The 137,349-nt window shown below is 38.6% G+C and overlaps 9 protein-coding genes, 1 long non-coding RNA gene and 1 pseudogene across 12 annotated transcripts; 4 read left to right on the forward strand and 7 right to left on the reverse strand.

The window, feature by feature from the left end:
• Positions 1 to 1,342: 1,342 nt before the first annotated feature.
• On the reverse strand, positions 1,343 to 13,098 carry LOC140945942 (60S ribosomal export protein NMD3-like). Of its 2 annotated transcripts, none has more exons than XM_073395003.1 (16): positions 12,955 to 13,098; positions 12,713 to 12,847; positions 11,434 to 11,527; positions 10,599 to 10,679; positions 10,246 to 10,374; positions 9,756 to 9,846; positions 8,979 to 9,057; positions 8,007 to 8,103; positions 7,866 to 7,918; positions 7,040 to 7,104; positions 6,228 to 6,373; positions 4,250 to 4,365; positions 3,847 to 3,919; positions 3,339 to 3,443; positions 2,749 to 2,827; positions 1,343 to 2,489 (listed from the first exon to the last, which is right to left on the reverse strand). In XM_073395003.1, exons 1-16 carry the CDS (start codon positions 13,050 to 13,052, stop codon positions 2,359 to 2,361), a joined length of 1,572 nt encoding a protein of 523 aa, XP_073251104.1. In that variant the 5' UTR covers positions 13,053 to 13,098; the 3' UTR covers positions 1,343 to 2,358. The 2 variants fall into 2 exon arrangements, with proteins under 2 accessions (XP_073251104.1, XP_073251103.1); XM_073395002.1 differs by having other exon boundaries at positions 1,351 to 2,489; positions 2,749 to 2,819; positions 3,331 to 3,443; positions 12,955 to 13,089.
• A 4,817-nt stretch (positions 13,099 to 17,915) lies between these two features.
• On the forward strand, positions 17,916 to 22,404 carry LOC140946775 (retinol dehydrogenase 10-B-like; annotated as a pseudogene).
• An 898-nt stretch (positions 22,405 to 23,302) lies between these two features.
• On the reverse strand, positions 23,303 to 25,952 carry LOC140946489 (cyclic GMP-AMP synthase-like receptor). Its single transcript, XM_073395618.1, has one exon. The coding sequence runs from the start codon at positions 25,903 to 25,905 to the stop codon at positions 24,058 to 24,060; it is 1,848 nt and encodes a 615-aa protein (XP_073251719.1). The 5' UTR covers positions 25,906 to 25,952; the 3' UTR covers positions 23,303 to 24,057.
• A 1,480-nt stretch (positions 25,953 to 27,432) lies between these two features.
• Positions 27,433 to 35,632, reverse strand: LOC140946013 (survival of motor neuron-related-splicing factor 30-like). Its single transcript, XM_073395078.1, has 10 exons — positions 35,553 to 35,632; positions 34,607 to 34,672; positions 34,414 to 34,455; positions 32,687 to 32,760; positions 31,296 to 31,386; positions 31,085 to 31,173; positions 30,808 to 30,880; positions 30,555 to 30,617; positions 29,912 to 29,998; positions 27,433 to 28,583 (listed from the first exon to the last, which is right to left on the reverse strand). The coding sequence occupies exons 1-10, from the start codon at positions 35,610 to 35,612 to the stop codon at positions 28,503 to 28,505; spliced, it is 726 nt and encodes a 241-aa protein (XP_073251179.1). The 5' UTR covers positions 35,613 to 35,632; the 3' UTR covers positions 27,433 to 28,502.
• Positions 35,633 to 40,686: 5,054 nt separating this feature from the next.
• LOC140947089 (uncharacterized) lies at positions 40,687 to 45,983 on the forward strand. Its single transcript, XM_073396166.1, has 4 exons — positions 40,687 to 40,802; positions 41,588 to 41,721; positions 43,953 to 44,186; positions 45,350 to 45,983. Exons 2-4 carry the CDS (start codon positions 41,628 to 41,630, stop codon positions 45,850 to 45,852), a joined length of 831 nt encoding a protein of 276 aa, XP_073252267.1. The 5' UTR covers positions 40,687 to 40,802; positions 41,588 to 41,627; the 3' UTR covers positions 45,853 to 45,983.
• A 7,553-nt stretch (positions 45,984 to 53,536) lies between these two features.
• On the forward strand, positions 53,537 to 58,883 carry LOC140947004 (contactin-associated protein 1-like). Its single transcript, XM_073396083.1, has 4 exons — positions 53,537 to 53,593; positions 54,487 to 54,620; positions 56,642 to 56,929; positions 57,973 to 58,883. Exons 2-4 carry the CDS (start codon positions 54,527 to 54,529, stop codon positions 58,593 to 58,595), a joined length of 1,005 nt encoding a protein of 334 aa, XP_073252184.1. The 5' UTR covers positions 53,537 to 53,593; positions 54,487 to 54,526; the 3' UTR covers positions 58,596 to 58,883.
• LOC140947005 (uncharacterized) lies at positions 58,465 to 65,354 on the reverse strand. The gene is made up of 3 exons (XR_012166909.1): positions 65,068 to 65,354; positions 61,036 to 61,159; positions 58,465 to 58,642 (listed from the first exon to the last, which is right to left on the reverse strand). It is a non-coding gene; the product is annotated as an uncharacterized lncRNA (long non-coding RNA).
• A 3,314-nt stretch (positions 65,355 to 68,668) lies between these two features.
• On the reverse strand, positions 68,669 to 74,099 carry LOC140946803 (uncharacterized). The gene is made up of 5 exons (XM_073395913.1): positions 73,532 to 74,099; positions 72,944 to 73,066; positions 71,262 to 71,384; positions 69,887 to 70,003; positions 68,669 to 69,263 (listed from the first exon to the last, which is right to left on the reverse strand). Exons 1-5 carry the CDS (start codon positions 73,833 to 73,835, stop codon positions 68,746 to 68,748), a joined length of 1,185 nt encoding a protein of 394 aa, XP_073252014.1. The 5' UTR covers positions 73,836 to 74,099; the 3' UTR covers positions 68,669 to 68,745.
• Positions 74,100 to 84,823: 10,724 nt separating this feature from the next.
• LOC140946805 (uncharacterized) lies at positions 84,824 to 88,924 on the reverse strand. Its single transcript, XM_073395916.1, has 5 exons — positions 88,728 to 88,924; positions 87,267 to 87,529; positions 86,473 to 86,584; positions 85,796 to 85,918; positions 84,824 to 85,065 (listed from the first exon to the last, which is right to left on the reverse strand). Exons 1-5 carry the CDS (start codon positions 88,804 to 88,806, stop codon positions 84,905 to 84,907), a joined length of 738 nt encoding a protein of 245 aa, XP_073252017.1. The 5' UTR covers positions 88,807 to 88,924; the 3' UTR covers positions 84,824 to 84,904.
• A 2,106-nt stretch (positions 88,925 to 91,030) lies between these two features.
• LOC140946804 (uncharacterized) lies at positions 91,031 to 108,139 on the reverse strand. 2 transcript variants are annotated; one of them, XM_073395915.1, is made up of 8 exons: positions 108,001 to 108,139; positions 106,601 to 106,704; positions 104,644 to 105,351; positions 104,472 to 104,533; positions 96,915 to 97,159; positions 95,424 to 95,538; positions 94,077 to 94,199; positions 91,031 to 93,074 (listed from the first exon to the last, which is right to left on the reverse strand). In XM_073395915.1, exons 4-8 carry the CDS (start codon positions 104,476 to 104,478, stop codon positions 92,596 to 92,598), a joined length of 969 nt encoding a protein of 322 aa, XP_073252016.1. In that variant the 5' UTR covers positions 104,479 to 104,533; positions 104,644 to 105,351; positions 106,601 to 106,704; positions 108,001 to 108,139; the 3' UTR covers positions 91,031 to 92,595. The 2 variants fall into 2 exon arrangements, with proteins under 2 accessions (XP_073252016.1, XP_073252015.1); XM_073395914.1 differs by lacking the exons at positions 104,472 to 104,533; positions 104,644 to 105,351.
• Positions 108,140 to 131,268: 23,129 nt separating this feature from the next.
• On the forward strand, positions 131,269 to 133,422 carry LOC140946985 (probable N-acetyltransferase CML1). Its single transcript, XM_073396069.1, has 3 exons — positions 131,269 to 131,430; positions 131,519 to 131,572; positions 132,291 to 133,422. The coding sequence occupies exons 2-3, from the start codon at positions 131,567 to 131,569 to the stop codon at positions 132,972 to 132,974; spliced, it is 690 nt and encodes a 229-aa protein (XP_073252170.1). The 5' UTR covers positions 131,269 to 131,430; positions 131,519 to 131,566; the 3' UTR covers positions 132,975 to 133,422.
• The last annotated feature ends 3,927 nt before the right edge of the window (positions 133,423 to 137,349 follow it).

Here is a 137,349-nt window from a genome sequence, read left to right on the forward strand (position 1 = left end):
TAAGCCTTCTTCCTTTCTTGTTTATGCCCAGTTTTGTTGCCCTTTTTCTTGCCTTTCTTTTCTACGAAATTATGACTGGCTATCTTTCCAGGAAAGGGAAAACTTTATCTGGAATAAATAGTAGTTAATAGTGGATAAACATAGAAATTGGCAGTGAGTTTTCCCCAAAATTTTAGGAGGGTTTGTTGTGTGTAACTCTAGCAGGGTTGGTCAGAATTGAATTAACAAAATGAGATACCCTGTGTGCAGATCTATCCTAATTGAATTCGCTGTTTATCATCTTAAAAGCTTCAAATGATGGGTTTCGAAAATATAATATATGGCTGGAACTTGCTCAGAGCACTCGTTAAAGGGGATAATGGACCTTTTTGTCTTCCTTTTTCATTTTGTTTTTTAGTGGAACTTCTCGCACGCTAAGCGCGCGCGAGCGGAATCCTATAGCTAAAAAAATTTCGTCATCTATCCATCCGAGAAAATTTGGTTATGACGTCAGCGTACGACCTCCCGTCCGTACAGACGCTGGAGGAGGGAAACTTAACATTAATAGAGAGGTTTCCACCAAAAGTTTGGACGCCTCTCAATGAAGAAAACCACGTCATTATTCTATGCAAAAAGGTTTGATTGCTTTAGCTCGTGTAGAAGGGTACATGTATAAATATGGAACATTATGAATATTGTAATGGAGAGTTGAGTTCACCAATTTGGCATTCCCAAAGTGCACTTTCTTTACCCCCTCCTCCTCAATTTTGCTTACGCATTGTCTTCAATTTCTCGAGGGACGACTGTATTAATGGAGAAATTTCAAACAACGGTTATGTTAAATACTGCGGAGCAAACAAAGTCCACTAAGTAATGCTATACGAGACGATTTTACGACCTACTTTCAGTGCAACTATGTTGTAGCCATTTTGTTACAATTCAATACAATGTTGCAACGCTCTGTTACGCTTAAATCGTCGTTGCGAAGGTAACATCTCCTTGATGGGCAATACGAAAAGGGTGAACACGGTAAAAAGCACTTTCCATTCTAATAATATTCATGGCTTTGTGTGTACATGACATTCTGGACCACTCTTAAGCAACCTCGTTCCCGCGGGAAGTGGTGGGGGGGGGGGGGGGGGGAGGGCGGAGAGGGAAAGAAACTGAATTCCTGCCCAGTCTCTTAGTGGTAGAAGGTGTTTCTTCTCAGCGCATTTAATTACAGGAGAGAAATCGTTTGAAACACCACTTCACACACAGAAATATGTTTTAACTCACAGGCTACTTTATTGCTCGATCGAAAAGACTTTCCCAAATCAAAGTAAACCTATGCTTGAGTTTGTATTCCAGGGATGATTATACGTTTCCGGAAAACTTCCCACCTACCCCTCCCCTTAGCCAACATTAATTAATACTTACTTCTTACTTGGGGCAAAATGCTGGCTTAAGGGAGGGGTAGGTGGGCAGTTTCCAAGAAACGTAGAATGAACTTATTCCAGGTACCCTTGCAACTAACAAGATCAGCGGCAAAACAGCATTGAATGGATGATATACTGAATGAATGATGTGATGAATGAATGATACACTGAATGAATGATGTGATTGTGAAAACTGTGAATCAGAGTGGGACTGTATTAATTCATTAAAGTAAACGTTTTTGCTGTTTTACATCTAAGTCAAGCCAGTCACATGATTGTATTACAGGAGTTTGTTTTTTGTAGCTAAATTGGCAGTCACTCCAGTTATGCGCTTCAGTTAAAATCTATTAGATAATGGTCGTGGCAGCCAGGTCTTGACATTACAACAGGTGTCTTATTCAGCCACTCACATCTAACTGCAGATCTATCAGTTCCCTCAAGTGTTTATCTAGGGTCGTAACATGGTCTTGAGCCGGGCAAGTAGTTATGTCAATGTGGGTCCATAAGGTTCCTAAAGATGTACATGTAGGTCTAAGACCTACATGTAAGAGAAGGTGCATTATTTGGTCATCAAGTTGGATACAGCTCCAACAGGTTCCTCCAGGTATAGCTCCCAGGTTTTTACTGGGAATTGTGGTATAAGCCTAGGTGCATTATTCCTCTGTCATAACAGATGGGGCTCCATCAGGTTTCCTCTGGTGTGGAACAAGAATTTTACTAGGTATTGTGGCATAAGCCTAGGTGTATTATTCGGTCATCATGTCAGATAGGGCTCCATTAGGTTCCTTCAGGTGTCATTATGTTAGATGTGGCTCCCTAAGGCACCTCCAGGTGTAGTCCAAGGTTTTTACTGGGAAACGAGGCTTAAACCAAAGAGCATTGTTCAGTCCTCATATCAGATGGGGCTCCATAAGGTTCCTTTAAAGTTTTTATCAGGAATTGGGGCATAAGCCTAGGTGCACTATTCAGTCATCATGTCAGATGGGGCTCCATCAGGTGCCTCCAGGTGCAGGTCCTCTAACATCTCCTGGAGACTTATCCGTGGGGCCTCAGTATCGTCATCACTCTCAGGGGCGCCTTTATAATCACGGTCTGAAAGAGAATCAATAATAAAAATGATTCAGAATCGTTTTTCAGTTTACGGTTTTAAAAAATTACGTAAATAAAAAAAGGACAAGGGATAAAAAACTCAACAGAACAAAACCACATTAAACAGCTTCATTCCCAGTGACCCTCAGCGAGTTTGGTGGTGAGGTCATCGGTCAAGCTTGTCTTTAGAATCTACCCAGGAGGCCTAGCAAAACAGGGCTAACAGGAAAAAACTCCATGTATAGTCGATGTAATGACATACCAACATAGATGTTAATATTTTGTCTGTAAGACTTGTCTTCCTCCAGATCACCCAGGAAAGCATCATAATCCCTGAGAAGGTTGAGATAAAAAACATGTATTACATAAGGGCTGGTGAACCAATGACTGGTCAGCTGGGTCCGTTGGGTCTGTTGGGTACCTGCCCTATACATGAAATAACCTGCTGTAGCAAATAAGGTGATGACGATGATGACAATGCTCTGTCTAAGACAGTAAAAACTGAGAATCCGCTTAGTGACAGATGCACATCAGTTTTACTTTTATGCCTCCGTTTCTACCACACCCATCCATAGCAACAGGTGACAGTAGATATGGTTTAAAATTTAAAGAAAAGTTATTTCAAAAAGTGTGTTAATAATTTCATAAAAAGAGCTAGAATTAAATGAAAAAAAAAATGTTGACTACACACAAGCTCTTGGAGCTAACACTGTACCTTTGTCAAGAGGAATAATAAAACAATCGTACATGTACAGGCATAATAGATCTATTGCTGTCTTAATGTAAGCCACTATTTCAGACTGTATAAACGTTTTGACAGTTCCCCTGTAAATCGAATATTCACCTGCCAAGACTGTCATGGTCTATTCCAGCCACTTCCTTGTTAAGAGTTTTCAGCTTCCAGTTTCTTCTCTTTTGCCGCTTCTTTTTGTCACCATAACATTTCTTGACCAAAACCTGGAAATATAAATTTGTTAAGAAAGGGTGAATGTTCATCGCTGAATTTGGACTTGGGACTAACTAAAGGCAACCATTCAGTGATAAAACAGATAACCCATTATTTGGAAAAACCATACCAATGTCAGATACATTTACATGTATGTTCAAAGGTGTATTTAAAATAAATTTTAGTATACAGTCAACTCTCTCTAAGACGGACACCTTTGGGACCGGCTCTAAGTGTCCGTCTTAGAGAGGTGTCCGTCTTATAGAGAGTCAAACAAAGGGAGTAAAGAAAGGCAGGGACCAACTGTAGGTGTCCGTTTTACAGAGGTGTCCGTCTTATAGAGGTGTCCGTTAAGAGAGAGTTGACTGTAGTATATAATGTAAGTTCACAAAACCATGCAGCACCAATACTTACCACGTCTGGGATCCGTTCAGCATTCATTTTACTCAAATTGTCATCATTCATATTTGAACAGGTGAAATCATATCTAAAAGAAAGATCCGACAACATTAATAAGTTAATTCTCCATGCTCTTCATGTACATATCATGATATTTCTGTCCTTAATGACCTTTACTAGTTAACTGAGCGGTTTAAATTGAAAAAACAGTTACATTTACAATGACAACAAAAGATGAGTTTAATTACATAATGGTATAAGAGGTTCTTTTTCCCTCAGGTTTCAGGGAAGCAATCACCTCAGGGCATGTAATGGGTAAGGAACAGGGGGAGTAATCAAACCTTATTGTGAACAGGTTTATACTCTGTAGGGTATGGAGGGGCAATGTTACCAGCATTAACTGGAAGGTGGTTCATACCCTAGTGCAGTATCTCCAGTCTTCAGTAAGTGACCCAAGTGTGTACGGCAGTGATACTGTGTGTCATTTACACCAAGATCCTGCATACGCGCAACCCATGCATCTGCCAGCACATGCTGAAAATAGGTAAGAAAACAAACATAGTACAGTTGACTCCTGATAACTCGAATCCTCACTAACTTGAACCTCGCACTAACTTGAACCAAAGTCAATTTCCCCTGGATTTCCTTCATACATTTACTGTAATTTTACCCTCAGTATGTCGAACCCTCAACAACTCGAACCTCCTGCTAACTTGAAGTAATTTTTGTTTCCCTTGAGATCATTTCTATATAATTCTACCCTCAATAACTCCTGACAAGTCCAAAAAATAAACAGTGAACTGAAGTCCAAAACATTGACAAAACAAAATGAAAAAACAATCAAAACAAGAATCCTTCATGTCAATTCTTTGCTTTTACTTTTCTGTCACTCCAGTTCAAATACAGTGTCTCTCTCGTAATTCCTTTTTTAAAATATTAATCTACATCTTTTGCCGCCCTTGAAGCAAAGGGTGCATAGTAGTTGCATTCCCTCTCCAACAATTTGCTTATTATTTTGCATATTCCCAGTTATTTGCTTTGAACTCCCGATAACTTGAACTTCCGATCACTCAAACTTGTTTTGATTTCCCTAGAAGGTTCAAGTTATCGGGAGTTGACTGTAGTTCAAATCAACAACCCAAGAACAACAAAAGGAGATCCTATAACATTTCCAGTATATATTTAGCCTTACGGCCACATCAGCAATATGGTCACCTCAATATAGCATCCACTTTCTTATGGCCCGGCAAAATGGCCATACATTTTCTTATTAAAAAACACCCATTAATGCGGTCACCCATTAATATGGCCAACCACCACATATAAGAATCCCAAACAGTAGAATCAGTTATAATTTCACCCCATTAATACAGCCACCCTTTCGAAATTTAGAAAATTGAAATGCTTGTGACAATTTCAATTTTAATTTAACCTGGTAGGCTGAGTTTGATCTCTCGATTCTCTTGTATTGATTTTAAACTACAGTACACTTAAAATGCATTTGTGGCAGTTCAAAAGCCAATTTTTAGTGTTCTATGTCCTGAAGGAAAGTTTCAAATAGTTTTTGTAATTACTAGTTGTTCAAAAAGTGCGAATGCAATATATGTTGTATTAATATTATTTGTTATTACAGCCCTCCAGTCATGAAATTTGACTATAACTCAGTAAAACGGCCAAATTTTTTTGATCCATATTTTGATCTGCATTAATGGGGTTGCACTGTACAATGTATCAAAAGTAACAAGTGTTCCTGATAAACGTTTGGTAAAGCAACAGTCTTTTCATTATCCAGAACTTGCCAAAGCCAATAAGTCCTGAATCAAAGACCAACAAAAAGTGACCCACATACATGCTAAATAAAGAATATTGTATTGTATTGTATTGTACATAGTCCACCAAAAGGAAGAAAATTATAGGTAACAGTTTCTATTCTTTTCATGGGGAGGGGATGGCTACAGACAGGAAAAGCAAAGATTTTAACTCTTTTACCCTTGGACCTCTTTCACCCTTAGTAGACAACACAAATGCTTGAGTCCTACTCTTATCTTTACGATTTCACCCACAGAAGCTTGAATTTTGTTATGAACTTTTACTAAAGGAATTACAGGGGTTTAAAAATTCCGACAAAAAGCTCCATTACGAGAACCAAAAGCCAATGTAATGTACCTAAAAAGAACATGTGCACAGACTATTAACATACATTTGTAGAACTACACATAGAGTTGCCACAAAGCTCTAAGAATGAGTTGTTTAAATGGCTGACAAAATAACAGATGAATGATCCATTCATGTCCTTATCACTAATAACAATAGCAGGCATGGTTTAAAGGGCCAATAGAAACAGGGGTTTCTGAGAGCTTTCTGGCAACAGTATATATTGTAATAACATTTTATACCCTTTGACTGAGGTTGCTGCTGGATGCTTTAGGGTTTTGTGATTCAACTGGTTCAATTTGTAGAACCATAAATTCTGTCAGCTGTTTATATGTACACAGACTTTTAAATGGAAAACGCCAGAAGTTTGGTGCTGTTATGTCTGCAGCTAAAATGAGAACAAATTAAAATTACATCAATATTATAACACATTTTGTCAAAGAATACTACAGCGTTGGCTTAACAATAATCAGAGAGTACATCCACCTTATAATTAAGTGCTATTTTAGACAAGTTAGTGGTCACTAAAAGTTCACAGAATTAATTGAAATATCAAAATAACGTTTTGACACTGCAGAAAACAAAGAAGATTAGTAAAGCCCACAGCTGCAAATAACAGTCTGTCACCGTATATGCCTGAGTAAAATCTGCCCAAAGTCTGACAAAAACCTACATGTAACTGCAGATGGAAATTAAGGCTGGACAGATCAATAATGAAAGACTCTCACTTTAAAGTTGAAGATCTGCAGACATGTTCAATTTACCAAAAGAAACTCAAAGTCAATTAAATAAATGGCCAACAGTCTTTCTCATTAACCCTAACCCTGAATAAAATGGTAACCTGATTTGGATCATACATTATGTGTCTGCTGATGACTTTTTCAATACAGTGTTTCTCTTACTTACTGAATTGTTATTTATTGTAATTTAATGGTCATAGTTTAAGTCCAAAATAAGATCATTGAAGACTGTAAAAATAATTGTGTGTCCTTTAGTTATTAAAACAACCACATTCTACTGGCCCACTAAAAATTAATAATAAATGATAACTTACTTTGTAATGTTACTGGATCAATTAACTGAAGACTTGTGTTGACTCGGTTACAGATGACAATTTGGCTATTTAGAACATAAAAAAAGAGAACTCTAGCATTAAAACCACAGAGTATACTGTACAGACCACTAATGCAACCCTTTCATGTCTCACAGGGCCAAAGTAATAATTAACAAAACTTAGCCAGAAATTGCAAATTTTCATTTTGTAAAATTCTAACATATTTATAAACAGCAATGTGCTAAATTTTTATCACAGAGGTTTCAATAATTAATGATAGCACCACAGGGTTTCATCCACAGATGCTCAAGTCAGAATGATGAATCATCTTTCCATCATTTCAGTCTTGGAATGAAAGGTTTGATCATCAAGCAAAACTAACTACGAGAGAACTGAAAATTTGACTAACAATAAATGACTGTTTTACTGTGAAAACAGAAGGACTGAAACGCACCAATGGCATTACGAGTCTTCAGAGCCAATAACATCTTGGCTTAACTGACAGACAACCAGTAACATGATTCATGACTTAATTGACCAATCAGGTCAATAACCAGAGTTTAATACCATCAACGGATGTGATACAACTCATTTTGACTCTGAAGATGACTCTGAAGTACCGCACAGGTTATCGAAACATCAGTCACTGTTAACCACAACAGTCCTATTCAGGACTACGTTCACCTGAAAGATCATTCTCAACCTACTTATAAAATGACTCCTGGGTTCAAATCTTTTACAAACTCTTTATTATTTACTATTTACAAACTACACTGTATACACAGATTAAGCAAATGTATTGATTTACTGTACCATGAAACATTACCTGATATTTCCCAACGATCTTGACACTTTCAAAGGGAGGCAAATAATTTCTTCCTGAAAGTCATAACAAGAGTTAATTATAAGTCAATAATCAAAGGTTGAGTTATTACATTGTGATAAAATTAATAAAGAGTTAACCAACCCTGCAGACAGGAACAATTTCCACAGAGAAAGTGTATTTGTAGTTATATGTATTGTTGTGTACATCATGTGATATAAGTTTCTCAGATGTCTTGTACCTGACAACAAATAAGAAACAAAAATTATTTCACACAATTAGAATGTTTATTTGTTCATATGAGAGGGATAAGGGATGTGTTTGTGGTGGGAACAGGTGCAGGATGGAAGAGAGACTCTACACTGAGGTGCCACCTAAAAAAATGGTACCCATCATTATAAATAGGCTGGAGGTGTATGGAAAGAGGCAATAGTGCTACCTACACTGATCTAAAAAAGCGTAAACACTTTAGTCAAGGTATCAAAAAGGGCTTTATATAATACCTTAAATAGGTTTTGATTCAATGACTTCTACCTGTGATGTATCTAACATGTAAGTCATGACTAAAATCCACACAATTGTCAGCTAAAGTGTGTGAAGGAAACAGCTTGTTTCTGTTATCCAATAAAGAGTACTAGATGTACTGCACATGCCAACTTCAGGGCTTCAGGGTCTGCGAGCAAGCTCTCCAAAAATGCTTGTTTATTCACGGGGTACAACTGTACTTCAGGGCTTGACAATAAAAATTGACTTTCAGCTTTTCCCATGCAAACTTTGCTACAACCAGTTACAAAAGTATTTCAGACACTCTACCTTATTTTGGCTTAAATGGTGTGACCATGATCCCCCCTCCTCCCCTCATCAAAGATTCTACCAACACAAGACCAGGAGGAGGGTAGGAGGGAGGTGAGTATTACATTGCACAGTAGAGTGACTAGCAGAGATTTGAAGTAAAAAAGGCCAGTTTTTCGTTGGTGTGTCTCAACATTTTTGCACTTGGTTCTAGCCCAGGTCTGTTGCTTCCTTGTCTAAGTTGCCAATGAAAGGTTATTTGTCTAACAAAAAAATATACTTGGTCTGGATTAAAGGCTGGGATCCTTTGAGCTCTCAACTTACCTACAGGGGACTACTGACTGAAGGAATTCAACAAACTTGCGAGCATCAGCTCTGGATGCGTAGAAAAAATCCACACCATCTACAGGAATAATCAAATATTGTTAGGTGGCTAAATGTACCTAGTTCAGGTGAAGTTAAACACAAGACACCATCTGCTGACCAGCAGTCTCCATGACTAATCATATCTGGGACAGTCTTAATTCATTTGCAGCTGGGCTGTGGTAATTTTTTCAGTGCCTTCACTTAGATCAATCATTTCCTTCACATTGCTGTTTGCATGCAGTCACTTGAGCCATTTGTGTTCCCAGCCCTCCCAATGCTCTAAATTTCTTGTGCTAAATATCAATCTGCAATACTCTCCACTGCGGTTATCACTGTGACAGTGCCTGGTGGTTGCTGCTCACGGGGTTGTCATGGTCGTGTTACCTTGCAGCTCCCTCCATTTGCCCTGGCAACTTCCCTACATCTTCACCCGTCTATTGGTTTATCAAAATATATTCTGCTTTATCGGTTACAATTCATTATAAAGACATGTATCATTACAGGCAGCCAGTATAATTGTACCATGCCAGTTAGTACACATCACCAAGGAGCTGACCTCAAATTCCTCAGGGAATCCAACAGGTGGTCAAAGTAGGATTAAAAACTGAAACCTCTGGATTAATTGCAAGCCCAATACAATAACTATTACACCATATTACCTCCTTGCATGAATTCCATCATATATCTTGATAATAATTTAGAACTATTTAAGATAATATCAGTCAATAAAATTACCTGATTCCTGTTTGATTTTAACAGTGTTTTGGTGCGCACTGTGTTTTAAAATAAGCTGTTCAAGATAGAAGAAAGTCTTCTTGTGGGATGTCTGAAACAAAAAATTTAAACATTAAACCTAAATAAAGGATGGAAATTGGCTGCAAAAATTGTACACTGGAACTATGACAACCTTCCAGAGAGAAAAGCCAGTTGGTTAAGCCTTTTAGAATGCAATTTAGGCAAGGTCAAACTTGAGACAATGCTGATTTGAGACTGATCACAAAAGTGTACCACCACATTTTTTCTAAGTGCCTTGATATTCAACATTTTATCTTAAAAAGAAGCTTCACTTGTCTGTATGCAACTATTACAGGCCAGGTTTAATGACATTCCATCTCCACAAAAATAAAATGAAAGCCGAGGCCATCTTGAACCAGATCTCAACCATGACAGAAGCTTCCACTTACACACATTCAAAAAAGGTAGAACTGTACCAAGTTTTCTGTACCTTTTGTCTGACTTGCACAACTGCCTTCCAATAATCTTGGGCTGCCTGGCGATGACAGGCATCACACATCTGATTTTGCACAACAAATTCCACCACAAAAACTTGCTGTAATATTGTTGAATTTACTACCTACAACAATGAGAGTTTATTTTCATTATCACTAGTGGGCTAAAAGTTTGTAGTTGTAAGGTATGAATGGATGAAGCATATTTTTCCCTCTCAAATCGAATTTTATACAAGGGTACATGTACAGGCCAAAAATTTTGAAGAAGAGGACAGAAGAAAAACAATTTTTAAACACAAAATCAACACAATAGCTTAACAGATAAAAACCAGAACAGGAAATCACAAACCTCTTTTTGAATGGTTAATTTCACTTTGATTCTCTTTGAATGAGGTTCTGTCCAAATAAATCCAGCATCAACAAGGCGAACCTACAATATGAGTAACACGCAGTCAGTTTGTTGACAGCACTATTGATAGGTCAGTGCTTTGATCAATCACCAGAGCATGTAGAAAACTGAAAATCTTTGTAATTTCTGAGACTCTAGAGTTTGTGAATACTCAAATCTCAACAAGTTAGAGAGGTAGCGCAGTGCATGGTTCTTGATGATTCAAACTCTACATGATAATTTACGACAGATTTAATGACAAATCCTTAGAGTTCAATAGTGAGGATGTTTGTTGCCTCATTGTGGTTTCGAAAATAGACGTAGTTCTCAGTAGCAGTATTGATGGGTTTGAATTTGGTTGACGACACACACCGAAGGGTAGCAAAAAATAGCGACTCTAGCAGCAGATATCCTACGGTAACAACTCCAATGTTAGCAGGGTTATGAATTTCTCCTTTGCTGTGTATCATCTCGTATAATAAAGTAAGCATGCATTATGCTAAATAGATTTGCTCGTATGTCTTACGCATTTCCATGCAGAAAAGTCTGTACCATGACATGAGCACAAAAAACTACAAGATATTTCTACAAAGATTGATATAGCGGTGATCAAATTCCTAAAAGCAAAGGAAACCATAATTTTATAACAAGAGAAATAAACAAGGAGCATTTCAAAATGAACAATCATTACTTTTAAAGGACACATTCTGTTTGGTTTAGGTAAATAATTATTATAAGCAAGACTGACACAGATTCTGCCATCAACATGTGACCAACATGGCATAATAAATAACACCTTATTCAATCCTTTCAGTTTTTTTAAACACAGAGCCAGAAGCTCTCTGGATTCCAGTGCACATGCTACCCATTGACTTGGTGGCTGAAGATACCTGAGTTTAAAACAAAAAATGATTGAGACCAAGTTAGTGTGGTTTACCTGTAAAGCTCAATCCTTTTATTACACGACCCCACAAGCTGAAAGCTTTGACTTTCATTGTATATGAAGAAAGGTGGTATGTATGTATGTATGTACAGTGGAACCCCGACTCATGACCACCCCGTTTATAAGACCACCTTGTTATTACGGCCATATTCTTTCAAACCAAACGTAAAAACCACTGGGTCATTTTATTATTTTGAAGACCCTGTTAATGCGACCACCTTGTTATTACGACCAGGATTTCATGGCCCAACAGTGGTCGCATTAATGGAGTTCCACTGTAATACTAAACTATAGATGCCATTGTATTTTAGTAGCAGCTGCTCTGAGCACCCCCTTCAATAATCACTCCACTTTTAAAGAAATCATTTTTTTCTTCATTATTATGATCATCTTCCTCTCAGCTGGAGTCTAGCTTTGGGTCATCTGCAGTTATCAATGAAATCATGGAATGTTATCACAAGGCACTCATACAGCCAAGTAAATAAAAAAAACATCATACAGATTTCTATAAAAAAGAGAAAGGGTGGGTGATTTTTTTTTTATTATTATTTCTGCCTTCTTCATTATTGCCACTTTGGAGATTTCTTTTCAAATTTTTAATACCCTTGCCCCGGGAAAAGTTGGAGTTCTTCAGTCAAATGTTAGGTCAAACATGCTTGAAATAATAACCACCCTCCCCCCATCCCCCACCCCTCAGGGGGGCTAACAGGAGATTTCCAGGCTTCTTCATGGAGTGTATCTAAGCACAAATACACCAGGGTTTGGGCAGCTTAACTGTTGGAAAGATGACCTGTAGGCAACTAGCTAAGGCTAATTTCCATATGATTGTAGCAATCACCCTGATTGCTATAAAAATAGTCCACGCCACGTGACTAGTGTTTACGTGGGAACAAGAATTATCAGTCATGGACAATAACATGATTTGCTTAGAGAGACTTTCGTTCACATGTCAAGGCTGCTTTCCACGTGCAACTGCTACCCTGGTTGATTTTTTGCAGCAATCGTAGATCATAGGCAAATTAAAGTTACTAGTTTCAAGGTAAAGCGGACGGTTTAGAGGGTACTATTGTGTTTCTCTTAAATCTGTTCCACCAAATTTATTTCGATAACAACAAATATATCTGTATCGTACCTTTCACATGATTTGCAGAAATTCAAATTACTTTGTTTGGGAATTCCCTCGGTAATATCAACTTGGGTCCGAAGACATCCAACGCACATGTTGGATGGGTTTGGAGTGGTTAAAACACCACATTGACAACACAAACTGAAAAAAACAAGGGAAAGAAAACGAAAAAGAGTGAAACTTGTTAAATATAAAATGAAAAAATAAGTAAAGGAAATCATTTGAAGCCAAAATCTCTCTTTTAGTACCTTGTTTGCGTTTCTGAACTCGGAACTGCTTCCATGTACTCCATCTTGGATTGACACTGGAAATGAATTGTGGGTAGGATTGCACAACCAGAAGTCATGAGTCAGCGACAGGGGTGGCCTGGGGCTCTGTTATTGACCTTTTTTCATGGCGCAAGTAACGTATTTCCTTGTGAAGAAAAGCGGTGGTAAGACGATAAAGAAAACAACAACATTTTTGCACTATCGTCCTTAACAGACTCCTAGGAGTAACATGTAAATCATAAATGTCTAGAGACGACGCTAGAGACCCAGTGTGCAACCTCGTTCCCAGCAGGGCCTGTCTCTCGCTCAGTGGGGCGGGTAGGACAGAACGTTGGGAATCAGGTTACTCCGTGAGCAGCTTAAGGGAATCGGGATTCCGGAATACACGAATTTTTTCGCTTGAGGAATCTGAAGAAATGTAGCTCAAGGAATCCGGAATCCCACTAAGGATTGGACTAGTCCCGTGTCTATTAAAGTTCCACTGACAGAGAATCCGGAATCCAGTACATAGAATCCGCAATCTAACGTTGTGGAATCTGAATCCAAGACTTCGTGTCTTTAGATTCCTTTAATTGAGGCGATTACAAGAGCGCGCGCTCCTATTGCTTGAATTGTTGTAACTAAGTATAGCGCGTAACGCCCTTTTATTGTTGCGCGCGCTATCGAAACAAAACGACATAGGAGGCAAACTGTATTTAACGGACTTGATTTAGCTGTGAGACAGAAACTGAGAAAGATGAATCTAAGGGTTTTTCAAGAACGCAATTCTCGCTCAAGGTCTCCGAAACGTTACAGCTTAAACCGGAAAATTAAAGAGAGGTGGGTTATACACTGCGTTTTAAAAATGTTAGAGTTTCTGTGCGTTTGTACCTTGTATTATATAGAATGTAACTGATATATACTCAGATAGCAGATTAAATTTGTTATCCTTTGATTTTTCAACACAATGGCAGGTGATCGCCGTTTTACGTTTAAAACCTGAGAACGACGCATGTATAGTGGCAGTAATGACAGTCAATTAGTTCAGTGCATGTGCCTTACGAAATTAGTACGGCTGAAACGGCTGTCCGTTTTATACAGCTCACCTCTTTAGGGTTCTATCTAGGATTTATCGTTTGGGGGAGAAGTCCCGAGTGCCCGAAGGCCACGAGCTTCCTAGGGGGGTCCGGGGGCATGCTTCCCCGGAAATTGTTTGAAATGAATATGCGCTGAGATGCAATCTGGTGCATTTTGAGACCCAATTTTGAGAAATGTGCACTGACCTCATCGCGTCCGGATGATTTTTCCGATACAGTTACTTATATACTGTAATGATAACAATATTTTTTGGGGGGGAAGCTTCTACCCCTCAAATGCCCTAGATAGAACCTTGCTCTCCTTGAGAGCATCTTGCTGTCTATTTTTTGACAAAAGGACTAATGAACAAGAGTTATTTCGCGCCTTAAAAGACTGCACGCTAGGAAATTAACAAAAACAATTATGGCAGGTTTTCTTGGTCCCAAGGATACCAAAACAAGGACACCCGGTCTCAAATATGGGCACATAAGTCTGTCCTTTGGAGTGTGTATCAAGGAGACATGGCTGCGTAATAAGGACACCTGACCTCCGGACACCTCTGTATGCGGACACTTGGCTCTTTCCCTGAGGTGGATACCTCTGTATCCGGACAGTCACTTGACTATGTCCCTTTTGGCGCCTGTATCAAGGATACTTGATTCTAATCATAAGGGCAACTCTGCATACGGACACTTGGCTCTGTCCCTTTGGTATTTTTCTTAAGAGGTTGACTGTAATATGGACTCCTCTGTATGCAGGCAGTCCCTTTGCCTATCCCTATGCCTCTGTCCCTTTGTTGTCTGCATTAAGGAGACTCGACGGTAGTATGAACACCTCTGTAATGTGGTTATCTGACTCTGTCCCTCAGTGGGTGTCCGTATTAAGGAGACTTCGTTGAAATAAGGAAATCTCTTTAATGTGGCACTTATAGCTCTGTCCTTTAGCAAGTCCGTGTCTTAAGAGGGTTTTGATGTCTTCATCAAGGATACTTGACTGTAATATGGACTTCTTTGCCTGTATGAAGGAGGTTTGATTGTAGTATGGAAACCCGAGTATCTGACTCTATCTCTTGGGTGTCCATATTAAGGCGACTAGACTGTAATAAGGCTACTTCTGTATGCGCACACTTGGCTCTATCACTTAGGTGTCTGTCTTGAGAGAGTTTGACTGTATTATGGACATCTCTGTATGCAGACACTTAGCTCTGTTCTTTTGGTGTCCGTTTTAATATGGGGTTTGACGGTACCTATCTTCCTTTCTAAACACATTAATTTATTTTATTAGGAAACACGTAGACAGTTGTGAATTTGGGACCCAGCTATTGGCGCCTGTCTCTTCACAAACCCGAGTTACAGAAAGCCGTGGACGTGCAAATGAATTCCCAGGTTATCAAGCAAAAAGAAACAATGAAGTGCGAAATACAGCTCTTTCCTCTTTACAGGGTATGCTACGTTATGCTCTGTCTTAGGCTCCATTCACATGGGCGTAGCTAGAGGGGTCTTGTGGTGCCCGTGACCCCCCTTTGTGAGATAATAATTCATTGTTTTATGTCTCTGTCATTCAAGTGGAGAAAACGCGCGAATCCGAAGAATCAATATGCAATAAATCTTTCCAGCTATTTTGCACACTTTTTCCTCCCCCCACGCTTACTGCTCATCCGAAAAAATGTCAATCTTAGCAAAACATGGCGTGGAAGTCGACATGCCAATCTTGTAAGTGTGTGCGCAGTGTGACAGCCCCCCTCCCTCCCCCCCTGCCTTAATAAAACCTAGTTACACCCTTGGTTGACACTATGCATGATAGCTCTTGCGCCGGCACGAAAACCATACGGGACATGGCTTTTGTTTACACTTAAAAACGGTGATTTAGGAGCGATTTACGTAACGAAGCGAAGCTGAGCCGTGCCGATCTCTAAAGTAGAGCGTCAGATTGGTCAAACTGGTCTTCACACTATAGTATAGTGTATGGTATGAACATAGCCTTTGTTATGTATTCAGGTCACCACCGCTTCTCTCCTTGATTCTAGTTTCTAGTTTTTTTTTTTTACCTCCATGAGATATTTTCTAACATCTTATTTCATGCTTTTTTCATGTAAATCAGACGGACAAGGGCAGAAACAGAGCTGGAGCACTTCTACTCCAATACAACACTTCACGATGCCTGCGCGCAGTCCAGGAGACTTCAGCAGAATCGCCAGTCAGTTCGAGAACAATATGAGAAGGAAAGTGGAAAACCAACGCTACGTTCAAGTTCCTTACACTCATTACCCACTAAATTACGGACCCCATTTCGGAAATTTTCAAGGAATACAGTCTATACAATCTCAAAATCCCCTACAGAACGGTGTTGGCCTTCAAGGTAACCCTAGGCCTTTCATGCAGTCTTACATAACACCAATGCAACCTGGTACGGCTGTGCATTTCAGTCACCAAATGACTGCTCAAAGAAGTGAGGCTTATAACGCTTTTACAGCATACAATAATCCATTTGGGATGTTCTGGCCACCAAATTAGTTATAATTGGTTCATTCTGAAGACAGTTCTGCTGGATTTTTCCTAATCGGCAACTGACGTCGGAAAATGCAGAAGAGTAACTCAGCACTTGACAATAATGACTTGAGCTGCCCCCGGCAAAGTAATATTGCCTGATCTTCGAGGACTGTTTTTCAGAGCTGAGAACAAATGCTGACAAAAAAACTGTCCACTTCCATTTGTAGAAATGTAACTTTTATATGTGATTAATAAATAAACTGCCTAGTTGAGGTATGAGCGATTGAGCTTACAGAGTAAATATCGGAGCTAAGTAAAGGCCACACCCATTTCTTTACAGCAACCAATCCTGATACACAAAACGGCTACCGACCAGACTCTTATATGTGATAGGCAATCTCTTTAAAAAGATGCCCCTAACTGTCGGCTTTTTCTAGCAACCTTTTAAAGCCATTTTGAGGCTCTTTTACGGTGTCATGAACAAGTCTTCACCCAAGCAAACCCCGAGAGTTAACGGGGTTTGACTGTAGTTTCCAAACAGTTTGTGCATGTTCAGGAGCCCATCATTTGATGGGCTCCTGGCATGTTTTAATGACTATAGAACAGTAACAGATTTAGGGGAGGGGTCCCACCTTACTGTTGGTCCAAACTGAGGCTCGCAAGGCTGAGAAAAACTATTTTCGAGGCCCCCCTTCTATCTTAGGGACTACATAGGCGAACTCTTCAGTTGTTTAAACAACTGAGGCCGATCGGAACTTTAAAAAGTTCCGATCGGCCAATGCTAAAGACTTGACAGGCTATTGTCGTCTCAGTAAAGTGGGCAGTGTAACTGCTGTCAAGTTTTTATCCCCATCAAACTCGGACCCCTCGCAGGAAGGGGGAAGAGAGCACTTAAAGCCTGGCCGTTTTTTTTTTTAGATAAAAACAATAATTCATTTCCGCGCTATCGCTCCTACAACGTTCATCCCTTGTTCAAGAATCCCGGCCTAGAGAGTCACCCAGTATTCTAGACGCTATATAGTGAAGTTGTCTATCCTACATACGCCGTATAAGGCTACAGACCCCGGAATCCATATCCCAGGGTCCATACCCTATTCAACGATGCCAACACATTCCCTCGTTTAAGCAAAATAAGGGAGTACCCTCGCCTCTCTCCAACCCCCAGCACAAATAAAACTTCCATAAGCAAACTCGGGAGAAGCAATGGGGATCGGATAAAGTATTTATTTAAGAAAAAAAATTAGGTTATTTCATTTTTGAAGGATTCCAAAGGAGATCAATTTTTCTGCTAATCACGTGGTTCCACGTGGTTGTTTAATCGGTTTCAGTCACGTGGCCTAGATTCCAAGCCCTTTTGCGCGCTCAGTCTCCTGCTGTTGTTGTTACTTTTCAATCTGCAAGTCCTGCGAATATGTGGCTGATATTTGAATTGTTCCTAGTGTGGCTTAAAATCATTTACTACTGGGCTGAAGCTGTTTTCCGGGCAGTTGTGCGACCACCGAAAAAAACATCGAAGGACAGATCGTGTTGATCACAGGTAAGAATTGATGCCCCGGGGGACGAAAACAAAAACAAGTTGACGCTGAAGTCACGAAACAGACCGAACGCGATTTTCGATCATTTCCGTAACGGATAGGCATAAGGGTGTTTTAAAATTCTCTTATCATATTAAATGTTTAACAGGATTCCTAGACCTTTGTAATCGGCAGTTCTATAATATTGCAATTTATCGATCTAGCGCTCGAGTAGCCTCTGTTGTATTCGGCGGTGGGGGGAAGGGGGTAGGGGAGTAGGGGGAAGGAACAGTACAGGCGGATCTTTTCAAGTATATCGAAGGGTTAAGACTCCATGAGTTTATTTATATAAAAGGATAGGAAATCTGTCATAATGGTGTTAAAAAAAGGGCTTTTACATAGGGAACCAACACCCTTTTTGTAAACTGCACATGGGAATTAGATGGGAGATAAAAACTTACCGGTTCTGTTCTTGAATCTGCAGTTTACAAATAAGTGTGGGTTAGCTATGGCTTTAAGTTAAAATATTTATAACAGACACACCTGATATACCTTGGTTGGACCTCAGGTCACAGCGCCCTTGTTAAACTCTGTTGACTACCCCCTACGCCTGGGGTTCAGTGTACGGTTGGTTGTTTACAAGTGGAACTTATAATCTGCAATGACTCAGAGACTAAACTTATATGTGTTCCATGTATAGGAGCTGGCGGTGGAATCGGTAGAAAGTTGTATCTTGAGTTTGCTGGTCATGGTGCTAAGCTTGTCTTGTGGGACATCAACAAAGGTACATTTGACAAATTATGTGATGATTGTTTAAATGTAAAGGACATAGAGACAAGAACAAAACCAAAAATTTAATCCCATGTTTCAGTGCCAGTGCTTTGTTTTTATTTTATTTATTTATAATTTATTACTATTTTATTATTAGTTTCCTTGTATGTGTTTTAACAAGCTAATTCTATTTACTGAGAAGAACTATTATTGATAACAGCAGTACAATAATAATAATAATAGTAATAATAATAATAATAAGAAGAAGAAGAAGAAGAAGAATGATGATGGTTGTCGGAAACTGTTGTCAGTAATATTTGATTATTATTGCTTTCAATTAGTGCTATTGAATCTGTCAAGAGCTATTAGTGAGACACGCAAGTTGTAGTTAATGCAAGCTGAGAAGAGAATCTCTTGACGTAATTGAAACATTCCAGTATAGGGCGTATTGACAGGTTTTCTGAGAGATAAGTGAAACAATGTATGTGCGGTATTATGTATCTTATAGAGAACAAATTTTACTTGAGTGAGAGAGATTATTATGTCGTGTAACCAACCAATAAATTAGAAACCGAGGAAATCGTGTGTTTTTCCATTTCCAAAAATGGTGATGATGATGAAGATGATAGTTACAGCTGTAGCTCAAGGCCTCTGAATTTCTTTTCTATAATAGACACAAATGAGGAGACAGCTGCCCAGGTGCGAGCACTAGGAAAAGTAGCTCACACTTATGTTTGCGACCTTAGCAGTAAAGACGACATTTACAGAGTTAGTGCTAAAGTGCAAAGAGAAGTGGGTCCAGTGGATATACTGGTGAATAATGCTGGGATCTTGAGTGGAAGAAAGCTTTTAAACTTAAAGGATGAAGATATTGAAAGGACCATGAAAATCAACACTTTGGCACACTTTTGGGTAATTTCAAAAGTTTTTCGATACCAAAATGTTGTTTTATTACCAGTAAGATTAACAGTTACTAATCTAGTGAGTTATTTTAATGAATTATTAAAATTAGAAGAATTTATCGGTCGAGCCAGCTCTACTTTAGCCTGTGAATGTAGATGATTTCCAGATATCAACTCTCCTACCAGAAGTTGGGTTTGCTACCATGCCTTACCTATTACTAACTGGAGTGAATTAGGATAGGCCCGTTTGGACACTGACATGCTTAACTTATGATGACTCGGTCTTAACAATCACAAATTTAAATTAAATTGTTTATGGTTGTGATATGATGCATAACATGCTGTTATGTTGCAGATTTAGGTGTTGGGTCAGGAGACCTTGCCCCCTCCCCCCCCCCCCCACCCATTTAAAAGAATTCTCAGAAAATTTCATTTTGTTTGCAGACTATAAGATCATTTCTTCCAAGAATGCTGGAAAGAAACAAGGGTCACATTGTAAATATTACCTCGCTTGCAGGCAGCTTTCCAACGGCTAATCTTACTGATTACTGTGCATCAAAATTTGGTGCGACGGGTCTCAATCATTCATTGGCACTTGAGCTTCACCAAATGGGAAGAGATGACATTAAGCTGACCTGTGTTCAGCCATATACGGTGAATACAGGATTAGTATGGCATCCACAGTCGCGGTAAGTCAGCATTCGCAACCTTCTCTTCTTACAGAGGTCAGTTCTGTTCTGCTAATAATATTGTTATCAATATTATTTTTATAAAGTCCATCATGTTTTCACTGCTATAATCCACCTACCCACCCTCCCTAGCACTCTAAAGCCTGCAAAGGTCTGTCCTAACCAATCCTAGCAAATAGCAATTCCAGAAAATACCAATACTTCCCCAACAGGGGAGTTTGGACATTCCATAGAGACTGAAACACTTAAAAAATTAAAATGTATGTTCAAGATAAATTTGAATTCTCAAAAGGGAACAAATCTCTATCATGGGGGGGGGGGGGGGGTTGGGGGGGTGTTACAGATATATTTTGAAATAGACAAAAGATTAAAACAGGTCAGTTGCTGGATGGGTGACCCGGCCTGTACTGTACTATGTCATTTGAACCTCCATGTGCAACCTTCTAACAAAACGCCAAAGATTTTGTTAGAAGGTTGCACATGCACATCAAATTGTTTTGAAAGTGTACATATAGATTCGTTTTTAAGTAGCAACTTGGTCCCAGCTGGGTGCAAGAAACAAGAACATCTATCAAATTCTTATCGCGACTGTTCTCTTGTAGTTTTCCATCTTTGCACCCTACGTTGGAAGTAGATTACGTTGCCAAAGAGATTGTTGCTGGAACACTGAGAGATGAACCTCTTGTTATTATTCCACGGGCTGTGGTTTTGAACTATGCTTTGGCTGGGTGAGTATATAGAACTGAAAGTTGTTCATCATGTATTTTCTTCAAGATTTTTCTTGCTTGCACTATTCACATTTTAACATTCTAAATATAAGCATCATGATACATTGACAACAACAATGACAACAAAAAATTTGCAGAAAATAATAAATGATGACAAACCAGTATTAAAAGTAACAAGTGCAGAGTTCGGTTATAACGTGCATCACACTTTGTTACCCTTTTTTCTTTGACGTCACTGCTCGACTACGACGTAAAGATGCCTAATTTCACGTTAATGGCGGAAATGAACTTGAACTTGGATCTGCGGGTTCTTTGGAATTCAACTCCATAAGAGTTCGCCTATTTTGGACAAAGTAGGAGAGTTGGTCACCCAAAGCTGTAACAAAATGTTTGTCTTGTCAGGAAGGAAAAATTATCAATCTGATGCACCACGTTGACTTTTAATGCCTTTAAGTACTATGTGACAGCTCAAAATTATAGTCACATTGGCATTTGTTTTGTTCGGTCATCGTGTCTAAGCGTACGTAGTCTAAGTACAGGTGGGATTACCTTGGTTGTGGGATAATTTTAGACGGACATTGACTGACTAAAATTTGTAGGTTAACTTACCTGTGATGGAAATTAGGCTTGCGCTCTAATGCTCCCACGTGCATTGCCCTCCTTTTTGAAACTCTCCTAGCTCATGAACCACTTAACATTGTGTCATAAACCTTTCTTGTCACCCTCAAAGGATACTTTTATTGTTAACGTGCTCCTTCCAATACCACCCCCGGCCACGCCCTCTCCCAAACAGAACCTCTCCAATACTATGACGGATCTTGGCTTATGTGCTACTTTTGTTTTGCGTTTCAGGCTTATGCCCATTAAAGCAGGATATGTTTTATCCGACTTTTTAAGAGTTGGAGTTGGAGAGCACATTCCAGGAGAAGAGAAGAAGGCGGACTGATATTTTCATATACAGTAGTGCCCAGTCCCCTTACTTATATTCGGCTCTGGTTTTGTGTATGCTGATAAAATTCAAGTGTTTCCCACATTTTTTTTAGTTAGAAATAACAAGTGATCCGTAATAGAACATCACAGATGTACATCTGACTTCAAAGCGGATTTCTTCATATAAACCAAAGTGGTTAATCCATCCTCGCTATTGGAGAGCAGACCTCTTTTCAAAAAAATAAGGAAGTCTTTTTTTATATAATTAAAACAGCAAAAATTTTCAGGAGTTTCCATCAAATGGTTTATATAGTTGGACTAGCCTGATTATAATAAACGAGTTAAATTTTGCTGACTATGGACTTCATAGAACCGATCAAACGCTGATGCGCACCGTGGTAGAAATAATAGGCAGGTTTGACAGCTTAAGCAACGGCAGCAAGAGTTTCGCAAAAGCAATAGATATAAAGAGAAAAAAAAGTTTTCACGTACAGCGCGCTTTTTTATACATTCACTTGCAACGTCCCTGCGAGGCGACTACAACTGAAATTTTCATTATGCGACGTTTTAATATGTGGGACGATATCAAACAAAAAATAATTTTTCTTTCTCTTTCTAAACTTGGGTGCGGTCCCAAGAATTCATCTACGGGCAAATTCACACACCTTTGACATGAATTTGAGTTGGAATATGACGAATATACGCAGCACAGTTTGAAAAACACGCGAGTTTATTTTTAGACGTTTTCCCTACCGTCGCCGTCTTTGCTCTCTAGTCTCTAGTTCAGTACCTAACATGAGTAGTCCTGTTACCCTGAATCGATACTACACGTTAAAATAATAAAAAAGTGAGAAAAAGAAGCTAGCTGCCGCGACCTTTCTCATTTCCTTTGCATCTTCAGTGGTGTAAATGGAAAAAATCTCAATCCCTTGTCGATGAAGTCAAAGATCTCTAGCCTGCGGGCAGGCTCGCTTGTTAGAGTTCGGCTCCGCCGCCAGTCTGCCACACAGTCTTTTATAGTGTCGTAAAGCGTGACGACACTAAAAACGGCTGAGTAGCAGATTACTCCGCCGCCGAAGTTTCCCGGAAAAGACCTCAAGCAAGAGTAGTAACGTGACCACTATGTTACCCCAAGCCTTACAGAACTTTATGTCAAGATCATAATATACGCGGGCGGTAATGATGTTAATCTTCCATAAAAGTCCTCGGGGGAAGGCGGGGGGGGGGGGGGGGGGGGTGGAGACTAAATTGGTGTTCACGATTATATAGCAAAACTCAGTTTCACGATTATTTCTGCATCACTATGCGTTTTCCGTCGTCCAACGAAACAAGGCACCTCATACAAAGTCTGGTGATTGTCGTGCGTACCGGAAGAGCTCATCTTTCATGCGTAGCCTGTGCTCACACTCAGTTCTCCAGTGTGGGACCGAAGGTCAAAGACGGTGTCAGATAATAGTAAATCATATTCTATATCACGAGAAAGGCAATATAGATCACATCTACCTGGATTTTTGAAATAGACCTCTTCCGTCAAGCAGTTTTTGGGCGCAAATACTATCTACAAAAAATCCCAGATTGCAAGCCCTGTATTCTTGCTCATCCTCCTTTTTTTCTCCTTGCTCTTCCCATTTTTTCATTTCCTTTTCCTTCGCTAGTGTGATTTGCAGGTTTCTCAGAAGCAAGAAAACTTGTCTTTTGGTCTTTTTGCACTTCAATGGCTGCAAGAATTACAAGGTTTGTTTTCAAAAATCAGACTAGACTTACAAAGCAAAGAAGAATTTTAGAGCTGCGTCTTACACGAGCCAACAATTAATTAGAGCATTATTGTATTCCAATACTGTGGAAGAACAAGCCTTTCATGTTCGAGCTATAATTTAGAATGGAAAAGGCATTGAGAGAGTAATATTGAATCTTGAGAGAAAATAGACGCTACTAGTAGAATTAAAAGATACAGTCATCTTTGATCTTAAACCAGCTCCGGGAAATAATCTCGAACAGATGGCTTAGTCTAACTCTAACTCTGATATTGTGATGTAACCAAGTTTACGTTTTAGCACATCTCGAGCATGGTAAAATATTTTGCCAACATAACCGACAGTAAGGCTCATTAAATATGAATCCGGAATCAAGGTCAGATTTTGCTTGATGCGCTGTTTGAAGACAGCAAGACCTTTATCACTGCCAACATTCACTGTTACATCGCGTACATCCTGGAAGACACCAGATGATTTGCAGTCGGGAGGAACTGCTTTGTGCAGACTCGACCAATCGGAATTCACTTCATCAATGTAACATTCCGCAAGATCTTGGAATAATTCACAAGCCAATTCTTGAAGAGAAATCTGTGCGACAGGCTCGGGTATGCACTTGTGCATGAGCTCAAATTTCTCCTTTTTCTCGCGGGTTCTCATGTAGAACTTGTGGACCAACAAGTTCAGTTCACCAGTAACAGAAGCGAGCAACTGTTTGAAGAAATCCTCCACCAGGCTCCATATTCGAATGATCATGCTGTAGGCATCTTCATCAAGTTCAGTGCTGTTGAGATCTGTGAGCTGATTCCAAAACCAGCCAAACTTGCGCGAGCCAGGAACACTACCAATATTAACAAACATCTTGTTCCATAACTCGGTCGGATCTTTTCCTCTAAGAGTGCTCGAAACAATGTACTCCATCAAATCAATCATTTCTAACACCCTAATTTGCCGCTTTCTTTCTTTGACGTCTTCTGGTGTATACTTCATCTTAAAGCCTCTCAAGCAATTCAGCATCTCTTCTAGAATGCATCGGCGGAGCTTGTTTTCGTGATCGCCCTTTGTCAGTAGGTTATACCTTAACAAAAAGAAGCTGCTTATCTCTTCACGTACGACACCTTGCAGTATAGCCTCTAGAATCTCCTCCAATGTTTGCGACCTGAGCAGCTGTTCCCAGCGAGGCTTTTCAGTCATGAACAACTGAGACAACAAGGCAGTCTTGAAAATGTACGATGGCATCAGGGCTGCGTCCAAACCCAGTCGCTCCATAATAGTATCCCTCATGATTTTCAAAACCCGGAAGCAAGCTTTAAACCCCTCAGGAGAGGAAGACAGGACGTCTTTTTCAGCCATGGAAAACGAAATGCGCCAGACATCAAAACCAGCAGGGACGACATGAAATCCTTTTCTACGGAGACAATCATCTACTGATTGTGGAAGGGATTTTGACAACTCAACAGTAAGCTTGGTTATAAAGTACTCCAGAGTTAGTGTCAAGTCAACGCTGATAAGCAGATTTCTGTAACTACTACCACCTTGCCATTTGATATAAAGAGTAGTGGCTGGACCGTGCGTTTCTGAGTATAAGACACCAGATGGGTCGTCCTTACCGCCGCTATTACCCAACAGATCTGAAAAGACAGGCCCCCATGGGCCATCAAGCAGCTCCTGATCAGCTCTCTGAATTGAGAGCCCCTCGGATACCTCGACATAACTAAGTGATCCATTGACAAGCTTCTTAAAGTGGCGACAAAGAAGATTTGGGCTGAAGAAGCCATGTTCATCTTTGAATTCTTTCCATGTGTCATCATCTAGGTTAAGCTTAACGTAACCGTCACCTTTTTCGCATGGATAAAAGAGCGGCGTGTTTGTGAGCGAGTCAAGTTTGACCATGAAGTCGAATTCATCAGGCTTTTTGACTTTCACGCCTTCGTACACACTTCCGCTTTTGATCAAAGTGCTTCGAAATCGCTGGTCTTGCTTCTCTACTTGCTTCAGAATATTGCCAACGAGTATCTCGAGTTTCTGGCGAATTAAGTCAGCTTCATCTTCGTCCTCAAAGCGTGCTCGTTTCTCAAAATCTTCGAAAATATCGGACATGTTGATAAGACGCAGTAGAGCTGAAAAGATACCGATGAAGTACAGAAAGTTACTCCCCGGGGTTTTTCCCTTTATTTTATTTCACGTGACTTTTAATGTAGCGGGGCTTTCATGGAATTTCAATTAATGCGTCTTCCTTTCTTGGAATCAATTGTAGAGATCATAGCTGGTTTTTGCAAATTAAAATCCAAGGACAATTTTGCATATTTCTGCCGGTAAATTAATAAGTAAAGTGAAAAAAGGACAGCGCATTTAAAAATCGATAAATTCCTCTCAATCCTTCCCTTTCGTGATTTTCAATCAATACAAAACTGAAAGTATATTTAGGGATAAGATATGCTGCTCACTGTTTTCAAGTATTTTATTTCCGACAATTGACCCAAATAGAAGGAATCAAAAGAACAAAGAAAAGTACAGTGTTACAAAGTTTGAAAAGAGGTCAGCATAAAAATGAAAAGATCGGAACTGGAGTTGTTTCAATTTTAAAAATTACGAATCTGATGATCTAAAGGAAAGCAGCGAAAACATTCAAAACATTTCAAAGAGTGGAGGGGTTTCAGACCCCCATCCCCTCCCACTCCGGCCCCCCCGCGGGGCTCCTTGAGCTCACGCTACGCGGGAGCTAGCCCCAGGGTGGCAACCTTTTTTTTCGTGACGCGTGATGGGACCCAAATTATCAGCGTGATGCATGATCGGGCCCTAATTTAATAGTCGCGAGAGGCGTGATTGGACATAGCAGCGTGATGCGTGATCTACTCTTTTCACAGTGCGTGACGCGTGATTTTCCTTTGAGATTTCCGTGATGGTTAATATCATTTCAAACAACAAGCTGAGACATTAAAAATACATAGTTATGACAGCAACGTCTTGCCATTTTTTCTCGTTCCTCGACCTCTGATTTCATCAGATCAAATGATAATAGGATACCTGTTAATGTAGTTAATATTCTACTTCATTTTTGCGTGATACGTGAAACCGTGATAGGTACCCCACCAATCCAAAGCTCTGCAGTCCCTGGATTTGAAAGGAATTTTGACACTTTTTGCGGAGAAGAAAGCCTCCCTCCCCTCCAGCCTCCCTCCAACACAAAGAGGCCTGGGCTGCGGAGGAGACAGCTCGATCTAGATAATTGTTCAGATCACACTCACCTCAGCCTCATCCAGCAATTGCTTCCGAACCATACCTCACATCACTCTTTTCCTGATAGTTCTGTCAAGGCAAAATTGAGAGGGGTGGGGTGGGGCATCTTTTTGGTTTATAACATGCACGGGGACTCTAAACCAGCATTTTAGAGTAGAGTCAAAACCCGTTAATACAGACATTGAGGGAACCATAGAAAGCATTCGCATTAATGGAGTGTCTGTATTAGTGTCGCTGTCTGTATTGCTGTGTCCCCAGGGACAAAGCAAACTGTCTGTAATTTTGAGATGCCCATATTTTAATACTGCTTAAAAGCAGGTTTCCATAAGAGCTTGGCGTGTATACAATGCTGGCATCCACCACACTCAAGGCATGAATACAATCAACTGAACTGGTTCAATTTTTACTTTCCTTGTTTAAATGTCTTTATCATACATTATCATACAAAAGGCAAAAGTAAACCTTGCGTAAAAATTGAACCCCAGCAGTTATACCTAATTCAATAAAGGTGATTGAGGATTGGGCATTGGATATTTGGACAAACAGAACAATGCAATGATTTGCTTGAGTGACAAACAAACAATAGATTCCCAACTCGTAATAATTACAGTACCAATGCCTAGAGCAACCTTAATTGAATCAGCTATATATATTATAAAAGGAACAAAGGTAAAGAATACACATTTTATGCTTTGCAGTACAGAGAATAAACTAAATAGATCTCTTCAATAATGGTGGCCTATTAATATATTCTTTTATATGTATGATAAATAACCTTTCTGACCTTGTTAGCATGTAAAAAAAAAAAAAAAAAGAATATTTACTTTCAAACAAGGTCAGAAAGGCTAACTATCACACATATATAGAATATATCAATAAGACACCATTATGAAAGAGGTCTAAACATGTTGGTGAACAGATCAATAGACCATTTTACAGTTGTGGGCTTGAGGTTGACTATGTTTTGATGCAAACCTCTTTCTTTTCTTATGGAAATGAACAACATGATTCTAATGATAAAGCAGTTAGGGTTGTATCAAAACAGGGTCCAACCAGCCTCACTTCCACCTGTAAGTGTAAAAAAGGCTAAACACTACACTTATAATCATGCTAAATTTATGCTAACATCTGTTTTGATTGCATAAATTAAAAATACACAACACAGTATACACAGAGAATATAATAATTATGGCTGCTCGGAGAATAAAAAATTATGACTGTGTGACATTATTTCATCAGTGTTTACATAATAAGAATGTTACATTGTGGGGCACTGAAAGGAAATCACTCTGTAATCACCGATGAACATACAACTCCTTCAAACTCCTGTAACTTCGGTACACTTTTAAAAGAACATCAACTAGACTTATTTGGGATTTTGTCCATCAGAAACATCCAACATCCATTAGATTGGAACTGTAAAGTGTCTTGTAATTTACTAGTGGCATTGTTTCATATCATCTCTTGTAAACAAGTTTATCGGGCTGTGTGAACTGTGTCATAGGCTGACCTCCAGTACCACAAGTACCAACACCAACCTGACAAATAACAGCAAGAATAGTAAGTTTTCTAAACAAACACAAACAATCACAATGGAAGAGAAAAAAAAGGAATAATTTGAGCAGCAACAAGAGTATTGCACACTTGCCTTGCCGTTATCAATGACATTAATTTTTTGGTAGAAAATATCTTGAGTTGTCCTTTCCTCGAGAGAGACAGTTTCATCTTAGAACCTTTCTTTTCTATAATCACTTTAACCATGGTTTATATTCAGGGTTTGTACCCTTTTTTAACAAAAAAATCAAGGACTTTTTAAGGACTTTCAAGGTAGGGGAGAGTTGATTGTAGACATAAATAAGCATTGGCTGGGCTGACAAGTCATTATCTCTAAAATCACTCTTAGCAGAATTACAGAATTCCTCTTCTACAATGCACAATTAGCAATATACATGAATTGCATGCCCTGGTGTTCTTTTCCGAACTCATGTGCAACCTATAATTGAGTTCACCCAATTAAGTTTTATTTAGGTATTTATTCCTCATGAAAGTGAGTTTATTATTTTGTCGAAATTGAGATCACATGTGGAAGGCCCATGATCGCTTAGCAAGACAGAGTTGAGTTGAGTATGTATATCTCTGCTTGGTAGCTGCAGTTACCTAGCAACAGACCATAAACAACTGAAAGATTCTATTCAACATGAAGTCATGGTCCATTTTGGGTTTCCAGGCAACACAACTGGTTAGAACTGGTTTGCCACCAACTGGGCTAATTTTATTCATCCTTGGTGAAATTATGTTTACTGTTGGCGAATGGTGAAGTGTTTCCCCCAAATAACACCGAGCTGCAAACACAACAGTATTCCCGAATCGACAAGTGGCTGGAAATCCTCGCTGTGGAAGATTTAACGCCAAAAGAACATTGAAATGAACTTTAGTGAGAGCAATGAAGAAAAAGACAGGCGCGTATATCAATCGGCCATTAAGCCCGAGAGTGAATAAACACGAAAATGATGTGGAATGGCTTTGTAATACTCGCTTAAGCAAGTTTTCTCAAATTTATCTTTGAATTCATCATAAATACAGCTCCACAAGCTTCAAACAGCATGAATGGCAGAAAAAAAATGCTTTATGTCTGTTAATTTTCTGTTGTTAATAGTCCAGGGGAGGCATGGTCCAGTTGTCTGGGAGCAGGAGGTTTATCATGGCATAAGTCCAAGTTCTGTTGTCTTTGTACCTTTTTTTTCTGTTTTGTCTTTTTTTCATCATATTTTTCCCTTTGGCTTGTTTCCCTTTATTCTCAGTGGTGACCCTTTACAGCTTTGCAAGATTTTTGAGATAACATATTTCTAGTTTTGGTAATACTTGCCTTTCCTTGGATTGTGTCTGGAGAGGCAAATATGCTTTTCTTGGAAACTCCTTTTAAGCTTTTGCCTGATTTACTTGATCCACCACCCTATAAACATTGCATGTACATGTATATGTAGTAAATGTTAACACAAAAACCCATAAAATTTGACTGAGGTACTAAGCAAACAATTCAGGGCCTGCTTATTAAAAACAATAGTGATAATACAGGATTTTAATTTCAGTTGAGGTTAGTATTTATCATTGGAAACAAAAACATGTGCCTTTCAACTTGTTTTACATTGGGTTTCTAGACTCCTTGACATTCCGGTAGGCTAAGAACAATGAAAAATCATTGTTAAGGAGTCATTCAATGATAACCAGACTTAAGTTTGGGAGAATTAACAGTACATAAAAAAGAAATCAATCTTCTGTCCCATGGCCTATTTCTAATATTTTTGTTAGAAAGTTAGAAGATGAAGGAAAAGGTTATGTTTATGTTTTTTCTTGTTTGCATACAGCCTCATGTTAGCTACAGCTGTATGAAACTAGAGAAGATTAAGATCACCATTAACTAAACAGGCAGAGATTCTTGTTTATGTACAGCTTCATAGCTATTTCTATATAGAATGTACATGTAACTACTATCTTGCTTGGACAATAACCTTTGAATTGTTAAAAAAGTCCAGCCAGTTTTGCTTGCCCTTTTCCCTCAGTTCTTCAAGTTCCTACAAAGTAATAAAAAACAGAAAAAATTCAAAATGGCTGTAATAGTAATATTAGTACTGTACATACACTGTAATATGTTCTCCGAAACTACTTCTGCCAACATCAGAAATGTCTAAAACATGGTAAATTTTACTTCAAACAATATATGTTTCCCTTCATTACACTATGTGACATACATTTCAGATGTACCTTTGCTTTTTGTTTCTTCTTTAACATCTTATTCTTCTTTCTTTTTTGTTCTTGTAGAGCATTTTCACCAGCCCTGTGATAATTTCATTATAAAATAACTTAGTTGTCTATCTACAGTTGACAGACCAAAAAACATGCAGCATAATAACACTCCTTATGATAATAATTACAATGACATATAAGTACACTAATTTTATGGCCAGCAGTAATATTATTACATTGTACAACAAAAACTTTCACGCCATTTTCGCTGTTTTTATGTCTGTACATGTATTACCTTGATTTCTTTGAGGTGCTTGCGGAAGATTCTGATCCCTCTGATGGCCTCTCTATTCGGGCTTGATCTGTATGCCTTAAAGATGATACCTATTTGAAATACCATTCGTACATGAGACAAAGCAAAATTAGTGCAAAACTGTTATAAATAACAATATTTTGTTAAAGCAATGAGAGTGTGTACAGAGATGGATCAAATTATAGGCACTGACCTTAACAATCTCTGTATTCCCATACTTATCAAATGACACAGTGCACGTTGTGAGGTCATCAGATATACTATCAACAGTAGCATCATAATAGCTGAAATAGAAAATTATGTTTTTTTTTTAACTTGAAAGATAATAGTCTTTAAAAAGCATCTTGAATGTATGACAGCAGTTAATATGTTTACATGTAGGTAATCAACAGCCTCCCACACGGACGTTCTTAGGGGTTCCTCACACGTTCCTGCCCCACGAACGTCTGCTGACTTGAGCGGAAAAAAACATAGACCAATCACAACAGACTTTCAGATCTGGGAAGTGCACTTTGGACCTTGAGAAATTTTGCGCTTGACTTTATAGCTCCAGAAAAGATCAGAAAGGTCTCATGAAAGGTGACGACCTCACAGTTTTAGAACAAAATACTCAGTTAACTCACAAGCGTTCGTACTAATGGCTACCCTCACAATCTCATTAAAAAAAAAAATTACCTCGGAGGTGAAATTTGCTGAACGGAAGTCGACTTTACTACAAAACAATAACGTGTGAAAAAAAAAATTCTGCCTTTTGTTCAGTCTAATAAGGTAACCCCGTCGTTGCATCACCAAAAGAACAATTTTATGAGCAAATGACATCTAATCCAGCCTTTACAGAGAAAAATGTACAAAAAGCCAACGCTTATCTCCTATATTCTCGTCTGGAGCAAAAATTTTTGCTCATGTATCACACTCTACAGAGCTTGTACGTGTTGTACTTGTTTGGATTGTCAACACTTTGACTTCAACAGCGCCGATTGGATCTCCGATAATCTCCATGTGATCTCCAGCTGTTATTTGAGAAAAATGGGAAAAGAATTTATCTTGCGGGTCAGCAGACGATTGTGGGGCAGGAACGCCTGACGAACCCCTAAGAATGTCTACGTGGGAGGCTAGGTAATCAAATGACTTTTTCATGCTGTGTCAACAACTTAGGGGCGGAGGTACACAAAAGCTAACAATTGCCAAATGTCTACGAACACATATAACAAAATTGGCAAATAAAAGTTAGGAGCTCAAATGAATGCTGACCTAAACTGATTTGAATTTGCAACATACAACTAAACATAATGAACTCAGAAAAAAACCACAATTCCTCCTAGCCAGCCCAGGCCTCTGGTCTGTGTCAGCAAAAGAGCTAGTTCTGTCTGTTCCATTATACTACACTGTCAGAAACGCAATTTTTCAGCAATGTTTTTCCTGAAAATTTCATTTCTCAAGTATACAATGAGAATATTATATTTCATGATTATTGTTAGGAAAATCTACAGTCTGTAAGTTAAAACTAGAATCATGCACAGGGAAATTGTCGATTAAGTGTACCTCATTTAGAAAACCAAAGCATATTACTTAGTAACAGTTTACCTGCCATCTTGACTCCATACAGCTTGGCATCTATCCCCTACTTTCCATGTGGAACCAGTGCTTGCACTTCCTTTCTGAAAAGAAAGTACAAGTCATGTAAGATTATACTAATATATATGACATATAAAGTACACAGAACAACAGACAGACAGGCAATACAGTCAACTCTCTCTAAGACCAGGGCTTCTGATATTTCGCACGGTCGCGGGCCGCGAAATTCAGGTATTTCCGCGAAATCCCGCGAAATTCCCCAAAAAACGCGAAATACCGTGAAATCCGCCAGAAATATTTCCAAATAGATGTCGGCAAAACATATTTAATACTTATCTTGGCTATTAGACCTGTTTTATTCACCCCAAACGTCCAAATTTATCTTGAAACTTCGTCACTGCAATGAGTAAACAACGTCCCAAAACTACCAGGCATTTTTAGATGAACGTTGCGAAAAACTGGGCACTAACCATAATGTCAATAGCTTTAGCATTCGCTCATTTCTCGAGTGAACTGTTGTTGAAAGAGCAATTGATTACCTCTGCTAAGAAAACGTTAAACAACGCTGGTCATATCGACGAAAAATTGATCGATTTTAGCGAAATTTGCCAAAAAAAATCCAGCGAAATTCGCAGTTTTTTACTGATTGTTTCTTGGCGAAGTTTCTCCCCGAAATTTCCCATGAAATCGGCCGATTTTTCTAAGAATTTGCCCCTGAAAATCCTTCAAAATTTGACTTTTTTCCGCTAAAATCCCGCGAAATCGACCGATTTTTCTGCGAATTTTGACTTTTCTCCAGCAAAAATCGCGCGATATTGGCCGATTTTTCCACGAATTTTGACTTTTTTTCCGCAAAATCCCGCGAAATCGGCCGATTTTTCCGCGAATTTGCCCCTGAAAATCCCGCGAAATTTTGCTTTTTTTTCCGCGAAATATCAGAAGCCCTGTAAGACGGACACCTTCGGGACCGGCACTAGCTGTCTGTCTTAGACAGATGTCTGTCTTCTAGAGAGTCAAATAGAGGGAGGAAGGAAAGGCAGGGACCAACTCTAGGTGTCCGTTTTACAGAGGTGTCCATCTTATAGAGGTGTCCGTTAAAAGAGAGTCGACTGTAAATGTAGTTTAATAAGCATGTACCAGTACAAATGATTAACAATTACGCACTCCCACTCCATTTATCTTTTAATCCCCCTTCTAATGATGATAATGAGCCTCCAACTTTAGAAGTTTGTTTTTTTGTACAAATATACATGTAATAAGCCCCCAACCCACTTTTGGGACCAGAGACGTTTCTATAAGCTGAGCAGGTCAAGGGGGAGCATTCCGCAGGAAGTGAATTCTGATGGCCCTTCACAGACTGCATAATGGGGTTCATCAGTAGAGTGGAACTCTGCTCTTCAGACACCAACTTAAAATGGACATCCATATAAATCCACTGTATAACACACAGTTTCATTTGTCCTGACAAAAACCCACCTAATATGGCAATCAGTTAATACAGACAACAGGTACTTTTGTGTCTCAAGCTCTCTTGTACAGAGTATCTGTAACATAATCAATAAAACAGTGTCTGCGGCATTTTTTCTGAGGGCCTGTTTAATACAGAGAATCGCGGAATGTCCCATTTATGTCTGTATATGTGTATTATGTGGGTTCCACTGTACTTTGTTTTCCCCCGTTCTGTTCGTTGTGCATGTACAGCTGTAAAATAACATCATGGAGATCATGGTTCGTACCTCGTTTACTTTTAAAAGGTCTAATGTAAGATTGATCACTTCCTGGACAAGAGAAAAAAAAATCATTGTTAAAATAAATGTCATCCAAGTCTGCAAGTCCTAGTTCAACAAGTTGTACCAATTCATACAAAAAACAATGAACAAATCCAAGAATTTGTGGCCAAAACTTTAATGATCAAAAACTCAAACTTACTTCTAAATCCTGTTTTAGTTTCTTTAGTTCTTCATTCCCTGGGTCTGTAGTCAATGCTGCTTCAACCTATTTAGAATACCCAAATGTTACATGGTAACTTTTCCCCTCATAAAAATAAACTTTATTTTTATACATAATGTTCACTATCTGTCTTCTCCTGTCTCATGGTTAAAAACATAGAGCAAATTTTGGAAATCAGCGCAACCTACAGATAAGTTAGGTAACTGCTAGAAAATAACTGACTAATCTGTAGGTTGCCCGCACAATGCATGATTTCGAAGAGGAATGTCTCACTTTGTTCTATGCAATGGTGTGTTTGATGTTATCTCAACAAAAACAACTGATAAAACTTACCTGGACCTTGATTATTACGGATAACACAAAAAAACCATCCAATAATATTATTGTATAAAATGACAATCAATAATTTTTATGCTCATCTATTTATCATTTTATCACTAGCACTCTACACAATACATGTACAGTAGATGAAAAAAAAAGGTATAAGAATAATCTATAAAAGAGTCATTTACCCCTCACAAGACAGACCACCTTCAAGATCAGCGGAACATAGATTATAAAAAGACAATTCTAAGATTTGTTAAAAGTAAGAATCTTAAGAAATATAATTTTTTTATCGAGAGTATAATTAGGGTTTAGCAGCTGGTATTCAATAACAAAATCTACCTAATTTCGTATTGCTAGAAAACCCCTTACTCCCTCTTAACAACTGAACAGTTTCTACTTCATGACAAAGTCGCTGATAAAGGCAACCACAATACATTCCACATGTCAACAAAATCGTCTTTCAAATGGATAAGTCAAAAAACCTAGACTTGTTCTAGACAGCAAATCGAACCCTTTGTTCCATCTTTCATATTCATCGTTATCATATGTACGTATCATTCAAAATAAAAACGTAAAATTGTCGAATTAGGTAACTTGCCTGTCTTAATTGAGCGCGATATTCGGTCAAATTGGTCTGCAATTCTCTTGCATCCGCCATCTTTTTAGATCTCTGGTTTTTTTTATCGGGAGGCTGCTAAGCTCGCGAAACCCCGTATGTAAGCCTTGCTCCCCAAGTCGTTCCCAAAAAGACTGGGGACGAGTACTGCCGAGGCCGACAAAACTTTGACCAACGTTCGAAGCCACAAGCGACAAAGCTAGGATAAAAAAAGCTTTTCTAGACATGGTCGCAGACTACTCTCGAATCAATATAAAGAAATCAGTCAAACTGGAAACGATTCATTGACGTCTCTGGGAACCACAAAGGACCTTCCTGAATCACTGTCATTAAGTGTCACGTGATCACTTATTTTCTACTACCATGATTACTGTTGATTGTCAGGAATTTTGTGTGGATAAGAGGTCTAATGGCTCTCTATTACAATTCTTTTGTACGTGTTTATTCACTCTAATCTTAGGACGTTTTCGCCACATTTAAGGTAACCCGGAACTGAAGAAATCTTTCCTTTTGGAACGAGGAATCTTAGGCTCTGGATTCCGGAATGCAGAGCAAGAATTCGGTATCCCGCTAAGGCGATGGGAGTCCGAAATCCTGTCCCTGGACTCCGAAATCCACGGTGTGGAATCCAGAATCCAAGATTGTCATGGATTAGCCTGCGTAGCAAGAGTATCAGATCAAGTTAATGCGCAAAAGCTGGAAGGAGTATTTTGCTATCACTTCATTGTTGCGCAATGACTTGAGTGGATATTTAGGATAGTATAAACCACGTACGTTTGTGGTTGTCTTCTAACTCCATCAATTAGTATTCGCCTCGTATTTGCGACTCGGCCACTTTCATAAAAAATAAAAGAAAATCAAAGAAATATCGTCCGGAACAGAAATGCGTTACTCTTAAATGGCAATTCATGTTAAACCTTCAAACAGTTTTCAGTTTTGTTTATATGGCGCCATAATTCAAAAATCAAACTCGATCGCCGTCACACAAGAATGAAATACACACAAAACACTTCAAAACCACAACAATTTGTTCCTTAATGATGAAGAGAGCAATTTGCCAGGTCGACACAAGGTTGTAATAAATCGCACAAAAATCGATCACTGATGATTCACATATACGAAATCGCTCCCGAAACCACGAAGTGGCTCAAAATGAAAACCTAGCGACTTTCTGCATTGATTCTTCATTCGAAGGTCAATTTTACAAGTCAAAGTTTCGAAGACAAAGGCTATTTTTCTGTTTACAATAAAGATTGTTGAAATCTACACCAAGAGATGCGATCATATCAAACGACAGTCCCGCTAAGATTTCTCATAATTAATCATAAAAATAAATAATTAATCAAATAAATGTTATTTAAAAAAAATTCTTATACATAGTTATAAGAATGTTTGGACAGTCAACCAATCAAAATTTCGGGTAGTGACGTCCCTAGACGACATTAGCGGCTTGTCGATTCAGACCTCGCTGTCAAGAGCATTCGACTTGAGGGGATGTCTGAAATTTAGGCTAGGAAAAGCCTCAAATATATAAACTTAACTCCGTTACGATTATTTGATTACGAACATCGAACAAATGCAAGGAGTTGCTCATCTTGCTTGTCTATAAAAAGAACTTGTTATCGACAGAACATTTCCAGGGGCAAAAAAGGTGTCAGAAATATAAATTAACATTTAAATTACCAATAACAAGTTATTTCCAAATCCTTCTTTCACAAAAATATATAAGTATGTTGCTCAGAAACCATTCTGTTGAAAATAGAACGAGTCTTTGGCAGAAACCGATTATTCTGGAACGTTCATTTGTCCACCTCCTTTAGATTTGACTGCGGGTATATCAACCAACTAATGAATTTATATTTTCGAGATGTTTTTTATTACAAACAACTTTAACAATGTCTAAAGAATAGTGTTTTAAAAAATACTCCGTTCTAAATACCTTCAAATAATAAATGGAATATCCATGTTGCATTACCATAATATAAGAACATGAATTGCAATAATTTGATTATACAGTAAGGTATAATTACAGAGCGTAAGGTTAAAATGGGTTTCTTAAAAACGAGGACCTGATGTCTACGGAATTAAGGCAAAAGAGAAAGCAAACGGAAAGAATAAAACAAAAACAAAAAAAAAACTCTCAGGAGATCTGGTATTTTGATTAGCCCATGGCTATCTAGAAAGAAAGCAGTGGACGAGTTATCAAAACGGGGAAAGAGAAAACGAAAAGAAGGGAACAAAACCTCTTTGTAATCTTAGCCTGATCTCTAATCCTGTTAGGACTGCCATTTTTCCTTTAATATTAAGTCTTCACGTCCCTTACTAGCTCGTTCTTCAATCTTAGTTCCCCTTTAAACAAAAACAAAGTCATTTCGATTCCGCTCCAGATGTCCTGCGGCTTACATATAGGACGTCAAATCCTTCAAGAGGTTCCTTAAGAAACGAAGTGTTTACCAGCGGCGGTGAAAAATTGTATTTTGCCATTTTACCGAAGTTCACGATCCTACTTCCATTCCGGTCAGAGTCGCAGAGTTGGACCTGTTGAAGTTCACTTTCTGTTAGAAATCTAAATTACTAACATAATTGCTAACAGAACAAACAAATTTGCCAAAAAAATCCGTGAATCTTGTAAAAATTTCAACTAAGATCTTCTGAACTGAGTTTTTTTTTTCTATCCACATTCTTCTATCTACTCTCCGTTGCCAAGGCTGTAGCCAGACTTCAGAACAAGACGAGGTAATTTTCTAGCGCCGAAGACGCGAGCCGCTGGGGGGAAGGGGGGGGGGGGGGGGGGTGTCTGTGGGCATGCCCCCTACAGAAAATTTTGAAATCTAGAGGCTCAGAAATGCTCTTGTAAGCGTTTTCCGTGGCATTTTTCTTCAGAAAAGTCAATCTTCGGCAAGTGTAGAAGTTCACTTGTTTATTGCTTAGCGATACGGCTGCCAAGTTAATGACCATCTGCATTTTAAAGCATTCAAATGTTGAAACACGTACTATAACAATAAAATGAATCCACGAGAGTAGCCAAGATTTATGGATTTTATACTGTAGATAATTAGGCTAAGTCTTAGGTAACACTCTTTTAAGTTAGTTCTTAGATGATACACAGAATCACGCTCACTTATCAATTATCTGTTTCGATACACTCTTGCTTATGTTCTTCAACTTTGAGACAGCCATGTCATAATATTGTCATCTCTTATACTTGTAGGACTAAGAAGTCACTAACTTTCACGATTAAGAGTAGTAAACTAGTAAACTTCTCCCTTAACAGTTAGAAAAGTGAGAGTTTTATGCCCGTCGTTTATTCTTTACTGAAAGCTGAGGCAATCCATCTGTGGCCAGAGGCATCCCATCTCTTTAAAACAGAACTGCTGTCAATTTCCGTTAGTTTATGAATGTAGGCTAAAGCAAGCCCATGCTTGTTCGGCACCAGGTTTTAAGCCTTCACAGTGAGCTGAAGGTTCTTCAAAAAAAAAAAAGCCAAAATCAAGACGAGGCAACTGCTTCGTCTTGCTTCATGCTAGCTACGCTACGGCCCTGGTTGCTATCATCAGGTATCAGGTCTTCTTTTTCCGAAAACCCGCTTTACATCTGTAACCTCGCGGTCTTCAATGTCACCTTATAATCAAACTACTGCAACGTATCTATATTATAAGGCAACGAGGTGATTTGTTAGAAAAATTCCGTATTTGAAAAAAAAAAAGATTTTTAAAAGCCAACACTTTCTTTTAAAAAATTATTCTGTAGATATTATTAGAGGGGGGTTTTAAATTCATTTCTTTAGTGGTATGCCCTTAATAGAAAAAGATTGTTAGATAAACGTTCCAGGGAATATCTGGTTTTCTGAAAAAAAAAAAAGAAACCAGACCTTTTCTAAACTGAAAAGTTTCTGAGAAACGTCCTAGTCTTTCCGTAGCAATTTAAATGTTAATATTTTAAATTTCTTTTTATGACATAGTTGTTTTGCTCGTTTTCAATTGGCACATTCAATTTCAAACTTGTCCTGCGAAATTCTTTATTAATCTTTTGCAGCCTCATATTTTATCAAGATCAACAGTTACGGATACTTTTACTTTTTTTTGAGAAGGTAATCATCCTTCAATTAATGTGTGGAAAGTTATTATTTGTTTTGAGTTGGGAATCTGTATAGCTCTTGAATATTTCAAGAATGTATTGACTTGGCAGGCAATGTATTTCTTTCTAAATTTCTAAAGGTAAACCTGACTTTAGGTTAAGCACTTCCGAGTCAAATAATTATTTAATTTTGCATCTTGGTTCTACGTAAGTTTTTCGATTTGTTCGCAATGATTTATTACAACGAAATTCAATTACGGTCTTTAATGTTCCCTAAAAATAAAACAACTGCACTCACTCTACCTATATTATACCGCACCAGGCCCATTTATTAGGAGAAGTCCGTCCTTGAAGTACCCAAAATTTTTAAAAGCCAAGTGTTTGTTTCGAAAATTATTCTGTAGACGTTATTAGGGCTGTTTTAATTGAAAAACATCATCGGAAGTTTTAAATTCATTTCTTTGCAGCTATGCCAATTATAAAAATAAAAGGAGATTCAACGTTGAACGGTCACGTTCCAGGGAATAATTAGTTTCTGGCAAAAAGACGTTCTTTTTTGAACCGAAGAGTTTCTGAGAAACACGCTTGTTTTTCCGTGGCCGGAGGGAGGTTTGATAATGAATTGTTAGTGGCAATTTACATGTTATTTTTTTTTTAACTCTGAGGGTCGCAAAATTGTTTTATATCTGTTATATTACTTTTTTCAAAATCTAGTTATTATAACGGCAGTCGTACGATAGTGAAAGATGAATTTTGAACAATAATTGGTTTCTGCAAAGAATACTTCATACTATGTGATGGCAATGATTTATTGCAACGAAGTTCAATTAACGGTCGTTAATGTTACCATGAATTCATTTGTTTGCTGCTATACCCATTATAAAAATTAATGGATATTCAGCGGTTTCGTTTATTTAACGGTTACCTCCCAGGAAATAATTGCTTTCCCAAAATAAATAAATTAGATCGTGTTAACTCATCTTTTTAAAAAAATTGTAATTGGAATCTAAGGGTCTCTTAGCAAACTTGTTTTCTACATGTTATTAGATTTGTTAGTAATGAATAAATAATAACGAAATTCCCATAAATATAGGTGAGAAAACAGGGAATTTAACAAGTCCAAGCTTGTTTCTCCTCGTTGGTCTAACTTATCCGGTAAGTGAAATGGTTGATTAGTTTTGTTTATGTGTTGAGGTTTATATGTTGTTCAATTGAGTAAAGGTCTTCCACTCAGTTCCAGGTAACGTTTATTTAACACAAAATTATAGTTTCTTTTTGGGGATAGAAAAGAATGAAATAGAAATTTAGGAACACGTCTGTAAAACTTATTGTTCTTTATTTTCCGTCCCGTTGGTTCAAAGGCTGATCGAGGAAACCAGGTTTGTCTTTCTGTTGTTCAAGAGGAGTTTTGCGAAAAAAAAATTTCTGCATTCTTCTTAGCGCAACTAATCTTCAACTCATAGAAAAAAGAATTAAGCTTAATTTGCTTTTTTAAGGTATCATAGTGTGAAATCCGGTTTCACGCCAAGTCTGGGTTGTTGTAACCTGCAATGCTTTGAACAAGCCAACCCCAGCGGCCATTCTTTTTTAATAGAAAGCAATGTAAAATCTTGATGACTGTTCTTTTCGCTTATTTTTTTTAAGAGTTCTGCAGTATTTTTTTTACATGAACAATACCTTAAGACCTATATGGGTCTAAAGAAAAAAAATTGTCAAGTTATCTTTAGAAAATGAGAAAGAAACATATAATAGAATGTTTTGAACGGGGTTCTTTTTCCTCGGTAAAAATCCTATTATCTTTAGTTTATTTTTTTGGCTTGCGTGTGACACAATCAAAAATCATCAATCCCTCAGGAGACTTAAGTTTCATGCAAGAGCGTCTGATCACCAGTCTTTTTAGAGGTTTCTACTTTGATTACATACTTCTTTTTGTTTTTCAGTTTCTTTTGAAATCAATCTGTCATCAGAGAAGACTAGAAGATGAAACTGCTGTTTATTGTGGTTCTTAGTCTCTTGGCTGTGAGTTATGCCTGGGACCAGAAAGCAGAGCTTGCAATCCGAGGACGTAAAAAAGGTAATCATCGTAGCTGGGGGGGGGGGGGGGGGGGGGGGAGGGGGGCAAAGCTACTTTCATAGGGAAAGTTTTAAGTGTTTTGAAACTGCAAGAAATGCAACTAAACTTGTTATTCTGTGATAACTAACCGTAACGCAAAAATGTTTAACTATGTGTTTACTGCTAAAGTTTGAAACAGTAAAAAAGCTAGCACTCATTGAATAGCGAAATAAACAATTAGAAGATAAGATACAGTGGTCTGCTCTCAGGATATTAAGGATGCGAAATAAACCACGTGCGACAGTGGTTGTTTTCCGATTCCATACCGGTGACTGGCAGGGCGGATAAAGGTTGGGCGGTGAAACAAGCGCTCCGCTCTTCATTTAATGTGTGATGCGGAGTAGGACTGGCACGAGCGCTCTTTCCGCGCTTCCGGTGCGCTTGAAGGCCGGCGAAATTTTCCTTTTTGCAAACCGGAAATCTTTTTTTCTTTCTGTAATTTCAGGCTACAATGTTAAATAGATAAATTCGTTTCATAACGATATAAATAAACAGTTTCATATGTTTGTGTCTGTACGTCTAGAAGTCAAACTTGTTGGTCGTATAATGCCAAAATTTGAGTTTAATTTGAAAGTGTTGAATACCTCCTCCTTCCACTTAATATCACCTAATCGTCTTTCGCCGTTTCGTTTGCAAAAGCTTAACATTTCTTAACCTCAATTTTTACATATGTTAAAGGGGGATAAATTTTATATAACATAACAAAAAATTAGATTGATATATATTGATATAGTGGCGTTGTACTTCTTCAAACTTTGCTTCTCGGGTGCAACGCGCCATGGCGATTCGCGCAATGCGTTGCAAATCCGGCAACCGCATGTAAACAAAATTTATTGAGGTTAATTGTAAGGTTTTTTCTCAGTTTTTCTCTCTAAAACTAAACAAGGTAAACAGTTAAAACTGAAGGGAAACTAATTTTGAAGTTTCGAACAAACAGAAAGACGTCTGAGATGTTTTTTTCAAAATTAAAAAGAAGGATGATGGTGATTGAAATTAGCATAATTTCACCTTGCACGAGCTGCACGCATTTATAAAATGCACGTCATCTAGTTATGAAACACGAGCTGCTGTCATTTAGTTTTGCCTTGGATGACATGGATGAGATTTTTCTTCGTGTTTTACTCACAGTACTTAGTTGTTTTTGTTTTGAAATAACATCGACATTGGCGAGTAGCAGAACGAAAATATAATTCAGTGGTAGAGTCATGGAAGTAATAAAAGAAACCCTTTGAAAGAGATGTTTGTCTACTCCAACTAAACCTCCCGCAAAAATAGCAACATTTGCCTCTCGGAGACAGCGTACCAGCACAAAGGAACGAGGAAGAAGTGCAAGAAAATAAATCAAGCTGCCATAATTCAGTGACAGCGGCAGTATCTAATGTATAAACCACATCGCAACATCGCAAGCCCTGACCGAAGTCGAAAACAAGCGACATTTCTAAGCAGAGTCCCAGTCCACTGCATCACACCTTTTTGCTCGGACGCGCTCGTTTCACCGCCCTACTCGCCTTGTTTTCGCGATTTGGCTATGCCCTTGAATGAGTTTCAGCCATAAATGGTTTAAACCTACAGGGGTTAGGTTTAATTGCACGTGCATCACGGATTTTTGTACATTTCTTTGTCGTCGTTTCATACTACAGTGTGAAAGTGCCTAATTTGACGTTAAGTCAAGGCCGGGAACACAGGACAACAACTTTCTTTTTCTATTCCTGAACTTTGATACAGTCCTTTGGAATTCAACTCCAAAACATTTTGCCAAGATTTGAAGAATTGAACGAGATGGAATAAGCGCGATAAAGTTTGAAGCATCGCGAATTCACTTTTTAAGTGACGTTTTCGTAGTGGGCAACTGAAGTGGAAATGTTCTTTCTCCTGGAAGCGTTGGCCTCAAAAAGCGACTAAAAAACCTCGGAAGCAGGGGTGATATACACCACATACATCAGCCCAATCCATTTCAGTAAAATCCTTTGAAAGCAGAAGTCCGCTCAACGCGTAAATAAAACCGACTGGTTTGATCTTGCCTTAAACCTGAATGCAAGGCTGGCAATACAACAAAGGGCTGATTTATTTGAGGCCAATATATCGGCCTTACACACTGAATTGTTCCCAATCTACTTCGCTCCCCTCCTTTCCAACAGCACTTTGGAGAATAAGACATAAATCATCCACCAATCATTAATTATTTTTTACAGGCAATTCCTGTATGAAACAAGATGGAGCCAGGTGCATCAAAAGGGGTAAACCCTGCCCGCCCGGTACTGAAGCTTGCTGTGATAGGTTCTCCTGTGGGAGAGGGAGGAAGAACAGAAACAAAATATGCTGCTGCCCGAAACCTGAGCCGACCACCGAGCCAACTCCTGAGCCGACGACTGAGCTGACGACTGAGCCGACTACTGAGCCGACGACTGAGCCGACCACTGGGCCAAGTGTGTATTTTCCAGCAGTTCTTTAATATCTCATTAATCAAGATGCATTTTGATTTTTAAACTTTGCAGCTTGAGTTCGGTAGACGTATTCCATGTGGTTGCTATACACGATACAGAATATATGGTCGCTTTTAGAGTTTTCCCACATGTTGGTCTAACACCATGACTTAATGCTGGATTATTTTGTTTGATCCGTTCAGTTTAACAACATAGTTCTTGTTCGTTAACTACACATTCGAATCCCAGCCGCGAGCTTTATTCCTAGCCAGAAACTTTGTTCTTGGTTTTTCGAAGCTTTACTGACATCCAGGATTGATTCATTTTAGATCTTTAAATAATATTCTGATTGGTCTTCTTGCTGTAGAACTTGATACTCAAAACTGCAACTGAAACTCGACCTCAACCTAAAATCATCATTATTACGCTGCCAGGTGTAACCTTGTTGTATTGATTCCTAATAAATAGCATAGACTCATTTAGCTCACCTCATCCTCTCGTGCACGGTGGGCCCAAACCACCCATCAAATGTTGCATGAGTGCTAAATTTACATAGTTCTTACGATTTTTGTTATTTGTTAACCAAACTTGCCCGATGGACTACGGTTAGTGACCGAAAACCTTTTTTTGGATTTTTTGTTAAAAGTACAGCTGTGACGTCACACTGGTTGACGTCACCAAAATGGGGAAAATTGTTTTTTCACTTTTTGAGTCAAACTTATATCATCTGAAAGAGCACAAGAAGAGGAGTAAAACGCAACCGCTTTTCGATACGACACGTATGAGCCGAGTTATGGGACTAAAAATATTTTAGTGCGCCCCCTGGATCCATAGTTTTTGTTAAAAAAACAATTGCTCTGGTATTTTTTTTTACAGTTTTATACAAGATAAGCTTATTTTTGGGAGATTCAATAATTTAAAATTTACTTATTAATGACGTCAGAAAACATGAATATTTCAACACATGCTAGCAGCTATTTTGATTGGCCTAACATTTTGCATTTTCAGGTCAACTTTCGTGAAAAAAGCTAAAAAGCCAATAAAGTTATTGTAAAATAATACAACTACCCAGGCATTGGTGCAACATTAAGGGGGTGGTTTGGCCCCGCGGTGGTGCTCAAACAAACTCATCTTACACTGTTATTTTAATCTTTTGTTCCCTCTAGACTGTGTCACTGTATTTGACTTTGAAAACCACGATTTATCACAGTGGCATTTATCTGGAACTGCATTCAATAACCAGCCAACATACGGGGATAACCCTACTGCCAGAAGGAGAGGCCAACCGGCCAATCAGCAAGGAGATTATTGGATTGGTACCGTCGAGAATCGACCCAGTCCCGCTGATCAGCCCGGCTTGATTCAAGGTGATGGTCCTAAAGGCTCAATGACGTCACCGGAATTTCCTATTATTCGAAAGAACCTCGTGTTCCTGATTGGAGCCGGCTGTGCTTCGGCTGAGGTCCATGCTCTGCTTCTTATTGATGGAAATGTGGTTCTGGGGGAGACACCAACAGCGTGCACCGAAACTATGTCAGAGATGAGCTGGAATGTCGCCGATTACGCTATTCAAAATGTTCAAACTGCTCAGCTGCGTTTGGTTGACAATTCCTCAACTTCCTGGGGTCACATCAATTTTGATTACTTACGACAATGCGACACAGTTTGAATTAAGCCATTGAGTTCATTCTGCAAAGCTTTCTGGATCAAAAATATCGTTAGACATTTAGGGCATATAATAGAAACGTGAATACATGTAATAATTGTTAGTGTCAACTAAGTATATGGTCAATAAATGGTTTACAAAGGGGAAAAAAGCGTCTGTATAATATTATTATTGCAGAGAACACTATCGATTTTCTTCAGCTCTGCCCTCTGTATATGTTATGTACTAACCCCAGGTCCCAAATCTTGAGTTTGTTAAATTCTACTTCAAGTCTTTTAGTCTTGTGTCACTACTTCGTTTCTAGTTCTTTATAAATCGATGACTGATACCATCCTTTAGTTGTTTTAGAAAGGATTTACTCTTTTTAATTTCTCTAAATTAACGAAAGACCCCTCACAAACTGAATCAGCTCTCCCGCGGGCTCCTGGCCCTCCCTCCCTCTAAGCCTTACCCCCCCTCCCCACCTCAAACGTGTTTGAAATAAAAAAAGTCACACGGGGGACTTAATAAAGGATTTACGGTATTTTATAAGTCGAGCTTGCTTTAGCAGATCGAGACTGTAAAAATGCAACCGTTTTTTTTCCGTCGGTTCGTCGTGAAAAGGAGGACATGCTCCTAGGCTTCCCTAACGGAGACCGTGGAAACTGGGGATAAGAATCGTGACGACTTTCATTGTATGCAAATAAGTCTTGTGATAAACATGTGGTTTATTTTCGGCGATGACTGAAATGACGTATGTAAGTTGAACACCCTTTCGCTGTTTGGCATTATGTTGATTGAGAAATTAGCTGAAATATATTGCATTTCTTGATATGTGCACTCTAAAGCTTTATTTCGGCATTATGCTGTTTGTAAGTAAAATAAACTTTTATAGTTAACTTATTCCAAAATTTTTATTTCCTTTTTCTCAAAGTTTTGGAAATTCACTGGTTATATATTATGGATGTAGCCACTGCTCGCATGATTTACCTGCGGCAAGAGCACATTTGTGTAAAATTCCTTGAGAATTTTCCGGTTCCTCTTCTTTCATTCCACCACGAGGGGAGACAGGTAACTGAATATTTGTTGAACTAAATCCTATTCGCATGTCAGCTCTCGAGGGCAGCGAAAAAGTCACTTAAGAAGTGGCTCCCCTAATTCTAAACTTCAGCTTGAATCTCTTGGTCAAACATAGGGGAACTCTTCCGTCGTTGAACTCCTAAGAGCCCTATCCAAGTCCAGAAAGAGAAAAGAAAGTTCGTGGTCGTTTGCCTTTACGCCGTCCACAAAACGCGAAATTAGGCAATTTTACTTCGAAGTCCCAGGGACGCATTGACGGCGAAGAAGTGTACAAAAAGTGTAGTGTGAGTACAGAGTTGCTTTTCTGGCGTTCTAGTTGCCGTTGTCGAAACAGCGAGCGGTGTTTTATCTCAACTAAAAACGCGTTGAGCTCTTATTGCGGAGTTTGCTAAACTTCATGAAAATATGATGTTATATATCCACTTTATTTTTAACTTATAACTAAAAGCCCAGAGTTATTATTTACCTAGACTCTGTCCAAAGGCAGGAGCCCATTCGAGGTGTTACGAAAGAAAAGTATGGAAAATTAAAACTACTGCGGTAATAAGACACCTGTAGTCAATTTATTTTGGAGTCTATAGAGAGGAGAAGTGTGACGTTACCTTACCATGGTAGCAACATTTCAGGATCACAACAATGGGCAGCTTTAGCAACAACGACGGCAACGGCAACGAGAACGGCAAAAAAACAATAGGTTTATATTAGCAAAACAACAACTTTGCACGTGCGTCACGCTTTTTTGTACATTTCTAAGCCGTCGTCGCAAGTCTGCGACTTGAAACTTCCTAATTTCACGCGCCCGCTTTATGGAGTTGGTGAACACAGCACAAGAATTTTCTTTTTCTTTTTCTAAACTCAGATACGGTTCTTTCGAATTCAACCCCCAACAATTTTGCCAAGATTTTAAAAATTAAAAGAAATTGAGTAAGATCGATGAAGTTTGAAACAGTGCGCGGAATTTACTTTTTAAGAGACGTTTTCGCTTTGTGTCATCCAGAAATTTTGCTACCATGGCAACGTGACCTAACGACTTCTCCTCTCTTTTAGCAGAGGAAAAAAAGCGGAGCTAGATGTTTGTTAACATAATATGGCTGTTTATTATCAATCGACAAATCTTCGGTTTTCTTCCATTTTATTTACTGAAAGTTTATGTTCTAAGACTATTCAATAAATGTATGCAAGAAGATTATCAAAAGATTTTAGATTAAAAGATTTTAAGTTGCGAAGTGCTTAAGCAGTGTGTGCGCTATTCTACAATAAAAGAAATAAAATATTTTGAGCTGTTGCGGTATGGTTCCTATGTCTAGACATGATCGCAGACTACTCTCGAGTCAGTATAAAGAAATTAGTCAAACCGGAAAAGACTCATTGAAGTTTCTGGGAACCACAAAGGACCTTCCTGAATCACTGTCATTAAGTGTCACGTGATCACTTATTTTCTACTACCATGACTACTGTTGATTGTCAGGAATTTTGTGTGGATAAGAGGTCTAATGGCTCTCTTTTACAGTTCTTTTGTACGTGTTATTCTCTCTAATCTTAGGACGTTTTCGTCACATTTAAGGTAATCCGGAGGTGAAGAAATCTTTGCTTGTGAAACTAGGAATCTTAGGCTCTACATTCCGGAATGCAGATCAAGGAATTCGGAATCCCGCTAAGGCGATGGGAGTCCGAAATCCTGTCCCTGGACTCCGAAAACCACGGTGTGGAATCCAGAATCCAAGATTGTCTTGGATTAGCCTGCGTAGCAAGAGTATCAGATCAAGTTAATGCGCAAAAGCTGGAAGGAGTATTTTGCTATCACTTCATTGTTGCGCAATGACTTGAGTGGATATTTAGGATAGTATAAACCCCCAGGCATAAACCACGTGCGTTTGTGGCTGTCTTCTAACTCCATCTATTAGTATTTGCCTCGTATTTGCGACTCGGCCACTTTCACAAAAAAATAAAAGAAAATCAAAGAAATATCGTCCGGAACAGAAATGCGTTACTCTTAAATGGCAATTCATGTTAAACCTTCAACCAGTTTTCAGTTTTGTTTATTTGGCGCCATAATCCAATAATCAAACTCGATCGCCGTCACGCAAGAATGAAATATACACAAAACACTTCAAAACCACAACAATTTGTTCCTTAATGAAGAAGAGAGAAATTTGCCAGCTCGACACAAGGCTGTAATAAATCTCACAAAAATCGATCACTGATGATTCGCATATACGAAATCGCTCCCGAAACCACAAAGTGGCTCTAAATGAAAACCGAGCGACTTCTGCATTGATTCTTCATTCGAAGGTCAATTTTACAAGCCATAGTTTCGAAGACAAAGGCTATTTTTCTGTTTACAATAAAGATTGTTGAAATCTACACCAAGACATACTGACATGCGATCATATCAAACGAAAGTCCCGCTAAGATTTCTCATAATTAATCAAATAAATGTTATTTAAAAAAAACCTTATACATAATTATAAGAATGTTTGGACAATCAACCAATCAATCAATCTTCACTGGACGACATTAACGGCTTGTCGATTCAGACCTCCCTGTCAACAGAATTCGACTTGAGGGGATGTCTGAAATTTAGGCTAGGAAAAGCCTCAAATATATAAAGTTAACTCCGTTACGATTATTTGATTACGAACGTCGAACAAGGAGTTGCTCATCTTGCTTGTCTATAAAAAGAACTTGTTATCGACAGAACATTTCCAGGGGCAAAAAAGGTGTCAGAAATATAAATTAACATTTAAATTGCCACTAACAAGTTATTTCCAAATCCTTCTTTCACAAAAATAAACAAGTATGTTGCTCAGAAACCATTCTGTTGAAAATAGAACGTGTCTTTGGCAGAAACCGATTATTCTGGAACGTTCAATTATCCACCTCCTATCGTTTTGACTACGGGTTTAACAACCAACTAATGAATTTAAATTTTCGCGATGTTTTTTATTACAAAAAGCTTTAACAATGTCAGGGCTCCTGACAATGTCTAAAGAATAGTGTTTTAAAAAATACCCCGTTCTAAATACCATCAAATAATAAATGGAATATCCATGTTGCATTACAATAATATAAGAGTATGAATTGCAATAATTTGATTATACAGTAAGGTATAATTACAGAGCGTAAGGTTAAAATGGGTTTCTTAAAAACGAGGACCTGATGACTACGGAATTAAGGCAAAGAGAAAGCAAACGGAAACAATAAAATAACAATAAAAAAACTCTCAGGAGATCTGGTGTTTTGATTAGCCCATCGCTATCTAGAAAGAAGGCAGTGGACGAGTTATCAAAACGGGGAAAGAGAAAACGAAAAGAAGGGAATAAAACCTCTTGGTAATCTTAGACTCTAATCCTGTTAGTAGTGCCATTTTTCCTTTAATATTAAGTCTTCACGTCCCTTACAAGCTCGTTCTTCAATTTTAGTTCCCCTTTAAACAAAAACAAAGTCATTTCGACTCGCCAGATGTCCTGCGGCTTACATATAGGACGTCAAATCCTTCAAGAGGTTCCTTAAAAAACGAAGTGTTTACCAGCAGCGGTGAAAAATTGTATTTTGCCATTTTACCGAAGTTCACGATCCTATTTCCATTCACAGGAAAAAATAACGGATTCCCATTTTTGGATATTTAAGGGTATTTAAAGAATACCCATAAAAATCCTAAATTGGCAAAGTGAGACAAGTCCCAACCAAGGAATTCCCAACCAAGTTCCCTGACTGGGACTTGTCTCACTCTTCCAAATTTGGGATTTTTGTGGGTATTCTTTAAATACCCTAAAATATCCAAAAATGGGAATCCGTTATTTTTTCCTGTGATTCCGGTCTGAGCCGCCGACAGTGGACCTCATAAAGTTCAGTTTCTGTTAGCAATTTAAATTACTGACATGATAATTGCGTACAGAACAAACCAATGTGCCAAACAAATTCGTAAACTTTGTTAAATTTTCAACTAGGCTTTTGGGTAGTCAAATATACCATGCCAGGTTTGGGAACGAATTTTCTTTTTTTTTTTCTTAGTACGCCTGAACGACGTATATGGTGTATTTACTGTAAAAAAAGACAGGACATAATGTATCTTGAAATAAATCCCTGCTTTGTCTAAATCAGTGTCCCCAAAAGGCAAGGTATGTGAAATTTTGATTTAAAAAGGGGATTTTTAAAAAAGCTCTTGACCTCAGGTGCGCTGGGGTGCCTTGCGTTTGTATTGCTAACGTGGTCATGTTCGCGACCGGCGAAGTTTTCAAAATGTTGGTATTTTATTCAGTCTTAGTACGTTAGTACGATAATATACAGGTATTTTTTCGGTGTTAGTACGTTAGTACGCTTAGTACGGCCATGTCCTCGTGTATACTGGTATTTTATTCGGTCTTAGTACGTTAGTACGCTTAGTACGGCCATGTTCTATGCATGTCTGTATTAGTACGCTTAGTACGGTTATTTTATTCGGCCTTAGTACGGCTATGTTCTATGTATGCTGGAATTTTATTCGGTCTTTGTGCGTTAGTACGCTTAGTACGGCCATGTTCTCATGTATGTTGGTATTTTATTCAGTTTTAGGACGCTTAGTACGGCCATGTCCTATGTATGTTGGAATTTTATTCGGTCTTAGTACGCTTAGTACGCGCAGTACGGACAATTTTTCCATTTTCATGGGCATGCATGCATGGCTTTCTTCAGCTTTACCAAAGAGCACAGCATGTAAAAAAGACAGCTGATATAACACTCAAACACTCAGTGACTAAGGGAATAAAACAGGCCCTCTTCACACCTAACCTTCTGGATCAGTAAGTAAAGACATCAGAATCCAGTATACACAAAATAAACTAACAAAGAAGTTACTAAATTCTAAGTACGCTTGTCCGGCGTACTACGAAAAAAAAATTCAAAAGAGGTGCCTAGAATGGGCAGCATATGTAGTCAAAAGATGCCTCACAAGATCTTCGACTGAGGTGTTTTTTTATGTATCCACATTCTTCTATCTACTCTTCGTTGCTATCATCAGGTATCAGGTCTTCTTTTTCCGAGAACCCACTTTACATCTGTAACCTCGCGGACTTCAATGTTACCTTATAATCAAACTACTGCTATCTGTACTGTACTGTATCCGGTACTGCTATCTGTACTGCTATCTGTATTATAATACTGTATCTATATTATGAGGCAACGAGGCGATTTATTTGGAAAATTCCGTATTTGAAATAACTAAGATTTTTGAAAGCCAACAGTTCCTTTTAAAAAAATATTCTGTAGATATTATTAGAAGGGGGTTTTAACTTTGGCGATATACCCTTAATGAAAAAAGGTTGTCAGATAAACGTTCCAGGGAATATTTGGTTTTCTGAAAAAAAAACGCATTCTTTTCTACACTGAAAAGTTTCTGAGAAACGTTCTTGTCTTTCCGTAGCAATTTAAATGTTAATATTTTAAATTTATTTTTCTGACGTGGTTGTTTTGTTCGTTTTCAATTGGCACATACAATTTCCAACTTATCCTGCAAAATTCTTTATAAATCTTTTACAGCCCCATATTTCATCAAGATCAACAATTACGGATACTTTTACTTTTTTGAGAAGGTAATCATCCTTCAATTAATGTGTGGGAAGTTATTATTTGTTTTGAGTTGGGAATCTGTATAGCTCTTGAATATTTCAGGAATGTACTGACTTGGATGTCAATAAAAATATATTTCTAAAGGTAAACCTGGCTTTAGGTTAAGCATTTCCGAGTCAAATAATTATTTCATTTTGCATCTTGGCTCTATATAAGTTTTAGATTTGTTAGCAATGATTTCTAACAACGAAATTCAATTACTATACAGTCTTTAATGTTCCCTGAAAATAAAAAAGTGCACTCACTCTACCTTTATTATAATGCAACAGGCCCATTTATTTGGAAAAGTCCGTACTTGAAGTGCCTTAAATTTTTAAAAGCCAACTGTTTCTTCAGAAAATTATTCTGTAGACGTTATTAGGACTGTTTTAATTTAAAAACGTCATCGAAGTTTTAAATTCATTTCTTTGATGCTATGCCCATTATAAAAATAAGAAGAGATTCAACGTTGAACGGTTACGTTCCAGGGAATAATTAGTTTCTGACAAAAACACGTTCTTTATTGAACCGAAAATTTTCCTAGCAATACGCTTGTTTTTCCGTGGCTACAAGGAGGTTTGGTAATGAATTGTAAGTAGCAATTTAAACGTTAATTGTTTTTTAACTCTGAGGGTCGCAAAATTGTTTTATATCTGTTATATTGAGTTTTTCACAATTTAGTTATTATCATTAATGGTATTCATACGATAGCAAAAGATGAATTTTGAACAATAATTGGTTTCTGCAAAGAATACTCCACATTTTATAGCAATGAGGTATTACAACGAACGGTCATTAATGTTACCATAAATTCATTTCTTTGCTGCTATGCCCATTATACAGATTGAAGGAGATTTAACGGTTACGTCCCAGGAAATAATTGGTTTCCGAAAATAAATAAATTAGATCGTGTTTATTCCTGATTTTCAAGAACAAAATTGTTATTGAAATCTAAGCATCTCTAAGGAAACTTGTTTTCCACGTATTATCAGATTTGTTCCCAAAGAATTAATCATAATGAAATTCCCATAAATATAGGTCAGAAACAAGGGATTTAACAAGTCCAAGCTTGCTTCTCCTCGTTGCTCTAGCTTATCAGGTGAGTGAAATGGTTTACTAGATTAGCCTATTATCTGTTACATGAGCCGGTTTATATGTTGCTTGAGTATACATCTAGGTTCAGGTAACGTTTTTCTGGGGATAGAAAAGAATGGCTTAGAGATTTAGGAACACTGCTGTAAACGTATACATTTGTATTGTTCTTTATTTTCCCGTCCCGTTGGCGAAAATGCTGATTAAGGGGTAACACGGGTTTAACGAAAAAATTCTCTTTATTCTTCTTAGAGCACCCAATCTTCAACTTACAGACAAAAAGAATTAAGCTTAATTTGCTTTTTTAAGGTTTCATATCTGAAATCAAGTTTCAAGCTAACCCTGAGTTGTGGTAACCTACAATGCTTTGAACAAGCTGAAGAAAACTATTAGGTGCCCGTTTGACGTGGTATCAACAAGAATTTTTCAGGAAATTTACTCCTAGCAAACAGATATACGTATTTTTTTCAATGACAAACTTTAGAGATATTCAGAACAATTGAAAATAAATAAATGCTGACTATCAATTGTTTGTTCCTTTCCCGTGCTCATGATCGAAATAAGCGAACTGAAAAACTCAGAAAGTCGGCAAAGGACTAAGCGTGCGGAAAATTTTCATAAACATTCACAAGCCGCAATTCTTCCAACGATGCTTTTAAACCCCAAATTGGCGCCTCTTCTTGTGCTGGTAAACATCCCTGTAACAGCTCAGAGAAGTACGTTTTAAAAGCTTCTTTTTCACGTTCTATTGTAAACAAGCCTGGTAAACTGCCAATTATGCATCAAAGGAAAGCAAAAATGTTATTTTGTAGGAAGTTTTTAAAATCATATGGACCCGTTTGCGTACTTGTCAAAACGGTCAAGCTACGCTCATGTTACATTCTTCGTTCTGTTTTTCAGTTTCTTTTGAAATCAATCTGTCGTCACAGAATACTAGAAGATGAAACTGCTGTTTATTTTGGTTCTTAGTCTCCTGGCTGTGGGTTATGCCAGGGACCAGGAAGGAGAGCTTGCAACCCGAGGACGTAAAAAAGGTAATCATACTAGCTAGAGGGGTGGGGAGGGGGCGAAAGCTACTTTCATGTGGAAATAATTTTTAAGTGTTTTGAAACTGCAAGAAAGGCAGCTAAACTTGTCATTACCGTTGAAGCTTGAAACGGTAAAAAAGCTAGCACTCATTGAATTGGAAAATAAACAATAAGAAGATAAGATACATTGGTCTGCTCTTAGGATATTAAGGATCCCGGAATAAACCACATGTGGCCGGAGTTGTTTTCCAACTCCATCGATTGGAGTACGTATTCGCCTTGTTTTAACGCTTTGGGTATTCAATGACTTTCAGCTATAAATGGTTTAAACCTTCACTGAACATACCGTGTTCAATTTTCCAACTGAAACAACGTTTTCATAACGTTTTGACTCTTCAGGTCCATCTAATGAAAGGTTTACATATTCGGGTTAAATCTAAATTGGTATGGTAATTTTAACTACTTTCAAATACGTTCCAATAATTTTAGGCTAACGAATGAAAGAAAATAATTTATATGTAAATGACTAAAAATCATGTATCAACAGGGCCCGCGCAGGGGGAGGGGCTGGGGGGGCCAGGGTCCCCCCACTTTTTGCAAAAAAATAATAATAAAATTAAGAAATACACATTTTCTAATAAAAGGAATCTTTGATGGAATAAGAATTATAGACTGGCGGACCTCGCCAGAGCATCCAAACTTATGATTGGTCCGTTTCGATCCTGTATCATAAGATAAGATACCTTGGTCTGCTCTCGCCAGAGCATCCAAATTTATGATTGGTCCGTTTCGATCCTATCAAATGGTAAGCCTCAAAACGACTATTTTTACAAAACTACACTTAGTCGTAGACTTCTGCGTTTTCACCAGCCAAGTGATGTAGTATATGCACAAACAATGGAGTCTTTTTTTATCAAAAGGTTCTTAAATCTCCACAGAGCTACGATTTCTTCAAAAAAAATTGAACTCCATGACATTGTAGACAACATGAAAACGTTTCAGGAATTCCTCAGCAGAGCATGATAAATGGAATTGTCCCGATCTGCAAGCTTCTGCTGGTAAATCCTGCAACAGGAAAAGCCGGGTCCTTTTCGGCAACGCGAAGGTTAAAAACATGGCGCTGTTCAACAGTGGTTAAAGGAAGGTTCTAAACAGTCGCAAGGAGGAAACTGACAAACTTTGAAAGTGAATGAAACACACGAAAATTATGATGCTGCTGTCCATGGTTACACGGGAAATCGCATAGCCACCGGCTTCTTGTAAAGCAGAGACAACTAAAGAGTCAATAAAAACGAAAACGGAAAGCGGAAATTGTTTCTGTATCCGTGTTGTCTAAAGTATTAAGCTTGGATCAATTGTCATGTCCACAAATTTGGAATATAGAGCAAGAGAAAGACAGAGAAAAAGAGAAGTAAATGTCGGCGGCAGACCAGCGAAGCTCAACGAGAAAAAGGGCGACAGAGATCGAGAGCGAGAGACAAAAAAAGGAGACACTTTTTTGTAGCGACGGTGACAAAATGAGAATTGCTAACGGCCACCAATCAAATGCAATGTGAAAATTAGCGGCAGTGAAAAAAAGTGAACGAGAACACTTACGACATTTTCGCCATTAAAAGTGTAACCAAGAAGCTTGAGTCGTGAAAAACAACGGAAAAGAAATCTACAAAAAAAGTGTGCTGCACGTGCAAAGTTGCTTTTTGCCAATAAGACCTATTGTTGTTTTTCACCGTTCTTCGGCGTTGCATTCAGGGCTTAGCATTACACGATTTTATGTTTTGTTTGAACAAACTATAAATATTAACGAGAGCTTCGCTTTTCGCTCTGGCTAAATTTATATATTACTGAATGCAAGGCTGGCAATACGGCAGAACGCTGATTTATTTGAGGCCAATATTTGGGCTAACAAAATTAGCCTCCCTCAGAAGCTACACTGAATTGTTCCCAATCCACTTTGCTCCTCTCCCTTCCAACAGCACTTTAGAGAATAAGACATAAATCATCCACCAATCATTAATTATTTTTTACAGGCAATTCGTGTATGAAACAAGAAGGAGCCAAGTGCATCAAAAGAGGAAAACCCTGCCCGCCCGGTACTGAAGCTTGCTGTGATAGGTTCTCCTGTGGGAGGGGATGGAAGAACAGAAACAAAATATGGTGCTGCCCGAAACCTGAGCCGACCACCGAGCCGACGACTGAGCCGATGACTGAGCTGACGACTGAGCCGACGACTGAGCCGATGACTGAGCCGACCACCGAGCCGACGACTGAGCCAACGACTGAGCCGACGACTGAGCCGACGACTGAGCCAAGGCCAAGTGTGTCTTTCAAACAATTCTTTAATATCAGGGGCACCCAGTGGATCTGTTCCTCAAAATATCTGTTCTTCACGGAAAATTTCTGCTGGCTGGGAAATTTGGAAAATTAATATGTCCTTGGAAGTTGCCTTGGAAGGAACGTGTTGCTGGGGAATAGACAAGCCAGGGTGTCTGAGGGGATTTGTTGTCCAGAATAGTTCGTATTTGCTCTTTGTCATAAATCTCTTTCCCCCCTCCCATTGAAGGGGTGAAGTTCGCCCCTAGGCCACACTCAATTTCTTTCTATCTAATCCTCCCCGCCCCACCCCCCACTTACAGCTGCAAATGTCATCTGGGTTTTGCGGGAGTTCTCTGTGAAAGACGAGGTAACCATTAAGAACCCTTTTGTAATCTCAATATTGTATTACAAAAGGGATAGCATTGTTCTTATCGAGTCAACAACTTTATTTTTGACAGCTATTCTTTGTTACCTTATGTTTTGTTAGTATGGTATGTACCTCTTATTGGCCGAGTTTGAAGCCCATATTTAGATTACACCCCAAGCATCCATAATTTACATTACAGACCGAGGAACTGAGGCTAAGAAGATGTTTATGAATATAGCTTCCTGTTTGGTGGAAACTGAAACAAGCAGGCAAACATGCGATTTGACATAAAAAGAAGGGTTTTTTATAGGCGCTAAAAAAACACCAGCAAATACCTAACTAGGCCTTCTACTGAAAGTGAAATGAAAATGCAAATGCGAAATGTTACAAAAGTCTTTAGTCGGCGGTCAAAACTAGGAGCACCGCAAGTGGCACTGTAAGTAATAGCTCGCCAATGTACGCTGGAGTCTTTTTATAATTGGATACTCTGTCTGCTTTAAATCTCCTCCATCTTTCTTTCTTCCGTCTGTGATAAACAATTTAAATGGCAAAAAAGCGTGTTGAGATGATCAAGTGCCTTTTCTTGTCTTAAGCTATGCCAATGTACACTGTATTTACAAAATTCACTTTTGAGATTGTAATTGTGTTTTTTTTTTTTCATTTATCTAACCAAATTAGGTAAAACTTGCAGTGAAATAAAACTGCACAGTCCGCAAGCTACAAGTGGATCGTACGTTATCGACCCCGATGGAGAAGGAAGCTACGAACCATTCACTGTTCATTGTGACATGACAGACAAGAACGGAGTTGGTGTGACAGTTGTTGGTCATGACAGTGAAAGCAAGACCCTGGTCACTGGATATGAAAGGCAAGGAAGCTATGTACGTGATATTCATTACACAGGAAGCGGCCTGACAAGCAATGCTCAATTGTTTGGTCTTCTGAACATCTCTACACATTGTGAGCAGTTTATCAAGTACCAATGTTATGGCTCTCTCCTCTTAAACGCGGGTAACCAATATGGATGGTGGGTCTCACGTGACAACGTCAAAATGACATACTGGGGAGGGGCCACTCCTGCGGATTCCTACAAGTGCGCATGCGGGGTGAGCAACTCATGTGCAGACAGCAGCAATGGATGTAACTGCGATAAGAATGATGACGTGTGGCGTGAGGACAGCGGTCTCCTTACTGAAAAGTCTCACCTTCCAGTTTCACAGCTGAGATTTGGAGATACAGGCCATCTAGTAGAAAAAGGTTACCACACGCTTGGGAAACTCAAGTGCTACGGAGGTCAATAGTGTGCTACAGTCATTCCTTAACGCCTTTGTCCTTGCACAAAATACTCCTGGCGAGTTATGAAGAAGGTATCAGAAAAATTTCATCAAGGAGAACTAACCATAGATTTCTTGTTGTTGTAGTTTCAAATTAAGCAATTGAGTTCATTCTGAATAGCTTTCTGGATCGCAATTACTGTTACACATCAAGAGCATAGAATACAAGCTTGAGTACATGTGACAATTCTTATTTTCAACTAAGTATATGGTCAATAAATGGGTTAAAAAGGAAAAAAGCGTCTGACTTGTATAATAGAGAATGCTATCGATTTTCGTCAGCTTTGCCCTCTATGCATGTTATGTAGCCCCAGGTCCTAAATCTTGAGTTTGTTGAATTCTACTCCAAGTCTTTTAGTTTTGTGTCACTACTTTGGTTCTAGTTCTTTATGGATCGATAACTGATACCATCTGCCCTGTCACGGGCTCCTGGCCCTCCGCCTCTATCAAGCCCCACCCCCCCTCCCCACCTCAAACGTGCTTTAAATAAATAAGCCATACGGGGGACTTAATAGAGGATTTACGGTATTTCATTATAAGCAAGATAAGACGCCCTTTACATTCCTCTTTTCCTGAGTTCCCTTCCGTCGTAATCTTCTCTGTTTTTTTTTTTTTTTTTTTTGTGGGGGGGGGGGGGAGGGGGTTCGATTTTGGATGCCTAAACAGGTCAGAGTGAAGCTTGTAGTTATCCTGTGGGCTATTTATATAGCAGGAGACTGGGGCCGGCATATTCTCACACAAATTTTACAAAACAAACAGGAAGGCTTTTCTGCCGGTGTGTTGTTATCCTGAAAGAATTAAGCTAAGCTTTTGTACACTATGCTTTTGTTTGCTCACTAAAATGCTCTACCTTAATGCTCCATTATTCCACTAAAATGCTCGGTCTCCTCAGAAAAGGCACTAAAATGCTCGATAATGCTCATCATACAAAAGCTTTTTTATTAATTTTAACGCTGAAAAACGTATAAGTGTTAAAACAACAACGTATACAAGTTAATGGATATTATATACACATAACAGAGCAAAAGATAATACTCTAGACGGCTGTATTTGATTGACATTTGAGATTTGTTTTGAACTTCGACATGAAGCTCACAAGTTTCCCTTCAAGAATCTTTCATTCTCATTTTCTCTCTTAAAAAAGAATAATTTTCTGGAAAAAAATCCACTCATTTAAAATTCACAAATAATGCCAATGTTTACTGAGTTATAGCCGATGAACTAGACATCCGTGAAACAGCCCTCTTAACTGACACTTAAGAATTTTGCTAAAACAACCAGGTTCGCTCAGGGAAAATGAAACCATTGTCCTTTAAGGTTATTGAATTTGAAGCCGTATTTTCACACTATTCAGGCCAGTTTAGAACTGTCTTTCTTGGGAAGGAGAGAAGTCCGGGCACCATTCTAATCAGCCTGGTTGGTCATACATTTGGAGCTTGCTGATGCACTGAATTAGCGTAAGAATGACGTCAGCGTGTCATTGACAAAGGTTGTGTTTTAATTTTGACTTTATCGGCGTTTTTATTAGACGTAGAAATTGAAGCTTAAATTTTAATCGTTAGTTGCAAGAAAATGAGAGTGCAAATTGAGTTTTATCGACACAATCTGTCATTTCTATAGTTTTCCTTGTGTGGTAACCTGTTGCAGCTAATGGATGCTGTAATGTGCCCTGTTAGAGAGCTAGAGAAACTGTCCACCTACCCCTCCCCTAAACCAACGCCTTGCCCTAAGTGAGAAGCAAGTGCTACTGTTGGCTTAAGTTTCCCAGAAAATACAGCCTCAGGTTAGAAGCATGGGTTTGGGACAGTCTTTTTGATCGATTAATAAAGTAGCCTGTGAGTTAAAATAAATTTCTTTGTGTGAATTGGTGTTTTAAACGATTTCTTGCCTGCAATTAAATGCGCTGAGAAGATTGTAATATCAACCACGTACATCAACAAAAGCATAAGTATAAAGATTATTCTATTATTCTTCTTAATATGGTTCTTAATTTTTCACGAAATTTTATACTCACAAAATTAAGTGAGAATACAAAATGTAAGCTGCTAATATTTTTTTTATTATTTTGCTTCTAGAGGAGGGCTTAAGGGTTTGCAATGATACCATTTTGCTCGATTTTAGTGTAGTTTTGTGGGAATTTTTATTTCAAGTTGCAGTATTACGGTTTTACAAAACCAAGCAGTTTGCGGTATTTGGAATTTTCAGGGAATGTTAAAAAGGTTTTCAGTTGTTTATGTTATTCTGTGCGGTGTTTAAACGTATTTCTGTGGTTTTGCGGTCTTCACACCCCCCTTACATTGTACATCTCCCTGCTCCCCTCTGGCATTTTATCAAGGGTGCATTAAATCAAATAAATATGGTATATCACACATATAACTGTAAAGAAAAAATTAGAAGAGTTGTTTACCTTGTCCTCAGAGCTGCCTTTTCTTGCTGATCTTGTTTTCTGATTGTATTACATTGTCTTGCAGTTTGCCTTGCTGTTCTTCTTAATCAAGATTCCAAAATATCTAACACAGTGCAGTCTATCACTGAAAGAAAATGACATTGACAAAAATTAAGTTAACATAATTATTGCAACTTTTTTAAGGTTAGAACTTGTAAAAGACACCCCTAGCAGTGAAGAAGACAAGAAAACTTTCTTGTTTAGCAATTTATTCATATTTTAAAGACAGTCTATTTATTAAGGGATGCAGCATACTAAACTGGATATGTGAAAGGGGTTAGAGTTAGATTATGACATTTGTAGCTCAATCTCTCTTTCCAGGGTTTGTACAGAGTTTTGGATCCAAAATTCAACATTTTTTCCAGACTTTTTCCAAAACAATAATTTCTTTTTCGAGACTCAAGGTTATCAAATAGGTGAGCAATAGAGACCTTAAATACAGGAGGAACAAAGCTTTATCAACGATGCGCTGCAAATGTACTGGCAAGATTGAATACGATTGACAAACAGGAAAAAAATTTCACTTGTAATTAAAAAGCACTTATTGTTGCTTTGAAAAAAACTTTTTACACTTTTTTTTCCAGACTTTTTCTCTGTTTTTCAGACTTTTTCCAGGTCTGGAAAATTGCTGGGCAAATTTCAAGACTTTTTCAAGAATTTAACACTCTGTATGAATTCTGTCTCCTTTAAAGTGAGTCTGAAAAAGTATATTATTAACAGCTACAAGTCTAGTAGATTTGAATAGTTTCATTATCATAGAAGTTTACCTGTCCTTCAATAACAATTATTTTTCGTTTGTAATATATCATGTTTGCCATAATTTTAGTATTTATTAATTTACAGACTGATTGTTCTTGATACTCATTTACTGTACCTTCATCTGTTCTTTTTTGGAATTAATTGTTATACACCTGTAGCTGTGCATGTGTAGCCACCATGAGTTGTAATTGAGGAAGCCTTATGTTATAAGCCCTGTGGTTTCTATTTAAGGCTTCCTCACCACTTTTGTTTTGTAGTGCATTTTTTTAAACTTTCTTTCTTTGTATATTTTGTGTGGCAAAATAAATAAATAAAACAAATAAAGGGTACAATTTATCAATATAAGGTATATGGAAGGGGTACCTTTGCTGTCCAAAATGGTATATGATTATATGTAAAAGAGAATGGGGTTGGACCATGGGACAGAGCTCCCCCCCTCCCTCCTGTATAAAATATTTTGTTCAGTACTACTCCCACCACCCCCCAAAGGGAAAATCAGCTTGCCCAAAGGGTAAGATATTATTAGTTAAGTTTTTGAGATGAGATCTGTGAGGAGTTTACAGCTCTACATGTAGCCCACTATAACACATTTTGGTAATGCAGTTCCTCGAGGCAAGAGCTCTTGTTTTTCTACCATGAACACGCAGCGGGTGTATTTTGCAAAATGCCGAACAACTGCCAAACCCCAAACAACTTTGAAATTTAGTGATTTGGGTTACGAAACTGAGTGACTCAAGTTCCAGGTTAGTTCACCCAGTATACTACAGCTGCTGTAGGTCCTTCAAACTGATTCACATTTTTTGTTTCCTAACCCAAATCACTAAACTTTGGAGTCATTTGGCATTAACCAGCCCTTCAGTGCTCTGAAAATACCCCTGTGATCAATATATGTGCATTAAAAAGTATCCATAAGCAAACAATTGGCTAATGTTTTTTAAGCATTTCTTTCCATATTTTCTGCAAAACAAACCTGCAATCTAGGGAAAGCTCTGGTAAGCAGACAATGACAGAGGCCTTGTGGGTGTGGCAGGTACAAAACACAGGTCACAGGTCAGATCACAAGTGCAGGCTAGAGTACAGGTCACCTTGCAACACTTTGTGATGCTGTAAAGGGGCAGCAGTATGAATGAAGGGAAACAAGCCAATATGTAAAAAAAATGTGGTGAAAAAAAAAAAAGAAAAAAAAAGGGAAAAAATACCTTGGCCAACAGTCGAACATGGACCAACTAAATGTTAAGTCAACTCCTCGTCTCCTGTGCTGCATTACCAAATATAAATTAAGCAAGGAAAATTATTACATTTAAAGCATTTTGCCCACGAAATTCTGCCAGTAAATGCTGTCTGAAGCTGGTGGAGCTGTATTTATCAAGGATTCAAAGATATACACAACGAAACTAAGCAGGGTTTTGACGGTAAAAGCCCTTCTTTAACTCATTTCAGTGCATCTAAAGAATATATATTATGGCCACCAGCTGATAAGTGCCTCATAAACTGCTTCAAAATCTCTTATTGTCGGCCTTGTAGAGTTGCAGTCTCCTGCATTTGCATGAGGAGAATTGATCGCTTTTAACCAGCTGTTAAGAGGCAGTCCGTGTAAGAACCGAACTCTCGAATTTCCGCGGAAAACAGAATTCCTTCACTTTTTTTCTGCGACACAATTAGTCCATTGCATTGACAAAAATCGAATTTGTTTGGCTCATAGTGCTTTTTAAACATTTTTTCACAGAGGAAGTGAACATACCAGCCTTTCATTGCACCCGGTGAGAGTTATCTTGCTTGGAAACCTTAATACCACACGACATCACAATCAATGACGTCACTGAAACTACATGTACCTTCCAAAGATGACTCGTGTTTCTGCCTCACTAGATGATCCATGCACATTAATTTTACAATGGGGCAGTGTAAAATGCAGCCTGCAGACTTACTGTGGACTATTGTTTTCAGGGTTAGAAAACAATGGGACAATTGTTGTCACATTCTCATTTGCATGGTGAAAACAATAGTCCGCAGTCTGCATTTTACACTGACTGATTTCACAACTGATACAAAAGTCGACAACATAAATATAACCTCTCCACGAGGGATCAAAAACTGAAATAGAGTTTTAGCTTATTTCAGTTATTTATCAACAGAGCAATGACCTGCACTTGTTACCTGTGACTTGTGACGTGTATTCTGTACCTGCCAAATTTCATGTTTCACCTTAATTTGTCTAATTTGTACCAGATCTCCTGGATTTACTTGATGATTTAAGCCATAAGCTTAATCCTTTAATTACCATCACCAAAATTACTTGCTTATAAGACCATCGTTTTCTTCAAAATAGCCATAAATTTTCGCTAAAGCTTAACTTAAGCTACAATATAACCTGCGATCAGGTGTTTTTTTGTTATAAAAGGAAAGAACGTCTGCCTGATTGCAGGTTAGCTACAATGTAATCAAACATCAGTTTACCTCACAAGACCAGTGCCAGATTTTTCACAACTTATACCATACCACATTCAAGAATTTTTAGATCATGAATAAAGCCAAGTGTTGAAGAGTAAGTAAAAGAACTGCTGAAGCTCAAATCCGAGTTCCACAAGTCTAATTATGTTACTTTCGATCCAATTTACTACACAACTGTCTGGTCAATAATCCGTCGCCATATTGGTTTAGTTTAGAACCCAGTCTCTCGATTAGCGCGTGCGTCTCGCACGCGGGCTTTTGCAGTGCTAATTTCGCATTTCTCGAGTACTGGTAAAACGCGCGCAATGGAGTCGAGGAAATAAACATTTTCATGCCAAGACCAATAATGTCCCGGTTCTTGTCATGCTTATTACTTGTCCATGAACTTTCGCGAGTTATGAGTGAGATAAATAGTAAATATTACTTCTAACAGTGACGAGCACTTCAGTTGAGTAATGAAACCAGCACATGAGGAATGCGAGTGCAGAAACCCATTAGCCTGGGACCAAGCTCCGCAGCGGGGGAAAAAGTCAAAAAACGGGGTCAAATAGGATAAAATAATATCGGCGAGAGAAGCAAGCCGAAAGGTATGCTGGGGAGGGGGAAAGGGCGGCGGAGCTCCGACATCCCTTCCCCTCCCCAGACTACCTTTCGGCTCGCTTCGCTCGCCGACTGTTTTTTTCGCCAACGCCGATTTTTTCGCCTTTTCCCGGAGCCTGGTTCCAGGCTAGAAACCTAGCCTGGGACAAAATAATCTCGCACAAGCACAAGAATTTGTCTTACCTTTTCATTAAGAATATCAATGGTTTCTTTGGCGTGAAGCCTTCTTCTAAAAGCCAAGCTCTCTTGCAAGTTTACGTCCATGAAGGTACATTTGTGTACCACACTAAAATGCTGGGAAATGCCATTTCTTTCGAAAACTGTGGGTCTTTTTCACAAGAACTGTGTGGACAGGGGATTTTGTCCTTCGGGACGAGCTGGTGAACTTTCTCTTCGCTAAAAAACACTCTAAATGATTCTTTTTCTTTCCCTCTAATTTTGTATAAATTACTTTCCGCCATTTTGAAATCGTTATCTGCCAGGCGATTTTTTCTCGTCGCCTTTCCCATGATACCTAGCGCGGCACCGAAATCCCAGTCGCTCTCGAATCCGGTAGAACGCGCCTGGGTATGAGGCAGGACGTGAACAGCCAATCAGATCAACAACCAGAGTATAATACCATCAACTGACGTGATACAACTCTCTTTGACTCTGAAGATGACTACCGCACAGGTTGTCGAAACGTCAGTCACTGTCAACAACAACAGTCCTATTCAGGACTGCGTTCACCCGGACGATCAAACTCAACCTACTTTTGAAATGACTCCTGCGTTCAAACCTTTCGCAATATATACTTTAGCGGATATTTTACAACACAACAGAGCTGCAATACTTTTATGGTGAATCCCTTAATTTCCACTGCTACGTTTGATTGTTTTTTAAAGTTGTTGTTGTTGTTGTAAACATTTTAATACAATTAAAAGTGTAGAAGGGGACGTCTACAGGCTTTAGGATTATGCAAAGAGAGATGACACAACCAGAGTTGCAGTTGAAAACGGTTTAATCTTGCTTACGCGTAGTTACAAGCTCTCCTTAGCTATCTCAGATCTCAAGGGGTAAAGAAGCTACTCACAAGAGATTCTTTTTATACTGAACAATTAAGTTAATTGATTTTTTCAGTTTTACATGGCATTCATATGCAAGGTAAAGGTGTTAATAAGTGTCAGAGATTAGAAAATAAAAGAAACTGAAATTGGGTTGATCCCAGCTACGCGTGGAAGAAATTTGCACAAATTCCTTTACAGAGAACCAAAACGATAGTTTGAAAGTAACGAAATTTTCCTAAGATTGTGTCCAAAGAAATTCTAGTTCGAGGTCAGAAAAGTAAGTGAAATTTGGCTGAAACTGGTTCAACAGAGAACAAATAACTCAAAAGGTGTTAGGACGCGTGGCCTTGAGCTAGATTTAATGAGGTAGGCAAGACTGATTATTATTCAGGTTTGGAAGCAAAAGTGAGAACTGATCTCAGCTTAAAACAAACGAACTTCGTGAAAGAAATTGCTCGTTCTTCCATCCACAGCTGAAAACACCTACTAAAGGAAATAATTATTTCTATCTAATGAATTTGTTTCATGTTACCGAAATATACTCTAGGAGGTGTTTCTTAAAACTAGTTGAAACTTTACAGTCAAGATCAGCTTTAAAATTATACTTACGTTAACGTTAAGAGTTAAACCGTACAACTTGCCTTTTTTTGAATTATTTGAAACCCAAACACCAATATAGAATAAACTGAATATATATTAATGATTAAGAAGAGAAGCGCATACAATAAAGCAGACTACTGAGCAAAAATGTACCCTAACAAAACGATTAAAAAGGGTGGCGACGATAGAACGTCACCCTAGTGATTTCTCTTGAAAGCGAAGTGTGAGCCGAAAAAAACTTTTATAAATGGCAAGATGACTATTTATTCTAGCCAGCTAGCATATTGAGCCAGACATTAACTCAAGCGCATTAAGGCGGTTTTTAAAATACCGTGTGGCACCAAATTTTTGCGGGAGTTTATTTTTGCGGATTGGCGATTTTTGTGTTTTGCGAGAACTAATTTTTGCGACTAGGACAGATTGGTTTTTCTCGCTAAGAATTAATTTTTGCGATTTTCAGAAAGTACCTAGTACTCAGCATTGATAATATTTTCGTTTTGATTGAGTACGTGCAATAGAAATACATATTTTCAAACAATAAACCAGTATTTCATCGTATACCGTTTTGTTTCTGAATGAAACAGACAAGTTGTGATTGAACAGACACAATTTCTTAGTACTGTATTTTTGTGTAGCGAATTTAAGTTAGAGGACATTTACTCTGGAGTAGATTTATTGGGGAAAAATGTTTGCGCTAATTTTTTTTTGTGGAAACTAATTTTTGCGGATCGTTGAAAAAATCGCAAAATTGCAAAAGTTAGAGCCCCTAAAAATTTCTTGCCACACGGTAAGTCATGGCACGACAGTTGGTTTGGGCTTACATGTAGCGAATTATTTTCCCAAATGATGCCATTCAAATTGCTATAAGGTAAAGAAAAAACCTTATCGCTTATTTGTTTTGTGGTCACTCGCTCTGTTGACGTCACGTAGCTAGAATAAACTACAACGCATTTTTTTGTCTTTTTACATTAAGACAATCACCAGTGGTCAGTCGCCATAAAAGTAAGCTGAAATCAATGGCAAAGGATACTCGATACTCAAATACTAAAAAAGAAAAGGCTATCTGTAACTGCGATTAATACTTCTTCAGATAGATATGTACACCTTACACAACTTTGGTCTCTTTAAAATTAAATGCCGATTAAACTCTCTGCAAAATTTATCAGGGGCACCCAACGAATGTTTTCTATAAAATATCTGTTCGGAGAAGCAAATATTGTCAAGAATTTTCTATCCCTTGACGATGGCTAAAAATTTCTAGATAAGTGTTCCCTTCATGTGCAATTTTTGAAGCTTATCTTATAAATCCCCCTACGATTTTCTGAAGTTTAATTTTCACATTTTACTTCCCAAGCTAGATTTTTTTTTTTTTTGTTAAAAAAAGGAAACCTAAAATTTTCGGATTCAAAAATTTCATGGAGAGAGGAATCAGAAAATGTCTCACTTTCGTAATAAGTCAAATTGCATCTAAAATTTTCGGGGAAAAAAATTCTCAAGCCCTTAAAATTTCGAAAAGACTCAAGTTCTCCTAGGGTGACCGAACAGATACAAATTTTATGACGCCACTTAAAATGAATTTCTACGGCTCTAAAAGTACTTTGGATAGCCTAAAAAGTGTTTGCAGTGTATTAAAGAGGAAACTGTCGTTGGGTGCATGTTACTGATATATGTGCTATTGGCCCCGGCTCCTGGTGTAAGTATACGTTTTGCTACCTTTTACAGCTTTTAGTCAAACAATAAAGATAAAGCAAGGCTCTGAAGTGCTTTCTGCTACTTTAAAAGCCCCAATTTTTACAGGGATCATTACTTAAACTCTTCACATAATTCTTATGTTAATCTTCAAGCTTCTTACACCCCGCTGTTAGCTCGTTACCTTTATATTTAGTTTTGAGTTTGTAATTTGGTTCTGGGAGAGAAATGACCCCATCGTATTGGGTTTTTAAGAGCGAATAAAGTTACTTTTGTTTTAACGTTTGGGGAAAATACCGCAGAGCTAATTCAAAACATCCGAACTCTACTACACGGATTATTCACCGAAATCACTACATAAAATATAAATAAAATAAAAGTACAGACGATCTGTACTTTTAACAGAAGAAAAACAAAGAGAGCTGTAAATTCTGTAAATGATTCCGAAAAAAAACTACCTCTAGTCTTACAAGTCCTTTGTCTTTTTTCACCCTACAGAACTGCCCAAAATGAACACCAAGAAAACTCAAGGATTCGTATCTGAAATGAGTTTATGGCAAGCTTGTAAGTGATCAAAATTGATGTGACCCCAGATCCCTGAGAAATGGTCAACCAAACGCAACTGGGCATGTTTACCAGCGTAACCTGTTACATTCCAGCTTTTCTCTTTCATAGCTTCTTTACACGCCTTTGTCGTCTTATTGCGAACCACTTCCCCATCAACAATAAGCTCAGCACGAAGGTATGGAAAACTCTGGTCGCAGCCTGCTCCAATCAGGAACGTGAGGAACTTTCCAGTAATTTGAAAATTGGGTGACGTCATTGAGCCTTGAGGACCATCACCTTGCTGTCCCCCAGCCGGTTCAGAGGGACTGGGCCGATTCTCGTGGGTACCAATCCACCAATCCCCTTTGTGGTTGCTCTTAAACACAGGCGTCCTTGCTGATGGGTTATTCCCGTATGTTGGCTGATTATTGAATGCAGTGCCATTCAAAGTCCAGTTTGACAAATCATGGTCTTCGAAGTCAAATATTGTGTAACACTCTAGTTTGAGAACAAAAGATATTTAACATCAGAGAGTGAAATGATTAGGAAAGTGAGAAAATCAGTTTGTTCGTGTTAAAAGAGAAGCCATAGGAGACCGTTTTAATAGTGAAATTGTCATAAGAATAATTATTATAAAGATCGAGAAGAATTAAGTCAGAAGAAGCAGCCAAACCAGTTTTTACCTCGTCAGAAAAATATCAGACTGATCAACATTTTTGCGAGCGATGAGACACTATGTTGCCAGAGGCAGTTGTTAAAGAGTTTTCTTTAACTCCTCTAAAAAACAAACCAGTCCTTTCTTATATGATGTTTTGTTTAAAAGTTTACGATTTACGATCATACCTTTCAAAGCATCTAATGCCTTAGACTATATAAGATTCATTGGTGTTCAATGCACTGGTTTTTTTACATACGCTCAAGGAAGAAAATTCTCCATCTAGAGCACCAGTTATTGTTAACACTTTATTAACCGTTTTTTTTACCAGGAACTATTGGCAACCTCAAACCGGTAAACATTATCATATTTCAGGCTCTTTTTCTGATGATGATCAATCATTACTGTCTTTTACCCTCGCTTCCAACTGCTTTATCTTGGGAAGTTTGCACTAACAGTGGTATACCTGTGCACTTGTATCCATCTCCATAGTAACCAAAATTGCAGGTGCATCTGAAAGATCCTTCAGTGTTCGTACAAGTTGCGTTCTTTCCGCATCTCTTTTCTTCACATTCGTCTATCTCTAGAATAATGTTGTAATAGTGTGAATTAACCACTAAACATTTCACTTGCGTTTATATTCTTTGTAAAGCGGAGGACAGTGAATAAGCCGCCCTTTCTTTCAAGTCTTCTCTCCCTCTCTTTCCTAAGCAAATAGATCAATGGTATACTAGCATAATATTTCTGTTATAAGCTCCCCTTTTCGCCTTATTGGCCAGAGAAATAATACCTCGCTTCTAACTGAGCTTTCCACTTCCATTCGCACGCTGGATTTAAAATCCACTCTTCTACCTTTTTCTTCTGTATACCGGCACTTTAATTAATTATTATTATTATTGTTCCTTGTAGTCTGTTAGAAACTGGCCCATTCCTTGGTTCTGAGGTGCTAGAGGGATATTTTACTGGATGGACTGAAATCGTCTTAGTATACGTGCCGCTCCTAAGAGGATGATCTCTTGCAGTCCATTGATGTTAGCTGGTTAGATCTTTTCTAAACTGTTTACAACAACTAAGGACCCAAATAAACACTGGGATACCCTTGCAGTTGTATCCATCTCCATGGAAACCAGTCTTGCATTTGCATCTGTAAGATCCCTTTGTGTTTTTACAATCTGCGTTCTCTATACACTCGTGACTTTTTTCATCGCATTCGTAAATATGTAGGATCATGATGAGATAGTTTTAAACCCACATAAGGTGTATCAATGTATCAAGCCTAAGGAAGGACAATTTTCATTTTCTATTAATACAAGAGCTGTCCTTAAACGAAAATGAAATTGATAGTAGTCATATGGAAAAATAATCCTACTCCACAAGCGGCCTATCACCTTTTAGTAAAATCCAACTAGTGGTCTATTATCAATGCTGCGTTCTGATTGGTTGAGCTACTACTAGGCTATATGTTATAGCCCTCTAGTAGCGAAAAGCGCGGGCTTTTTGGCGGCAAAAAAGGATTAAAGTCTAGCTTTAACTAGCTAAATTTTTTTTATTCTCGATATTTTTGACCAACTAGTTAAATTTTAGTAAAACTATTATTTCTCTCGGCCTCATGGTCTCTGAGTCAATAGCCCATGAGGCCTTCCGCCTCATGGGCTATTGACTCAGAGCCCATTCGGGCTCGAGGAATAATTGCTAATTATCATGTTGGAACTATTTAAAAAAGAGCCCCTAAAGATGTAAAATACGACTTAATAGAACTCGAAAAACTTTGTTGAATAGAAATGTTTTTATATCAGGTTATTCAGTGCTATCAGCTGAGGGTTTTCACTTCCTTATTTTACCTGTGCAGTTAACGCCGTTTCCGGTGTATCCTGGTTTGCATGTACAAATGTAAGAGCCTTTAGTGTTGTTACAGAAAGCACTGGAGTCGCAGTGATGCTTTCCTGTCTCACACTCGTTTATATCTGCAAAATAGTAATACAAGAGCTGTCCTTAAACGAAAATAAAATTGATAGTAGTCATATGAAAAAATAATCCTACTCTACAAGCGGCCTATCACATTTTATCATGTTGGAACTATTTTAAAGAGCTCTTAAAGATGTAACATACGACTTAATAGAACTCGAAAAAAATTTGTTGAATAGAAATGCTATTATATCAGGTTATGGCAGTGCTATCAGCTGAGGGTTTTCACTTCCTTATTTTACCTGTGCAGTTAACGCCGTTTCCAGTGTATCCTGGTTTGCATGTACAAATGTAAGAGCCTTCAGTGTTGTTGCAGAAAGCATTTGAGTCGCAGTCATGCTTTCCTGTCTCACACTCGTTTATTTCTGCAAAATAGTAAATAGAATGCTTTGATTTATTTAGAAGAAGATAATTTTCTACTGGATGATTCCTTCAATCGTCTGTTGAAATCTTTCGTAGAAAATCATTTTCCTACATTTTGTTGCTGGATTACCGTTTTCTTTGATTGCGTGCCACAATAAGGGAAGTGGCTAAGCCAGACGGCACACCTCTTCATGGGAAAACTGATCGTTGGTTCGTTATTTCCTTTCCTACCTATCTTCAAAAAGAACATGTGTTTCCTCTGTATACCTCCTTTATTAATCCCTGGATGAACGTAAAAGAATCACCCGGTTTCCTCCCTTTCGAGTTCGCCCCCTAGATTTCGAGTTCGCCCCTTAAGCTCTATCGAGCGATCCTTAATATGAAAACGCAAAAAATTACCTATCCTCTTCGCTGCATTCGAGTTCGAGTTTGTCTCTCCTCGATTTTAAGTTCGCACCCCGACTTCTATCGAGTTCTATCGTTTAACTTACTATGACAATGCACGCAGCAAAATTACCGTTCGATAGATCTCAGCCTGCATGAGTGCTCAGTGGCGTGGTTGACGGTCGATTCGTACTTGACTGAAATTTACTCTTTTTTTAGGCCAAGAAAAAACACATAATTTTAGGCTAGCAAGAGACTAACTTAAATTAAAGTGACAAGAAATAGGCTTTAACGGCTTATCCATACGCAGTTTTTCTGGTGCAATGCAGGCTTAATAGGCACATGAAAACATTAATACTATCGTCTTATTTTCACACTCCCTTTTTTCATTTCGAGACCTTTAAACCCATCAAGTCTATACAAACTGTGGTGTTTTGTATATCCCCACCCTTAGGTAGCTCGCCGTTGATTACTCTTGTTTTGACCCGCTTTCTTCAGGTGCTGTTTGACTAAATTTCGACACTGAAGTGAAATAGCCTTGAAACAGCGACATAGGAGCAGCAGAAGGGGTGACAAACGACACAAAGATGGGTTGAAACTGAGTGAGCAGCTCGCGACAAACGAAGTCGCACTAGCCTCGATATTGGCCAATTTAATTTGTTGAAGACAAAACAACAGAGAACAAAAAGGTGATACCACTGTTCGTTCCTGCAAACTCAGCAAACATTTCTAATAAAGGTAATAAAAAGGTCATACTTTTCACTAACGTTTTCGTTCAATCAATGTTTTCCTGATCATCATTTTAATTTACCTTGACAGGTTTTACCGTCACCCGTAAAACCTTCTTTACAAAAACAAAGGTAGGAGCCAAGCGTGTTATTGCAGTTTGCGTTGACGTCACAGACTGGTGGCGTCTTCAAGCACTCATCTTCATCTAATGATAAAAATCAGACAGCATAAGGAAAATGCAGTTCAGTGTTTCTTAATCAAGTATGATCTGCAGAATACAAGGACGAATTTCTTTCGATCTTCTTATGACAGCATGAATACCACTCCTCGTTTCCTTTTGGAACTAACACAGGTAGAAATATGTATCTCGCAAAATCTCGCGTAACTTGGCCCAGTGTTACCGATACTTCCTCTAACGACGAGGGAGAAACGATCGCAGAAACACCACCCGAGCGTCTTTCAGGTGTCCCGAGACTAAAGCGGGAAAATGCGTTTATAGCGACAGATTTTCCCGCGAGAAAAAAGAGTAACCCTGACAACTTGACAAACTAATAAGGAAAATCGATCAATTAACTAAGACTCTTTTGAAAAGCGTCGATTTTACAGTTTTCAAATCAGTAACATTCAATTGAGAGAGTGTTTGGTGTACAAAGTTTTACACATTTTATACCTTCTCGTTTCATGTAGAATCTTTGATCATCCGTCACAAAATGGTCGGGTTTCTCCTCCTTGGTATGGCTGTTAAGCTCGCACACCTTGCCCGGAATGTAAAAATTGTAACTCGCACACCTAGGGTCTCTTTCACAGGTGTTTTGACAATCAACAATTCCCCTTACTGCAAACTCTTTGAAAGTGTGACCCTTGAGTGCTTTACCAGAGATCGATCTCTCTAAAGTTTTGCATGGCCCACCAACAGCCTCACTTCCATGCATCTGGGATATAAGACAAATTGTAAAGAGTGCCAGGGACATCATACAGAGCTTGAACAGCGGGTTCTGAAACTTTAAAAAATTTTAGAATAAGAATTAAGGTGTTTCGATACAGATTTTCAGAGGCCACACAGATATTTTTCAATTGCTTTAAAAGTCTTTTTTTCCTTGTCCAATCGCTGTAAAATTTTCACCAGTAATTGGCTATGAACTGAAATTTTTGAAAGTGTAGTTTTAAGTAAAATCGATATTACTATGACAACAATAAACAAAAAACTTTGAAATTGATAAAACCCGAATTTTGTGTGATCTAGACTAGCTACTAAAAATCCAACACTGGGAACTTAAAATTTGGTGTTAAGCAAATAACCTCCGTAAGGAGTAAAAAATCTGTATGTTTGAATTCGACTAAAACGAAATATATTTCAAACCTTAAATTTTCAATAGCCGTGATAGATTATTTAATAAAAACGTTATAAATGACTCAAATTATTCTTAAGTGGCGTCAGAATGCTGCTTAATATCATATTTTGATGCTAGGAAATTTTGGTGTATTTTAGGTCTTGCGTTCTTGAAACCAACCCTTTTTCTCATCACCTGTATAAGTGCAACTTCATTCAAAATTTGTACTTTTAGCCCTTTTTTGTATATTTCTGAAACGACTCGAAAACTTGCCTAGAGTTGAGTCTTTACGAGGCTATTTGCATAATTATCTTCTTTCTTCTGCCAAATTCTGCACGTTATCTATTCATCCGCCAAGAGCTGTATCTTCGTGGGGGTAATTCATTCGCACTTGCGGTTCCTTAATCGATCTACTTAAGTTATTTTTTTTTAACAAATTAAAAACAATATCGTAAATAAAATTTATATTTACAATTTACGATTAACTTCAACTGAAAAGAAGCCTAATGTTACTCACCAAGATTTCCTAATTCGAGAACTTTTTTTTGTAATCATCGAGAACATGCATGAAAGTGAAACACATGTTGACTTAGAAAGGCTAATTTATCACCAAACAATAAATTCTTCATAATTTATTCATGAAATGTCATCTCAGAGGAACCTTAAGTGCTCTCAGAGTCACTACTTCTTTTTTCCAAAAGATTTTAAATTGCAGTCGGCGACGTGAAATTCCAACACACTCATCTCGATTTGATTTTAACTAATAAAAGATTATTCATTCCACAAAACAGTTATTGAATAAGGCGGAAGATTTGTGCTAATGAAAGCGGATATTATCCAGCTCAGCAGGCAGCCTCCAAGACCTGCATGATTCTTATCTTTATTCTTTCATACGGAAAATTTGCCAAACCCACGTAAAGCCACAAATATGTACTTAGTAGATCATGTTTAAGAGCTGTTCTACGTAATAATCAACCAGAGGTCTTGAAAATAACGAAAAATGATTTTTTTCCTATAACAGATACTTTACAACACTTTTGTTTTACGTCTGCTTGGCGAAGTAGTACGTATTTTCTGTCCGACGATTTTTCACAGTGTCAATGGAGTGGACCAAGAAAGAAACAAAATACAGCGGGAATGCATTTTCAGAGACTCATGTATTCAAAATAAAGATTACCATGTAAAGAAATCTTAAGCTTTGTCATTTATCGCGCGACCTTAACTGAGTCAGAAAAACGTTAGATTACCAAATTGATATGAAAGTATATTTCACCATATACCCGGAACGGCTACATCTTCGTCGAACACAAAAAATGTCAGATATATCTAAGGCTGCTTATTCATGAAAAGTTCTCGTGGAGATACCATATCGCAAACAGGTAAAACATTTTGACGTTATCTCTATACTACATATACTACTATATCTGGCAGCATGGAATTCTTCTTTTTCGCCAATAACGCATGCCTTCCTCTTAATACACATCACAGTCCGGCAGATCTCACACAATACCTTTTCAGTAACTTGGTAGCCGGCCATTAGCTAACACGGTAAAGCACTTGACTGCAAAGCCGCCGGAGTAATACTGAGAGTCTTAAAATAACTGGGTGAAAGCATTTGCCTTTGCCTACAAACAGCCAGTCCTTCTCATGGCTCGGATGAACACCTTAAATGCCCCTCCCTTCTCCAGTATAGGAGACGTGGAATTCATTAGGTATCCTCAATTAGTACTTTCGTGCTAAACATTTACAATCAAATGAAGAGTTGTTTCCTTTCCTTACTCTGTCTCTTTTAATTTTCCTCCCTTCGATAGCTTTACCGTTTTATCACCCCCTATAAGCTGATACATTTTCTCCTCAAGCTAATATTCGTCACTAGCGGTAAACAAGATTCAAGCTTCAAATTTCCAATAATTTACCTTCCAAGTTCATTTTTAATGCCATTTTACTCCAGAAAATCCTGGTGTTTTACTCTGAAGACTTTCAGAAAAAATTGTGTATTGAATATGCTTTTATGTTGATTGAGAATATACCTAAAATAAATTACATTCTTGACATATGCATTCTAAACCTTTATCTCATTATCCTGTTTGTAACTAAAATAAACTTTTATGGTTAACTTATTCAAAAATTTTTTATTTCCTTTTCTCTCAGTTTTAGAAATTTACTTGTCATATATTATGGATGTAGCCACTGCTCGCATGATTTACCTGCGGCAAGAGCACATTTGTGTAAAATTGCTTGAGAATTTTCCGGTTCCTCTTCTTTCATTCCACCACAAGGGGAGAAGGTAACTGAATATTTGTTGAACTAAATCCTATTCACATGCCAGCTCTCGAGGGCAGCGAAAAAGTCATTTAAGAAGTGGCTTCCTTAATTCTAAACTTCAGCTTGAATCTCTTGGTCAAACATAGGGGAACTCTCCCGTCGTTGAACTCCTAAGAGCCATATCCAAGTCCAGAAAGAGAAAAGAAAGTTCGTGGTCGTTTGCCTTTACGCCGTCCACAAAACGCGAAATTAGGCAATTTTACTTCGAAGTCCCAGGGATGCATTGATGGCAAAAAAGTGTAGTGTGAGTGCAGAGTTGCTTTTCTGGCGCTCTAGTTGCCGTTGTCGAAACAGCGAGCGGTGTTTTATCTCAACTAAAAACGCGCTAAGCTCTTATTGGGAAGTTTGTTAAACTTTATGAAAATATGATGTTACATTTCCACTTTATTTTTAACTTATAACTAGCAGCTCAGAGTTATTATTTACCTAGACTCTGTCCAAAGGCAGGAGCCCATTCGAGGTGTTACGAAAGAAAAGTATGGAAAATTAAAACTACTGCGGTAATAAGACACCTGTAGTCAATTTATTTTGGAGTCTATAGAGAGGAGAAGTGTGAAGTTACGTTACCATGGTAGCAACATTTCTGGATCACAACAATGGGGAGCTTTAGCAACAACGACGGCAACGGCAACGAGAACGGCAAAAAAACAATAGGTTTATATGAGCAAAACAACAACTTTGCACGTGCATCATGCTTTTTTGTACATTTCTTTGCCGTCGTTGCACGACTACGACATGAAACTTCCTAATTTCACGCGCCCGCTTTATGGAGTTGGTGAACACAGCACAAGAATTTTCTTTTTCTTTTTTTAAACTCAGATACGGTCCTTTCGGATTAATCCCCGACAATTTCGCCAAGATTTTAAACATAAAAAGAAATTGAATAAGATCGATGAAGTTTGAAACGGTGCGCGGAATTCACTTTTTAAGAGACGTTTTCGCTTTGTTGTCATCCAGAAATTTTGCTACCATGGCAACGTGACCTAACGACTTCTCCTCTCTATAAGCGGGAATAAAAAAGCGGAGCTAGATATTTGTTAACATAATATGGCTAATTATTATCATTCGAAAAATCTTCGGTTTTATTCCATTTTATTTACTGAAATTTGATGTTCTAAGACTATTCAATAAATGGATGCAAGAAGATCATCAAAAGATTTTCCATTAAAAGATTTTAAGTTGCGAAGTGCTTAAGCAATGTGTGCGCAGTCCTTTAATAAAAGAAATAAAATATTTTGAGTTGTTGCGGTATGGTTCCTATTAAAGCTTTATGATTCACAGCAGACAAATTGATATGCAATTGTAACCTAATGGTTTCTTTTTAAAATACTTATTCACTGTAAAGCAATGGAAACTGCGGTAAAACGTTTTTAAGCTTTTTTAAACAGCTTTGTAGTAGAGGCCTACTCTGGGACCTAAAGTCGCCTAAAGTCGCCCAAAGTCGCCTTAAGTCGCCTAAAATCGCCTTAAGTTGCCTAAAATCGCCTTAAGTCGCCTAAAGTTGCCTTTAGTTTCCTTAAGTCACTAAATCATTCAAATCTTAACGAGGTTCAAATTGTCTTGTAGTTATTACTTTTTCAGTTTTCTATTTCCAGAATGCATGATTTCTGATAAAGTGTATAATAACCCATGTTCAATAATATTAGCCACAGACCCACCCCACCCCCCACAAAAAAACTCCCACGGTGACTTAAGACCCATTAATTCCTTCTCCAGCCCTCTAATTTATACATTTAATTACTTTACACAATTTACTACACGTAATAATTAGTCGTAAGCAATACAAGAATAATCATTCCTGTATTGTTTATGCAAACATGACAACATATAGTACACAACTTTATCCAGTCACTTGTACAGGTATTTTATTAATTTCATCCAGGAGGTTTGTCTCATATTTCTCAGTAAAAATATTGTTTAAAAAGGCATTCAAAGGTTCAAGTTCTAGCTAAACTACATTAAACAGTGTGCAAAGAGAGTAGACAGAGTAGTGTCCAGGCAATAGCCCTGGGGTACTGGATTTTATGATTAAGCTAGTGAACTGCGTTTTTAACTTGCCTGGCTGGCAAGTAAAGTTTTTTAGGGAATTCAGATTACAGAAGAACTGTAATCAGTCCCATTCATAAAAAAAATTGGAGTTAGTCAAAATGGCTTTCAGGCTAGTGTATGCTAGGCAAGCTGTACAGCCGACTTTCTTTGCACCCTGAACAAAATATAGTTAAAACTCTTTTCTACTGCTTTGTGAGAGTCCAACATTGAAAGACATTTCAAGTAACTAAGATCAATACAGGTAGGTTGAAGGGAGAGAAAAAAACAATTATTGCCGCCACAACATTAATCTAAATTTTCTGGTAGTTAATACAAGTCTAAAGGTCAATCGAAAAAAGTGTCCATGTAAATTACCGACCCAGATTTTAAGAGCAACTAATGATAAGTTTTTTCTCCGGCACACAACCTCTGATCTGTATTTACCGTCGAATTATATCCATCTATCACTGACAGAAACACAACCACTCTTATAAACTTGAACACTTAGCTTAGCTTGTACAGCCGTCTCTTTAGGTCTTCCCTTCCAGACAGAAATTCAAGCTTTGTACATCGAAGGTGCGTAATACTGCTCTTTGTTTATGTTGTCGTGATTGCTCCCTGCCAAACGATTTGATGTAATCGCTCATTATTGATGAAGAACGTAGAAAAGCGAAATAATACTGTTCTTTCCTCTACGTTATGGCCGCCCAGAAAGTAGTGTGTTTTGATCACGTGACTAACTGGTCTGGAGGCGGGGAGAGGGCGGGACCGAGAAACCATGGAAATTAGCTTGCGACTGCAGTGGAATTCTGGGAGAAGCAAAATGGCGGATAGAATGTTGTACCTCGCGTTTTCTTTTAAAGATCTCCTTTTAAATGGAAATTTCTGACATAATAATGGAAACGTTTACACTTGGTACTGCCATCGGTTTAAACATGACGCATAATGCTTTCTTTTGTGCTGAGAGCGTAAACGCTGCCGCGTGGAACAGACCGAGAGAGGTTGGTTGAAGCTAAGCTTAGTTGTTTACGTTTCTGCTGGTGCATAAATGCACTCATGAAATCAACCCGACTGGAAAGTTTCCAGAGAGACCATGGATAAGAGAGTACGGTTCACTAGCGAAGCAAGTATTTGGAAGTGTTTTGTTTGACTGAGACAGGAAAGGAGCAATACATATACGGCGAGAACTACAAACTTTTTGTTTTGAATTCAATTGGAAAAACATCCTCTTAGCCAAGCGTGTGGGGACAAACATTGGCAGAGCAACTGCCTAGACATACAGTGGGGATCGTCATTTCCATAATGTGCGATATCGATAAGTGATTTTAGATGTTTTAAATTAATTACTTAAATGTTTGTTGTCAAATTATGAAAAAAAGACACTTCAATATAAAGTTTTTGCTACAAACCAGCTCACAGTATGTTACAGAGATGTATTGAAATACTCTACTTTTATGGTTTTATTTTTTGGAAAAAGAAATGCAGGAACCATTGATTTTTTGTCCCTTATATTATGAAATAATGCATTTAAAGACCAAGAGAGAATATATCCCTTTGGTTGCTTCTAACTCAGATTTTGTCTCTGCAAATGTAATACTAAACCAACACCCTTGATATTAGCCTGTGCCACAGATGGAACTAAACTCTGGGTTAAGTCCATCTGCAAAACAGTGGCAAAATCCTAGTTCTGGACCCCCTGTGTGTGTATCAGGATTAGAGAACATGCCAGGACTGGACTGTTAAAAATGCCATTGTCCATTTGCCAATCATGTTGAAGGGGAACTCAAAATGCTGGTAATTCATTTAGTGCATCAGGGCCCAGAACAAGGATATTAGAGCTGCTTCGCAAATGTTACTAACCACGGTTAGAATACACCTGCAACACAAGCTACCTTGATATTTAATGTTCAAAATATTAGGTAGCTGAGACTGTTGAAAATTTGGAAGACTAAGGCCCAGTTCATACGTCGTGCTTCTGCCGTGCCGAACCTAATTAATATTGGGTTCGACAGAAGCACGGCACAAGCACGACTTCAATTCAGACGTCGTGCCAGAGTCGAACTTAATTCAGGGTTCGCACAGTAGTCAGTACAGCGGTAAGCGGTGACGAAAATGGCGCCGCACCGTAACCTCCAGCGTAAATTGCTACTTGCAAAACTCTTACAAAACTCGAGGAGGAGAAGAAAAGAAATGCAGCAGAAAATCCTTTTCCTTTTGACCGACAGGCGAATGTTATTATTAGAAGTTTTTTTTCTTTTTGCTCTTCTTATTTCTTCCGAGAGAACCACTGCTGATCGATCATGTCGACGGTTTCCCCGTAACAAAGGATGGTTCAAAGAAGTATGGAACACATACACTGATCAGATGTTCAAGAAAACGTTTCGTGTATCAAAAGCCACCTTTAATTTTATCCTTGGTCGTATACAACATGATTGCGATGACACTGGATCAACATCGCCGATCGTTTCCTCGTCTTCCTCTTCATCTTGTTCTTTATAGTCAGCTAGTGGAATATTTTCGTCAAAAGGTAGTTCGTCTTCTGATGAATTATCGGACTCTGCAGCACTGCAAACCAAGGAGGAAGGAGCATGCAAACTTGCGCGGAAAGCCGCCATGTTTGTTTTAAACCATTCTCGACCCCGGCCCAGTGCTTACGCTTCTGATTCCTGGCCGTCATGCGCAGAGGAGCTCTGGGGTAATAAACAGAATCAATGCACATGCTCATTGAAGGACATTTTTCCTCGAAGCTACTCGCGGGACACGCAAGATAACAATTCCTGCGAAAAATACATTTCTGAAATTTATGCATTTAGTTCGACACGGCATAACCACGACGTCTGAATCGCTGCCGTGCCAGAGTCGTGTAGCACGGCAGACCTTGTCGAACTTAATTGTTCTGCCGCACTAAATTAAAAACTTTGATTCAGACGTCGTGCTTCTGCCGTGCTTATGTCGAACTTAATTCAAGAATTAAGTTCGGCACGGCAGAAGCACGACGTATGAACTGGGCCTAATGTAGATGTCTTCAAGACTGAATTAACTTATGCTACAACATTGTGTCCCCAGAGAGGTAGTGTTATCAGATTTTGATTTTGTATATGTTGTAGTTCATTTTTATTTCAGTTAATTTTTATTTTTCCATCGTTTCTGGGTATGGTTATGTATGCTAATGAATTTAATACAAAGGGAAACCAAAAATTAACTGAAATTAAAAATTAACTCCAACATATTCATTAACATGTAACTCACCTAAATGTCACCTTTTTCTCCTTAAGTCGCCTAAAGTCGCCTTAAATCGCCTAAAGTCGCCTTAAATCGCCTTAAGTCGCCTAAAATTACGGCGACTTAAGGTCCCAGAGTAGGCCTTAGTAGTTTGTTTAAGATTGCATCAACGTCAATAGTCCTAAATCGATCGCAGATCATGACTATCTAATAAATATGCATATTTTGTTAAAATGCTATTTAGGAACGGTTTGCTTCTACCAATGATCCTGAAAATTGAACTACAAATGTAACTTAATGGCCTTAGCAATTTAAGACATTTTAGAAGCTCAAATTTTCGTCACGTGACTGATAATTGAGAATTAACGGTCAAAATATTTACTCTAAAATGGGGAAAGGATAAAGAACGAGTAAAAAGTTCATAAAGATTCATTTCAGAGGCGGCTATAAAAAAGGGTCTGAAAAATTCGCCTTGTGTGTGTGTGTTTACGTTATATAGGAATACAAAGGGGTAAACTTTTGTTCTTATATAAACGCTTGTTATTGAAAGTTTTTTTTAATATGCTTTATTGACCGCATAAATACGAAGTATAAAACACAAACCAACTAACTAAACAAGCTTATGACAATGACTAAGGTTGAATAAAATACAAAAACAGAGTTAAGTTATTACAACAATTCCTACAAAACACTTAGTAAACAATAACAATACAATCTATTATATCTAACCCTAACTTAAACTAAGTAATCATAACAAGTAACAATTGTTAGGCAAAAAATGGAAAAAATAATTATCTACCTTAAAAGAAAAAAAAAAAAACAAGTTCACTCGGCTGCAAGGATGACCCTTCTACCCGTTTTCTTTCTTTTTTTTTTTTTTTTTTACTGATAGCTGATAAAATCTTATACAATATTTTTTATACTGTTAGGCTGGGTTCGCGGCGAATGTACTTTTTTTACCAGTTGCAACTACGTCTGTCCCGAATGTGCTCGGAAAATGCTGGAAAGTTGCGCACTGGAGTGCAAAAAAGTTGCTAAGAAAGGTGTACCCTAAATTTCTTGATATTTCTTATATTAAAAGAAGTTAAAGTTCTATTTTTCATTCTTCACAATCATTGCTTACATCGGTCACGAAAATTAGCTTGAAACTTAAGCTTTAAAGGGTTACTCCCAAATAGGGGCGAAATTTAAGGATACTATAGGTGTATCCAGACACTGAGAGACACAATGAAAGCATAATCAATTTTTCATAAGGCAGCAATTAACAGAGTTTGTATGAAAATTATTCTTTTTCTCTATAATTTAGCGAAAATCTTTCCTTTAGCATTTCTTGTGTTTGTTTACGTGTTGATCACGTTTTAGGTCTCTCACGATGCCGAGACTACCCCACTAAGCTAACTAATTATTCATACAGCAAAGATTTATAAGACGTTTAAAGTTATGAGAATTATTGCGTCTTTGCTTTATAAATTAGCAAAATGGGCGTTGAATTTCGCTTTTAAGCTGAACTTTAAGGCTTTCTTGTGTTTATTTACGCACTGCGTGCGTTTTAGGCCAGCGAAACGTTGTCGAGTGGAAGGTCATTGCACCCCACTGTTGCCCGTTAATTTCCTTTCGTTTTGAGTTTGTAATTTAGTTCGGGGAGAGGAATGACTCCCATTGCAATTGTTTTTTCAAAGGAGAATAAAGCCCGTCAATTCTGTTTGAATGTTTAGGAAAATACTACCGAGTTAATTCAAAACATCAAACTCTAAACTCCCTAAAAAATGGATATAATGATACAGAAAAATTAACGAAGAGAACTATAAATTCTAACTAACTCCAAAATTAAATAAAAAAACTTATGTAGTGGGGGATTGGAAATGAGGAACAGAAATTTACTAGTGTTTTTCATCTTACATAACTTCTCAAGTTTAATACTTAACCAAGAGAACTCAAGAATCCGTGTCTGAAATAAGTTTATGACAAGCTTGTAAGTGATCAAAATTGATGTGACCCCAGTGCCCTGAGAAATGGTCAACCAAACGCAACTGGGCATTTTTACCAGCGTCACGTGTTACATTCCATCTTTTCTCTGTCATAGCTTCATTACACGCCTTTGTCGTCTTCTTGCGAACCACTTCCCCATCAACAATAAGCTCGGCACGAATGTTTGGACCTGTACTATCTTTGCAGCCTGCTCCAATCAGGAAGGTAAGCAACTTTCCAGTAATCTGAAAACTGGGTGACGTCAATGAGCCTTTAGGACCATCACCTTGTATTTCCCCAAACGGTTCAGAGGGACTGCACCGATTCTCGTAGGTACCAATCCACCAATCCCCTTTGTGGTTGCTCTTTTTGTTCCTTCGTGATGTGTTATTCCCGTATGTTGGCTGATTATTGAATGCTATACCTTCCAAAGTCCAGTTTGACAAATCATGATCTTCGAAGTCAAATATAGTATAACATTCTAAGGGAACAATATATTCCGCATGTTATTTTAAAAAATGGCTCTAGCACACCGTGAGATTGCCGTGAGGGTAATAATGAGGTTTTCGCATAAATTTGTGTATCCATGATGCTATTTCAATGCTATTAAATATCTCTAACCAGCGTTTCCTTCACTGGAAAATTATCAAATTTTTAAATTTTTATACGAGCAATAGAAAACTATTTAGGCATGATATATTTGTGTACATACAATCTTGTTTAACGTTTAATACCTACGATCAATGTCGGAAAATTCAAAGTAAACGTCAGTTTCCCTCTGAATGCAATATACTTGAGTGACTATTTGGCTTTTCTAAAAAATACGATAGTATTTAAGGGGCTAGTTTTTGTTTTAGCGGAAGAATTAAATAAAATGCTTTTTGTATCTCACTTGTTGCTCCTTTAACTCGCTTTTAATTATCTGGTATTTTTGCCCACATTTCAAGCTCACATAGATTCCACGAACGTATATTTTGTTGATGAGTGAAGAACTATTGTGACAAGGTAATGTAATTTTTTCTTAAAGCCGGCCTCAACACTTCAGTATTATTTAATTGTGTTATAGGTAGAACCTGATAAGGAGGCTTATCAAAGTTTGCGGGGAAAAATTGTAGTAATCAAGGCTTTACGCCTCTTCCACAATCGCTTGATCTGAGGAATGTGAGACTTTATAAAGCCCCTGTGGAGAAAACGGAATAAAACACTGCGATACCTGTGCAGTTGTATCCGTCTCCATAGTAACCAAAATTGCAGGTGCATCTGAAAGATCCTTCTGTATTGTTACAAGCTGCGTTCGTTCCACATCTCTTTTCTTGACATTCGTCTATATCTAGGATAATTTTTTTTAACACCGTGAATCCTTTAAACCCCACGCATCTCCAGAACCATTATCCTTTATCAAGGAACATCACTTCTCTCTTTTTAAGTCCAATATCCCCTCTCTCTTTTCCATTTTAACTAAAGACAAACTACCGTGAAATTCGGGTTATAATAAATAGCAATAAATAAACATTAATTTTGAAGCGCCAAATATTATTGTCAAGGGCTTTACACCATGCAAATCACGCTAGCTGAAATCGGTATGTATTTAACTTTTATTTGAAAAGTTTCTACATTTGAACAACCGCGAGAGAAAGTTTGTTTAAAAAAAGGGCCAGAATGGGAAAAGGCACAGTCACCAAAGGAATTGCCGACAAAAACCAGGGGCACTCGTCTTCAATATTGCTTACAAAGAGCTGAAAATTGCACAAATTGTTCAACTTAACCAGCTCTTTCAACTTTTGCATTTAGTTCGTATGTATGGCCACGTCTTTAACGAGTTAAGTCGTATGGTAATAAGGAAAAATGTAAACAAGGACGTCAGCAAAGATTCGCCTATAGGTGTGCGCTTTAGGGAGGTGCTTCTTGAGAGAGATTTGACCGTCAGGCCACGGCTTAGAACCAGACTTTTATTCATAAATCAAACAAAAAAAAAGGAGAGGTTGACACATTCCCAAGTCTTCAGTGAAATGCTAATCTACTTGAAGTCAGCTAACGACAGAACAAAAATCCTGGGATACCTGTGCAGTTATATCCATCTCCGTAGAAACCAGTTTTGCATTTGCATCTGTAAGATCCCATTGTGTTTGTACAATCTGCGTTCTTGCTACACTCGTGACTTTTTTCATCACATTCGTCAATATCTAGGTGAAGATAGTTATTACAAGAATCATTCAGTTACTTTGCAAAGCAAGCGCCGGAAATATCTGCACGATATCTGGACAGTGGAACTGGCAGCTTAAGTTATATAAGAGTAACTTAGCTATCAGAATCACAATGTCTTCGTTTAGACGAGAACTCGCCAGTCCACCGAAAATTTTACATTAAAACCCTGATAACTGTAACTCACTAATTAGCGTAAAATAACAACTGAGATCGAGAATTGTAGGCCAAACGAAGGTGAAAGTAAAGGGCAACGTGTTGCAAATCCACTCTAGAGTAAAGGGAATATTCTTTCATCTATGCCAAGCTTCCGAAATGCGGGAGCCGGAAAGCTGTTTCTTTCTTCCGTCTGGAAGGTCCTGCGCTTGATGCACTTGTGATGGTTTTGTCGACAATGATAGGGCTAATTTTACAGCGGATATACTTTTCTTCAAATTAATGTTCTCACTTGCGGTTTCCCCCTTTTAATTAAACGCGGTACAGCTTACGTGGTTTCATGACTACTGCGTTCACTTAGCCCATTTTTCAGACCTACCATCTTGGCATCTTGCACCTGTCCAGCCTCGACACAAGCAGTGATATCCTTTCTTGGTAAATCCTGATTGACAAGTTCCGTTATTTTTACACGGAGAACTACCACAAGGATTCTGGGGAAAAGATTATGGAAAAGAAATATTGCTTTATGCTTCTGAGCCTTTCTAAACCTTTGCGAGTGGTGTCCGCCTCATCATGATTCAAGGAAAATGAGTAAAGATTGGCAGAGCCCAACTCTAAGCGTCGGGTTTAGGGATAAGCCCGTCTTACATACATACGGGGGCGCTGTTTTGAGGTGTTTAACAAGTTAAATTGAATTTTTCATGTTATTTAAGTAGCAAAAGACGCTTTCTTTTGGGAGGCGCTTGCAGTTTAAGGGCGGAGGTAATGACAAAAATTTTCGATCTTAAAATAACAATAAAGTGAAATTTCTCAAAAACGGCTACAGTTGAAACAAAATCGTCTAAGGAGAAAAACTTGCTTTTCAGAGAGTAATTGAGAATGGCTGGCGAAAGGAAGAGACCTAGTGTAGTTGTCAGATTTAGTGGGGGGGGGGGGGGGGGGTGGCAACACGGCTACCATCATAAATGACGTCATTGGCCCTCAGCGCGTCAAATTCCATAATATTCAGATCATCCCGTGCAGTTATCACAGAAACTATCTACTCAATTTTTGAATATTGCAACAAAGCCCAGCCCAAAGCCTGAGATCCAGCCGTTTTTCTTTGGACGAGGCATTCGGTTATGGTATTAATAGGCTCTGAGACTGGATAACGTTAAAATTTAATGATCTTACGTTTGTTCCGCGGTAAAGGAAATTTGTTGCCTTCACAAAGTCTTCATCGTGTTCTTCGTGTGTAGAATTGTTCAATTCACAGCTGTATTTTCCATTTCCATCCATTTTGTTTTCAAAATTAAGGCTGACACAATTGTGCTCGTAGTAACACCTCAACTCACACTCATCCAGATCGCGAACTTTTAAAGTTGTTATGTTGTGGTTCTTCAGGCGCTTGTCGGCAAAGAAAAGAAAACTTGGGAACGCCAATTCACGACAAGGAACTTAGGAAAAAAAATATCAGAACTATATTTCTATAACTTGTAATAGAGTTCATTTGGGTTTCCTATTCAAATTTAAATAAGGATTCCCTATATTGTTCAGCGGTTGGGCTGAAACGCGTTTCTCTCTCTGTAAATGAAATTATAGAACACTTTCTTCACTTTAGACTTCCATTACTTTGAAGTCTGCAAATGTGAAAGTTATCTCTCAACCGAGTCTGACGTCATATGCCCAGTGTCAGGTTAACTGAGTTTATACACCTTTTAAATGAAGCAGGTGAACGCACGATATGTATATATGTTGCAGATAATTTTTTATTTCAGGTAATTTTTGTTTTTTCCTTTGTCTCAATTCATTACCATACATTACCATATTCAAAAACAATGGAAAAATAAAAATTAACTGAGATAAAAAATTAACTATACAACATATATATATATATATTTAAGGAATTTATTCCGACGTTTATAGAGTATAGTTTAGGCAAGTTTATTGCGTTGTACACAAATTTACCTATGAAAGTAGGGAGAAGATTGACTAGATATTAATTTAACTACGTTTTACTGTTTTACTGTTTCTAATTCATATTGCAAACGATATTAAACGGAAGATAGGCATCAAAACCTTTACAGAATAGCTGGGTAGCAAAACTGCTAACAAATCAGGTATTTCTTGTAAACCTTCGAGTTTTAAAAAAGGAACTTTTTCAAAGGAAATTTTTTTAACCAGATCTACCAGATCGCACTTGAATTGGGCCGTTTGTATGATATTTAAACAGCCAGATCTTTCCGCGTACATCCAATTATGATATGTCATCCTGTCAACATGTAGATTACAAGGTTGTTTTATAACACAAATCAACCTACTTAAAACGTGTTTTTTTTTTTGAAGATTTAAGCAAAATTTGGTTCTAACTGGGTTAATCTGCCATTTAAGTCTTGCTAAATTTGTCCCTTCGATTTTCGCGAAATATTTTATTTACTAGTAACGCCTACCCTATAAAGCCGAAGATTGATTAGGAACCATTAGGTCGCGAGTAAAACTTACAGAAATAACAGTAACTCAGTGAAGAAAACTCAAATGGTATCTCTTTGTTTGGCGTGAAAACTGCCTCCACTGAGAATCGTGTTTTAAGAAAATTTCTAAAGAGCATGAAAGTTATTTAACAAGGCACTTATTTAGGGCACTAACTAAACTTACCGTCATTTAAGCAGGCTGACACTTGTTTCCAAGTAGACAGCAAAAAGTGAATACAAAAAAGTAGCAAATTAGCAAGCATTGTGCATCGTTCTCTTCAAGTACAGATTCACGCAGAACATTGAAGAAAACAAGAGTTAAGATAGAGTAGGTTAATTATCACCTGCATAACTAAACAAACATCGAGGTCAATATAGACCCGTCTAGACCCGTCTACAAGAATCAACACAATTTTTGAATTCGCATATCTGGTTACCCGGATTCGTGTTGAGGGGACCTTAAGCCCCTCAGGATATCGGTTTACAAAAAAAAGCGCTTTCCGTGAGCGGATTGACTGGTTGCATGTGAATGGAAAACCGATTCGTGTAAAAAATATGCGGATTTAAAACTGTCCGGTTTAATGTGGACGTGGCCTTATAAATCTTTCGTCTGTTTTTGGCCAATGAAAATGATGTTTTGAGTGATCGTTACCTATCACAAGTTACAGCTGCCTTTAGCAGATGTTCAAATTTCGAATTTTGCACCCACCCCTCCCCTAAGACACAATTTTGCCCTAAGTGAGAAATATGTGTCAATGTTGACTTAAGGGAGGGGTAGGTGGTCAGTTACCCAGAAACCTCGATTGATCCGAAATTTCTACAAAAACTTTGCATAACTGCTAAGTGACACTTAACTAAAAAATTAATGAAGCTAAGTTTTGACAAACCATGGCCATATTCTAGTAACTACACCCAGGGTACGAGAAATGTTCGATAAAATATCCCCAAGTTTTATCACTTTATACCACACAATTCCTCTTATTTAAAATTCAAACAGGAAATTTTAATTAGTCAAGTGCCTTGATAATCTGTTGTGTATCACGGTTGAAAATTTGGCGTATGCAATGTTTGTTCTCCTTATCAGGTAAACTATTTTGAGTGATAGACTAAACAAGGCAATTTGTGATGAACACAACCTCCACTGACGTTATACCGTTGTTCGTTCAGCGATATTTACACAGTGCTCTCTCAATTAGTGGCTAATTTTCAAAGTTAATTAGTATTGCAATCACTAATGCTCCGCTAAGCTGCCACAGAATTCAATACAGTGCAATCTGCATATAACGAAGGACCAAGAGACTGAAAATGTTTGCTAAACAGTAAAAAACGAGGGTTACTCAATTGCCATTTATATGGAAAAACCCGGGAATTTAGGTTGGCAAATCAAATGGTTCGCTCCATTCCGTTTGGAAAGCTTCAGAAAACATGGGTTGTGATACTAGCGATGCAATTTTCAGCAGGTTATTTGGATATTAGCTTTGTGGCGGTGCGTTCGCCGCCGTAAGTAAAACTCAATAGTTTAAATTTCATGCATAAAAATATTTCCAGCCGAATGATTTGTGTAAATGTTAAGTACCCGAGGTTTCGTTAAATCGAGGTCCTTTTACTCATATTTCATTATACCGACGACTTCGTTATATAGAGGTTCGCTGTAGTGAAGCAACTAAGTTCGAAAAGGATTTATTTTATAATTGTGAACAAAACACCAGAGCAGCTATGACAGTGAATGCACTTCATTAAGTTATTTAGTATCTGCCAGCGGTGAAAAAGACGAGTTACATGTATGGTTGATACCGTTTAGAACAGTTCCCAGTAGAAACACGCTTATCTGACACCCAATGCTTGTTTTTAAGTCCAAACAGACAACCTTAACTGTTGTTTTTGCGAGTGCCTCATATCTGTGAACAGGTAAAAAGGTTTACTTACAGAGGAGAGGTTCTTGTTAAGGTATTTGCACCGGCAAATTTTGTACAATTTTGCATCGTTTTATAGTCATTTTAGCAGTTATATCTCGTTTACATGGGTACATTGACAGTATTCTTCGGCTATTGAGGAACTAAAATATAGAGAAATAAACTATACTAAGTCACTGCAGACACCTTAAAGTGGAAATACACCAAAACACACTGACAGAGTGGTTTTTCAGCTATACATTTTAAATGTCACATTCGCCAAATTCTTTAACAAAAGACCCAGGACATTTCTAGCCTTAAATGTTTTTTTATTGTCCATTACCCAAACGACAGAGTCTTCAGTGATGGTTATACGATCTCTGTAAAATGATCTTGGAAAAGGATAGTTGTTAATCAAACAAACAGGTGGAACAAGGTGGCTTTTGATAAAATGTGTAAGACCCTGTTTACATGGAGTGGGGGACCCCGGTCTAGTGGGGTTGGTTTCTTTTGTTTTGTGTCCTCCAGAGCGTGAAAACAAAAGAAAACAACCCCACTAGACCGGGGTCCCCCACTCCATGTAAACAGGCCCTGACTTAATATCAGCACCATGATTTACATAACAAAGAGAAAGCGATAAATTTGTAACTAAGCCCCACGCCAAACGTCGAATTTTTCATGAGACGAACTAACTTGGTTAAGTTCACGAAACGTTTTCGAGCTCAGTTAAGTTCGTCTGAATGAGTTATGGATCGTCCAACACGTTCCATCCGTCTGATTCAAACGGATAGAAGGTCTGAAGGTCGTCTCCGGGACAAACGTTGATCTTCACTAGGCACAAACAGCTACGAACTAAACTAATAAATTAAAACTGAATTTGTTTAAAGATGTTTAGTTAGGGCTGGTTCTGGAGAAAATTTATTATAATTGCTTTTTGGTCTGATTCAATCGATGGGTTTGACGCATCCTAAGTTCGACGTCTGAACCAACGGATGATCTTAACTTTATAGATCGACCCAAATTAGCGTTTGGTTCGTCTCATGGGTTTTAACTCCTTTTTAAAAGCACGATTCATTGCAAGTAGTTCCGCCCGAAAGGGATCCTTTTTTGAGGCTCAGGTATACGAAAGGGCAGAGATTTCGTTTGTTAAAGTATATGAAGGGGTGGGGAAATTAATCGTGTCATTTTGGTCTGTAAAAGACCCAAAAAGGGCTGACACAGACGAATTTAAGGGATTTGAGAGAAGAGAACCTACTGGCTTAGTGATTTATTCATATTAAAAAACGGTGTATTTACGGCAGTTAAAAGGAATGCAAAGTTCTAAACTAGGTATGTGAAAGGGTTTCCATTTGTCAATAAAAGGTATAAGAGAGGGGAACCTTTTCTGACAAAAATGGTATGTAAAAGGGTAAAAAGTTAAACGAACGGGAGGAGCCTTCCCGTATAAAATGTTGTTGAGTATCCCCCCGGATTCATTGTTAGTACATAAAATGCTTCGTGGCTCATAAAGTTCATGGCGGATACCATTCCACTTATAACTGCCTCTTATAAGCCCCGCAAATATACGTCCCCCCAGTTATAAGCCGCCCACATATACGTCCCCCAGTTATAATAGACATATTAAATTCTGCAAGCAGAATACTGCAATGCTGATCGTACTACGTCCTTTGTGGTTAATGTTTGTACCCCAGTTATAAGGCCCCCCACATTTACGTCCCCCCAGTTATAAGCCCCTGACGTATACGTCCCCGCAGTTATAAGCTCCCCACTGATTAGCCCCCAAGTAGCAGGTCCATCAATCTGTAAACATAAAAATACATCCGCTTATAAGCCCTTCCCTTATATAAGCCCCCCTCTTATAGCTTTTCATTCTTATTTTGAATTCCGATTATTATAACGTTTGAAAGCATTGCAAGAGTTTGTTTCGAAGGGTTTTTCTCTACTCCGGTTATATACCCCATCGGATATAAGCCCTCGTAAAACCCTTACGAAGATGTATAAGCCAAGGGAATATAAGCGGCAGTTTACCGTACGTATGTTGGCTGATTTTTTTAAAAATGCAGCACCATTTATTGGCCAGTTTGATGAGTCATGATGTTCAAAATCGTATTAAAAAAACCCTCTACACCCCAACGAAAGCCACTATGCGTGGTTTAGTTTTCACTGGCAAATTAAATGATCAAAATTAATGTGACCCCAGTGGGCTGAGGAATTGTCAACCAAACGCAACTGAGCCATTCTACCAACAAAACCAGATACATTCCAGCTTTTCTCTGTCATGGATTCACTACAATCCCCAGTTTCCCGAAAAACCACATTTCCGTCAACAATAAGCTCAGCACGAATCTCGTTTACGAAACAACTTCCTCCAATAAGGAACCGAAGAGAATTTCCATTAATCCAAAAACAGTGAGACGTCATCGTGCCTTGGGGAACATCGCTTTGGGTTGCACCAGCCTGATGAGAGGGACTGGGCCGATTCTCGAAGCCGCCAATCCACCAATTCCCTTTGTGGTTGGCAGGTCCTCTGCCTCTCTCTAATGAATTATCGCCGTATGTTGGCTGATTGTTGAATGCATTGCCAGTCAATGTCCAGCATGACAATCCGTTTTCGAAATCAAACAGAATACCGCAGTATGCTGAAAATAAGTAAAACGATTACAGCTTGAGGTTCAGGTTAGGGCCTGTTTACATGGACGAGGGGGACCCTGGGTAGGTAAGATAACCCGCTTAGGTGGAGTAAAACCTGCCGGTCGATAAAATCCGTCTCTTATTTTAATATGATCAGGTTTACACGACAGGTGGTCTGCCAGACCGGTTAACCCTCTCAGCTGGGGTCAAATTTTGCCTTCTAAACGTTTTCAGGTAGCGTAACCTGCCCAGTCGTGTTTGAGAGGACGGCTCGTGATCCGTAGACTAGTTTATCATCATCGAAAGTCTCTATTTGTACAAGTATGTTTTAGAACGTGTAACCTAGTACGTTAATTAAGTACCCGGTATTTTACTTAAAGGCCCCGTGCAAACCGACGTAACATTGTTAGCCAACAACGCCAAGCATTGTTGTTCCGTCCGTTTGCACACCGGCCTGTTGCATGTTGTTGTTTGTTGTTGCGAGTTGTTACGCAAAATTTGAACCTTGTCAAACTTTTTGAGCCAACAACTCCCAACATTTCTTGTGTTCCGTGATCGCCGAGGCGTGCGCAATAATGTTGGATCCGTTTGCACAGCTCTCCCAACATTGCTGGTGCCACGTACGTGCATTACACATGCTCTCTAAAGTCTTATGGCTTTTATCCCTCCCACGATGCACTGTAGCTCCCAACATTGTTGGGAATTGTTGCATCCGTTTGCATACCACTGCCAACACGAACGCAACAACTCCCAACAAAGCTGGGAGTTGTTCCATCCGTTTGCGTGTAGCTTTACTAATACCAATACTCAGAATTCCCAACTGTTGAGACAATTCACGAATTCCTTGAATCAGGAAAACGTTTGTACAAATATCTCATACCGCAGTCCCTGGAGTATTCAACCCGGTATATTTCTGGAAAATACCCACAGTCCAAAGATTAATATTAAGGTGTCAGTTAAGGTCAGGGAGAGCGTTAAAATTCATTTCAAGTAAATCTTCTCCTTACTACCTGTGCAGTTCACTCCATCTCCAACAAAGCCGCCACAACGAGTGCAATTGAATGAGCCTACGGTGTTACTGCACCAGGCATTTTCTGAACAGTTATGGGTTCCAGCGGTGCACTCGTCTATATCTAAAAAGAAGGCGTAGATATAACATGTACCGTTATTAAAACACGTATCCAAGAGGAACCTAAGTCAAGTCACGTGAAGTGTTGGCCATTGTCCCCTTTAAAATGCCATTTGACTTAAGATCGTATTTATTGTTTTTGGGTTTCATCAGATCTTTAATGCTCTTTGGTGGATGTGTTGTTAATGACATTGAAGACTATACAGACTATTTTCGCGAGGTGTTGATTCACAAGTGACGATAAACCTTTTCTATTTAGTAGTTCAGACTAGGACGTTTGCTTTTCATTTCATTTTTTAAACTTCTCATATCATATTGTTGCTTAGCCTCCCCGCAGACGTCCTTTGGGGTTCGTTTGTCATCCGTGGGGGAGAAATGAATGCGTGACAAACGAACACCAAAGGACGTCTGCGGGGAGGCTAATTGTTGCTCTGTTTATGTTACATTTGATGCAAGTTGTTCAATATAATTGTCTGAACTAACAGCAGCAGCACTCTTTTACCTTTTAGGTACATCAGTTAGTAAAATAGTGAAAAGCCAATGCAAACGCCTGTTTGAAAGTCGAATGGTTCGTTGCTGTATATCTTCTATTGTTTTGTCTCTTCAGTTCATTTGAGCAAAACGTCAAATTAAATTTTTTCCAACAGGATGGTTTGTCCGCGTTCAGTGTTTAAATGAACAGGTCCCGTTGATAAAGATTTATCTTCCGCGCTCAGTTATGGAATGAGATAACCAGGAAGCGTAGAGCTCGAAGGACGATTCAGTATTTTAAAAACGTATTACGAAAATGTCAACAAGACTTCCTGTTTAAGCGATTTGTTATTAAAGAACTATGTTAAAGGGGTATTATTATTTAATGGTACCTATTCCGTCAAAAATGGTATATAAACGGGTACGGAATCATTATTATTACTATTTTTTTTGAAATGCTGATGGAAAATACGTTGTAGTCAAGTATGTCCATCTTCCAAAAAAACAGTCATTTTACTGTAATACAAACGCTTTTCGAATTCGCACTCAAGCTATTCCCCATGTGAATTATAAGACGTTATGATGATAGGAGCCCACGTCGTAACACATAACACTTCAGATACTGGTTGGGTGGTATACTAATATCCCCAAAACGGAGAGACCCTTGTATCTATGTCAGTTAGTACATTTTCTTGTTATGATTTTGCAGGGTTTTTTCCTAGAAATCTTTGAAATAACAAAACAAATTTATGCTAACCTTTTTCGCAAAGCTCTCCCTCAAAACCAACTGGACATAAACATCGAAATGTTTTGGCAGTGAATCCATGCTGACACTTGCCATTATTTAAACAGGGGCGTGAGCTACAGCTGTTCTAAAGTCAAGCAAAGTAGTGAATACAAGTCAGTGCACTGAGCAAGGACAGGGAGGATCCTAACATGGTCCCATCTAGCCTGCTAGCAAACCCTCCATTTATGGGGGAGAAGCAAGCCGCGACAGAACGCACTCGCGTCTCGTTTCGCGGGCTTCTCTCGCGTGATTTCTCGCGACTCCGGCAAATGACTTGGGTGAAGAGCTCTACAAGACATCACTTATCTGGGAGCTCTGACGGGACAAATTTTGGGCACGAGAATATGAGATTAAACTGAAATATTTTGTAAGGATGAACTTTACATTGTCAGACCAACTGCACTGGGGCATTTAAATCCTATTATTCTTTTCTGTTAGTGTTAGAGGGAGGGGTGATTGGAAATGAGAAGCTATCCTTTCAACCTCGTCCCCTGGCCTTATCCCATTATCTGAGGGAAAAGCCCTGGGGACGAGGTTGTCATCTTTATGTAGTGTGGAGAGGGTCCCTAAAAACAACACAAGCTTCCCCTGGGGTGGTGGGTCCAAATACTAAAGATCACGTGGTATCCTGAACAAATAACAAAACGGCAAATTAATAAGCGTCTTGAATTTGAATAAGGCCTGTTCCAGCTCGGGTCCCTGACTAAAAGCCCAATCTTCCATGTAAAAAAGGATAATGAGAGGAAAAATACATAGATTTGCAGAAAATATCGATGTTGTAATACTGCGTATGTAGCTTCATCGTTCACTTCATCCTCCTTCGATAAGCAGAACAGTGCAATACACAATTTAACTATAGAACACTGTGAAAACCTTTGTGCGTTCTTTTTGAGCTTAAATGGTGAATAACGTAAGAGAGCGAATAATAAAAGTAGGCACAAAATAATAAAAAGGAGTTGAAGTAGTTAATAAAAGCGAACAATGCCCTGACAACTACATTGGTGAGATCACCAGATCCCTTTGTACTCGGAGCAAAGAAAAACTAATCAATTTTCGAGCGCTGACGGGCAACGGGGTCATAACATCAACCAGAAACTTATAAGAGTTTCTGCATCAACCCATACAATACTGAAGTTTAAAATGACAAAAATCACCCAATCAATTGCATCAAGCGCCGTGCTAAGAGGCCATTGCCATAAAACCATCAAACAAAGAAAACCCTCTCTTATTAGGGACGAGGGAGACTGGACCTACCGTCCATTTACATCATCTCTTATAACAACTTTTCTGTAACATCTCTGATGAAGTTGAGGGATTAGAACAAAATATCCAAATTTTTTCAAACGTCTTTCGCTCTGAGTTTGAAAATTTTTGTTTCTGGTAAGTTAATGCATCGGGTGAGAAATAGGAAGAAAAAACAATCTACTACATATACGACAGCTGAAATGTTTTAACACTAACCTGGGTCTCATGATATGTGTACTTTTCCCTTCTTTGTAAAAGTGCTTGATCCGTAGAATTGTTTAACTCGCAAATATAAAGATCACCAGTCTCACTTATCCCCAGGTTACAAGATACGCAATCGTGGACAAAATAACATCGAATTTGACAGATATCACCACTTGTCACCAGCAGAGAGGAGATCACGTGATCAACAAGAGCTTGACCCTCAATGTGGCCAAAAAATTTTATGTTTCTGCAGTTATCTTGTTTGAAAAGAGATCAGAAAGAAATATGTGGTTAAAAATAAAACACAAACCGCGTGTTCGCATTTTTTATATACTTGACGTTTCGTACGCTATTCAACATACATTTTCAAAAGTGATCTTAAGTGACCATTGAAGAAAATGACGAGACCATAAATTCAAAAATTACAACTTGTCTGGAAATGAGGTTAAGAATTTTAAAAATTCTTAACAGTAATTAATACAAAAGGCAAGAGCTAATAGAGCATCAGCTTTTCACAGTTGATGTTGACATTAAAAGCTGGCTTAAGGTCTTGAAGAGACTTGAAGTGTTCGGTCTTCCTAAGGCTGAACATTTCAAGTCCCATCACTTCAAGACCCTAACAAAAAATGATCACCCTTTAGCTATTGCTGACCATATCACTGCCACCGGACATAACATTAAATGGGATCACTTTGACATCTTAGCATCTGGCAATACAGATTATCATTGTAAGATAAAAGAAACAATGTTTAAGAGAAGGGGCGTCTATGATCCCGGGGGGGGGGGAGGGGTACTCCCATACATTACCTATACGTGTATGTGCCGTCCAAAGGGGTCGTGATTTTGAAGCTCCTGATTTAGAACGGCGTATCCATTTCAGAAGCTTTTTCTAGAACGGGGTATAATATTTCGAACGCACGAAAGCTCCACTTTTGTAAGCAGCCATTTGAAAGTATTCAAGGACAGATTGCTTTTAAAAATACGATTTAATGCGTTAACAAGCAAACCGTTGTACTCTTGTTGCACCCTAGAACGGAGTATAAAAAATTGGCCCATTTCTAGAACAGGGTATCAGTTACTTTTAGGGCGAATTCTATAACGGGGTATAAAAAATTGGCCCATTTCTAGAACGGGGTATCAATTTTAGGGCAACTTTTTTCTTGAACGGGGTGCCAATTTGGAGTCCCGGGCGGGTTTGTGATTCACCGTTGCTAATCGTGTATGGAGGCCACGTGATTTTTCCCGGAATGTGTGGAAAATACAATTTGATTAGCTGTTACTCGTAGATCACTACATCATGTAAATAAGGGATTTGGATTGGTTTTAGGGTGAATAAATAGCAGGCAACCTGAAAATCATCACATTGACAACTACACGCATTTTTCCTGAGGGGAGGGGGATCTGTACACAGACTACTCTCACTCAGTCTCCACCTCAAACACTCACTACCTCCCCCCACCATCCCTCTCCACCTGTAACAGCCTATCGATAAAAATTCTGATGGTTCCCCATTATAATTTTTTCAATTTTCGCTAAGCGACGTCTTGCATATTAGCTGTGTTTAAAAGGCAATAAAGCTTATTTTTGTTCATCATATGTTACCTCTGTCAAGTACAAATCAAGCCTGTTCCTGATAACCTAAATCTATATTATGTAAACTTAGTATGTAACTTTAACTGTAATGCCCATTACCATATTTATAAATCTTGGACCCTTATGATTTCTACCGCTAACCTGACAGCGGCCAGCTCGAAAGCTGTCGCTTCTTTGACCACTGTGCACGTACCTTCACCGCTCGTGACTTCGGCCTTCCACCGCACGCAAAAATGACCTCTGGTACCCAGGGTAAAGAAGCACTTGTGTAATAATATATTTTCAAATAATTGTTAGTACTTAGTAACACCCCGTAAACAGAGTAAAAAATAAAGTTGAGGTTGATAATTCACACTAAAGGCTTTCTACTGCAAGTAACTGCTGTGCACTGCGGTGAATGATTCTGAATTTTGGATGGTGGATTGCGGACTGTGGATTACCGTGGATACTATATCGCATCATTCCTGTTTTGAATACAAAATGAGATGTAAAAGCCTTTTTGTTTCCGCTTTTCATCAAACCGGCTACTTAAAGTGGAAATTGAACTTCGTGTCGTGCAGTTTTGGTTTGAAATCATACTTGAAATCACGCGTATGATTTCAGGTCAAACTGCACTCCACTCAGTTCAATAACCATTATAAATCTCACAAGTTGCCATCAGTTAACGATTTTTTTTGTTTTGTCTTTCTTCATAGTTAAGCATAGTAGTGAGGTAGATTTGTTTCTACAATTTCGGAAACCAAGTAGGTTCTTGGCTCTCTCCAAATACGTTGACTTTGTCGACGAAAATTGACTTGGTAAAATGACCTAATCCAAAGAACTCTGATTTCGCAAAATGTTTCAAATGAAAGAACGTACCTCCATGGGAAACGTCTTACCATCTATAATAAATGCGATAACATCAGCGAAAATAATTCAAACACAGTCATGGTAAATAATTCAAACACAGTCTAAATCTGAATGCCATGAATCAAGCTAAATATTGCACTGTTGGAGGTCAACTTCCCTTCATTTAAAATTCACAGGACGTGACAGTCAAGACTAAACACTCTCCACCATGGAGTCGCATTTGACTTGTTTCAAATAAGTCCAGCTGAGTGTCCAGCTGGTGGTGATACTCAAAGTAAAAAACAAGACCTGGGATATCTAGCTGTTAGCAGTTGCAGCTTCTAACATTTTAAACTCAGTGCTGGTTAATTAACTAAGCGTCTTACGTCCCTTACTTAATGCCAAGCGACTTTTTAGGCACTCAGATATGTTAATTTTTTTTTTTAAAAAAAAGTTTACTATAAATGGAAAAACAACTGACTAGGAAACAAAACATTACGTGAACTCTCTTTAGTAAATAACAGACCGGTTACTTAAACGTTTAAGAATAGAGCTTGTATTCTAGTAAGTTAGAGTGCTGAACTCACTACGAAAAAGAATATACCAAAACAAGGAACAGAGTGGAGAAATAATAGGGTTGTATTTATTTCGACAACTGCAGCACGGCTGAATTTTATCAACTAAACCGCAATTCTGTTTAATGCGCAAAATATCCCTCCGCTGTTAAAGTTCTGCAAAATTTGGCTAACTGTTAGCGTTCCAAGAGCATCAGAAAAAAAGGTTCTTAAACATAACCTCATTACAAGAATGACTTCTGACAAACGTGGCCATGCTTTTATACAAGATTATGACGCAAGAAATCATGTAGTAGAATTTCATATTCCGTGTCAATTATTTCGGTCTACCTAACTTCAAAGGCTCTCACTCAGTGTATTTGTTACTTGAGTAAAAGTAATCTATTCTGTCACTGTCAAAAAGGAAGACGTGTAGTGGAAACAAATGGCTGTGTACACTATCAATTATTCAGTAAGTTTTATCAAGCAGACAAGAAAACAAGATGTTATAGGTAGCCTGCGATCATAGTCCTTTGTTGGTGTGGGGAAAATGTTTCAGTCGAAGTAACTTTTAATTAAAGAAAATATTAATTTCCATACGTGAAAAATCGTCGCTGTTATACACGCAACTTAGTTGCGAAAAAAGAAAGCCTGAAAAAAATTGACAACGGTCCAGAATTTTCTTTAGCGCTGCTTTTTATGCAGAAATACGTATGTTATCAAATTAGCACATAGGATGGCTGTTTTCCCCTAGCGACCGACAGAGTCGGGGTCTGAGTCGTAATTGTAAGAAGCGTACCACTTTACCATCTGGTGAAAACAGCGTTCTGATTCCGCCTACGACTCCGTCGTTTACGATCAAGTGAAAACTGGATCGTCGGGGTGGCACTGAGGCAGAAGCAGACGAACCAAACCAATCATAAAGCGTGGCAACGTGAATTGTGATTGGTTTATACTTCCCCTTTTGCTTCCGACTCCGACAATCTGGTTTTCACTGGATCAAAAACTGAAAAACGGAGTCATAAGCAGAGGCAGATGAAAATGGAAACGTTCTGATTCTTCTGACTTCAATTCGGTCGCGCTTATGACTCCGATTTTTGATTTTCACTATGTCATATCCGCTTTTACGACTCCGACTCCGACTCCATCGCAAGTGAAAACCAGTCTTTAGGATCCCCAGCGTGCTGGCCACCGTCTGTATCCTTTTCTCATAAAATAAATGATTGTTCTGCGCGCCTTGCAGTTCCGTGCAGCCATATCTGCCTTAGGGCAATACCCAGCGTTATGAGAATACATGTAAATTTACCAATAGTATAAAGAGGTAATTTAATGTAAATGTAAAAAAAGTACAAGGTGCATATAACGAAGGTTAAGAGAGAATCGCAAAAGCAGCCTATAACTCCCTTGTTCATACACCTGCTGCGCATAGCACTGCAATTTCAAGGCTTGAAATAATTTTCACCAGTCGCCTAAAGAGAGGTAAAAAGGGCCATTTTGTGGTCCAAAATGCTTTTAATAGCGATTTTGATAATTCTACCCGGCTAAAAAGGTGTTTGTCTTGGAACTCGCACCAGTCCCTTCGCGCAAAATGATTACTTGAAGCCGAACTTGTCCCTTTGTAGTCTTTTTGCGATGAAACGAGAACGGTGACCCCTTTTTTATTTGCGTTTTTCACTCGTTATGGCTAAACAACAAATACGTCTTAAAGAGAAAACAATCTGGATAGTAGAAGTTGTAAATTTTTAGATATGAATGACGTCGAAAGCCCCCTTTGCAGTGACAGAAGAGTATAAGATAATGTTAAAACTGTCCACCTCTCTCCACTTTTTAAGATCAGGTAATTTGAAGTCATTTTACTGAGAAATTATAGCCCAAACAAACAAACGGGTTTTAGGTTTTAGTAAGATTCATAGTTTTTGCTGCATGATAAGAATTTTTGGTGGTTGTTCAAGTTTCGAACATTTCGCACGCAACTAGGAAAAACACACAGAATTACAAGCACACAGGGCAAAAACAAGCACGGTGACTCCAGCTTTAACAGGCTACCTTTTAAACAGCATTTAATTTCACAGCGCCGGATGCTGTATCTAAGGAGTCTTATATCGTTGTTTCATCTTTTAGATCTTAGTTACAAAAAGATGAAAGACTGTTGTTAAATTTACAGGTGGACGATCATGTCTGTGATAAAACGCTCACCCGAACTATCAGAAAAAAAACCGTCACCTACTATTTTTAAATGACAAAGTAAAGATGTGTAGGACAAAATATCGTGAAGAGATAACAATCACAAATTTTGTCGCTACGCTTTTCAAAACAGAATATTTCAACTGAAACTTTAAATTGTGAGCTTTATCACGATTAAAGTTCCTTTCCGAAGTCAAGTCGAAATTTCGAACACTTGATCAAGCCGCAATTTCAAACACTTGTTCAAGTCCTAATTTCGAACACTTGATCTTTCTCTATATATATCCAACTGATGACAGATCTATGGAAAGCATTCTATGCATCACCTGCAATACACTTTTTTCGACATATCCTCAGTCGAACCTATTTACAATGCCAATTATTACATACGTACTAGTTTATGTACTAAGTAATTTCTGTTAACATGTACTTTCATTTGTAGATTTTGATATTCATATTCTATACGTTTTTAGGAGAGTGACCCTAATACGTGTTTTGTAACTGCTATCAAATTTGACACTTAAATAAACTTTCTTATCTTAATATTATCTTATTATCTATTTGTTGTTTGAATCTACCATTTGCAAACTTCCTTTCTTTTATAATAGTCCACAGGTTTAGAGCTAACACTCGGAAAAGACAAAAGACACTCACAAATTAAGTGTGGGTAACCGACAAACAGCCCAGCAACGAGCGGCTTAATGAAAAAGGAGCTTTCATCTCGGTATCTTACTTTACCCGCTAATTCTTTGTGATAACTGTTCTACAGTCCTTCAATTGTGTCAAGTCTGGAAGCCTTTACCCTGATTTTTCCGGGCAACAGGTAGCACTACGTCTGCAGTACGAGCTTGCACGACTGGCCGCTATATCTTTTCACAGCTGAAAGTCAAAGCAAGTGTATTCAAGATCTGCAAGAATCCTCTGAGGATACGGAAAGACAGCCATGAGTTTAAAGCCATACTTTTTGTAAAGTCGAATTGCAGGTGTTTGTGCACTGGTTGTTGTCAAGACGATTTTCTTAAAGCCTTGTCTCTTGGCGTGTTGGAGCAGTTCATCGAGCAGTTTCCTGGCAATTCCCATTCGTCTACAGACAGGCGATACAGACATTCTCTGCAGTTCAGCGACTCCTGGATTGTGGCTCTCATTATGAACGAGTCCCACCATTCCAACTACATTTCCACCCCACTCTGCCACCCACATGTGACACTCATCAGTAGCCATGTAAGTCTTGTCAATGTCCTTCAAGTCCGAAGCCAGACAGCAATTGATGAATTTCCAGCACTCAAAGTAGATGTCGACATACAATAAAGCAAGAATAGCCACGCAAGCAAATATGTAAACAGCGAATATCCACAAGTTCCATTTAATGGCTGCAAGGATAGCGAACACGGACAAAGCGGCAAGAATCCAGCAGTATCGTGGAAAGACTACCCGCGCAACGAGGCTGATCAGCTGTTCCATTCCTTGGGTAAAAAGTGTTTGGCAGTCTCGTTGATCCAAGGTTTGGTAAGAGCGTATTTTTACTTCGTGAGCATCGTTTGAATTTGAAGAACAACGAGTGTCAAGGACATATTCCTTGGGCGACGACATCACTTAAACACTCTCTAGAAATACATAACGACTGACGATTAATTCGTAAAAAGCCTATATCACAGAACAAAATGTAGCCTTTCCTGATTACATGTACGTACGACCTGAACAAATGATTTATTTTTCTGATGACTATTAAAAAACGTTCTCTACAGCAACAGTATTTTCAGTTAGCAGTAAATGGTGACGAAGCCTGTAGACAGGCAAATGACGCTTTTTGTATAAGAATAATTGAACAAATCTCACAGCCAGTGCTCCAACACTCACGCAATAAACTCACAGTATTTGTATAAAGTCGCAAAATAGCTACTATTAAACTATGTATCTCAGACACACTCGGTGCGGTTTTCGTAAAAACACTCAGCTTCTCGCATCTAGCTCAAGTATAGCCACTAGCTGAAGATGGAGTTTTAGTAAAACTGCTCTTGAATTTCACTGTTCAAATTGATTCACCTGGCAGAGAGAATTGAATTTGTTATTTATATTTAGCCGCAAATGTGGGTGATTATAAAGATAGCAATCCAAAGATCTTATTTTAGTATGAGATTGTTTTCGTTTCGGGCTATTTTTGTTATTCACTAATTTCATCTACTTTTACAGACTTGGTATGATTCATTGTCCCTGTTGTGGATAACCAACATGTTCGCTTTATAAATCGCAACTAGTTATTAGCGTTTTACTTTGTCAACGCGTAGACGGAAATATTTGGAGTAAGTTTTAGTAAGGCAATCTTTAAATACAAGGGCTCATTCCTTTATCTTCACTCTTCACTCTCTTCACTCTCTGACAAAGACAAGTCATTTCTAAGATAAACACGCACCTTTCATTCCAAAGCAATACGCAGCACGATATGCTCTCTGAGCTGGTATATATATTGTCCCTCTAAAACAAAAAGGAAATTCAACTCAACATGCACGCTATCCGTCTGATGCAGAAAATCCAAAAACAACTCTGAAGTGAAAAGTTTCCAAAACACATGGAATCATACTTACGAGATTAGTTTTATAGACTTGAATCCCGCTTTCTTGTGATGCAAACTCGGAATGAACACAATTTGAGCTGAAGAAGCGCAGAGTTTCAAAGCTAAACTGAGAGTTTGATGTTTGACTTTGACCCATAGCACAAGGGATACGTGATCATAAAACCAGAATTGTTTACTCTGTTTACACTTCTACGTGATGGTATTGAAAACAATCCCGCTATATGATTGGCTGTTAGACTCAGCATGACAAAAAGCGACGCGGCCATGGCGTCTTTCCACCAATAAGAACACGGCAACGCCTGGGAGACGTGATGTGCTTTCACGCTGTACGTGGAATAGAACGGCGAATTGTTTCAGAGGGATACGCAGCTAACTACGAGGTCTGCATTTGGCTTGCTCAATAAGTGAAAGTTAGCTGACTTAGGATATATTCTAGGTTTTGTTTATAAACTAAAACAATATTTTCTGACAAAAGCGACACTTGAGAGATGCGTGAACAACGTCTGGCTTGATCCATGGTTTAAATCTTAAATCCTCCTCTCAGACTGACTGACAGACGACCTGCACGAATCACGTTCGTTGCCGCGAACCAAGCTCCACAAGTTTCTCCACAAAGTGTACGCTAATATGATTTACGAATGCCGTAAAAAAAATTCCACCTTTTCGTCTGTCTCGTATAATATCCTACGCGCTAGGGCTAATTACAGGTCCGGCTGGTCTGAAATACACAAATAATCGTGACAAACAAAGGCGGGAGAATTACATAACCCGTGTACAACATAAAACGTCCCGGCAAAAAGACTTAAGCCGGGAACAACCTCGGTTCAGACATAAGAATTTTATCTAAATCTTCGGTACTCTAGCACTAACTCTCGTTATCATGGACATCAAGAGCAATCTTTAAAAAGTTAGAGACGGTGAAATTTATTTACTGATTCCGTCTCACATCATCGCCTTCAGTACATTGACGCATGAGAGAAATGACACGCGTCATCTGTCTGGTTAGCTGCCCTGAATAAGCCACCATTTTCTTCTTGAAAAATGAAAAAATGGTGAAATGCATTAACCTTCTTAGTTCTAATGCGAGTTTAAGTTTCCACATTCCGTCACAACGGACCCTCGATATCACTCGACAGTTCATTAACAAAGCAAATTAACCCGCGGACCCGAGGGCGTCCCTCAATAACGGGAGTTTACAATACTGATCAAGTCATGTCAATTACTACATTGTGAGCACCGGTAGACACTTTTGAATTCAAGTTAGCCCCGGTTCAGACCCATACCATGGAAGTTAACTGTCTTTTTTATAGCACCGGCTTTGATTCGCAGTTCGAGTTAGATGCTAATCTTTTCATGTACCAAGCCTAGTGAGTAGTAAATTACACTCCTTTTCGACATAGATCATCAGTTATGTTTGAGCTTAAGTTTGTGTAACTGGCCTCAGGAGTAAACCTCATTCATAAAAAGACTTCAATGATACCTTGAATTGATATGTTTTCTAAGGTTATCTTGATCACTATAGGATGCAGTGTGGCTGAGCAGTTAGAGTGCTGGACTTGTAATTTTGGAGACCCCGGGTTTAAGTCCCGCCCTGACTGCTAGCTGGATTTGTTCTCAGCAGTCCCAAGTTCAACTCCTTGGCCACACTTGTAGTTTGTCTCCTACCAGTTGGAATTTTTAACCACATGATGTCATGTCCCATTTAAATATTATTCGTTTCATTATCCCTAAAAAAGCCCAATAAGGCGAGAGGATAATTACAGTATTACGATGATGATGATCTCTCTAGAATTAATGTTTTCATCCAGTGACTATTAGGGATCAACTCAGAAAATAAATTGCAAAGCTCTTGAAAAAGGGCTTCCAATACATGGTGTATATACTACTTCATTTGTAGACAGTACATAAATCACTATGTGCTGGCAGTTAGATTGAAAAAATTGAATAAGAAAGGTTTATACTCCTACCATTAAATCCCAGTACGAAGTTCCCTGACATTAAATAGAGCTGGCCTCATATGCTTTCAATTTGAACATCTTAAAGCTATCCAGATCCTAATAATGCCATTCCACTGAAACAAAAATAAACTCATTGGTGAGAAACGAACTGTTGAATCTTAGCTTCTGGCAGGCATGAACTGAGTAGAGTAGGGGGGAGGGCCATAAACAGGAAGGAGAAGTCTCTTTTCCCCCAATCCCTCTGCCCTCTAGTATCTGCTATACTGAGGGTAGTCTAGACCAGTAAAGAAGGAACCCCAATGGATTTTTCAGGGTTTCCCTTATTTGAAGACGGGATCTTAAAGCAAAATGGAGACAAGATTCGGGATCAAAAGTATACACATAAGGCAGGATGTCAAAACTAACCATTAGGATAATGCTATTGCACTAAAATTTAGGTCAGGGTGACAGGACTGAAGAACCCTATTGGAGAGCCTCAGTGAAGGGTGTGTGTATGTGTGTGTGTGTGAGGGGGTGTCTTGGATCCTCTGGGAAAGTGCCTGAAACAATTCCATAACTGTTACATCATGGTCAGAGTAACACAATAAGAAGACTTGGGACACACATTGGCTATAAAAAAAGTCTTCAGTTTCGATGAAATGTGGTACAGTCAAACCTCCACTAACGTCCACCTCTCTCTCTACAACTGCCATTCTTTTGGCTGACAGTCCATACATTCACTCTTGTTTCAACCTCTCTTCAACAGCCACCTTTCTAAAACAGCCACTTCCTTCTGTCCCCAAGGTGGCCGTTGTCGAGAGGTTCAACTGTAGTTTAGAAGATTTCCCTTGAGTATAGTACAGAAAATAGAGCTTATACGCGAACGAAACGAGGTGAACGTAAAGAATGTACAAATAACTAGTACCTCAGCCTTTGAAGGTCATATCTGTAAAACCGGACTAAGGGACAAACTGGTACAGAGTAAGCTTACATTAAATTGGTTTTTATTCTAATTTCGTGGCGAATTCCCAGTACCCAATTTGTTCCCGAGGACGTGACATACCCGTAACGCGAACGAAACGAGGTGAACGTAAAGAATGTACAAATAACTAGCACCTCAGCCTTTGAAGGTCATATCTGTAAAACCGGACTAAGGGACAAACTGGTACAGAGTAAGCTTACATTAAATTGGTTTTTATTCTAATTTCGTGGCGAATTCCCAGTACCCAATTTGTTCCCGAGGACGTGACATACCCATTTGAGCTGCAAAGTAGTAGTTACAGGCTCCAATTTGTTCTTTTCATTAGAGAAAAAGTGTAGGAGGCGTTTGAAGCTTTTAAAATCAAATGAAAGAAGTAAAATAAAGAAGCTTAATCTAAATTTCTCAAGCTATTTTGTTTCGTCAATGAAGGAGCATAAATCACACAAACCTCACAGTCAACCAAATTGTCTTCATTCGGTTCAAATATATAGCCGAGTTCATAATATTTAAATATTTCGCAGCGCCTTCTCTCCATTCCACTGCAAAAATATAATTGTTTGTCGCCTTCAACACGTTTCATCGCGACCCCCATTTTAATCATAATATTGACAAGGCGTTCAATGAAACCCACAAAGACTGGAAACGAGCTTGGTCCAGGCTTCCGGGCTGCGAGCTTTGGCGATTCAAAAAGCGGAAACTCCAATGAAATACCCAACCCCCTACCCCCCCTGTTTTTTTGCAGGGGAAGAAAGTTCTAATCCGGCTCTCTTTAAAGCACACCCTCCCCCATATTCTTTGCAGGGGAAGAAAGTTCTAATCCGGCTCTCTTTAAAGCACACCCTCCCCCATATTCTTTAAAACCAAACGTATTAATTAATGTATTAATTAACTGAAGATCACGACTTCATGTGTTGGTCTTGATCTTTAGCTGTACCAGCCAAGCAGCTTCATTTTCCCCTCCTCTCGTCTCAACCTCCGCCCTACGTCTCGCTCTTCGCGCGAAATACTCTTGTTCACCTTGCTTTCCTTATATCCCTTATGCACTAGTCAGTAGAAAGCCCTGCACCCCCATACCCGGGGAATGCCGGGCATTAGCGGGATATTTCAGCGGTTGTGGCTGCCACTTTTGCCACGGTGTCAGGGTTTTCAACAGCGAGCGGTGACCATTGGAGGGGCTTAGACAGGGGGTTAGTCTTTGAGCTTTGACACCATCTTGAATAGGCATGGTACTTGAAAGGAAGCATTAAACCTTGTATCGGACGGAAAATAACTGGAATTTTGATGTGGATGGAGATAATGTAACCAAAATCGCTTGGAGAGGTTGAAGTTTGGAATACCAATTCTGTACCTCAAGGTAGTTATTGCTCAAGTTTTCAACTTTGGCTGCCGGTGAGCTATGGACAGCAATGTTGCTTTTACTAATTGTAAATGTTCGATTTAAAAAGTGAAAAAATCCTGAAATATATTAATTTTGATCAACATTGTACACTTGTGATTTTTTAAGTACGGTATCGCCCAGTGAGCGGGGCACAAAAGTGACGTTTTTACGTACAAAAATTGCCCCTCCTAGCGAGGAATTTGCTCCATTTAGAAGGCAGGACTGGTCTTATACCCTGGTTTTCTCCGCTAATGGGGTGCGGGGCTTTTTGCTGAATAGCCATTATAAAGCGCATGTTATACACTTGAGCCGGCCCCGGGGGGGGGGGGGGTACTCCCATACATTACCTATACGGTATGTGCCGCCCAACGGGGTCGTGATTTTGAAGCTCCTGATTTAGAACGGGGTATCCATTACAGAGGCGTTTTCTAGAACGGGGTATAATTTTTCGAACGCACGAATGCTCCAGTTTTGTAAGCAGCCACTTGAAATTATTCAAAGACAGATTGCTTTTAAAAATACGGTTCAATGCGTTAACAAGCAAACTGTTGTACTCTTTGCACCTTAGAACGTAGTATAAAAAATTGGCCTATTTCTAGGACGTGGTATCAGTTTTAGGGCGACTTCTAGAACGGGGTATCAATTTTAGGGAAAATTTTTTTTAGAACGGGGTGCCAATTTGCAGTCCCGGGTGGAACATACCCACCCGAAAATACCCAAGCGCCCCCCCCCCGGGAGCCGGCCACTCTATGACTTCGAACTTCATGTGCTAGCGCTTTTCCACTTTGCGTTCTAGTTCTTTATGGATCGATTATTGATACCATCTTCTGGTTGTTTTAAAAAGCATTATATCGCCCTATTTTGCCAATGCAAGTGCCCCCTCTCAAATCAGCCCTGCCACGGGCTCCTAGCCCTCCCTCTCTATTTTGCCCCGCCTCATTCCCCCCCCCCCCAACTTCAAAGGTGCTTTAAATAAATAAGCCACACGGGGCGCTTAATAGAAGATTTACATTATTTTATTATCAGCAAGATAAGACACCTTTTAAATTCCTCTTTTCCTGAGTTCTCCCCCACGTCGTCCACGTGATCTACTAATTAGCCACAAGTTTTCTGACAGAGATCACTGAGTAACTTTTGTCACAGCAGCCGAGTTAAGTTGAAATCCTTCCTTACCTCCGTTTCAGGACTTGTGGCGTTAGTGAGGGGCTCTTTGTATTGTGATTCCACTTTACTCACTGATAGCCTGAGTAAAGTCTTTGAAGAGTTAGGAAGTTATATAGCGAACGTAACGACTGGAGGGAAGATTTCAAATGAACTCAGCAACGTTTTTGAGCCTTTCTTGTGTGTCTCTTTCTCAACTGTTCTTTGATATTTTGTTGTTACGAAAAAAAGATTGATTGAATCACTGATTCAATCATTGTCGCCAGCTTACTATAATTAAGAGGGTGTTTGTTTTTATCCTTTACTAATCTTCTCTGTTTCCGTTTTGGGTTCGATTTCTGATGCCTTAACAGGTTTAATAGAGTGAAGATTAGTTACCCTAAGTTATTTATAGAGCAGGGGACTGGGGCAGGGATGTTCTCACGTAAATAAGAAGGCTTTGCTACGTGCTTACCGTAAATCCTCTATTCAGCCCCCCCTCTCAAATAAGCCCCCTCTCTCTAATAAGCCGCCCCCCGTTTTTAGGTGAATAAAGTTAATAAGCCCCCCCTCTCTATTAAGCCCCCCATTCCCCCTTAATTATTCTTCACTAATAAATGATAGACTGTATTAATCAATCACGGTGGTTTATTTACCAACTGGAAGTTCGCATTTGATTCTGATCCCCAGCTGCATGACCTAAAACTTCTTGTACTTAAGCTTTTCCACTTTGTATTCTGGTTCTTTGTGGAGAACTGATACCCTCGTCAATTCTAAATTAAATAAGCTCCCCCTCTCAAATAAGCCCCCCCTCCCCCGCCACCCTCAAATGGGGTTGAAATGCATAAGCCCCCGAGGGCTTAATAGAGGATTTACGGTATTCCGAGCTGGGCTTTTGTACATTATGCTTTTGTTTGCCCACTAATATGTTCCAACTTTATGATTCGCTTTTTTTCTTAAATGCTCAGTCTCCCCTGAAAGTCGATGATACAGAAATTAAATTAACTTCAAAAACCGGTTATCAAAACTGGTTATCAACGTTGGATCTCTAGAAAAGAGATCTTATCAGTTAAAATATTAAGAACCGAAATACGAGAAGTCCAAAGACCACTGTAAAGCTGATCCTAACAGCGTGTATTGCTTTTTCATAACACATTGTAAACCGGAAGAGGGCTGGTATGGCCAGCCGAAATATTGTTATGAAAAAGCAATCCACGTCGTTACGGTCAGCTTTGCAGTAGTTTCTGGACCTCTCGTTTTTTGGTTCATTATACAGACCCGACCCCGTCGCCAGATCTGCCACTGAAAAAAAAATCCCTGTTGATTGTGAAGGACATTATAGAGTTCGTTTAAATAGAACACTTTCTCAACTGGAATTTTCGCGTTGTTTGTTGGTAGTGGATTGCCAAGAAATATACCAAAAAGTGTGATTTATGCGCAAAGTTGTTGTTTTTCTATTTAAGATTAAGAGTCGTTTTGGTCGCCGTCGTCAACAATAAAATAAATAATCTTGCATAGTTTGACAGGACTTTAACTGGTATTTCCCTGAAATTCCTCTTTATCCATATATCAAAGAAAGCCTTTCTTTTTCACTCTTCACTTGTGCACGTGCAATGCTTATTTTTGATTGGTTAAATAAGAAGCATAACTAATTAGAGCGGCAGCACCAATATCTTATCGGTCAAGTAGCCGGTATGTTGAACTGAAGCGGAAACAAAAAGGCTCTTACAACTCATTTTGTATTTGACACAGAAATGACGCGATATAGAGCAAAAATAGTGCGATTTAAAACAGAAATGATGCGATTTAGAACATGAATGACGCGATTGAGAACAGATGTGATTTAGAGCAGAAAATAGTATGATTTGTGAATTAATCACATTGCTGAGAGCCAATCAGATTGCAGGGATCACCAGTGATTCCAAAAGGGATACAATAAAGAAAGTTATCGGGCATCAAGTTGATCTCAATTATTTTCATTGTGTAATCGACGTCCACCGAATGGTTTATAAAAGCCCATATTGTAACCACTTTTACCCGTTTATCGACTGCTAAATCAGTAAAATGACTTTTAATGATCTTATTTAGCATATCAGATTTAGCGGTTTCGGGCGACACCCCTGCCAAAAACAGAACGTTTATATGCTCATGTTTTGTTCTTCTTTATTTACATTTGATCTTTTGATATAAAGCTTTGTTCTCCCAAAAACTGTAAGCGCTCTAATCCTGAACCAAGCCAGCTGAGGAGACAGTGGATTCAAAAGTACTCTAACTATTACGTCCCTGTAAGATGGAATACTCACTGCCACACCTTGAAGGTTTCCATTTAAACAGATCAAGAAACGACTATAGAGTTGAGAGACTATTGACAGTTCAAGAGATGCTATTGGAATATAGTTTGGTTTTTATCACTCTTGGATGTTTTCTTTTATTATCCTTACCTCTAAAACTCTGTCGTGGAAACTCCTATGATATTAACAGTGAAATCGCTTGGGTGTAGTGGATCAAGAACCGCGATCTTCAAGCTTCAAGACGAGAAAAGTTCAAAGTACAAAGACTATAAACGAGAGGCAATTTAGGAAATAAAGCAGAACTGAAAAGCAAAAGACTATCAAGAAGGAAACTTGTTGAGACGACACTCAAGTAATCTACGATTTAATACAAAAGCTTACTAATCTCTAGATATTAAACGCTGATAAATTGAACAGCCAAACTTCAAGCAAGAAGTGACTCTATTCTTCATAAAATGATGAAACTATTTGATAATAATCGTTCATTTGGTGATATACTACTTGTACGAAACTTAAGTTATAACATGATTACTCTGCACAGACACAAATAATAATAAAAAAAGAGTATTGCGGGATTATGCCTCAACAGTTTCATTATAACACGAGAAATGCCGGCAATGATTACAGACTAAACTTGATTGATGTGGACTAGAGAGGACTTTAAAGCTTTAGAGAGCTTCTCAAACAACTTTAGCCACCAGGATTTAATCGAAAGATTTTGAGAAGTGCGGAAAGATGCGGATTGCAGATCCAGAAATCTGCCTTTAGTCATGTCCTGTTCTTCTTAGGTCTTAAACTCCTAACAAGTTTAACTTCTGTTTTAAAGCCTCCGAGTGTTTCGTGAGGTACTATATGATAGCAAACGGCTTTGCACGTGCCGCACGTGAGCTTCATCAACCTAAAGAATTTAAAAATAAATTCTAACCGTTTTTCTGTTAAGTTAAAAAGGCACGAGGCTAGCTCTATTGCAGTTAAAATACCTGAAATGTTTCAAGTCAAGTTCGAAAAGATGGCCAAACCAACATAAATTTATACTGGCATGGGGCCAAACTCTTAACAACTGATGAAAATAACTACTCTATCTTTGAAGTCCTTTTGTGAATTTCAACATCTCCCTCTTGACTGCGACCGAAAGGAGCTTAACATTGAGTGAACAACGCTGTCATCCTTCCTGTTAACTGATTTTACAAGACTAAAAACGTTTTATTGCATGCACGATTCCTACACCAAAGTTGTTTACAGCAACCGGAATGTCATGAATTCGCCAAAAATTTGATATACATGATAGATAGTTCCTTCCGATCAATGAGAGGGAAGAGGGAGGGGGAGGGGGAAGTTTTCTTTACATCGACAGTATATTCAGTCTTTTCATAATCCCCCTTTCTGAGACAGGAGTGGATAGTTCACGATTCATTTACAACCATGGTATTTTAACAGCAATTCGTAGGAAAAGCCGAGAGTGAGTTGCGATTAGTTTTACACGTAAGTCCAAGACAGGCCTCGAAAGAAGGTCCTAAGAAAGTTCAGTCAGTTATTTCTTCACTGTGGCCACCTAACATCTTGACAGTAAATTAGAAAACCAGATTGTTTCACTTCTTTAAAAACGACACAACGCAGTTATCCTAAATTCCTGCGCCCTGGCAACATTTCTCATTCCATGTTTATGACATACGTGTATACCGTAAGGGTACTATCGTCTCTCCACTGGTCCATTCAGTATTTTTAAAGATAATTTAACTACGACAACCGTGTAGAAGCTGTTTCTGAAAATATATCTTTGCCGTAACTATACTGAAGTATTTGATAAGGGCGCCTTTGTACTCTATCTATGGCAATATCAAGCAGAGAATAATTACTCCTTTTTTACATAAGGTCAAAAACTGTTATTATATACTGTATCCCATTTTAGGCTGTGAATTATAAAACATGGTGCACACGGTATGGCAATATACCTCCCCCGGAAATGTTTCTTTGATGAACAAAAACAAATTAAACCGTCAGTTTCTCACGGGCTAATTGGTCACGATTTTACACCAGCTGTTAAAGTTTTTTAGTCTCTTTAGTGCGAGAAAGGAGAGGGTTTCTTCTAATATTGGATATTAAGCGATTTGACAACTTCATCAGCATTTTATTTCTCCTGACTACATTAACAGCTCCATTAATTGAAAAAAACGATCCAGAGTAGTAATAGATACAAGTGATTGTTAAACTTTGAACCCACCAGATGTAAACTTTTTTTTATAAGAAAACCTTCATGTTCTTTAGAACTGAAGTAATTTTTTTTCATATTATGTTTTTTTTATTTGCTTCCGTGACCAACACGTGCAGTCAAACATTGCACTACAGAAGTACTTCTGGTCAATCAATTAATTTATTAATTAATGAACTCTTGTGGTTCTAATACTTCAGAACTATTTTCATACGCGTGCAGCAATTTTCTCTAATCCGAGGTTTTGGTTTTCTAAAGGGGTTTTCATCTTTCCTTTACTTACATTTTCCATTTGAATAGATTATTTTTTTATCTGTCTTTTTCCTTCTTTGTTAAGACAATGCGCGCGTGAGTCCCCTAGGCTGGGTTGGTTTGTTCCAAATTGTCCATGTGGGACTGTCTGTTTCAATATGGAACTTTTTAATATGCGTGGCGTGCATCCTCCGTGAACATTTAATCCGCAAGAGTTAGCTTTCACGTATACATAACCGAAAGCTTTGACGATAATAAATATTAGTCGATTTGATACAGAAAGAGTCTCCCACGACACAAAGCAAGATTTATTTGTTATATAACAACACAGCTGTACTGAGCTACTTAAGGCAGTACTTTACTTTACTAATGTTGATTTGCTAAGGCATGACTATTGGGCGAGAATCGCACGAATTCGAAATTATTTCCCAGCCATGCAAACCAAACTGGACCGATCTCAAATTTCGATCTCGCAAGCCAACACAGCGTATTTATAAGTTAAGGAGCAAAAATGGACCCCAATACATTCCAGACGTAATTTCACATCAATAGGTGCGGTGAGCAAAAAAGCTTTGCGTCTCTTCTAGTTTGCTTTTACCGTTTAGGTAGCTAAGTACTTGTCTCTCTCCAGCCGCCCGCTGTTGAAGAAAAAGCTGGACGTGAAAAATGTTACTGAGCAATCAGTCAAATTTTTTTAGCGAATAATTAAGAAACGTTTCCCTTACTTAACACCCCTCAGGAAATGAACGTGCAGGAAGCAATCGTTCACTTTATTCCACTATTTTTTTACTCGCTTCTATAGTAAACATCACACAAATACTTTAATTATTGCCTAATAAACTCACTACTACTATGCTGTAAAAAGTCTGACGGCCGCACTGTCGTTATTGAATTCTGCTTCCATGAATTGGCAGGGGTTGTATTCGCCGAATAAGTTGTAATGGACTAATACAAATGGTAGACAAGATAGTAAGTTTGGATTGATGTATTCTGTCAGTTCCACCAATAAATGGTACATGACTGGCTCCGTTGTACTCACACAAGGACTACGTTGATTCTTCTTTGTATGAAGCTCCATTGGAGAGGTCAGTTATGTCACAGCAAGTAAAGGCATGCTATATAAGCATTTGTCGATAAAGTGCATTTTTACTAAAGAACATTCACTGGTTTACCATGTATTTTCTGGGGCTATGCACTTCTGTACTCTTGCGTCACTCTTGATAATACGGATCTCTTATTTTCCGGGTGGTTGTGGAATTCGATCATTAAGCGTCCCAAAACGTCCATGATTTGGACAGTTTTAAAGACATAGTCAAAACCAAAACGAAGCATAGGACAACAACAATTAAGCTGTACTCCAGCAGAAGCTCTTGAGTCGTGATAAGTCGCTCCACTAGAAAATTGTTTCTTCGCGGGTTACTGTTTAGCCATGGCGCGGCGTGCTCCATTGGAAATCAACGTCTACTGGCTTTAAACTTTCGCTTTTTTGATTTGAGACCTATATATTCGAAAGTTCAAATTTGATTTGAACGTTCTTATAGATAAACACGTGACCTGGATCTCAATTTTTTTTTGGTTGCAGCTCAAACTTCAAAAACCAAACTTTAAACTTCGACCTTAATTTTCAAAATATTTTCTTGAACGTTTTTTATTTAAATATCCTTTTCCTAATTTTAACGTCTTTACAGTTTCAGGAGCCACAGTTTCCACAATTTTGCTCCGAGTATATGCTGAGGAAAGGAAAGGCGCTGTAAATTTGAGTTTTTATAAAAAGGAAAAATACTCCAGCGGCAAATGATGTCTGTGAGGGGAGTAATTTCGTGTTAAAGGTCATAGATGACACGGAGACAGATTCTATTTACCTGTAATTTTAAATTATTTAAAACTGAATCATTAGATAATGCAATCTAGAGCACTGATTGGTTTAGCCATCATGGTATATGAACCATTATACCATGCTCTCCAGATATGATAACTGTACCAGTCTGCTCAAAATTAAAAACAAGGTGAAAATGGGTTGTTTTTACAATTAAGGACGGGACTAATTCTCCATATTTTTTGGGCGTTTCTAATAAAACAATTATTCCACTTGCACTTATTGGATATGACATTATTATAGCCAACTCATATCCAACGCGCACTAGTGGAATTGAATTGTTAAGTATAACACTATTATAAGAATCAAAGAAAGCCCCTAACATAAAATTAATAAAATGGCACTACGTACCGTGATATTCAACCATACTAGCAAACGTTCATACTAACAGAAGAGGGCAGAAGAATACTTAACTGTACACTTTTAGAAATTTCGCCTTGTTAAAATACAGTTTTGTGTAGCCTGAGGTTTTTTATTATACCCTACAAGGCGTGCACGAGCTCACAATCTCGATCCTTTCTGGTTTTTAACTAATCCTAAATTGCTTTAAAACTGATCAGGAAAATAAAACTACTTTGGTTGAGGTTCTCTTTAAAGTTCTTAATTACATTTTGCTTGCCAATTTAACTTTAACTTAAAGTGACACACTTTTAGTATATGATTTCTAACACGAGCTCGAGTGATTAAGCTGTTTTAAACAGGATATCTCTCTGGCCAAAAAGGTACGCATCTAACACAAGGTCAAACCTTGAGAGAGCAGTTTCTGTTATTTTTTTGGCTCTTTATCAAATGTACAGTAAAACCCAAATCTGTCGACACGCTTTGACAAAGGGCTAGAGCAGGAAACGTTAGCTTTAACTTTTTTCCTAGGGGAAGTGTTTGGGGGTGGGGGGGGGGGGGGGCTACTCAACAAAGTCAACCCCTCCTCCTTTTCACTGTCGGCAGAAAAGGTACTTTTTGGTATACCTTCCATTGGTAAATGGTACCTCTTTAACATACCTACTAAATCGCTAAAACAGCAAGTATCCTTGTTATGTTCGTGTAACGTTTAATAAATCAAAATGATATAGCTGTCCCGTGGTCTTTTTGAAACATTTTCATTGATAGCCCTTTTTAATACTTAAATGATAGATTTTCCCACCCTTGCATATACTTTCACTAGCGAAATCCCTACCCTTTCATATACCTGAAGCCGGATAAAAGGTACCCCTTTCGGGCGGAGCCTCTCTTCTCTGTGTAACCCCCCCCCCCCCCCCCCCCCCCAACCCCCGTGGACAGTTTCCTTTATTATCTTGGTTGATAATTCCAAATTTTTGTGTTTTTATATTCCACGCCCTCTCGTCAAACTTCACTAAAAGTTTGCCAAGAACACATAACATAGGATTAAGTAACCTTAACCATCAAACATAGCTTTGAGATGAAAATGGAAAGATTTCAAATACATTGTAATAGTTTTCCGTAGCAGATTAAGATCATTTTAAAGATCAACAATCTCCAAATACCTACCGATTCAACGTTTTTGTAATAAAATCACATATATAAACATTCACGGTAAATTGCTGTTTAAACTGGTTTATCCAGAAAACCTTACATATTTTTTTCACGACAGCTAATCTGTGTTTACCTTTGGAAATGGTGATATTTGACAAAATATAATACTTCTGTTGAATATCATATTTTAATTAATTGACGAGAAAAAAAATTGAACAGGAACGCTATTCTACCGTAAATCCTCTATTAAGTACCCCCCTCTTAAATAAGCTTCCCGTCTCTAATAAGCCCCCCCCCCCCTTTTTCAGGGGAAGAAAGTAAATAAGCCCCCCTTCTGTTTTAAGCCTCCCTCTCCTCCCCTTTATTATCATTCACTAATAATTGATAGACTGTATTAATCAATCACGACTGTTTAAGTTCGTGTGGACTGGTCCAGGATGGTTTGTTCACAAACTGGAAGTTCGAATTTGTTTTTGATCCTCGGCTGCGTGACCTCCAACTTCTTGTACTTGAGCTTTTCCACTTTGTATTCTAGTTCCTTATGGAGAAATGATATCATCGCCTGGGCTAAATTAAAGCCCCTCGTCTCTATAAAGGACCATTAGGCCCCCCCCACTCCCCCCCAAATGTGTTTGAAATAAATAAGCCCTCCGGGGGGGTTAATAGAGGATTTAAGGAATACGAAAGGCGACTCGAATTTTTGTGTAAGGCTCTTGGGGGCTTGGTTTAATATCTTGAAAACACAGGCAAGAAAGCGAGCATCATTCTGGATCTCCATGTTTGACCCGGATGCAAATATTCAACATTTGATCTCAAAAAATAACACTATATTGGCATCCTTTAACTGTTTCTAATTCCCTAAACCACCTTTTTTAAAAACCAGTTAAATTCTGTTTATTTTAGAAGACAGCCAGATTTTTCAAGTCCATGCCGTTTGATTTGACACGATGTCGATATTGGCTCGATATTGAGTTTCACGACATTTGTAAGTTCACTTCAGTAAACGACTACCAGTACTTGATCCCGTTTAAGCTGAGGAAGTCATACCTAAAAGAATTATGCCATACATCGAAAAAAAAAAATAATGACAAAGCACTGCTTTCTTTTGATTTAGTCTAAAAGAGGGCGGTACTTTACGGAACAAACGGTCTTATCTAACTCTTTGAAACACTTTGAATCAGAACCAGACGAGTTATTGAGCATCATCTTGGAAAGCCTTTTCTTTAACCTCTCTCCTTGACCACACTACACGCCGTTCAAAACAACATGACATGCAAGTATTTCATCCGGTTAATTCCGAAAACCTTTGCTTTTTAATTACTGAATTAGGCCTCGATGTACCATCTCTTTAGGTCATGAAACAGTAATGTTATATAACCTACAAGGCCGTGGCCTTTTCAGAGAAAAAAGGCAATTTTCACCCTTGCCTTTGAAGCTTCTTTTGAAACGAAGTTTTCTGTTTTTTTTTTTTAAAGTTAATTTTAGTATACATTCATTTAATATTATACTATCAGTTTTTACTTTCTTCTGATAAACAAAGCGCAAGTTTAGATGACTGACTTGTTACCTTTGATGTTCCTCTCACCAGGGGGCTCGATTCTAAAAAGTCCTCTTAACATTTAAGGCCCAAAGCCAATACTACAAATATACTACAAATAAAGAAATAACGGTTATGCGAGGTTCGGGCCCAAAATAGACTACGAGTAGTCCCCGATTTTTCCTCAGGGATAGTAGAGCGAGCGAAACGCGAGCGCGCATGAAAATCACCCCCGCGTGTCGCCTTTTCTTGCGTGGAGTGATTTTCACGCGCGCTCGCGTTTCGCTCGCTCTACTATCCCTGAGGAAAAATGGGGGACTACTCGTAGTCTAGGCCCAAAAAGGAAGCCCAACTTGTTTAGCTGACCCCATAGGTTTACTACGTTAATTATTAAATGTACTTGTGAGATCTTGGATTTAAAGATAGCTAGTTTCCTTGCACGAGAAGGCATCGAGGCTTTCGAGGAATTAGAGTGTTACGGAGACACAGCCAAGAACCTTTACCACAATCTGTACTTGAAAAAATGAGCCTTAAATACATGAAACGACATGTACTGTTAATTTGGCTATTTACACTTTAGAAAATTCCTAATTCTCACGTTCAATGCTCTTTTCAGATCAACAAAAGAATTTCAAGGTCTGGATCATTTCTGAAACTTTCGATTTTCAGCCAAGAAATTAATAACTCTAGAAAAAATGAAAAATAATGATTATAATCTGTACGAAAAAACTTATTCAAAAGGGAAGGTCGACAGGTACTCGGATCGAAAACACTCGACGAAAAAAAGAAAAAATTGTATATTTAGTTCATTATGTAAAGGATAGCATGGCGTACAAAAAATTAGGTGGATTACTTTCTTTTATCATGAGTTAGTTTGAAAATCTACACTTAATTTTTTAAATGTACACATTTTATCCATTTTAATGCCGTGTTTGAGTTTCATTCGTTTCTTGATAGTTATGGAAGGTGATGATCAAAAGAACTTTTTATACTTTATTCGTTTAGTTTGTTTGTTATTTATCTTGCAGATATTACAAATATTATTATTACAAATTTGTCATGCCTGATTAATCCATTTTTTTGGCTTACAGTGATCTTTCAATGTCCAAATATGCCAATAAAACACTGAAGTGTAATCCCTTCGTAGAACTTTACAAAATAGATGTTACTATCGTCCTAGCAACACTTCAGGCAGAGAAATCGTAGACTGGTACAGCTCACAAAGCCACGTTTCTTTAGCTATGGAATACACTACAATCAACAGAAATTTACCAAGAAGTCGGAGTATTTCTAGAGTGCAGAGGCTCTTAACAGCTCAAGAACTGCTACTTGAATACAGTTTGGTCATCGCAGCAGTGGCTTGCTTTTTGCTATTGACGTTTTCTTTCAAAAATGGAAAAATCGTCCAAGACTTTGAGCGGCTGTCATGCCTTGCAATTTAAACGTCCTGCCTATCTGTTGACGATCACCAATAATGGTTAGAGGAGCGAATCGGGGAGATGATGCAATAACGAAAACAGCTGAAGAGAATTATATGGCACGGAGGCTACCTACGATATTCATGCTAAGGCTCTCACTTACCACCTTCTTTGACCCGAGCAGGTCCATGGAAGAAGTAAACACTTTGTTGTCGACTGAACGCTAATTGAATCATAACAGGTGTGAATAAACTGGTACTTGTAATTCCATGCCTATAGCGACAGTTTCCACTTATATCTTCAATCACTGCGACGTTCATTTATAGGCCACTTTCTAGTAAACGAAAAACTTTCACTTTCAAAGTGAAGTTAATTGTAAACCTTCCGTGCGAAAATAAGTTATTTTGTTTGGGAATTTAAAACTATTTTCGAATCAAAGCTTGGGTTTCTAGGATAGCTTAGCGAAATTCAGGAATGGCCTGCTTAGAACAGGATTCGCTTGTTTTTAGGGTAAGTTATTAAAGTGCTAAATTCTTAGCTTATGTGTCATAGTAAGTCCTATTCTATTTTGACATGAAAAACGTATTACCCACCCACTTCCAAATTTGCCACTGAGGAGTGCAAAACAAAAAATATCATGCATTTAAATTTGAATTATCAAACTGGCAGATAGTGACATGAAATCAGTGTTAAAATTCCCATGATTTGTTTCCGCAAGCAAAATCGAAAGATGAGCCAAGGCCAGATAAATGTTTTACAATGTCCAACAGTACTGGGTTAAGAGGTCATTACACCCTTCTTAGCATTTTTAAAAGGATCTCAAATGTTTAGGCACTGAGGGCTGAAGTCACGGAAAGCTGACTTCAACTAAGCATTGAAAATGAATTTAGAGGGAATTTTTGTGCAGGGCAGGTTTTTGCAACCCCAGAGGGTATCATGGTTTTTGACCCCTTTGGTTTGAAATTATTTATAGATTTTGGCTGTTTAAGGTTAAGGTTTTATGTCTTGAAGACGGTCTGGAATTGATTGGGTATACTTTTATCATTTCGTCTCTCGAGAACAAAAGTTCAGCTCTGAAATAGGAAAGGGAGAATCCAATATTTTGGTGGGAAACAGGGCTAGAGAGGAAGATCGAAACATTTTTCTCTTGGGGGAAGGGGTCCTCTTTTAGCGCGGAAAAACAGACGGCGCGCGGGGCATCATGGGAACGAAGCAAAAGCCACCGAACCGATCCATCCCATGACACCAAGCGCACTTCGCAAGAGTAAGAACAAGACGCGCCTTCTCAAAACAGATAAGAGAAGAACATATCTGTCCTTAAAAAAGACACGATTTCCTTCACCTCGATCGCGCAGAATGGACAACTGATACATCGATAAATGTCCCCATTGATTATATGAGGGAACAAGGTGCAAGAAATTTATATAGATGATATGCCGGATTAAGCAAGAATGAAAAAACGATAAAAACATTAACGCTGAGGTTGTTGACACATGTATTAATTTACTTTTTATTACTTGTGACCTGTGACCTTTTTTGACTTGTGTAAAATTGCACTTTTGACACTTTGATTCTTCGTACTGTAAATCAAAACTCCTGGAGACATGGACCAAGTGGAACGCCAAGAAATGAATTCCGCACCCTATGATTCTAGAACCCAAAGACTATTTTCAATTCAAGAACTGCTACTGGAATACAGTTTGGTTATAATTGTTCTAGCGTGTTTTATCTTGGTGACTTTGGCCACAAGACTTTTCGGCCGAACACGATGTTGTTTGTGAAGATGAATTCTATACACATAGAGCTGGTAGCGTTCTTCGCATTTTCACGCAGTACCGTTAAATGCTCATTTTCTCCTAATATTCCATGAACTGCTACTTGTAGCTGCGCTTTTTACTGCATAGGACGGGTGATAGAAAGCCGACCAGTTACGGAGAGTAAAATATTGACTTACAAGCAAGAATGGTCTACATTCATGATTGTGCAGTGGACTGTTGTGGTGCCATTGTGACGTTTTGCAAGTAAGCCATAAAGGAAGGCAAAATTTGACTGCGTTCACTCGTAAGCAATAAACTTTATGCTCTGCCTTTGAAACGGGGATGTTACATTTCAGTTGGAGTTAAGTGTTAGTGCATGGTAACCTTACTCAAATGCAGGAGTGTCATGAGAAGGACTAGGAGAGACTGAATTTGACCCGGTGTGCTCTTGAAATAGAAATCATACATTTAAGTTTGGAACTATGTGGGCACAACTTTGAAATGCCTGAGTAGCCACAGAAACAATCTCAATTTATTGGATTTTTTTTAGCTACCTAATGTAACGGCTCGCTGGCTTTGTGAACTGCTCAACGTAATCAAACAAAAGCCGGGAACAAACTGTAAGAAGCTGCATTAGTACAGTGATTATTTTATCACAAGCTTTATTTTCGCATAGGCGGCATAACTACATGTACGCTTGTCATATTAAATGTCCTCATACAGTTCATACTCTTTTCTGAAAGCTGTTACATTTGTTATCTGCGTAGATATTACATAAATGTAATTCATCGTGTTGAAATGTTGGTTATGTGCTAGGTATTAGTATTTGTCAAAGTTCATTGGCTGATACAAGAAACGAACTGGTTGTCCTCTTAAGAGGCAGCTTTTGCTGTGATTGATAGAAACGACTCCAAATTATCTGTCTTTCATGGTCATCTTGCATTACTAAAATACCAATTAAGAAAATATCAAGGAGGGCGGGCATGCAAAACCTAATTTAACACTGAATCAATGATGGGTTTTTGATCACGAATCAAAGGCAAACCAACAATTGTGCACATTAAAATGACTCATATCCCAAGAGATTGTTAAAAAGTACAGACCCAGGAAGGGAAGTGTGAAAGGCGCGCGTGGAAACCTGGGGAGACATTGTGTTCGTTCGCCCGGCCCAGCTCATTTAATTATATGCCATGAGACTTGTATTACAAACTGAAAACCTGACACAACCCTTTATTACTGTTAAAAAGCCTGGCTTTTTTGTTATTTACTCATCTGTATACTCCACTGCGGTTACCCAACCTTTATGCCCCTGAAAATTATTTTCTTCAATTCGATACGTACAAACTGCAAAGCCGATTTGAGGATCCTATTGTAAATGATCTCCTCGCTTTGTGCAAATGGAAATGCTGTGAAACCAGCAGAAATGGATACTAAAGTACTTATGGTATTTCAGAGAAGATCCGATTTAAGTTCGGTTTTCTTTTATTGGTTATAAAATGTTTTCGCACCTTTTTATGACATATCAACAAGTTGTGTACAGCGTCATGAAATCAAGTTAAACTTGTAAAACCAAAATTAAATTTATATTGATAAAATTTGCATTCAACCAATGAAATACTTATTATCCTTACCTAAAGCATTGAGGATTTGCTAGTGATCTACACTTACTCTAAAAGACTCATTCTTGAGTTTGAGTTTTTTCACTCGATAATAGGATTTTTAAAGAAAACAAAGATTTGCACGTAATTCCTTTACGTTACATAACCCGCAGCAATTTCCGTGACTTATAGCTGCGAGATAAAAATCATCTTGATTTAAAAGGTCATCTTCAGATATTCTGGAAAGTACAAATGAAAATTGCTCTGGCTTTCAAAAAGAACAAAGAACTGAGAAATAGCCTTTTTTACAAAGCAGAATTTTTGGGCGGCACCCTTAATATAGTTTTGCTTTATTTTAATTCCCTACTTAATTTTTTTTATACATTTTCGTGTTTTTCTCAACACGGTAGATATCAACTTATCTTTCATCCTGCACTTGAGTTACAATGGTACTTCACTTGATTATTAAGACAGGCAAAATAATGCTGTGAGCTTAATAACCAAGAACTAACGGGGGTGCACAAATTCCTGTGAGAGTAGATGCGAGTCATGAAGACAGACTTTGCATGCAAAGGACGGCTTTTGAGTGAGAACCAGTAGCGTCTATCGTCAAAAAAATCCTGAATATACGTGGGCAAAACGTTACCCTAACACAGATTTAAGCATCCAACCTTAACACCTGACCAATAAAGCTGACGTTCATTGACCCTCTAATATGTCTTTTGTTTAAGTGTTCACTTTCTGTTTAGGGGTTTTAAGTTCTTATAATACCTTAAGGCTTAAAAATTTGAAACATAAAATGGTTTCCCATAGAAAACAAAATCTGCACTAAAACCTCAAAGTTCGAAAGACAATACTTGCCAAAAAAAATCCCGTTACTTTCAGCACCCCTCCAAGAGACATTTTTACCCCCTCCAGTTAGCAGCCTTTATTTTTCACATATTTTTCTAAGTTTGATAAGCAAAGCTAAGCTAACGTGATCTGATGACGAAAATCCGGTTTGCTTATCCCAATTTTAAAATAATTAAAGTCTTATGTTGGCCAAATGACAATAAAAACAAGTTGGTGCCACTCACCTATAAAATCAGGCACTGTAAAAAATTTGTTTTGATTCCAAGTTTTCATACGTGAACGTTCTTACTACACCGCAGGCATAACCACTTTCACCAAACGGAATTCGCGCGCCATAGGAAGATTCACTGGATCACAAAATCTCCAGAAGTGCTTTTAAAAGGAAAAATAGTCATTACCGTTAAAGAAAGGGGAAATCAGCAGAGATACACAAAATGCCGAACATGTCAGATGCGTTGCCGCAGTCCTTGGAGTCAAGATACCTCCACCGCCCATCTTCAAATCTAAGATGCCCTTGCATTAGAGAATACTCCGCAACAGAAGCTGTCCTGGAATATTGTATAATGATTGTAACTCTGGCATTCTTTGCTTTTCTCTCGCTGTTTTTGAAGTTTGTTTATTATCACTTCGGGAAGTCTCAGAACTAACTCCATCCGATCCGGCCGGGTCCAAAGTTTACTTAAGTGGAGGTGGAATTCAAACTTTAACAGAAGTTGCTTCTTCTCGAAGAACCTGGGACATAAATAGACTTTAAAAGAGACGGAACTTTCTCAGAAGAAAGAAAACCTACGCTTTGAAAATATATTAATAGTACAGATGGATAATGGATGAATGGAGCAAACTAGCCAAGAATGTAGAGACATTAGTCTGCATTTCCTTGGAGACCATTATCTGTGAGGACAAACGCTTTTAATTTAAGGCATTCATCATGAACTTCTGGCCTCCAACATCAACAACAACAGTTTATTCAATTATCAAATAATTTAGACAATGTTACCCACAATTAGCGGAGCTATTCTAGGGGGCCGTCTTCCGAACAGATATTTTCCAAAAATTGAAGTTGGGTGCCCCTGATTAGGATAGCCTCTTTGTGAGACATTTCCCCTTATCTCAGTGAGCACAACAAGGGACAATTTATACATCATTTGTCATTTTTTCAAGGACATATATTGAAATGGGAATTATGCCAATATAGTGGCATATATTATTGTGTAAATATCATTCATAGGAAAAGAGAAAAAAAAGATCAAGTCGGAAGAACTGCTTTGTAGTGAATGTATGTGTTCTACAGGAGTTAACCTGAAGAATTATTCTCCCTAAGCTCAATGTTTTAATGGTTAAATAGATTTTCCCCGTGCAATCAAGAGTTCACCCGCACGATCGCCCAATCAAATAGCTCTGACATGATATTAATGGCAACGCCCCAACCTGAGTGTTGAAAATCCATTGGCTAATTATGATGGTTGAAGTTTCTATGGCAACCATGTTTTCAGTGATATGTTTTCAATCCATGAAAAAATGTTTGTTTCTAGTACGTTTTTCTTTATTTTGGTAAGAAAAACAACAATGTTAATCGCATTTCAGGATTTGATGGTATCTGATTTATAGCGTTATATGACACCACAACCCTTAAAAAACCCTGTCAGATCAATCGCGCTCGCGCACAGTAAGGAAATGCTATATCAACCCGGAAATGCACCAGATTGCATCTCAGAGTGCTAAAATTTTCAAAATATTCTGGGAGAGAATAGCCCCGATTCCCCTGCCAGGGCGCTCAATTTGACTTCTGCTGCATTTGAAAGGGAAAACCCTCACACCTACTATAAAGGAAAAACTTGCTTTTTCCTAACTGTCCGTTTAATAGGGTGTCCGCTTAATAGGAGTTTGTAAAAATTGCCCAATGTTCGTTAACGATTAACATTCAACGGTTAATCTGGAGTGCAATAAAGTCCCATGTGGTTGAGGAAGTTAAGGAAGCTGTGCTATACTTTGTACAAGACTGTTAGGTGAACTTGTGACTTGATTTATCTTTATTAATCGACTACAGGACGTATTTCAAGGATGTAATCCAATGTTACTATTGTCAATTCAGTCCGGTGTCCGCTTAATAGAGGTTTTTAACAATAGAAATTGGCTAGCTAAATACAATTTATTTTAGAGTCCGCGTCCGCTTAATAGAGGTGTCCGCTAAATAGGGGTTCGTTCGCCTTCGGGACCTGGCTTAGTGTCCACTTAATAGAGGTTGTCTGCTTAATTGGGGGTCCGCTTACTGCGCTTAATAGAGGTTTCACTGTATTAGTTTGAGGCTAAAACTTGGATGAGGTCTCTTTTTGAAATTAAATCTAAACAAAGGTCATGTGGGACATTAGGGAGGAAACCAAATAATTCCTATTATTTACAATCTGGAGCCCTTTTGTCGGAAAGAAGTAGGCTGTTTATCCTCTTCGTTTAGGGCCGGGTGGCAGGAATTTTTATAAGGGTGGGAGGCGGAAATAGAGGGACGTCACGCAACAATGCGTGAACAAAGCTTAATATTTTGCATCCGAGCTAAAGGGAGGACCCCCCGGCGGGTACTCCCTTATATTTGTGCTGCCCCATCGGGTAGGGTTTTTGCGCCGTTTTGGTCTGAAAACGGGTATACACTTTGCCCATTTTGGTCTGGTATCGGGTATGGTCTTCGAGGCAACTACGGTAGCGTATGAACGTATTTATCGCTTATATTCCAAATGAGTAAGAAAGAAAGAGAAATATGCGAATTCGAAATGGATTGAATAGTTTTTTGTTTGCGCTCTAATCTAAGTAATGATAACATAATTTCTGCCTAAAGGCCAGGTCTGAAAACGGGTGTGGAAAATTACATTTTTTGGGGTCTGAACTGGTTAGGATTTGAAGAACCGGGCGGCACATCCCCACCAAGGATTCCCAGGAGTATTCCCCCCCCCCCGGGGGACCCCCTTACCCCTCCAAACTCTAACTTTGCATTTGTGGACCAAATCCTAGGGTATTACCATTCAAATGAAACCTCATTGGCAGAACTTTTGCATGGTGTGCTTTTTATTTTCTGGAATTTTACGACAAGAAATTTGGATTTTTTTGCATTCTAATTAGGCAACTGAGAATTAAAGGTTCAATACTCAAACGCACCTAAGTCTTGTAACAAAATACAGTGGCAAAGAAATATCCGATAAGAGGTTTTCTAGTCATCTCTGACAGTTAAGCTGACCCCATTCGGGGGATTTCAAAGCCGTTGCAATATTTCTAGAAAGTTATGGTTGACCCGGCAGTGAAATTATTGCCGAAATTAGCCATGCATGCCAAATATGAAACTTTTCTTGATATTGTTTGAGACGGTTCGGCCAAGGTGGCAGCGCATACGTGTTGCTCGTGTTTTGAAAACTGTTTTAAACAAACAAAATAGGCTCCACTTTCAAGTGCACGGGTGCCTGAATTGTAATCAACCCTGACATGCAAAGCTACCACAGAACTGCTTAGTTTATCATCTGGCAGGCAGGGCAATACGTTCTTAGACCAGAAATACAGACGTCACGTTACAGTTGAAGTGAGTCTTTGCAACGCAATTTACTCACAAAATCCCGGGGGGAGAGTATTTGGGTTAATTTTTGCTGGGTATGTGCCGCTGGCCTCTCAGAGCCCCTATCCAATTATAGTCTATTTTATTCTGTGGCCAATTATAGACCCCATCTTAGTCACTTTTGGGAAAATATGTAATTTTAGTGATCAATGATTACTCCTGAAGCCTGAACTCCTGTAATAATTAATATTTTAGTGATCCCAACTTAGTCACTTTCTATTTTTATAAACTGACCCATTTTTTAGATTGAATGAAGAACACTTAACTTTCCATCTGCAGTACAAACATTCTGGTACGTTTGCAAACCGTAAATATGAAGAACTGTCTTACCACAAAAAAATCCGAAAATGTGCGACCCCATTATAGTCATTCCAGTCGTGAAAATGCCACCCAGTCCAGTGGCACATCCCCATTAGCCTCTGATAAGGAAGTAACCTTCCGGGACAAAAACAAATAACCGCCTCTATTAACATTACACTGTAATGGGTTGTCAAGACTTTCAGCTTTTGAGTATACAAGGCACTCGCTTTTACCATCAAGTCAAGGCAAACAGGAAGCCCAAGTAGAGACTTCCAAAGAGACCAGACGCCCTTTCCGTCTATTGGGAGGAGCCGGAAAACGGCGTCTGCTCTCACAAATTAATCGATCCTCCCCAAAATCCAGCCTCCGTGCGCGGCTACCTAATGATCCCAATACCAATTAATAGCACTGAAGCACACGTACAACTCCGCGGTATGCAAGTACCTTACGCATGCGCACAACCATATCACCCTGGTTGTGACAGCCATGGAGAGCTGTTTCGTCCTCATTAGGACTCATCACAGGGCGCCCGCACAATGTGTGTGTAACCGATGGTTATTTTATAGTAAATTTACTGGACTTACCGTTTGCTTCACCTATAGCGATATGTCGCTAAGTAGTAAAATCCAACTTGTGGTCTATTATCAATGCTGCGTTCTGATTGGTTGAGCTACTACTAGGCTGTATGTTATGGCCTACTAGTAGCGAAAAGTGCCGGCTTTGAAAACGAAAACAATGGCGGCTGAATCGCGTTTTGCTAGCGTAAGTTGTTTTGTCTCGATATTTCTGACTAACTAGTTGGATTTTACTAAAGCAATTATTCCCCTCGCCCTCATGGCCTCTGAGGCAATTGACTCAGAGCCCAATCTGGCTCAAGGAATAATTCTTAAGTATTTCTATAAATCAACATTAAATAAACGTTGAATTACCTTACCTGTGGTATGTTGTCGTCCTTTTGCCTCAAAAGAGGTTTTTTGAGCGATTTTGAAGGATTTTGAGTTCAACGTTTAATATTAGGAACAGTAAACGGCGAAACTCAAAATCCTTCAAAATCGCTCAAAAAACCGCCGTTTGAGGCAAAAGGATGACGATATACCACAGGTAGGGTAACTCAACGATGATTTACTATCGATTTATAGGCAAACTTTGTAATATATCGCTATAGGTGAAGCATAAGGTAAATCCAGTACGTTTACTATAAAGTAACAATCGGTTACACACTTACATTGTCTGGGAGCCCTGTGGACTCATCAGCATGGCATACCCCCAGGCGAGAGGTCTCACTTGCCGGCTGTGTGTAATTTGTAGTTAATTTTGGGATTCAGAGTTAAGAAAGTGAATCGTAACCAGCTTCATACGATCGTCAAAACAAAACAACGAAATGCAAATCATCTTCTTTCTCATACAGTTCCGTGTATGTTGAACTACTAGAGCACAAACTAGGAAGTCGTGCAACAGCTACTCGGTCGGTGATTGAAAATAAACATACCGAAATTATCAACAACGATATAGAAAATGAAGACATCGATCGGTAAGTCAAATCTAAATAAATACGGTAGTTATGAAGACTGGCAGACTCCGGCAGACTCAGTCTTCGCGTTCTTTATCCAATGTTTTGTTTCTGCTTTTGGTGTGGGCAGTAGCATTCGAAATAACTTCGAGAAAAAAGAAAACATCACGTCACGTATAGGACAAACCAAGGTTGCTCATACTGGGGTCATATACAGCCATCGTGTTGGAACGAAAACCAAGCTGACAACGAATTGTGCTTAGCAATGCTTCAAACAATGGACTGTTAAAGAGATACTTGAAGCTTTTGCAATACTGCAATAAAAGTCATGCGAATAATGCTATTATTTACTTATTTTCTTGTGTCCGACATGTTTACATCACGTCTGAAAAGCTCAAAGCTATTTGATTGGTCAACAGAGCTATCGGTTGCGTCACTGGTATTCGCGTTGACAGCGGTAACCAATCATATGACGTATTTTTTACATCAGTTATCACGTACACTAGGAAACATAGTAAACAGACCCACTGGAACCATCACGTATTCTCGAACTATATCAGCAGAGTCAAGACGCGAGTTCTGCAGTAAGGATCTAAGCAGTTTGCTACTTGCCTTTTTCAGCTGCGAATTTTAACTCCGAGTTTGTTCGTCTACAAAGCGGACTTTGTTTCGAGCCTGTAAGTGTACTGCACGTCTTTGACGGACTGTTTCCAGAGACTGATTTCTTTCTTCTGAGGTTGAATAGTCTTTCCTTTTCATTTGCAGAACCGGGAACGAAGGTAATCAAGTTTTTACACACGAACAGGACACAATATGAAGGTACCGACATCAGCTCAATATCCCTAGAAGCTCAAGTTTTTTTTATAAGCGAGAATCAAGTACTTTTCGTGAAGGACCCTATCCTATCTCTTTTTTCATGCTTTTTGGGGAGTGTCCAGATATCACTTCAGGACGTCAGGCATAGAACATTACATTAAGTTTGAATTTTCTTGGGAACTGATGGCACATCAAACCAAATTTGAAGATCAAGATGATCTCTAAAAAACATTTTTACGCTTTTTTTTAGGCGCCAAACCGAACGTCGTGAGTTATGGATTGTGAAAATTTCACACGTTCGGTTAAAAACATAAAGCGCGAAATCGAGGAGATGCAAATAAACTGAAAATGGACAGCTCTTGGTATCTGATATAAACGTCAGAGACGTCCAATAAAAATTCCAACCTAGATCACGTCCAAGTGTATCCTGTATACCTTAAAACCCTACTACAAAATATTGAAAAGGGTAAAGGAAAACAAACAAACCCTCTAACCCTTTCCCGTAGACAATGTTATGGTCTTATTTGTCGCCCTAAATTTTAGATCTGTGAACGAAATCCTGTGGTGCCTACCATTCAAATGAAACCTCTTTAGCATTAATTTAGCACAGTACTACTCATTTCTCAGGATTTTACAAAAAGGAATTCAGAATTGTTGGGAATTTTTTTCACTGGCCATTATCGGTAGAAAAAGGGTTAAACCTCATGTATGAATTTTCTAGGCCCCTATGACATCTAATGCTCAGGAGGTAAAGATACGCTCGTACCAGAACTCAGATAAAGAAGTCTGCCAAGACCTATTCACTCAAGGAATGGAACAACTCATTAGCCTCGTTACGCGGGTAGTCTTTCCAAGATACTGTTGGATTCTTGCCGCCTTGTCTGTGTTTGCTATCCTTGCAGCCATTAAATGGAACTTGTGGATATTTGCTGTCTACATTTTTGCTTGCGTGGTCCTTCTTGCTCTATTGTATGTCGACATCTACTTTGAGTGCTGGAAATTCATCAATTCCTGTCTGGCTTCGGACTTGAAGGACATTGACAAGACTTACCTGTCCACTGATGAGTGTCACATGTGGGTGGCAGAGTGGGGTGGAAAAGTTGTTGGAATGGTGGGACTCATTCATAATGAGAGTCACAAACCAGGAGTCGCTGAACTGCAGAGAATGTCTGTATCGCCTGTCTGTAGACGAATGGGAATTGCCAGGAAACTGCTCGATGAACTGCTCCAACACGCCAAGAAACAGGGCTTTGAGAAAATTGTCCTAACTACAACCAGTGCACAAACACCTGCAATTCGACTTTACAAAAAGTATGGCTTTAAACTCATGGCTGTCTTTCCATATCCTCAAAAACTTCTTGCAGATTTACAATACAGTTGCTTTGACCTTCAACTGAAGATCTAAACCCTATTCCGTGCTCAGTAGGACTATAACCACGTCAAGAACACGTTGTAGCTGCGTTTTAGAACTTACGTAATCAGTAAATGCTGCAGAACGAACAATCGAAAGACCAACACCACGCCATACCATCCCTCCTCGGTCAATTGCTTGCAGGGAGGGACAAGTAAGGGAAACGGATTTGTCGAAAATAGAAATCAGTGGAAGATTTCGTTAAAATAGCTAAACAACAGACATCGTATAACACATAGATCAATGAATTTATCACTACAAACATTTCAGACTGACAAGAACATGTTTTACTTTGTCACGTTACTTTGTTTTGTACAATCGACTTCCATGACTGAAAAAATACGAAAATTTAAGCTCAAAAGTATTTTTCCCCTTTTTTAAGGAGATCCCCACTCTAAACATTGAAACCCGGATGTGTCGAAATAAAAACCTGATAAATCTATTTGCCACGAAAAGGAAAACGTATTTGTGAAGTCTGATAGCCTTTGACCCAATATCTCCACGTAATACTAATCTGATCAGAAAGAGAGCTTTGTCCAAGCAAGACTATTGACAAGGGCGCACGAACAAGGGAGAGAAACCAATTGGGCCATTGCAGTGGGCTAATTTCTTCTCCTTTGATTCGTTTAATGGAGTAAAAATCTCTTCTCTCTAAGGGCTTGATGTTAAAAACCAAAAGGAAATGAAAAGGCATCGTCAGTGCTAAAAATACACGTGTAATTTCACTTCCCAGCAATAAGTCTTGTCGCGACTAGTGACCTCTTGGCTGGAACATCGGCGAGACGGCGCGAGAACCGGAAAGCAGATCACCTCGGGCCGATGATGATTTCTGCGCGCCGTCACGTCCACATTGCACAACACGTTCTCCCTTATTAAATAGCATCCCTTGAGAAATTATTTAAACAGAGGGTCATACGTAACATAGGCGCGGAGCTAGAAACGGAACACGACGAAATAGGTCGGAAGTGGTACTGAAACAAGTTTTATTAACCACTCACTCACAACCTCTCTTTCGAGAGTAAGGATCAAAAACGATAGTATACTAAACTTTACTCACTCACCCCTACTAACCCCTTTAGAGTTACATCATTTAGTGAAGGCTAGTAAAGGCAAGCAGGTGGGGATGTTTATACATTTTTCTCATCACTGATTATGAAGAAATTTAACAGACGTGTAGAGAAAACAAAGGTAACAAGAAAAGAAGAACATTTTTTAAGAAAAAAAAATCATCAATAATGGTGTCTACGTCAAATACGAATAACTATTGTCCTGATGGTGAAACTGAGAAATATGAGATCGTGCATTTTTATAGTCATGCTCCAAAGTTAAAGAATTACCTGAAGAGGACTCTCTAGAGAGTTTGGTCGCAGGCTACAATCTTGGACAGAATAAAATGGAACAGGAAATTCGCATCCCCCGAATCAAGGATGACGCCGCGCGAAGAACAAAACAGCCTATTTTGCCATCTATCTTTGATTTTGGGGGAGCGGTAGCCTGTTCACAGACCCTCTGTTTTCTCTTCAAAGTCAGTCAAGCGCTGTCTCCCTCACACTAGTCGAACGCGGGTGATAAAATAAAAACTCCAGGGCCGGATTTATCGACCGCCAGCACAAGGGAGCTCGCCGATGTTTTTGAAAAGAACGAAAAGAAAAATAAAACAACGTCTGTGTACAGGCTAGGGGAGAAAGGGGGGGGAAGGGTCTATTTTTCCATTTATTTTATTTATTTATTATTATTTTGAACTGGTGTTGTATTTATGAACTTAATTTTTAAGAAGAAGAACATCAGATACTTTGTGGTGTGGTCTTGTCTGAGGCATCAATCATTACTAATTTAGAAAACATTTATGTATATAGCATAGATGTTGGCATTTTAATGGAAGGAAGTTTGAAATAGCACGTGTTCGGAATTGTACTTGGCGAGACCCACCTAACCTTGGAATGTTTCTGTGCCCTACAATCGAGCCCTGATCAGATATAAAAAAGGAGATAGGCCTTAACTATCCGGTGTGCATAAACCTTTCATTTTTATCTACCTGCTTCCTATGAGCGAAAGAGAGCAAGGGTGTAAATGAGTCATATCTTCTTTAGAGGTAGGTCTGGTAATGTGAGGTAGGGGTACGGCTCCAGCGGTCATTCCGTGGAGTGGATGGAACCGTCATGTCTGTGAACAACACACTCTGAAGCCCTCTCTCCCGGGCATTGGATGCATTTAAAGTAAGAAAATGGCTAATGTTGTGGTTAATATATGACCGTGACAGATGGAATTTTGACTTCTTAAAAAATAAAAGGAAAACAGAAAAGGACAAGAAAGAAAGGGCAGAATCGTCAGAATGTTATGGCAACAGGAAACCAATGGATCCGCTCAAGTTCTCTTTCAGGCAACATTCTCTTTCGGAAAGACACATGCCATGTTATGCGCATAGAAATAAGACACGCCTGTCCCAGCTGGTGTGCGCACTTAAGAAAAAAGGCTTAATATCAAAATTCAAATTTTCTTATGTTGTCCCTATACGTTTTACATAAAAGTAGTGGGCAGAATTTGTTTTAATTAGATTCGTCTGTGATCATATCCTCAATTCTCATGATCACTCTGTTTTATAAAGCACTGATATTACTTGGAGAAAGTTCATGCTAATATATAAAGGCTTTTAAAAAAGGGTTAAACCTCCCTTCCTGCTTACGACTCACCCGGTCACAACAAGAGAAATATTTTATTCCATATGAAAAATAAATAAGTACGGGAAGCCTAACATAAAATAATCCCTCGGAGCTTTATATAAATATCCGGTCCTTACGAAAATTTAAAGGTAAGGATGTCAATGAAAACATTTAGGCTACCGTAGTACATTTTGTCTACAATATGCAGCAGTTCCAGTGATTTTGGCAAGATCTGTAGCCTCCAGCTTTTGAAAAAGCGCAAAAGCTTGATTTGTCGTTCTGAATAGGTTAAGCCGTTTTAGAGTGTTCCACACTGGTAGGGTATGGTGCTTTAGAGTGTGTCGCTTAAGTTCTCTTTGAGGGTGACTCCCTTTATTTGACCGTGCGTATTGATATATCTTGGCATGATGCAAAACTGGTGTCCTTTTTCAGTGTTCTGATTCAGTTATATCAGCAGTTTAAAGTTATTGGCCACTGAGAAATTCTGTACTCATCTCGGAAGTTCAATTTCAGAATAAGCTTTCCACACCGTTTCCACAGCATTGGATTGGTTCAGTGTTGTCAATGGTAACAGTCCTTTAAAAACAGTTCCAGTCGCAACGTATTCTTGATTTGTTGTGCTCAGTGACTTGTCTTTTCCTGTTTTGAATTAATACACGTTCCAGTCATTTTGTGCAGTTCTAATAAGCTTCGCAGACCAAGATAACACCAAGATACATCCAAATATCGCAGTAACAATACTGTACTCCAGTACAACTTCACAAGCGGAATAGAGCCTGATTACTTGGGACGTTTCCATACGTTTCGATTCGATCCAAGCCAATGGAAGTATGTGGATTCAGGAAGACTATTTGGTCACTGTAACCAGATCACAATCAACTGACAATGACATAAACTACCGTATTTCACGTTAAACGGAAGGTTTATTTATATAGCGCCGGGTAGGTGTGTTTATTTGTGTTGGCGTGAAGTAGAAACTGATCACGTACCTCCGATGACGCACGCCAGGGGAATTTATAAAATACTATCGTTCTCTGTCGGGCTTTACCTTTTTTTTTTAGAAAGATTAAAAGATCAAACACAAGACGGCTTTTGCAAAATTTTCCTCAAATTCTCGGCTCATTTTTAATCGCTTTACTTAGAATCTAAAATGGGGAATTTCAGGAGGACAAGACGCGGATACGCAGCTTTAAAAATTACGCAACTTTGTCTTTACGTATGTCACACAACACATGGATCCTTCTGGAAGAGTCCAGAGGATTCACATCAACTTATCCACAAAAACAGGCATTAGTCACATCCTTCTAGAAAAATGCTATTAGCCCGAAGGAAAGTTGCAATCGACGCAATAAGCCACATACATGGAAACGATTTCATCTAGAAGTTGCCGGTCTTAAGTTTCTTTCTAGAGGAAGGATAAGATAGGGATTGGGTGGCCGGGGGCGGGGGGGAGGGGGGGAGCGGGGTAAAAGGAGACTTTGCATTTTTGATTGGTTTGGATGACTGAGTTGCCCGGCTAAGTTACAACACAAACAAGAGGCAATTACTATTTCTTAAGAGTTGCTCACGCTACTTTCAGTTTCTTTTTGCTGTTACATTTATCGCTAATTATTGTTCAATAGCGAAACTGCAGTTATCTTGCTCTTACCAGCGACGGACTACGCCGCCCGCTCTAGCGCTAGATTGAAGAGGAAGAAGGATATAGAGCA

The sequence above is a fragment of the Porites lutea genome, chromosome 8 (genome assembly GCF_958299795.1).
Source record: "Porites lutea chromosome 8, jaPorLute2.1, whole genome shotgun sequence".
Lineage (NCBI taxonomy): Eukaryota > Metazoa > Cnidaria > Anthozoa > Scleractinia > Poritidae > Porites > Porites lutea.

Excerpts from the sequence above, each read along its gene's own strand:
- LOC140946803 (XM_073395913.1), bottom strand. The coding sequence starts at position 73,835 with ATGATGTCCCTGGCACTCTTTACAATTTGTCTTATATCCCAGATGCAT. Across the intron at positions 70,004-71,261 it reads AAACGGCGTTAACTGCACAG|AGATAGACGAATGTGAAGAA; the intron begins GTAAAATAAGGA and ends ACATTATTCTAG. Across the intron at positions 69,264-69,886 it reads AGATGGATACAAGTGCACAG|AGTGTTACACAATATTTGAC; the intron begins GTATACCACTGT and ends TTCTCAAACTAG.
- LOC140946805 (XM_073395916.1), bottom strand. The coding sequence starts at position 88,806 with ATGCTTGCTAATTTGCTACTTTTTTGTATTCACTTTTTGCTGTCTACT. Across the intron at positions 86,585-87,266 it reads TCCTTTACCGCGGAACAAAC|AATCCTTGTGGTAGTTCTCC; the intron begins GTAAGATCATTA and ends TCTTTTCCCCAG. Across the intron at positions 85,066-85,795 it reads AGATGGATATAACTGCACAG|ATATAGACGAATGTCAAGAA; the intron begins GTATCCCAGGAT and ends AAATTATCCTAG.
- LOC140946804 (XM_073395914.1), bottom strand. The coding sequence starts at position 106,631 with ATGTCAGGGAACTTCGTACTGGGATTTAATG. Across the intron at positions 95,539-96,914 it reads ACACATATCATGAGACCCAG|AACAGCTGTAGCTCACGCCC; the intron begins GTTAGTGTTAAA and ends GCTTGACTTTAG. Across the intron at positions 94,200-95,423 it reads GGGAGAGCTTTGCGAAAAAG|ATATAGACGAGTGCACCGCT; the intron begins GTTAGCATAAAT and ends CCTTCTTTTTAG.
- LOC140947089 (XM_073396166.1), top strand. The coding sequence starts at position 41,628 with ATGAAACTGCTGTTTATTGTGGTTCTTAGTCTCTTGGCTGTGAGTTAT. Across the intron at positions 41,722-43,952 it reads AATCCGAGGACGTAAAAAAG|GCAATTCCTGTATGAAACAA; the intron begins GTAATCATCGTA and ends TATTTTTTACAG. Across the intron at positions 44,187-45,349 it reads TGAGCCGACCACTGGGCCAA|ACTGTGTCACTGTATTTGAC; the intron begins GTGTGTATTTTC and ends TGTTCCCTCTAG.
- LOC140945942 (XM_073395003.1), bottom strand. The coding sequence starts at position 13,052 with ATGACTTCTGGTTGTGCAATCCTACCCACAATTCATTTCCAGTGTCAA. Across the intron at positions 10,375-10,598 it reads AATTAACCATTCAAAAAGAG|GTAGTAAATTCAACAATATT; the intron begins GTTTGTGATTTC and ends TCATTGTTGTAG. Across the intron at positions 9,058-9,755 it reads TAAAATCAAACAGGAATCAG|ATGGTGTGGATTTTTTCTAC; the intron begins GTAATTTTATTG and ends TTATTCCTGTAG.
- LOC140946489 (XM_073395618.1), bottom strand. The coding sequence starts at position 25,905 with ATGTCCGATATTTTCGAAGATTTTGAGAAACGAGCACGCTTTGAGGAC.
- LOC140946013 (XM_073395078.1), bottom strand. The coding sequence starts at position 35,612 with ATGGCGGATGCAAGAGAATTGCAGACCAATTTGACCGAATATCGCGCT. Across the intron at positions 32,761-34,413 it reads ACCTTTTAAAAGTAAACGAG|AAAGGAAGTGCAAGCACTGG; the intron begins GTACGAACCATG and ends CTTTCTTTTCAG. Across the intron at positions 30,881-31,084 it reads AGCACCTCAAAGAAATCAAG|GGCTGGTGAAAATGCTCTAC; the intron begins GTAATACATGTA and ends AAATTATCACAG.
- LOC140947004 (XM_073396083.1), top strand. The coding sequence starts at position 54,527 with ATGAAACTGCTGTTTATTTTGGTTCTTAGTCTCCTGGCTGTGGGTTAT. Across the intron at positions 54,621-56,641 it reads AACCCGAGGACGTAAAAAAG|GCAATTCGTGTATGAAACAA; the intron begins GTAATCATACTA and ends TATTTTTTACAG. Across the intron at positions 56,930-57,972 it reads GACGACTGAGCCAAGGCCAA|GTAAAACTTGCAGTGAAATA; the intron begins GTGTGTCTTTCA and ends TAACCAAATTAG.